The following is a 144,179-nucleotide window of genomic DNA, read 5'->3' as shown; positions in this document are numbered from 1 at the left end:
TTTTGCCCCATGTACATCTTCAAGACAATCTCTGTAGCTTTCAAGGGTATATGTGAAAATAGCCGCTTGTAGTCCCTTTGGTTTATGACTGTTAGGACTGATCCTGTGTCCAATTCCATTTTCACTTGGACTCCGTCTATCTTGAGTGTAACCCAGATAGTCTGGTGATCCTCCATTTTGGTTACCTTATGTAGTTTTAGACAACCCAGCTCCTTGCTTCCGGAGTCTGTGTCACTTTTCTGTTTGTCTGAACTACTGTCCATCACCTTGTGTACCTTTTTGTACTTCTCCTGTGGAGATTTCTTACTGTTGGTTTTCTTCCCAGACCTGCAGACTCTTGCTATGTGTCCTGCTTTTCCACACTGTCTGCACACTTGGTCCTTGAACCAACAATCCTTCTGGTCGTGTGTTGTTCTGCCGCAGCGATAGCACTTCCCTGTTCCATAGGACATTTCATTGGTGCCATATTCTTGCGGTCTCCATTGTACCTCTGCAGCGTCCCTTGCGGCTGCTTCGTGTGATACTGCCATACTGAAAGCCTTGTCCAGCGTAAGATCCTTTTCTGATAGAAGCCGTTTCTGGGTTCCTTCACTTTGCAGCCCACACACAAACTTGTCCCTTAACGTATCTGCTAGTCCCACTCCAAACTGGCAGTGCTTCGATAGCTTGCGCAGTTCCGTTAAGTATTCAGCATTGCTTTCGTCTTTGTGTTGGTTCCTTTTATGGAATTTAAATCGTTCTGCTATCAGCAGCGGTGTGGGGTTTAAGTGATCCTGTAGGATTTCTACTATGCTTTCGAAATTCTTGTTCACAGGCTTCTCTGGGGTTATTAGGTTTCGCAGTAACCCATAAGTTTTTGCACCCATGGAATTTAACAAAACCAGTGCTTTCCTAGCATCTGGCACTTCATTCGCCCTGCAGTACACCTCAATACGTTCCACATATGTCGCCCAATCTTCGACTTCATTGTCGAACGTAGAGATACTGCCACTCTTTGGCATCCCTGGGTGTGATTTAACTGTCAAAAATGGCGTCTCCCGTGCTTCCCCTTCTTCTCCGCTGGCACAAAATGGCGTCTCCCGCGCTTTCCTTCCTTCCCGCACTCGCCCTTCTTCTCCGCTGCGGCTTCTAAAAATGGCGTCTCCCGCGCTCTTCCTTCTTCTCCGTGGCTCAATGGTGTCTCCCGTGCTCTCCCTTCTTCTCCCTGCGGACACTGTTCAGCCCTTGAGCCCTGGCTGTGCTCTGCGCGTTCTTTTTTTTTCTGTGCGCCTTTCCCGTTTCCGCCGCTCGGTCCTGAACCCGGCTGCTGCTTTACCCTCTCTCTCTCCATTTTGTTTTTCCTCGATGCCGCTCGGTTTTCAACCCCCGGCTGCGCCCTGTGTGCTTCACCCTCTGTCTTACCCCGTCGACGCTGCTCGGCTTTCTCTCCGCCGTCGGTCGGCTCCAGCCGGGAATGGTCTGCACTGTACCTGTCGTCAGTCTATTGCTGATCGTCGTGGCTGGGGAACCAAGCCCAGCTCTCCACAGCCTCCCCTGCGATGTTCACTCTCTGCCGGACGACTGGGCGGTTGCTCGTGGTCGACGCCCGTGCTTCTGGCCTCGACTTTCTTCCACCGCCCTCCCGGAGCGAATCCTCGAAGGGAAATGCAGAGTTGCAGGTAGATTTGAATCGACACACGTCGCCACTGTTAGATCCGTGATTCTGAGAGTATGATGTTTTTCAATAACCACACGGATGCTGTAACTTAACAATCAACAGGTATTTACTGGAGTAGGGTAGTCTCAAGACTGGGGTACAGAGGCATGCTCAAGGCTTATATACAGGTGTGGTCACTGCCGGTACTACAGTATACAGGAGCTGTAAAAGTAGTTTTCTCTTAAAGGTACATACACTACAACTACCACCTCCAAGTTCCCCTCCAAGTCACACACCATCCTGACTTAGAAGTATATCGCCGCTCATTCATCGTTGCTGGGTCAAAATCCTGGAATTTCCTACCTAACAGCACTGTGGGAGTACCTTCACCACACGCAGCGGTTCAAGAAGGTGTCTCACCACCACCTTCTCAAGGGCAATTAGGGATGTACAATAAATGCTGGCCTTGCCAGTGACACCCACATCCCATAAACAAATTTTAAAAAACAACCAGTAAGCAGCAAGGTAGCATTGGCTGCCCGACTGTCACAGTATAATGAGCTGCCAGCACCAAATTTACATTGTCCCCACCTACTGTACATGGGCGTGATCAAAGTTCTAGGCTGTCAAACTGACAACATGTGCCCTTGCAGGTGGATGTCAAAGATCCTGCAGCACTATTTGAAGAAGGTTAGTGATTTTACCTCTCAAACAACATCCCTAAAACAGACTATCTGTTTGTTTATCTCATTGCTGTTTTTTGGGGCTTTGGTATGTGCAGATTGGCTGTTGCATTTGCCTATATTACAACAGTGACTACAGTACTTCATTGGCTGTGAACTGCTTTGGGACAGCCTGAGGTTATAAAAAGTGCAAGTTCATTCTGTCTTTTATATTTCAGCTTGTCCCTGGAAATAGGCTGGAATATATCACATTATTATTCTGTGAATACTCTATACTGGACAAGGAGACAGTAGATGTGTGTGGTTAATACTGATCTAATTTGCTTAACTTGGATTCTCAGCTGTTTTAAAACCAGCAATATGAGGTGAGTATTATTCTTTCATAACAAGAGTAAATACATTCACAGAGTTTATGTACATTGTAATGTAGAACATCTTCAAAATCAGTACAAAATCAAATTAGGTGCTGTTGTGGAAATTGGGCTATAAAGGATAACAGGTAACTTGATGTGTGATAACTATTTTACTCTATCCTCTAGTTAACGAGCACTGCATATCCTAAGAGCTAGGTGTTGCTCCAATTCAAAATGGACAAGTTTGACCTGACTTGCTTCTTAAATTTAGATTACTTTTGTTTTGGCTCTTTACACGTCTTACTTATACATTAGTACTTTCTTACTACAGAATTTGTTCATCCCAGTTTGGCATAAAAATAAAACAAAAAAGGTGACTCAACCGTGGCTAACAAGGGAAATTAGGGATAGCATAAGATCCAAGGAGAGGACATATAAATTGGCCAGAAAAAACAGTAAACCTGAGGATTGGGAGCAGTTTAGGATTCAACAAAGGAGGACAAAGGGATTAATTAAGAAGGGGAAAATAGAATATGAGAGTAAGCTTTCAGGGAACATAAAAACTGACTGTAAAAGCTTTTATAGATATGTGAAGAGAAAAAGATTGGTGAAGTCAAGCGTAGGTCCCTTGCAGTCAGAATCAGGGGAATTTATAATGGGGAACAAAGAAATGGCAGACCAATTAAATACATATTTTGGTTCTGTCTTCACAAAGGAGGACACAAATAACCTCCCAGTGATGTTGGGGAACATAGGGTCTGATGAAAGGGAGGAACTGAAAGAAATCAGTATTTGTAGGGAAATGGTGTTAGGGAAATTGATGGGATTGAAGGCCGATAAATCCCCAGGGCCTGATAATCTACATCCTAGGGCACTTAAGGAAGTGGCCCTAGAAATAGTAGATGCATTGCTGATCATCTTCCAACATTCGATGGATTCTGGAACAGTACCCATGGATTGGAGGGTAGCTAATGTTACCCCACTATTCAAAAAAGGTGGTAGAGAGAAAACGGGGAATTACAGATTGGTAAGCCTGACATCGGTAGTGGGGGAAATGCTAGAGTCCATTATAAAAGATGTAATAGCAGAGCACTTAGAAAACAGTGACAGGATCGGACAAAGTCAACATGGATTTACAAAAGGTAAATCGTGCTTGACTAATCTACTGGAATTTTTTGAGGATGTAACTGGTAAAATAGATAAGGGAGAACCAGTGGATGTGGTGTATTTGGACTTTCAGAAGGCTTTTGATAAGGTCCCGCATAAGAGATTAGCATGTAAAGTTAAGGCACATGGGATTGGGGGCAAGGTGTTGAATTGGATAGAGAACTGGTTGGCAGACAGAAAGCAAAGAGTTGGAATAAACGGGTCTTTTTCCGAGTGGCAGGCAGTGACTAGTGGGGTACCATAGGGATCAGTCCTTGGACCCCAGCTATTCACAATATATATTAATTGTTGTGTATGTACCTTTAAGAGAATAACTGGTCTCAGACTGCAATACCGGCAGTGACCACCCTTGTATAAAAGGCGCTAGAGAGCCTCTGTTGGTTAGTTTCGTTTATGCCTTTCACCAGTAAAGACTTGTTTGTTTCTCTCCTGCTAGTCCGTGTCTCAATCATTCATGGACTTAACACTGGCGACGAGTTAGAAAGAACTTACCTGCAACTGAGCAGCAGCTCCGACGACGTTGAAGGTCGGAAGAAGAAAAAAAAATAGAGTCCATTGAAACTCGAGGGACGGGCGTCGACCATCAATCATCGGGTTCAAGGCTTTGCAGGAGCGACTTTCCAGAGCCAGGCTGGGTTCCTCGGTCCATGGTTTCCCAGCTAATCGGGCTGGTGGCAGGTAGTGCTCTGATCCTTCCTGGGCTGCAACGGGGCCAGGCAGCGAGTCGGGAAGCAAGGAGAGAGAGAGAGGGTGGAGCATACAGGGTGCGGCCGGTGTTTCGAAGCTGGGCAGCGTTCGGACCTCAGAAGAGGGAGGGAACTGTTCCAGAGGGTCCGCTCCACGACGGGAAAATAATAAAAGAAAAAGAATACGCGCAAGAAACCGTGGAAAGCAGCGCTAACAACAGCGGGGAAGAAGGAAAAGCACGGGAGGCGCCATTTTGTTAAATCAGAGAAGAAGGCAAAGCGCGGGAGGCGCCATTTTAGATTTGCAAGATGCCGAAGACTGGCTGTATCACTGCTTTTGATAATATATTAGAGGACTGGACCAAGTACGTGGAAAGAGTCGAGGTATATTTCGAGGCAAATGAAATAGCGGAGGGGAAAAAGGCATCAATATTGCTAAACGTAATGGGCGCTAGAACGTACGGCCTATTGCGGGATCTGATTACTCCAGCCAAACCGAAGGCGAAGAGTTTTAATGAAATTGTTGCTGTTCTACAGGAGCACTTAAACCCTGCACCGCTGTTGATAGCAGAAAGATTTAAATTCCACAGGAGAACTCAGCACAAAGATGAGAGCAATGCTGAGTATCTTACGGAACTACGCAAGCTATCAAAGCACTGCCAGTTCGGAGCAGGACTGGCAGATACCCTACGGGACAAATTTGTCTGTGGACTCCTGAGTGAAGGAACACAGAAGAAGTTACTCGCAGAAAAAGAGCTGACGCTAGATAAGGCTTTCAGCGTGGCAGTATCGTATGAAGCAGTAGCCAGGGGAGCTGCAGAAATTCAACAAAAACCACAGGAATACAGCACCCACGAAATGACACGGGGATTTGCAAAATGTTATCGCTGCAGCAGAACTAACCATGACCAGAAGGACTGCTGGTCCAAAGACAAAATATGCAGACAATGCGGGAAGATTGGACACATTGCACGAGTTTGTAGGTCTGGGAAGAAGACCAGCGACAACAAAAAGGCTACTAAGGAACCGTACAAGAAAGTACAAAAGATGACGGACAGTAGTTCCGAAGACCAGATGAGCGATAGTGAATCCGAGAACAGGAGATTAAGCTGTCTCAAACTTCACAATGTAATCGCAAAAGAGGATCACCGAACCATTTGGGTCACCCTCACGATAGTAGGGTCCCAAGTTAAAATGGAATTGGATACAGGATCAGCGCTAACCGTCATGAATCGACGAGACTATGAGCGGCTATTTTCACACATACCCTTGAGAGAGACATCCATCGTCTTGACGACGTATACGGGGCAAAAAGTATACCCCAGAGGAAAAATAAGGGTGCCTGTCGAATACAATGGCAAGAAAATACGGAAATTGTATCTCTACATACTGCCAAATGGTGGACCACCGTTATTGGGACGGGAATGGATCAGGAAGATAAACTTAGATTGGCATTCCATTCATGCAATGATGGTGGACGGTAAAAAAGATGAAGACGTCACTCCTGGACGATTGTCAACAATCTTAGCTAACGCCAAAGAGGTATTTCAACAAGAACTGGGCACGCTTAAAGGCGTAACCGCCTCGTTAAAAATAGAAGAGAATGCAGTTCCCAAGTTTTTCAAAGCGAGGCCGGTACCATATGCAATTCATCCAGCCGTCGAGGCAGAGCTGGAGAATCTGGAGAAGGCGGGCGTGTTGTCTAAGGTCGACTGGAGCGAGTGGGCGACACCCATCGTTCCTGTCATGAAAAAAACGTTAAGCAATAAGTCCGGATAGCCAAGGAAGATTCGCATCTGTGGGGATTTCAAGGTGCTGGTGAACCCTATCCTTCACACAGTACAATATCCTCTTCCAAGGATAGAAGACATCTTCGCCTCACTGTCTGGAGGGAAGCGTTTTACAAAAGTTGACCTAGCACAAGCATATTTGCAGATGGAGGTTGAAGAGTCCTCTAGGAAGTACCTCACGATAAACACTCACAAAGGTCTTTACCAATATCATCGATTGGTATTCGGAGTAGCATCGGCTCCGGCGATATGGCAAAGAGCGATGGAACAAGTCCTGCAAGGGATTCCGGGGGCTCAGTGTTACTTGGACGACATCCTTGTAACAGGTGAAGATGACAGTGAACACCTTAACAACCTAGAACAGGTGCTCACTAGACTACGGGAACATGGGCTGCGAGCCAACCGCCCCAAGTGCGAATTTTTTAAGAAACAGATATCGTATTGTGGCCACGTGATTGATGAAGAGGGGTTACATAAGTCCCCTGACAAAATTGAAGCGGTTGTTAAGGCCCCAGCGCCTGAAAATGTGTCGCAACTGAGGTAATTCCTCGGGTTGGTGAATTACTATCATAAGTTTTTGCCGAATTTGTCGACAATTCTGCATCCACTGAACGCCCTGCTACGAACGGGGGTAGCATGGAAATGGAGCGATGATTGTAAACGTGCTTTTCAGAAGAGTAAGGACTTAATCACTTCGAAGGAAGTATTGGCTCACTACAACCCAGCACTGCCAATCAGGCTGGCGTGTGATGCGTCTCCCTACGGCATTGGGGCGGTACTGTCACATAAATTCCTTAATGGTTTGGAGAGGCCGATAGCTTTTGCGTCACGCTCGTTAACTTCTGCCGAGCGTAACTACGCCCAGATTGACAGAGAGGCCCTCAGCCTAGTGTGGGGGGTGAAGAAGTTCAATCACTATCTGCACGGTCAAAAATTTACTCTACTAACCAATCATCAACCTCTTGTCTCCATTTTCAACCCTCAGAAGGGCGTACCGATAATGACAGCACAACGGCTGCAGAGATGGTTCCTTTTCCTAGGGGCACACCAATATGACATCGAGTACAGGGGAACTAAACAGCATGGAAATGCTGATGGATTGTCACGTCTACCGTTGCCGACGGTGGAAGAAGAAGACCTTGCAGTGGATCCAATGGAGTTATTCCACTCGACCATAGTCGAATGTCTCCCTGTGACGAATGCAAACATAGAAAAGGAAACACGGAATGACCCGACACTATCACGGGTCTATGATTTAACGGCGAAGGGATGGCCAGCACACGACGAACCACTGCTGCCAGCATTTTCGTCAAGAAGAGAACAGCTGTCAGTGTGCAGAGGAACCTTGATGTGTGGATCCAGAGTAGTAATTCCACCTAAGTTGATGGATAGAGTGCTCAATGAGCTTCATGAGGGTCATCTGGGTGGGGTAAAAATGAAGAGCTTAGCCAGAGCGTTTGTGTGGTGGCCGGGAATCGATAGAGAAATCGAAGAGAAGACCAAGAGCTGTGCAGGATGCCAGAAGGTCCAAAACGCCCCACCACAAGCTCCTCTGCATCCATGGGAGTGGCCCTCATCTCCATGGCAAAGGGTGCACATTGATTTTGCTGGTCCCTTCATGGACTCGATGTTTTTAATTGCAGTGGATGCACAGTCAAAGTGGCCAGAGGTAATAAAAATGTCCTCAACCACCACGGAAAAAACTATCGCAGTTTTACAAACCATATTCGCCAGGAATGGGCTGCCTGAACAGATTTGCTCTGACAATGGACCACAGTTTGTGTCTGAAGAGTTTCGGAGGTTCTTAAAGAACAATGGTGTTAAGCATTACACATCTGCCCCATATCATCCAGCCACTAATGGATTGGCCGAGAGGTTTGTCCAAACATTCAAGAAGGCTATCAAGGCAATGTGTAATGAAGATATACCCCTATAACACAAGGTGGACAACTTCTTGTTTGCCTACCGGAATGCGACACATGCGGTTACCAACCAAACTCCAGCCATGATGTTCTTCAATCGAAGACTACGATGCCGCTTGGATTTGGTTAAGCCAAACGTCCGAAGAGATGTGGAGAACAGGCAGTTTCAGAATATGAATGAAAGGCCGACCAGGAGTTTTAAGATAGGTCAACCAGTTTTGGCCCGGGACTACCGCACTGAGAAATGGCAGCCAGGAATGATTTGTACACGACAAGGACCTCTCATGTATACCGTGGACATTGGGGAGAGCATTGTAAGACGCCATGCTGACCAGATTCTAGAGTCACTGGAAAACGTCAACTCCACACCACGATCTGATACACCTGGTAATGAAATCGATGTTCCAATTGCAGCTACTGCAGAACCGGTAATATTGGAAGCAGATGAACCAAACAACGACATTGATTTCGACTCAACATTGCCAGAAGAACCTGATACTCCAAAGAGGCGTTATCCAGACAGAATCAGGAAGCCTCCTCAAAGACTGAATTTAAAATTGCTTAAACTTAACCAATGTATCTAGCAACAGTAATTGTGATTGTAATTCGTTATCATTAGTGTTAAATGAATGTTATGTACTGTTTATCTAAAAGGGGAGGAATTGTTGTGTATGTACCTTTAAGAGAATAACTGGTCTCAGACTGCAATACCGGCAGTGACCACCCCTGTATAAAAGGCGCTAGAGAGCCTCTGTTGGTTAGTTTCGTTTATGCCTTTCACCAGTAAAGACTTGTTTGTTTCTTTCCTGCTAGTCCATGTCTCAATCATTCACAGACTTAACATTAATGATCTAGACAAGGGAACTAGATGTAATATCTCCAAATTTGCAGACGACACAAAGCTGGGTGGGCGTGTGTGCTGTGAGGAAGATGCTGAGAAACTCCAGGATGATTTGGACAGGTTGGGTGATTGGGCAGAAGCATGGCAGATGCAATATAACGTGGATAAATGTGAGGTTATCCACTTTGGTGGCAAAAACAGGAAGGCAGATTATTATCTGAATGGCAATAGATTGGGAGAAGGGGAAGTGCAACGAGACCTGGGTGTCCTTGTGCACCAGTTGCTGAAGGTAAGCATGCAGGTGCAGCAGGCGGTTAAGAAGGCAAATGGTATTTTGGCCTTCGTAACGAGAGGGTTTGAGTACAGGAACAAGGATGTCTTGCTGCAGTTGTACAGGGCCTTGGTGAGACCACATCTTGAGTATTGTGTGCAGTTTTGGTCACCTTATCTGAGGAAGGATGTTCTTGCCATGGAAGGAGTGCAGCGAAGATTCACCAGGCTGATACCTAGGATGGCAGGAATGACGTATGAGGAGAGATTGGGTCGATTGGGCTTGTACTCACTGGAGTTTAGAAGAATGAGAGGGGATCTCATTGAAACTTATAAAATTCTGACAGGTCTGGACAGACTAGATGCAGGAAGGATGTTCCCGATGGTCGGGGAGTCCAGAATCAGGGGTCACAGTCTAAGGATAAGGGGTAAGCCATTTAGGACAGAGATGAGGAGGAATTTCTTCACCCAGAGAGTGGTGAACCTGTGGAATTCTCTACCACAGAAGGCAGTAGAGGCCAATTCATTAAATATATTCAAGGAGTTGGATATATTTTTTAAGGCTAAAGGGATATGGGGAGAAAGCAGGGACCGGGTACTGAATTTGGATGATCAGCCATGATCGCATTGAATGGCGGAGCAGGCTCGAGGGGCCGAACGGCCTACTCCTGCTCCTATCTTCTATGTTTCTATGTTACTTCTTCTGTCAAAGCATATATAGTCTTAGTGTTGGTGATTTATCTCAAATAAACTTTGAAAAAATATATAATCATGGGTGAGCAAAATAATTTAAAATTACATCAACATATTCTACCAATGCTTTCATATATACTTTGACAGGAGGGAATTTATTTTAATGTGTTGACATTTCCTAAAGGGGGCAGTGTGTTAATTATACCAATATTATCAATAGAATCCTTTACATACAGACTATGGCGACTCTACAGCAAAATTTCAAACATATAGGCCTAGAAATTGAGTTTTGGCGCAGCCAGGGCTTTAGCGCCGGAAGTTAGTGCCGGAGCTAAGTCGCGCTGGTCGGGCCCAAAATTCAATAGTTCTGCGCCCAAACGGCTGCCGGCGCTGCTGAGAGCTGTTTGCGCCTGAAAACTGGCGCTACGCGCTGAATTTCGGCGCTATTCCGGCGCTGCGGCGCCCGCTGCAGTGCGGCAGGTTCGGGAAGTGCAGGCCTCCTCCTTCCCTTAAGGAGGAGCTGCCTGCACCCGGCCGCGGCCCGCGAAAATCGTTTTAAAAATGAGCCCGGCACCTCGGACAAGTGCCGGGCTTGCTTCTGTTCCGGGGGGGGGGGGGAAGTCCGGTGAGTGAGCTGCGGCCAGGCGGGCGGCGGGAAAGTGGCCGGCCGCCGCGGGGCCTTTAATGCGCCGGCGCAAACTTGTGCAAGGCACCTCTGCCAGAACGTTGCTTGCGGCTGCCACGGGCGAGGCGGCCGCAAGTCAATTTCCCAGTTCGGGCGGGTTACTATGGCAACCGGGACGCTGCGCACACCGATGACGTCATCGGTGCCGGCGCAGCGCTACCGGTCTACCGCGGCGGAAGGGCCCCAGGCAATTTAGGCGCCGGCGCCAATTGCAGCGCTAGGCCCTCTAGCGCCGCAAAATCGGCGCTAAGGGCACTGAATTTCTAGGCCATATTGTTTAAAAATCTGTCCTTAAAGTCCTGTCCTTATTTGAAAAATTTGTGTAAATTTTGAAAAAGCTGTTGTTTTATATATTCCTATTAAAAGCTTTGTATAACCAGAAAATATGTTGGATAATATTGGCCCAAATTTCCTTGGCCATTCTAACAACCTCCCATGGTAACTTCAGCAGGGAGTTCACCAGAACATTTCACATTGATCCGGATACTCTGAAGATCGTAAGTTACATGTTTAACAGCAACTCCCTTACAAAACAACAACTTGTAATTATATAGCGCCTTTAATGTAGTAAAACGTCCCAAGGCGCTGCACAGGTGTATTTTAAGACAAAAAATTTGACACCGAGCCACATAAGGATAAATTAGGGCAGGTGACCAAAAGCTTGGTCAAAGAAGTAGGTTTTAAGGAGCGTCTTAAAGGAGGAAAGAGAGGTAGAGAGGCGGAGAGGTTTAGGCAGGGAATTCCAGAGCTTAAGGCCTAGGCAACAGAAGGCACGGCCACCAATGGTTGAGTGATTATAACCAGGAATGCTTAAGAGGACAGAATTAGAGGAGCGCAGATATCTCAGGGGGTTGTGGGGCTGAAGGAGATTACAGAGATAGGAAGGGGCGAGGCCATGGAGGACTTAATAAAGATGAATTTCTGTTTCTGGATGGGGGCCCTGACATCCTCTCTCAGACCTAGCAGAGAGGCTGGATTTCCCATCAGCTTGGGACAGGCAGGTGACTGAAATGTCCTTGTCGCGGCATGGATGCCTGCTGGCTCTATGTACATAGGTGTCCTCCCTTACTCTGCAGGGGTCAGTACGGGAGACCACTGGAGGGCATGATCCTGGCGTAAGTGCTGAGATCACAGCCCATGGAAATTTGGGCTTAACATCTGAAACAATAAATTGCATTTATACATTACCTTTAATGTAGAAAATATCCCAAGATGCTTCACAGAAGAGAAGTGGATATCAAGTAATAATTGAAGTGATAGGAATCTTTTAAAACAAAACCAGACAATGCTGGAAATACTCAGCAGGTCAGGCAGCATCTGTGGAGAGAGAAACAGAGTTAACGTTTCAGGTCGATGACTTTTTGTCAATTACTTATTGTCAGAGTATTTCCAGCATTTTCTGTTTCTTTTTCAGATTTCCAGCATCCGCAGTATTTTGCTTTTGTATAAGAATCTTTTAAAGGTGGGGAAAGAAATAGCACGGCAAAGGAGTTTAAAAGGAGACTTCTAAAGGATAGGGGCTGAGATGGCTTAAGGCTCATCTACCAATGGTGGAGAGGGGTAGGGACAAGACACCAGATTCAGAGGACTGAAGAGCATATTTGGGATATAGGACTTGCAGACATTAGGTGGGGCAGCAGCATGGAGAGATCTGTAAATAAAGACAACTATTTTGAATTTGTTGTGTTGGAGGACAGGGGGGGTCTGTAAGGATGGGATTGATGGACAAGTGGGACTTAGTGCAGGACACAATGCTGATAGTTAATTTGTGAATAAATTGGAATTTAAACATAATGGAGTGCAAGGAGCCCAATGTGGAGAACACTGAAGAAGCTGAGTGAAGAGATGACAAAAACATTTATTTTATTCGTTCCTGGGATGTGGGTGTCACTGGCAAGGCCAGCATTTATTGCCCATCCCTAATTGCCCTTGAGAAGGTGGTGGTGAGCTGCCTTCTTGAACCGCTGCAGTCCGTGTGGTGAAGGTACTCCCACGGTGCTGTTAGGGAGGGAGTTCCAGGATTTTGACCCAGTGACGATGAAGGAAAGGTGATATGTTTCCAAGTCAGGATGGTCTGTGACTTGGAAGGGAACTTGCAGGTGGTGGTGTTCCCATGCGCCTGCCTCCCTTGTGCTTCTAGGTGGAAGAGGTCGCGGGTTTGGGAGGTGTTGCCGAAGAAACCTTGGCGAGTTGCTGCAGTGCATCTTGTAGATGGTACACACTGCAGCCACGGTGTGCCGGTGGTGGAGGGAGTGAACATACATACGAACATACGAATTAGGAGCAGGAGTAGGCCACTCGGCCCTTCGAGCCTGCTCCGCCATTCAATAAGATCCTGGCTGATCTGATTACACCACATTCCCGCCTACCCCTGATAACTTTTCACCCCCTTGCTTACCAAGAATCTATCTACCTCTGCCTTAAAAATATTCAAAGACTCTGCTTCCACTGCCCTCTGAGGAAGAGAGTTCCAAAGACTCACAACCCTCTGAGAAAAAATTTCTCCTCATCTCTGTCTTAAATGGGCAACACCTTATTTTTAAACAGTGACCCCTAGTTCTAGATTCTCCCACAAAAGGAAACATCCTCTCCACATCCACCCTGTCCAGACCCCTCAGGATCTTTTATGTTTCAATCAAGTCACCTCTTACTCTTCTAAACTCCAACGGATACAAGCCTAGCCTGTCCAACCTTTCCTCATAAGACAACCCGCCCATTCCAGGTATTAGTCTAGTAAACCTTCTCTGAACTGCTTCCAACGCATTTACATCCTTCGTTAAATAAGGAGACCAGTACTGTACACAGTACTCCAGATATGGTCTCACCAATGCCCTGTATAACTGAAGCATAACCTCCATACTTTTGTATTCAATTCCCCTCGCAATAAATGATAACATTCTATTAGCTTTCCTAATTACTTGCTGTACCTGCATAGTAACCTTTTGCGATTCATGCACTAGGACACCCTGATCCCTTTGCATCTCAGAGCTCTGCAATCTCTCACCATTTAGATAATATGCTTCTTTTTTATTCTTCCTGCCAAAATGGACAACTTCACATTTTCCCACATTATACTCCATTTGCCAGATCTTTGTCCACTCACTTAACCTATCTATATCCCTTTGTAGCCTCCTTTTGTCCTCTTCACAATTTACTTTCCTACCTATCTTTGTGTCATCAGCAAATTTAGCAACCATACCTTCGGTCCCTTCATCCAAGTCATTTATATAAATTGTAAAAAGTTGAGGCCCCAGCATTGATCCCTGTGGCACACCACTCATTACATCTTGCCAATCAGAAAATGACCCATTTATGCCTACTCTGTTTCCTGTTAGCTAGCCAATCTTCTATCCATGCAATATATTACCCCCTACACCATGAACTTTTATTTTCCGCAATAACCTTTGATGTGGCACCTTATCAAATGCCTTCTGGAAATCTAAGTACAGTACATCCACCGGTTCCCCTTTATCCACAGCACATGTTACTTCCTCAAAGAACTCCAATAAATTGGTTAAATATGATTTCCCTTGCACAAAACCATGTTGACTCTGCCTGATTACTTTGAACTTTTCTAAGTGCCCTGCTATAACGTCTTTAATAATAGCTTCTAACATCTTCCCTATGTTAAGCTAACTGGCCTGTAGTTTCCTGCTTTCTGTCTCCCTCCCTTTTTGAATAAAGGAGTTACATTCGCTTTTTTCCAATCTAATGGAACCTTTTCCGAATCTAGGGAATTTTGGAAAATTAAAACCAACGCATCAACTATCTCACTAGTCACTTCTTTTAAGACCCTAGGATGAAGTCCATCAGGACCCGGTGACTTGTCAGCTCGCAGCTCCAACAATTTGCTCAGTACAACTTCCCTGGTGATTATAATTTCCTTGAATTCCTCCCTCCCTTCCATTTCCTGATTTACAGCTATTTCTGGGATGTTACTTGTATCCTCTATAGTGAAGATCAATGCAAAATACCTGTTCAATTCAACTGCCATCTCCTTATTTTCCATTATTAATTCCCCAGACTCACTTTTTATAGGACCAACGCTCACTTTGTTAACTCTTCTTTTTTAAATATCTATAGAAACTCTTACACTAGTGGCCCAGAAATTTGGGTCGGAGGCTTCCTGCGGGTGCAAGCAGCCGACCTGCACTTACCTAACGCGCCGGCCGTTGTGCTGTGGGCCCGCGTGGGATTCCGATCCTGGGCCTGCTCCAACTGCCGGCACGCAGTGCTTGTGTATCCCAGGGGCGCAGTTAGTTCGAAGCGTCCCCTGGGATCATGTGGGCCATGGAGAGCCAATCATAGCAGGGAATCTCTATTCATAGATTTGACAGGAAGACCTGTCAAATCTATGAATATAGTTCAGCCGCAAAACATAACTAAAACTTCAAATAATTTTTTTTTTAAATCACATTTTTAAAATAACTATAAATTACATAAAATAACTATTTTAAACAATAATTTAAATTTTTGAAAAAATTAATTACTGTTTTTAATGGGGCTAAAAATAAACTTATCTTTCTTTAAAGAATTTAAAAATAATAAACCTGTGGAAAAAATGTTTTAATTTTACTTATTTCACCACTTACCTTGTTAAAAGCAGGCCTTGCGACTGCTTTTTAAAAGTGTAGCTGCTGGAGACTTACCTTCCCTCAGAAACCTGCAAAGAAACGAAAGTTCCAGGCGTACGCGCTGCCTCTCCGGCGCACGCATTTGACCTGTGAACCCCTTCCTTTAAGGGAACGGAAGTTCCGGTTTCCCGCGCATGCGCAGTGCATGCACGAAACCAGCACTTTCGTTGGGCTTACGTGTGAGTACCCAACGCATACTCACCCGTGTGGACCCGAATTTCTGGCCCAATCTGTTTTTATATTTCTAGCTAGCTTTCTCTCGTACTCTAATTTTTCTCTCCTTATTAATCTTTTAGTCATTCTTTGCTGTTTTTTATATTCTGTCCAATCTTCTGATGTGCCACCCATCTTTGCGCAATTATATGCTTTTTCTTTAAGTTTAATACTATCTTTAACTTTTTTAGTTAACCACGGATGGTGGGTCCTCCCCTTGGAATTTTTCTTTCTTGTTGGAATGTATATATTCTGTGTATTTTGAAATATCCCCTTAAATGTCTGCCACTACAACTCTATTGACCTATCCCTTAACCTAATTTTCCAGTTCACTTTAGCTAGCTCTGCTTTCCTGCCCGCATAATTGCCCTTATTTAAGTTTAAAATACTAGTCTTGGACCCACTCTTCTCTCTCTCAAACTGAATGTAAAATTCAATCATATTATGATCGCTGCTACCTAGGGGCGCCTTCACTATGAGGTCATTAATTAATCCTATCTCGTTGCACAATATCAGGTCTAGTATAGCCTGCTCTCTGGTTGGCTCCAGAATGTGCTGTTGTAAGAAACTATCCCGAAAACATTCTATGAACTCCTCATCTATGCTACCTTTGCCCATCTGAGTTTTCCAGTCTATATGCAGGTTAAAATCCCCCATGATTATTGCCATACCCTTCTGACAAGCTCCCATTATTTCTTCCTTTATACTCCATCCTACCATGTGGTTACTGTTAGTGGGCCTGTACACCACTCCCACAAGTGGCTTCTTGCCTTTATTATTTCTCATCTCTACCCAAACCGCTTCTACATTCTGGTTTCCTGAACTTAGGTCATCCCTCGCTATTGTGCTAATGCCATCATTAATTAACAGAGCCACCCCTCCACCTTTTCCCACCTTCCTGTCCTTCCTAAATGTCTTGTACCCTTCAATATTCAGGTCCCAATCTATGTCACCCTGCAACCATGTTTCTGTAATGGCTATCAGATCATTTTTTTTTTCTATTTGCGCTATCAGTTCATCTGTTTTGTTTCGAATTGTGGTGAAATAAGTCTTATAAGTATATACCTTATTCTACCTGTGTATAGTTTCCTATTGTAACCTATTGTAACCCTGCTGTTTTCTTGGTTGGCCAGGAATGCTGATGTACTGTATACCACTCTGCTGTGCCATTGATTGTCCTGATGCTGTTACTTCGCCCCTGGCTCCGCCTCCTAGTAGTTCTGAGAAGCTGGTCAGTAGGCTAACATGTGTGTTCTGTTCTGTCCAGTTCTAAGCTAATAAAAGCCAACTGTTTGAGCTATAACTACCAGTCTCTGTAGTTATTTAAGGTATATCAATTTTATTAGCTTACTACTTCCAGGGATGGATAGACTCCTGAAGCCGGAGCGTCTAGACAGTGATCCACATTCGGCGGACGCATCGAAGAAATTCGCACACTGGCTCCGGTGTTTCGAACATTTCATTGCATCGCTCGATGATGAGGCCAACAAACTGGGCCTACTGACTAACCTAGTAAGTCATCGGACCTACTCGCTAATCGAGGACGCTCCTACCTACGAGGATGCACTCGCGACTCTCAAGGCCCAATACCTGAAGCCTGTTAACGAGGTGTATGCCAGGCATCTCTTGGCTACCCGCAGGCAACTACCGGAGGAATCGCTGGATGATTGTCTACAGAATCTAAAGGCCCTGGCAAAGGACTGCAACTACAAGGCTGTGACGGCCATTTTGTACCAGGAAGAAGCGGTTCACGATTCGTTTATATCGGGCCTTCGATCGAATTACATTAGGCAGAGGTTGCTTGAAAGGGACACTCTGGATCTAAAGATGGCCATGGCTACAGCTCGATCGCTGGATGTGGCGCAGAAGAACTCCGAGACCTATGCATCAGGCCATGCGGCCCTCTCAGCCTCGTGCGCGCCGAGCGAGGAGGCGCCATCCTCTCTGCCTGGGCCTCGGACCAGCCCTACACCACGGGAGTCTCCACCCAGCCCCACCACTGCAGCGATGTCCCGCGGACCAAGATGCTACTTCTGCGGCCAGCTCAAGCACCCCAGACACCGATGTCCTGCGAAAGACGCCACATGTTTCAAGTGCAAGAAACGGGGACATTTCAGCAAGGTATGTAAGGGGAATCCCGTACCTGATACAGTCTCCGCGGCCCTACACGTGGTCCCAGAATTTGATACCGTCTCAGCGGCCGCCTACGGATCTACGATAGCCTCAGTCACGGTTGACCAGTCCAGACCGCATCCACTATCAAAGTCTATGATGGGCGTTAAGGTAAACGGACACCCGACAAAGTGTTTAATCAATTGCGGGAGTACTGAGAGTTTTATTCACCCTAGCTTCATCAAACCGTACTCACTAAAGGTGTACCCTACCCGGAGCAAAGTCGCGATGGCATTTAAGCCCCTCACTTCGGAGGTAAGCGGTTTCTGTAAAGTAACACTGACTGTTAAGGGCACAGAGTATAAAGATTTTAAACTCCTTGTGTTGCCACAGCTCTGCGTGAAACTAATTCTAGGCCTAGATTTCCAGTGCCACCACGAGAGCGTCACACTTGCATATGGCGGATCCCAGCCCCCGCTCACAGTTTGCAGCCTCTCCACTTTAAAGATAAGCCCGCCATCTCTGTTTGCGAACCTCGCCCCAAACTGTAGACCTATCGCGACCAAAAGTCGACGGTACAGTTCGGAAGATAAAAAATTTATAAAAGAAGAAGTAGGAAGGCTACAGCGGGAGGGTATCATCAAAAATAGTAATAGCCCGTGGCGTGCTCAGGTAGTGGTGGTTAAAACTAACGAAAAGAAACGGCTCGTGGTCGACTACAGCCAGACCATCAACATATATACGCAACTAGACGCTTATCCCTTGCCTCGCATCTCCGAGATGGTGAACCAGATTGCCCAGTATCGTGTGTTTTCCACTATTGACTTAAAGTCTGCCTATCACCAGCTCCCCATAAAAGTAGATGACCATCCTTATACGGCTTTTGAAGCAAATGGGCACCTGTACCAATTCCTTAGGGTACCCTTCTGTTAAGTCTGTGTGTTCCAGTTATGGTTAATATGAATCACTGCACACAGACCACAAGAATAACTTTAACAGGTCTTTACTAGTCGAAGGTCAGGGCTGAACTGAATACAATATTATTACACTGTGCTTATATACCGGTGTGGTCACCACCAGTATTACGTATACAGCAGCCAAAGAAAGTAGTACCTTTCTTAAGGTGGACCAGGCTTAAGTTCTCTTAAGGTGGAACAGGTTACATACACCACAATCCTCCCTTTTTAGCTTAACAGTCATATCCCCAAATAAACATAACATATATACATATATAACTTCAGGTATAACAGTTCAAAGGTTCAGTCTCTCAGGGGGCTTTCTGATTCGGCTTGGATAACGCCTTTCAGTGGTCTCTGATTCTTGTTGTTGAGGTGCCTCCTCTAGTTGGTTGCCAATGTATTGGGTGTCATCATCATCAAATACATTCTCGGCCGAGGTAGATGCTTCAGGTTCATGAACGTCTTCCACAGCTGTCTCTGTCACAACCATGTGTTCGACCCTTGCTCTCGACTCTACCAGTTGATCCGCATGACGCCTTATCACATTATAACCAATATCTACGGTGTACATCAGAGGTCCTTGTCTGGCCCGGATTGTTCCGGACTGCCATTTGTCGTTTCCATAGCCCCTTGCCATCACTGGTTGTCCTACGTCGAAAGTTGGAGTGGTCTTGCTGTTAATATGCAGAAACCGTTTGTTTTCCACTTCCCTCCGCACACTTGGTTTTAACAAGTCCAACTTGGACCGCAACCTCCTGTTATAAAACATCATAGCAGGACTTTGGTTAGTCACAGCATGATCGGCGTTTCTATGTGACATCAGGAACTTATCGACCTTGTGTTGCAGCGGAATCTGATCATCATTCATGGCCTTAATAGCCTTTTTGAATGTCTGGACAAATCTTTCAGCCAACCCGTTTGTCGCCGGATGATATGGGGCAGAGGTATAATGTTTAACTCCATTCTTCTTTAAGAATTGTTGGAATTCTTCCGATACAAACTGTGGTCCGTTGTCCGAACAGATCTGTTCTGGCAATCCGTTCCTTACGAATATTGTTCTTAACACCGCAATTGTCTTTTCAGAAGTAGTGGTGTTCATCTTGATGACTTCTGGCCATTTGGAATGTGCGTCCACCGCGATTAGGAACATGGAGTCCATGAATGGACCAGCAAAGTCAATGTGTACGCATTGCCATGGGGCTGAAGGCCATTCCCATGGGTGTAGCGGTGCTATTGGAGGTGCATTTTGCAGTTTTTGACACCCAGCGCAGCTTTTCGTTAACTCCTCAATCTGTTGGTCAATACCCGGCTACCATACGTAAGCCCTAGCAAGACTTTTCATTTTAACTCCCCCCAGATGACCTTCATGTAGTTCTTTTAAAACTCTTTCCCTTAACTTGGGAGGAATAATCACTCTTGTCCCGTACGTCAAAGTACCATGGCAGACAGACAGCTGGTCTCGCCTTGCCGAGAATGCCGGTAACAGAGGATCACCCCGTGTTGGCCATCCTTTCACTGTCACCTCGTAGACTCTGGACAGTGTCGGGTCGTTCCTGGTTTCTCTTTCAATACTTGCGTTGGTGACAGGTAAACACTCGATAATGGTCGAATGAAATAACTCAACAGGGTCAACTTCCGTCGTGTCTTCATCTTCAGGTAGTGGCAGGCGCGACAGGCCATCAGCATTGCCATGCTGTTTCGTACCTTTGAATTCTATCTGATATTGATGTGCCCCTAAGAAAAGAGACCATCTCTGGAGACGCTGTGCTGTCATCACCGAAACACCCTTCTTAGGGTTAAAAATGGACACCAACGGTTGATGGTCCGTCAGAAGTGTGAATTTTTGGCCCTGTAGGTAATGATTAAACTTCTTCACTCCCCATACAAGGCTAAGGGCCTCCCTATCGATCTGCACATAGTTGCGCTCAGCGGAGGTCAATGATCTGGATGCAAACGCGACTGGCCTTTCCGTGCCATTTGGCAATTTATGTGAGAGTACTGCCCCAATACCATATGGAGAAGCATCACAAGCCAACCGAATAGGCAGTGTCGGGTTGAAGTGAGCCAACACTTCCTCTGAGGTGATCAATTCTTTGCTTTTGCGAAATGCCTTCTTACAGTTTTCGCCCCAGTCCCATGGTACCCCTTTCTGTAAAAGAGCGTTCAACGGATGCAGCACCGTGGATAGATTTGGCAGAAATTTATGGTAGTAGTTAATTAATCCTAGAAACGACCTCAACTGAGAGACATTCTCCGGAGCGGGAGCCTTTACAACTGCCGCTATCTTGTCAGGAGACTTATGAAGCCCCTCCCGGTCAATGACATGACCACAGTACGAGATCCGCTTCTGGAAGAACTCACATTTCTGCCGATTTACCCTAAGTCCATACTCTTTCAGTCTGTTGAGCACCAGTTCCAAGTTAGCGAGATGCTGTTCATCACCATCACCTGTGATCAGAATTGTTGTGTATGTAACCTGTTCCACCTTAAGAGAGCTTAAGCCTGTTCCACCTTAAGAGATGTACTACTTTCTCAGGCTGCTGTAGACGTAATACCGGGGGTGAACACACCGGTATATAAGCACTGTGCAGTAATCTTGTATTCAGTATAGTCCCTACCTCCAACCAGTAAAGACCTGTTTGAGTTATACGTTTAAGTCTTTGTGTTAATTGTTCAATACAATACACATACTTAACACTGGCGACGAGTCAGGTTCTTACCCTGCGGCAGTTATTCCACGGCGGTTGAAGAGAGGTTTCAAACCTCACCACTCACCACCCCACTGGAAGCGACAGGCATTAGGACCCTGAAGCCTCCATCAGCTTGTGAACCGGAGTAGAAGACAGGACTGGGGAAGAGAGAGGTACAGGGCGATAGCGATCGGCAGATAAGGGCCAGGCCGCTTTGAAGTGAGGGGCGCAGCCGGGCCATCGATCGCAAGCACTGATAAGGGCCGGGCCGCTTTCAAGTGCGAGGCGCAGCCGGGCCATCGATCGAAATCCCTGATAAGGGCCGCACTCGGGCTGAAAGGCGCGGCGGCTGCAGAAGCTCAAGGTGCGAGAACCGCGGTGAAAAGCGTGGGCCATCGATCGCGGCGGAGATAAGGGCCGCACTCGGGGGCTGAAGGGAGACGGCGTCGGGGGACGGGTGAAGACCGCCAAGCGCGGGAAAACCGCCATTTTGTGGGCGGAGGACGACGGCAAGCGCGGGAAGCCGCCATCTTGGATAGCAGTAAAAAAAAAAAAAATCTGAGAAATTGCAAATCTGATAAAGTACTACAATGCCTAAACACGGGAATATTAGCAACTTTGATAGTGACATCGAAGATTGGGCCATATATGTTGAACGAGTTAAAAATTATTGTAAGGCCAATAACATTCGTGAGGCTGATAAAGCACTAACATTATTAAATTTAATGGGTGCGAAGACATATGGGCAATTGAAACACCTGTTATCACCAGATGAACCGGCGGATAAGACGTTCGATGAGATTGTTACTGTCCTGAAAGATCATCTAAACCCCACGCCGCTGATGCTAGCGGAACGATTTAAATTTTACGACAGAAGGCAGCTACAGCATGAAAGCAATGCTGAATATTTGCTGGAATTGCGTAAATTAGCGAAATATTGCCAGTTTCGAACGGGACTGACAGATGCACTACGAGACAAATTTGTGTGTGGTTTATTTAAACAGGATACACAAAAGCGACTGCTCGAGGAGAATGAGCTGACGCTTGAGAAGGCGGTCACTATGGCAGCAGCACACGAAGCCGCAGCGAGAGGCACGGCAGTAATGCAGCTACGGTCACCGGAGCTCAGTGCACACAAATTGGGTGTGAGTTCTGGCAAATGTTATCGTTGTGGAAAGACAACGCATGATCAGAACCAGTGTTGGTTTAAAAACCAAGAATGTAGAACTTGTGGTAGGCTTGGACATATAGCTAGAGTATGCAGGTCAGGGAAGAAGACCAGCAACAAGAAGTCACCGCAAGGGAAATACGCAAAGGTACACAAGGTGGCCGAACAGGAGTCCGATTCAGACGGAAGCAGTATTGAACTGGCTAGCTTAAGGGTACTCAACGTTGGTAAGGGTGCAGACCTCCAGACAATTTGGGTCACTCTTCAGATAGAAGGAGTCCAAGTAAAAATGGAATTGGACACTGGATCGGCATTGTCGGTCATGAATAAGAAAGATTACAGAAGGTTATTCCAACATATTCCCCTACAGGATACGGAGATTATATTGACAACCTACACGGGGCAGAGAGTGTACCCCATCAGGACAATAAAGGTTGCAGTGGCCAACAAGGGCGAAGGAAGTCAAATAATGGACTTATATGTGCTACCGGAGGGAGGTCCACCACTACTAGGCCGGGAGTGGTTTAGAAACATAAATATGGACTGGCATTCGCTAAAAGCCATAAAGAGTGAGAACTCGGTGCAGATAATCAGCCCAGACTCTAGAACTGATGATGGTAAGACCAACCCATGTGCAAAAGACAAAGTTTCAGCACAGAATTCCACTGAGCAACAACAACATAGTTTAACAGAGAATTCTGAGTCTGTCAAGTCTACTGATATGCACATTTTTGAGGGACACTGGGCTCGAACTCAACTCCATTTCAAACTACAACAGCAATTAGAACAAATGATTCGCCGTTTTGAGCAAGAGATGAATGAAATAAAAAAGTTCTTTGTTACAGAGTGGGAGAATCTGGAAAGGCAACAGAAGCAACTGATGGAGAAAATGGAGCAGGAGCACACCAACCATCTGCGCGAGGAGGCCGAACGAATCAAAGCTGATTCAGGTTCTGAAGGTGCGTGCCATAATCTGGTGTCAGAAGAGTTAACGGTCAGCCAACTCCTTCATATGCTGAGGGACAAGACTCTGAAATGGGAAAAACTTGAACACGAGCTGCGATCTTCAAAGGAAAAGGGTTCGGAGCTCTCAAAAGTCATTGAGATGGCTGATGTGACGACACAGACTGAAACGACTGCAACAGAGCAGCCATTGGATGCCAAAAGTACGCTGACTCACGTCAATGTAGAACAACAGACCGCTGAAACAGCTGCTCCGGTAGAGGGACTGCATAGTCCGAGCAATCAATCTCCAAAGGAAGTTGAAGTATTAAAATCACAAATGAGGTCACTAGTAAACGACTTGCTGAAAGCCCAGAAAAAGCTGGATGCAGAGGTACACATGAAGAAGTCTCTTCAGGAAAGATGTCTGGATTTGGAACAAGAGCTGGCTAACGTCCAGCTGGGTATGGAGGAAATAGACGACCCTCTCGCTGGCCTAGCTCAGGACGACACCGAATATTACCATGACCTGTCGGACGACTCCGAATATTACGATGTCCTGTCCTGCACAGCTTGTAACTTCGACCCCCAAAGTGCAGAAATCATGGAGGAGCACCAAAAGTCTACGGAACATCGGAAGAAGGTGGCTCTACTACGGGAAGTAAGAGAGATAGAGAAGGAACAGCAGTCGGATAGCGTCCAGTTGGGTAAGGAAGAAGTAGAAGGGCCTCTCGACCTGTTGAGTGATAGTGAATACTACGAGGATGTGGTATGCCCAAATTGTGATGGAAACTCCCAAAGTGCTGAAATCCGGAGGAAGCACTTAAGGTCTAAAGAACATAGAGAGTTGGTAGCATTACAGCTGTCCGCCGAGAAGATGGGAACGACAAGAGTTGTAAAAAGGCAGAAAAGAAAAAGAAGAGGCCGAAAATAATAATTGTTTAAAATATTGTTACTTCTACTACCTCCGGCCAAACACTACGAAAAGATGCTGTCTGGAACGAATTAAGATCAGAGACTGAATTTACGAACTGTTCCCACAGAGACTGAACCTGTAAACTGTTCCCACTAAGAGTATGTTGCAACTGTTCGTAGAGATTGAATCTGTGAACTGTTTTCCGCAGAGACTGAATCTGTGATATGTTACGTTAAACATGAAGTTATATATGTATATATGTTATTACGTTATGTTAAATGGGGGGGATGACTATAAAGCTAAGAAGGGAGGAGTGTTGTGTATGTAACCTGTTCCACCTTAAGAGAGCTTAAGCCTGTTCCACCTTAAGAGATGTACTACTTTCTCAGGCTGCTGTAGACGTAATACCGGGGGTGAACACACCGGTATATAAGCACTGTGCAGTAATCTTGTATTCAGTATAGTCCCTACCTCCAACCAGTAAAGACCTGTTTGAGTTATACGTTTAAGTCTTTGTGTTAATTGTTCAATACAATACACATACTTAACAAGAATGTCGTCCAGGTAACATTGTGTGCCTGGAATTCCCTGTAATACCTGCTCCATGGCCCTCTGCCAAATTGCTGGAGCCGATGCCACACCAAAAACCAGCCTATTGTACCGGTACAACCCTCGATGCGTGTTGATCGTGAGGTATTGGCGTGACTCTTCTTCAACCTCCATCTGCAAGTACACCTGCGCCAGGTCTATCTTGGTGAAGTGTTTCCCGCCAGACAGTGAAGCGAAAATATCCTCAATCCGTGGAAGCGGATACTGCACCGTGTGAAGCACCGGATTAACGGTGATCTTGAAATCTCCACAGATGCGAACCTTCCCTGGATCTCCTGGCTTATTGTTCACAGGACGTTTCATAACGGGAACAATGGGCGTAGCCCACTCACTCCAATCTACTTTAGACAGTACCCCTGAACGTTCTAGTGCTTCCAGCTCCGCTTCAACCGCAGGTCATATTGCATAGGGTACCGGTCTGGCTTTAAAATATTTTGGTTGTGCATGTTCATCAATCTTGATGTTTGCCGTAATCCCTCTCAGTGTTCCCAGTCCCAGCTGGAACACCTCTTTAGCCTCATCCAATATTCTGGACAATCGTTTAGGTTTGACAGCTGTTTCCCCGGAATCTACCGTTAGTGCTTTCAAGGAGTGCCAGTCCATATTCATTTTCCTAATCCACTCCCGTCCTAGTAGTGGTGGACCTCCTTCAGGTAGCACATATAAGTCCATTACTTGGCTTCCTTCGCCCTTGTGGACCACTTCTACCTCTATTTTTCCGATGGGGTACACTCTTTGCCCCGTGTACGTTTTCAATATAATCTCCGTATCCTGTAAGGGAATATGTTGGAATAACCTTCTGTAATCTTTCTTATTCATGACCGTCAATGCCGATCCAGTGTCCAATTCCATTTTCACTTGGACTCCTGCTATCTGAAGTGTGACCCAGATAGTTTGTAGGTCAGCTTCATTACTCACATTGTGAACTCTTAGACTACCCAGTTCCTTGCTGTTGGAGTCTGAATCCGAATTCTGTTCATCCGAACTCTTCTCAGCCACCTTATGTACCTTTCTGCACTTTTCCTGCGGTGACTTTTTGTTGCTGGTCTTCTTCCCTGACCTGCATACTTTAGCTATGTGACCAAGCTTGCCACATTTTCTGCATTCCTGATTTTTAAACCAGCATTGGTTCTGATCGTGTGTTGTCTTTCCACAACGATAACATTTCATTGTACCCAAAGCCATTTGGTCTGCGCTGAGTACCGATGACTTCAGCTGCATTTCCGCAGTGCCTCTCGCTGCGGCTTCGTGTGATGCTGCAATAGTGACAGCCTTATCAAGTGTAAGCTCATTCTCTTCAAGCAGCCGCCTTTGTGTTCCTTCTTTCGACAATCCACACATGAATTTGTCTCTCAGCGCCTCTGTTAGTCTTTCCCCAAACTGACAGTACTTCGCTAGCTTACGCAGTTCAATTAAATACTCCGCGTTGCTTTCCTCTTTCAGTTGCGTTCTAGCATAAAATTTAAATCATTCCGCTAACATCAGCGGTGTGGGGTTCAAATGATTCTTTAGGACAGCAACAATATTCGCGAAAGTCTGATCCGTCGGTTTAGCTGGTGATAGAAGATGCTTCAATAGCCCGTATGTCTTCGCACCCATTGAGTTTAGTAAGGTTAGTGCTTTATCCTCATCTGATATCTTATTTGCTTTACAATAAACTTCTATGCGTTCTACATACGTGGCCCAATCTTCAACATCGGCATCGAAATCGTTGATGTTACCACGCTTAGGCATCCTTGCAATCTTCTTGAGAAACAAAAATTTTTTTTTATTTTATTTTAAAATGGCGGTTTCCCGCGTTTGTCTTCTTCCCCCGCCTATGAAAATGGCGGCTTCCCATGTTTGCCTTTCTCCCCCGCTGGCTGTAATGGCAATTGCCGTATTGCTGCCATTCGCGCCTCCCCAGCGGTTCTCAATTCGTGCCTCCCAGCCCCTCTTGCAGTCCGGTCCTTTCCACCGGCTGCGGCTGAGTTCTCCGCGGTTTTTTTATTTTCTCCCGTGCCTTACGCTGTCCTGGTCGCTGCGCCTCGCGGCCTCGGTAGCTGCCCGGCCTTTTTCACCGGTCGCGGTCGAGCTCTCTCTCGACGCTGTTGCGTCTCCCAGCCCGCTTGCAGCCCGGTCTTTTACACCGGCTGCGTTTGCATTCACCGCGGCTCCCGTGCCTTACGCTGCCCCAGTCTCAGCGCCTCTGGCCCCGACTTCTGTCCGGCTCTTGTCCCCGGCCGTGGTCGAGTTCTCCGCCCTTATATCCTCCGTTTTCCCTCCCCTACTCCACAGCCAATGTGGCCGACTTGCTGCTCGTCGCTGATCGGCTTACCCACCACCGTGGTAGAAGGGATGATCACTGCCTGTCGCTGATGGAAGGCTTCGTGTCAGGATTCTTCCTTTGCTCTTCAGACCCGAGTCTTTTCTCAGCAGGATGATGAGGGCGGATGCCTCTTCTCGACGCCCTTAAACTGCCTTGGATGTATCTCTGCCGCAGGGTAAGATCGAACTCGTCGCCACTGTTAAGTCTGTGTGTTCCAGTTATGGTTAATATGAATCACTGCACACAGACCACAAGAATAACTTTAACAGGTCTTTACTAGTCGAAGGTCAGGGCTGAACTGAATACAATATTATTACACTGTGCTTATATACCGGTGTGGTCACCACCGGTATTACGTATACAGCAGCCAAAGAAAGTAGTACCTTTCTTAAGGTGGACCAGGCTTAAGTTCTCTTAAGGTGGAACAGGTTACATACACCACACCTTCGGGGTCACGAATGGAGTTTCCGTTTTCCAACGGGAAATGGACCGTATGGTAGATGAGAATGCGTTGGAGGCAACATTTCCATACCTGGACAATGTTACTATCTGTGGACGCGGCCAACAGGAGCATGACCGGAATCTCGCTAAATTTCTAGAGACTGCCCAAAAGCTAAACTTGACCTATAACGAGCACAAATGTACTTTCAACACTACTCGTCTGTGTATTCTCGGCTGTGTGGTAGAGAATGGGGTAATCGGGCCAGACCCTGAACGATTATGCCCGCTTAAAGAACTACCACTGCCACATAACCCTAAGGCCTTAAGAAGGTGTCTGGGATTCTTCTCTTATTATGCTCAGTGGGTGGCCAACTACTCGGACAAAGCCCGAGCCCTTATCAAGTCGACGTCTTTCCCTCTATCAGTAGAAGCGGAGGAGGCATTCATCCACATCAAATGGGACATTGAAAAGGCCGTGGTATGTGCTGTAGATGAGAGGATACCCTTCCAGGTAGAGAGCGATGCTTCTGATTTCGCGTTGGCTGCAACCCTCAACCAGGCCGGGAGACCAGTAGCCTTCTTTTCCCGTACACTACAGGGTCCTGAAGTCAGGCATTCTTCCGTTGAGAAGGAAGCACAAGCAATTATCGAGGCGGTCAGACATTGGAGACATTATCTCGCCGGCAAACGTTTCACACTCCTCACTGACCAGCGGTCTGTGGCCTTCATGTTTAACACGAAGCAGAGAGGCAAGATAAAAAATGACAAGATCCTAAGATGGCGGATAGAACTGTCCACTTACGACTACGATATTATGTATAGGCCAGGAGCACTCAACGAGCCACCCGATGCCCTATCTCGAGGGGTATGTGCCAGCCTTAGTACTGGCAAGCTCCAAAGTCTCCACGATGCACTCTGCCACCCAGGAATCACCCGATTGAATCACTTCATCAAGTCTCGCAACTTACCCTACTCCATCGAGGAGGTCCGAACGATGACCAGAGCCTGCCGCGTTTGTGCGGAATGCAAACCCCGCTTCTACAGGCCCGAACAAGCTCACCTCATCAAGGCAACTCGGCCATTCGAGCGCCTAAGCCTTGATTTCAAAGGTCCTCTCCCATCGGTTGATGTCTATGTCTATTTCCTCAACGTTATAGACGAATACTCTCGTTTCCCCTTTGCCATTCCCTGCCCAGACATGGCCAGTGCTACTGTAATCAAAAGCCTCTGCAACTTATTCTGTCTGTTCGGTATGCCCAACTATATCCATAGCGACAGAGGAACGTCGTTTATGAGTGATGAGTTACGCCGGTTCTTACTATCAAAAGGGATTGCTACTAGTAGGACCACTAGCTACAACCCCCGGGGCAATGGGCAGGTTGAGAGGGAGAATGCGACAGTGTGGAAGGCAGTCGTCCTGTCTTTAAAATCGAAAAGCCTACCGACCTCTCGCTGGCAGGAAGTTCTCCCCAATGTACTGCATTCCATAAGGTCTCTGCTGTGCACCGCAACAAATGCTACTCCTCATGAGAGGATGTTCGGTTTCCCCAGGAAATCTTCCTCAGGTATTTCACTACCCGGGTGGTTGATGTCCCCGGGCACGGTACGGTTATGAAAACATGTGAGAGGTCATAAGACTGATCCCCTAGTGGAGGAAGTACAGCTCCTCCACACCAATCCTCAGTACGCATATATCCAATACCCTGATGGACGTGAGGATACTGTTTCAATAAAGGACCTGGCTCCGGCAGGAGAAGAGAGAGAGAGCGATGCTGCTAGTGAAGATGCGGGTGTGGAGCACCGTGATGCGCCGCCTGTGGGGGTGGGATGCCCGGAGGTACAAGACGTACAAAACGTCATTTTGGAAAACCCAGCAGACGCCAGGACGGCGGAGGAACCTGAGCAAGTTCCCCAGGAGGTTCCTCGGCCGACGCTACGTCGCTCACTACGAACTGTAAAACCCCCGGTCAGACTTAACTTATAGGAGGGGTGAATGTGGTGAAATAAGTCTTATAAGTATATACCTTATTGTACCTGTGTATAGTTTCCTATTGTAATCTATTGTAACCCTGCTGTTTTCTTGGTTGGCCAGGAATGCTGATGTACTGTATACCACTCTGCTGTGCCATTGATTGTCCTGATACTGTTACTTCGCCCCTGACTCCGCCTCCTAGTAGTTCTGAGAAGCTGGTCAGTAGGCTAACATGTGTGTTCTGTTCTGTCCAGTTCTAAGCTAATAAAAGCCAACTGTTTGAGTTATAACTACCAGTCTCTGTAGTTATTTAAGGTATATCACGAATACTACGTGTATTCAGATGCAGAGCCTTTAGTTTTATCCTTTTATTATTTTTGTAACCTCTAGCCTTATCTGTTGATTTACTCCTAGATTTGTACTCTCTATCCCTTCCTGTCACGGTCAGTTTATCATTTCCCATATTAATACAAGAAATGTGAGGGTATACATATCAGGAAAGGATGAACAGGCTGGGTCTCTTTTCTCTTGAAAATAGAAATCTGAGGGGTGACCTAATAGAGGTCTTTAAACTTATGAAATATTGCTGGTGTAGAGACCCTCTGTGACCTCCCAGAACAGCGATGGACAGCGAACTGGGACATGTTAGCTATGTCTCCTACTGCGGATTGGAAGGATCCGCTGGCGAAGAAATTGAGGGCCACGGTGACCTTGACTGCCATTGGGAGAGCCCTGGTCGCCCTGCTCTCAGGCTGCAGATCTGATTGCAGGAGGTGGCAAAGTTCTGTGAGTGGATATAAGAGAAGTGCTCTCTGAAGACCCTAGATGGGTAAGGCCTCCTGTTGAGAGCCCTCCTGGCCCCCCTCCTCCTCCCTCTGTGCACATCTTCTTGTCTTCTTCGCTGCCTCTGCTCCCTCTCTCGAAGATACTCGAGCGTGAGGGGGACTGCATGTAGAGCCCCCATGTCTGTGAGCAAGTGTTGTGAGCAGAAGCCTTTAAATAAGAATGAAGGATGAAGGCGTTCTCCACTTGCACCAACACTGCCTGTTACCTTAGAACCTTGAAAGAAGTTAATAAAGCTGCTGGCGTTGCAGAAAGTTGCACAGAGCCCGTCAAACTGCAGAAACATGTCAGGTGCAAGTAGTTCCTGATGATCCCTTTAAATACCACTGATGGAGCCTCCTTCCTGCTTCTTACTGCTTGCTCAGCTCATCACACTTAAGGCATGCCAGTAAGTGGAGCAGCAAAATCGATACTCGCAGAACAGGCGTCAAGTGAGCATTGCACATTCACTGATGTCACAATCTGCATAATCTACATGTCCGTAGCGAGTGCGGACATCAGCAGCATTGCTGGCTATCCGAAAATGGTGGCCGCCGCGGGACCCGTAGGCACCGTGCGGCAACCGCCTTTTTTTGCCCGAATCTGTCATCGGTAATGGGTGGCACCATCTGGTTTGAATTGAGTGAGCAGGTGGGAAGAGATGAAATTAGAGGCAAAGATATGGGCCTAGAAATTCAGTTAGGGGCGCCCAGCTCGCCTGGGCGCCGGAATTACCGCTGCGCGCGGAGCCACTTGCGCCAGCGGGAAATTCACTTTCAGCGCCCCAAGTGGAAGCCGGCCGCTAAACAAGGGTTTCGGCGCCCCACTTGGGGCGCTGAAACTGAATATCGGCGTGCAAAGTGCCGCAGCGCCACCCGCTGCGGCACGGCAGCCTGCGGTACTGCAGGCCTTCCTCTCAGTCTTAAGGGGGAGGTGCCTGCAACAGCGCGATCCCCGCTCGCGAGTGCCGGCAAATGAGCCCGGCACCAAGGAGAAGTGCCGGGCTCTCTGGAAACAGCCGGCAATGCCGCGGGGGTTGGTGAAGGAGGCTGGGGACAGAGGTGCGGGCAGGCGGCCGCCGAAAAAGCGGCCGGCCGCACCTCCACCTTAACTCGCCCCACTACCGGCACAGGTAGGCCCCGTGTACCGGTCGCTGTTTGCGGCCGGCGCGGGGGAGGCGGCAGCAACCAAATATGGCCAGCAGGGCGATAGCGGGGCGCTGCGCACACCGATGACGTCATCGGTGGCGGCGCAGCGCTACTGGCTAATGCCGCCATTAGCGCCCCGCTAAATATCGTGGTAGGTTTGCACAGTGGCGCAAAAGCCCTCTTTGGGCGCAAACTGGTGGCGCAGGCCACTGAATTTCTAGGCCATAGAGTTTTTGGCAGCAGACAGATAAAATGGTTTAGGTCATTCCAATGTTCAGTGGAGGAAGCTTTGGCTCATCCACAACTTAATGTCGGACAAATAGTTCTACAATACAGAAATAGAATCATAGAATGTTACAGCATATAAATAGTTCACTTGGCAAGTCTATGCAGTTTTTTTTCTCCACATGAGCCACCTCGGCTAATCCTACCCTTCTACTTGCTTCCCATACTCGTTGATATTCCTCTTTTTTAAGTAGAATTCCCTTTTAAAAGAATTTATGGACTGAACAACAGTTCGTGACAGAGAATTCCAAATTATAACCACCCTCTGTGTGAAGAAACCTCCCTTTTTATTCCTTTTGTGATTATCTTATAACTGTCTCATTGACAAGTGGAAACAAGCTAAGACTATTTATATTATCATAACTCTCTTCATAATCTTGAAGATCTCTATCAGGCCACCCCTTAATCTTCTCAACTCCAGGGAAAAACTCCAATTTCTCACATCTCTCTTTACAACTACTCCCCTCATCTCTGGCAATAGCCTAGTGAATCTATGCTGTACCTTTCGAGAGCCTTTTTTATATCCTTTCTATAATATAAAACCAAGGATTTTTATGCCTTTTTTATGGCCTTATTTATTTGTGTGGCTGTGTTTAGCGACCTGTGTATCTGCCCACCAAGGTCCTTATGCTCTTCATATAAATCTTACAATTTCAGATGCATTTCCTTTCCGCATTCTTACATCTAATGATTCTGGAGTAGCATAAGGTTTTGCCGCAGCGCGGGTATGATATTGCCTGAGATGGTCACTCCAGATCTAGCGTTGGACGACCAGGTGCAGTTGAGTCTGTGACCTCAGACCTGACGGAGTGCAGGTGTGAATTGGACCAGGAACAACAATGGCCCAGAAATTCGGGTCTCCACGGGTGAGTACGCATGGGGTACTCACGCGTGGGCACGATGGAAGTGCCGGTTTCTTGCATGCACTGCGCATGCGCGGGAAATCAGCACTTCCGTTCCTCTGAACGAAGGGGTTCAGAGGTCGAACGTGTGCGCGCGGGAATCTGCGCGTGCGCTTTGAACTTACGTTTTTTTTACAGGTTTTTCCGTGAGGGTAAGTCTTTAGATTTTAGAAATGTAAAAACCAGGCGTAAGGCCTGCATTTTAAAAGGTAAGTGGTCAATTGATTAAAATTAAAACATTTTTCCCACAGGTTTATTATTTTTAAATACTTTAAAGCAAGGTAAGTTTATTTTTAGCCCCGTTAGAATATAAAATTATTTTTTTCAAAAATTTAAATTATTGTTTAAAATAGTTATTTAATGAAATTTATAGTTTATTTAAAAAGTGTGATGATTTTTTAAAATTTATTTGAAGGTTTACTACTATTTTGGGGCCGTAGTATTTATAAGTTTTGACAGGTCTTCCTGTCACTACTTATGAATGGGCTTTTCCCTGCGCCGATTGGCTGCCCATGGCCCATGTGATCCCAGGGGACGCATCGAATTAACTACGCCCCTGGGACACGCAAGCACTGTGCGCCGGCAGCTGGGCCAGGCCCCGGATTGGAATTCCACGGGGCCCTACAGCTCAACTGCCAGCGCGCAAGGTAAATGCAGGTCGGGGGCTTGCACCCGCGGGAAGCCCCCGACCCGAATTTCTGGGCCAATGAGAGTGGGAGGTTGTGAGTAACTGGGTGTGGATTAAATGCAGAGCTAAAGGGAACTGTTGAGTAAGGCAGTGTCATGTCCGGACAAGAAGGTGCTGCCAAGTTTCAGGCCACAACTGACCAATACTGTCCCTGCACATGTACAAACACTATACTTCATGGTAGCTGCAGGTGTCCTTACAACAGATGGCACAGCTGGACTACTGGCCCTCTGCTGATCCTGAGAAGGCAGGTTCCCACAGAGCATGAAGAAATGGTTGATGACATTTTGGCAGCCAAACAGGCAACGCTGATTCTTCATCATCCTGGCGTACTTTGCAGGGTACAGCATACAGCTTGTCATGATGTTATTGGGGTCTTCTGAAGAATCTTCCAGAATAACAGTTAGTCAGGCATTCACATCTTTTAGTGATTCCACTGGGAGGGGGTCTGATAGCACAGCCATCTTTTGGACGAGCATCCCCTACTAGCACAACCAGGTATGTTACTGCTCTTTGCAGATGCAGTGTTGTGCATGCCGGTGGGAAGCCACAGAGCACCTCGAGCAGCCTGAACTGCCTGGCATCCCTCTGTGTCTCATCCTCTTCCTCCGGACATGTCAGTTCAGAGGATCTCTATTGGCACACCCTCTGGTGCCAATAAATGGAGCTTGTGGCATAAAGTAAATAAATAATAACAACAGGCACAAAGGCTCATGAAAGCCTAAATGCTATGTGGGGAACAAAATACAAGATGGGTCTTAACTGTAGATAGTTTAAAGGCTCTCCCACCTACAGTTCTGCCCAAGGCCTCCTCACCAGGTTTCCTTTGGCATTCTGGGACTCAGTATCCAGCATATCAACAGGCTGGAAAATGGCACCAGTGCCCTTCCATCCTGCCATTTACATATATTAATGAAGCTCCCACCTGGTTCAGATGGGAACTTCAGACATTCACCCCAGACCAAACCAGAAGATTCACAATGCCCAAAATCAGTGGCAATCTGGCGGAACTGATTTCCGCTGTATTTTCCAGCCTCTACTGCCCCAATAATGATCCATGCGGCACTAAGAAGATAAAAATTGGCCCCTCTTAGTCAGATGGGTAATTTAGTGCTGAATTATGTCTATCTTTGAGCCGAATCTCACTAGAGAGTGATCTAGTGTATTGTGGCACTCTGGCCCCAATATTGACAGGGCGGGTTGCGTCGGGGCGGGGGGGGGAGGGGGCGGGTAGGGGGTTTGGGGGGTGGGTGGAGTTTCAGACGGGAGTTTTAACTCTACAGCGTGCAACCTTTTTCTTTGTCACGATCGTTGTTCGGAAGTCGGCCTGATTGACAGGCTTGGCTTTCAGTCGGGCGGGGAACACTCCAGAACAGGCCACAGCCGCAGGTAGGCAGCCTGCAGCTGCTACTGGGGGCGTGAGGGGAGGTCTGATCCCCAGCCCTGGCGGGGTGAGGTTCACCCCCTGTCCTGCCTCTGTTAAATCTGGAAGTGAGCGGGTTGAGGCTGGGATTGAGATTTTTAAAATTTTAACATCTCACCCAACCCCAGCCTACCTGTTTTTGGGGGTTAAAATTCACTTCTCTGTCTCCAAACAGAAATCTTTTAGGAGCTGATTACTATTGCTAAAAAGAGTACCACAAATGAACATTACTTGATCAGGATTTAACAATAATGTGCCACTTGTAAGTATCGAATGTCCCAACTGTTTTTATTTCTAGGGTTGCCTTCTGTTTTCTTAATCTATTTGCAAACTGAACTGGTGCAGCTTTGACCTGATTGTAGAAAAAAAGGTCACATATTTTTGCCAATAAAATTTTGTTTCATATTTAGCTAAACTTTGAATAAATTTCATGGGTGGAGCATTTTGGACGGCAGTGGTAGAAGTAATGATACCTCCAGCAGTATGTCCCTGAAATGCGGGTTGAAAGCTGGAATGCCTAAAGTACATGCTTCTTACTTCTGTAACATGGTTCAAAGGATCTCGATTGGCACATCCAGTTTTCAACTTTTATATATTACTTTCCACTTCCTAAGTGCAACATTAAAAGGAAGCTATAAAACTGTCCAACAAAACAGAAATTCGGGTCTCCACGGGTGAGTACACGCTGGGTACTCACCCGTAAGCCCGATGGAAGTGCCGGTTTCGTGCATGCACTGCGCATGCGCGGGAAACCGGCACTTCCGTTCCAGCTTTGAACTTACTTTTTTTTTTTTTTTACAGGTTTTTCCGTGAGGCTAAGTCTTTAAGAACATAAGAACATAAGAACATAAGAAATAGGAGCAGGAGTAGGCCAATCGGCCCCTCGAGCCTGCTCCACCATTCAATAAGATCATGGCTGATCTGATCCTAACCTCAAATCTTCTATCACTCTCCATCCCACCCGAATCCATGTGATCTCCCGGGAGAGGCGAAAAACCAGATTAAAAACCCAATGGCCAATTTGGGAGAAAAAATCTGGGAAATCCCTCTCCGACCCATCTAGGCGATCGAAACTCATCCAGGAGATCACTCTGTCCCTATATTTTCTACAGTACTTACCTTCTGTAAAGGCAATCTCCACCCCAGCCAGGAACAGGAATAAAACCATCTCCTGAAATCTAACACAGAATTAGAACACAAGAAGTAGGAGCAGAACCAGGCTACACGGCCCCTGGGCCCGCTCCACTACCCACAGTGCCATGACCATTCAGAACCTAGACCCATGTCCAATTTCCTGCCCGCTCCCCGTAACCCTTAATTCCCTTTACTTCTAGGAAACTATCTATTTCTGTTTTAAATTTATTAGAATTTAGAAATTTAAAAAGCAGGTGTAAGGCCTGCTTTTTACAAGGTAAGTGGTCAATTAATTAAAATTAAAACATTTTTTTCACAGGTTTATTATTTTTAAATACATTAAAGCAAGGTAAGTTTATCTTTAGCCCCGTTAGAATATAATATTATTTTTTTCAAAAATTTAAATTATTGTTTAAAATAGTTATTTAATGTAATTTGTAGTTTATTTTAAAAATGTGATTTAAAAAAAAAATTATTTGAAGGTTTACTACTATTTTGGGGCCGTAGTATTTATAAGTCTTGACAGCTCTTCCTGTCAAGACTTATGAATGGGCTTTTCCCTCCTCCGATTGGTTGCCCATGGCCCACGTGATCCCAGGGGACGCATCGAACTAACTGCGCCCCTGGGACACGCAAGCACTGCGTGCCGGCAGCTGGGCCAGGCCCTGGATCGGAATTCCACGGGGCCCTACAGCTCAACTGCCGGTGCGCAAGGTAAGTGCAGGTCGGGGGCTTGCACCCGCGGGAAGCCCCCGACCTGAATTTCTGGGCCCATATATTTGCTGTAACACGATGGCTCGGCAATTTGCAGTTCCAACACACTGGCCTAGAAATTGGGTTCTGGTCTTGCCAGGGCTGTAGCGCCAGAAAGTTTGCGCCAGCGGTAATGCGGCAGCGCCCGACGAAAATTCGGGTGCGCCGGGCCCAGACGGCGGCGGGCGCTAAAACCCTCCTTTAGCGCCTCAAAACGGGCGTCAACTTGGGTTTCCCGGCGCTAATCCCCCGCTGCGGCACCCGATGCGGTGCGGCAGGCGGGGGAACTGCAGACCTCCTCCTCCTGTTAAGGAGGAGCTGCCTGCAGCCGACAACTGTCCGGCGGATTGACCCGACATCTGAGCCCGGCACCTCGGGGAAGTGCCGGGCTCGCATGAGACACTGATCAGGGCCGCGGGGGGGGAATGCAGGAGTCCGGGAAGGGAGGTGCGGGCAGGCGGCCGCCGGGAACGCGGCCGGCCGCCGCTCCACCTTTATGCGCCGGCGCACACTGGGGGAAGACTCTGTTGCCAGAGTCTTAGTTGCGCCTGCCACGGGCGAGGCGGGCGCAACTGATTTTCGGCTTGGGGCCGGGTTACCACGGCAACCGTGACGCTGCGCACACCGATGACGTCATCGGTGCCGGCGCAGCGCTACCAGTCTACCGCCGCGGAAGGGCCCCAGGCAATTTAGGAACCGGCGCCAATTGCAGCGCTAGGCCCTCTAGCGCCGCAAAATCGGTGCTAAGGGCACTGAATTTCTAGGCCACTGTACCCAGAACTGAAAGGACATAGCTGTAATTAAGTTCAACATTGCTCCTGCAATCAGGAGAAGGTGTTAAATGAAAGGCATGGGCCTAGAAATTGAGTGCCCTTAGCGCCGATTTTGCGGCGCTAGAGGGCCTAGCGCTGCATTTGGCGCCGGCGCCGAAATTGCCTGGGGCCCTTACGCCGCAGTAGACCGGTAGCGCTGCGCCGGCACCGATGACGCCATCGGTGTGCGCAGCGTCCCGGTTGCCATGCCGACGGGCCCCAGCGCCGAAATTCAGTTGCGGCCGCCTCGCCCGTGACAGCCGCAACTAAGACTCTGGCAACAGAGTCTTACGAGTCTTTGCGCCGGTGCATTAAAGGCCCCGCGGCGGCCGGCCGCTTTCCCGCCGGCCGCCTGGCCGCAGCTCCCTCCCCGGACTTCCCCCCCCCCCGGAACAGAAGCAAGCCCGGCACTTGTCCGAGGTGCCGGGCTCATTTTTTAAAAGATTTTCGCGGGCCGCGATCGGGTGCAGGCAGCTCCTCCTTAAGGGAAGGAGGAGGCCTGCACTTCCCGAGCCTGCCGCACCGCATCGGGTGCCGCAGCGCCGGAATTGCGGCGCGAAACGGCAGTTAGCGCCGATTTACCGCCGCAAAGACCCTTCAGTAGCGCCGGCAGCCGTTTGGGCGCGGCCCTGCTGAATTTTTGGCGCCCGCAGGGGGACTTAGCGCCGGCACTAACTTCCGGCGCTAAAGCCCTGGCTAAGCCAAAACTCAATTTCTAGGCCATGCTCTTTTCCACAGGGATGGAGTGAACAGTGCTAACTTTTGTTCATTCTTATGTACTACGGCCTAGAAATTCAGTGCCCTTAGCACCGATTTTGCGGCGCTAGAGGGCCTAGCGCTGCAATTGGCGCCGGTTCCTAAATTGCCTGGGGCCCTTCCGCGGCGGTAGACCGGTAGCGCTGCGCCGGCACCGATGACGTCATCGGTGTGCGCAGCGTCCCGGTTGCCGTGGTAACCCGGCCCCAAGCCGAAATTCAGTTGCGGCCGCCTCGTCAGTGGCAGCCGCAACTAAGACTCCGGCAAACGAGTGCTGCCGGAGTCTGCGCCGGCGCTTTAAGGAGGCGCGGCGGCCGGCCGCTTTCCCGCCGGCCGCCTGCCCGCAGCTCCCTCCCCGGACTTCTCCCCCCCCCCCCCGGAACAAATGCAAGCCCGGCACTTGTCCGAGGTGCCGGGCTCATTTTTGAGGAGATTTGCGCGGGCCGCGGCCGGGTGCAGGCAGCTCCTCCTTAACGGAAGGAGGAGGCCTGCACTTCCCCAGCCTGCCGCACCGCATCGGGTGCCGCAGCGCCGGAATTGCGGCGCGAAACGGCAGTTAGCGCCCTTTTCCAGGCGCTAAGACCCTTCAGTAGCGCCGGCAGCCGTTTGGGCGCGGCGCCACTGAATTTTTGGCGCGCGCAGGGGACTTAGCGCCGGCACTAATTTCCGGCGCTAAAGCCCTGGCTAAGCCAAAACCCAATTTCTAGGCCTACTTGTTAGCTAGCTGTAGTGTCATCGGTAGAAGTCTGTGAGAAAGTCACTTGCTTACCCTCAGGTCTCAAAGAGGGATTGTAGCACAAGGAGGGCTAAAAAGGAGGGGTGGGGGAATAAAAATGAGCATGTAAAATAAAAAACATTGGCCTAGAAATTCAGTTGCGTTTGCGCCCACTTATTGGCTATAAAGTGGTTTGCGCCTAAAGTTTTCTACCGCCCGAAATTCAGGTGGACCCTAACATCGGCGTTAGCCGGTAGCGCTGCGCCGGCACCGATGACGTCATTGGTGTGCGCAGCGCCCCGGTTGCAATGCTATTCCAGCCCGATGGCCAAATTCAGTTGCGGCCGCCTCGCCCGTGGCAGCCGCAAACAGCGTTTGTGAAACAGGGTCTTGCAGCTCCGAAAGGCCGGCGCATAAAGGTGGAGCAGCGGCCGGCCGCTTTCCCGGCGGCCGCCTGCCCGCACCTCCCTCCCCGGACTCCTGCACCACCCCCCCGCGGCACTGATATCTGTGTCCCGCGAGCCCGGCACTTCTCCGTGGTGCCGGGCTCATTTGCTGGGGGAATCCACCGGTGATCTGACAGCTGCAGGCAGCTCCTCCTTAAGAGAAGGAGGAGGCCTGCAGTACCCCAGCCTGCCGCACCGCATCGGGTGCCGCAGCGGGAGCTGAACGCCTGAAAGTGACATTTAACGCCCCTAGCGAGGCGGCCAAACCCTACAATAGCGCCCGCCGCCGTCTTGGCCCGTCGCAACTGAATTTTAGGCGGGCGCTACGGGAATCCTGGCGAGCGCTAAATTTCGGGCGCAAAAGACCTGGCGGGGCCATATCGAATTTCTAGGCCATTACATCTTGTATTATGGCCATTTTTTGTCTTAGTAATTTCCCTGTTAACCATCTTGGGGATATTTCCTGTGAATTATGCGCAGCAAAATCGTAAACACTTAAAATGAACATGTTTATGGTTTAGCTGCATAAAGCACAGACAGGAAATGTTTTCCCCTTATAAGCAATTTAAAGAAAAAACCCGATCAATATTCTTTTTATAGCACTAACAACCATGAGAAGCAGGTTTAAATGAACAGTACTAGCCACAGTAAATATGGTAAAAATGTCCAAAATAAACTAAAAGTAATCCTCAACTGGAGGAGGCAATGAATGCCCTCCATTCACTGAAACCACTTTTTTCCAATATTAGTATATTGTGTGGTCCACCTATAACTGTCTATATTGGTGTTCACCGCAACATCCTGACCTGATATTAACTGGAAGTTACAGAGCTGAATTCCACGTTCCCTGCATTATAAACAAGGGAAAATTCCACATGAATAACTAGTCTTCTCTCAGCACTGTGTAGAACTTACTTTTGCAATAATAGAAATCGGAGTGAAGTGAAGGGCAGAGAAATTTCTGATTAGTTTTACCGAACTGTTCAGGTGTTGAATTTATGGTTAATAACTATAGTTTAATGTTAGACTTTCAATAAATTGTACTGTGGCCAGAATTTTCCGGGGGGTCAACGGGCAGAATCGATGGCGGGTTGGGTGGGAAATTTGTTTTTTTGACAGTGGGTCGGTGTGATGAAATAACTCTGTGTTCCGGCATTTGTATTGTTGTTGTACTTGTTAATGCCTGGAATGTTCCACCGGTGTAACCACTAGTGCTCCTCCCTAGCCCCGCCCCTCTTCTGGAATGTTCTACCAAGGGCTGGGTCGGTGATGACTGTGTTAACTTGATGCCATGTTCTTACTTAATAAAAGCCTTTAGTTTCAAGCTTTAACCTCATGGATTCAGGCAGTTATTTGGCACATCAGTCGGGACCCCACTGCCAACCCGCCGCAATGCGCCTTTCCCAATATCTGGTCTGTCAGCGCTGAGCAGACACAACAGGCAGTGGCAGACAACCCAATTAAACTCATTAACATCTAGTTGACAGATCATTAACAGGCTTTTTTAATTTACCTTTTCACTTTAACTTCATGGCCACGGGAAACACGCTGTTTGGGGACCACAGCCATCAACCTGAGGCAGGAGTTCAGTGGCCATTGCTCCAGCAGATTACTTGACAGCTTCAAATGTATAGTAAAAGCTCCCACCTGACAGATCTTCACTTTCCTAAGCCACAAACTGTTTCTCAGTCCATTTTCAGCACAGATTCTGCAGGCTTTCCACTTTCCACTCTCCATTCACTCTTACCTCATTGGAAGAACTCTCTCACCATTGACAGAATGCTTCTGTCATCTCTACTTCACCTGCCATTTATTCCATCAACATGGGTGCCTTTTATACTATCTCACCTTGGTCCTTAGAATCCGACCACGATCAGCTCCAACAACACCAGCACCAGGCACACCAACAGCACCAACAACAACACAAACCTCTCTGCAATCAACTGATGCTGCACAGGACAGAGGGCATCTGCAACTGACCATATTGCTGCCCAGGAGGCCAGGGATGGACTCACCATGGCCAGATTTACTTCACTTGATGCTGTACACCCTGGTTTCCACAGGATGCGCCAGGTTGGCACCACCCCACACCAAAACCATAAAGCATCCCTACAATGTACAAACCATTCCTTTCACACTCATCACCATTGGGGGTGGGTGGGTACCGTTATGTCCTACCGTTCACTGCAACTCACTAAGCCACTTCCAAAGGTGCACACAGATCTGTTCAAGAACGGAAAGTGTTGAAAATAAAGGTTTCAATGTTTGACAGCACTTTAACAGAAACTTTACATGAACATTGGATAAAACACCCATGTGCCTACCCTTGTGTGTTAGTTGGTATGATTGCATTAGGATGAGTATCAGTGTGAGGGGTGGCTAGTGAGATGGGGATCTGATAATGTAGATAGAGAGAGAGGGATGGGTGGAGGTGTACGGTAAGTTGGTGTAAGGATGTGCAGGAGTAGGGTAGGGAAGGCAGAGTGATGGGGATGTGATGAGAGGCACAGCAGGATGAAGGTGAATGTGGCTTTGTATTAATGTTTTGTGATCTAATGAGATCATTGAAAGGTTTGCGCCAGTGCACCAAGGTCCTCCTGACCACATCCCTGCTTGTGACCTCTTCTGCAATGTGCAAGCAGATGGTGTTGGTCTCCAGGGGAGGTCTCTTCCGCCCATGGGAAGGGAAGAGGACCTCCCTGCGTGCTGCGAAGAACCTGGGTGCAGCCGTGCACCTCTGTGCAGTGATTGTCAGTGTTTGCAGCACCACAATGCTGTAGAATACTGACAGCACAAATGTCAAAATAAAGTTGGCCATGGTCCCTTTAAGGAAACCGGCTGATGACGCGTCATGAATGATGTCACCAGACCCGCTTCCTCTAATTGGATTGGGAAATGCGCTGGGCGGGCTTAACAAGCCATATCAACGGAAAATCATTTTCCAGAGCTGGATGGAGTCAGCAGCAGGGCTGGGACCCGACACCGACGTCGCCCACCCCAGACTCGCCGAGGTGAGGAAAATCTCAGCCTATGTGTGGCTTATAATGAGACTTTCAACAAATTATAGTAATCAGTATTGATCAAATCAATTGGGACAGTAATCCTTCATCTCTAAAGATACCTCCAAGAAACTCAATTTTCTCTTTCATGCTTAACACTTCTTTACCCTTCTGTTAAGTCAAGCCTTTCACATTGTTCCTATGTCTGGGAGCCACTTCTAGTCCTTTTCTTGCTCTCATGTACAATTTTCAGAAAGGCAATCTGTCCCTCAACCACCACTCCTATAGTCAATACAATAGCAAAATACTATGGATGCTGGAAATCTGAAATAACAACAGAAAATGCTGAAAACACTCAGCCGGTCAGGCAGCATCGAGGAGAGAGAAATAGACTCAATGTTTCGGGTCGAACCCTTCGTCAGAACTCCTATAGTCAATGCTCTTCTGAGCTTTCTCTCATTTTTCTTCCAGGCTTCAAATATGCCTCCTTACACACTCTTCTCCTTCCTACATCCCCACTTTTTTTAAATCAAGGGGGTAATTTTCTAAGTACATAAATGTGACCTTATCAGTTGCCAGTGCATGTTGGAAAATTGTGGGCACATTGCCTACCATTTTCAGTTCATTTATTTCAGTGATTTCAATGTACTGAAAAGCACGAGCAGTGATTTTTCAATATGCGTTGGTGGCAGGTGGAGTTCTATGTTGCAGTCTGTACTTGGAAAATTTAGTCCAAGACTCATCTTAGAGTTTCTTACTCCAACTCAATCTTTCCCAGGATCTGAAAACCATGGAAATTCTTGCCTCCCTCAGTCCTTCCCATCCCCTACAATCTTCAACCAAGTTTGTCATTTTCTGATCAATATTTCTTGATTTACTTTGTTTTCTCTTTTACATTTTCTAATCTTGGTGGTATCCTTCTGTTGCTCTTTACCTTGGTTTCTCAGTGATTAAAAAACCTTCAGAAGGTCAAACCATTCTGCAATGTTATTTAGCAACCAATGATTTTCTTTCGATATAGGTGTACAATTACAGCTATATCATCTCTTCTCAGCTTGATAGACGGCTTATAAAACTTAAAGCAGGACAAAAGCTGGTTTATAAATTTTGTGTTTATCCATGGAAATGTAGGTTCATGGAAGCCATTCCAATCACAGTTTACAGTATAAAAGACATCAGGATTTGAAAAAAAATGTTTTCTTGTTCAAAAGTAAAATACTGTGGATGCTGGAAATATGAAATAAAAACAGAAAATGCTGTTGTGGAGCAGCATCTGTGGAGAGAGAAACAGAGTTAACGGCCAGAATTTTCCCGCTGCCGTGCATGCAAGATTGGAGGCGGGTCGGGAGTGAACGTGGAAATAAATTGGTGCGGGTCGGGAACCACCATCATCCCACCTCCATGCACCTTTAACTCAGGCATGTTTGCCAGCGCAGCAGCGACCCGAACGGCAGAGGTGGGCGACCCAATTTAGATAATTATTAGCTTGTTGTAACACCCTTAAACATCTTTTTAACCAGGCCTTTGCAATTTCACTGCATGACTACAGGAATCACACAGCTCAGGAACCGCGTCTGTCAAGCTGAGGCAGAAATTCAGTGGCCATTGATGCAGCTCGTTAATGCACAGCATGGAACGCACAATAAATACTGATACCTGACACCTGCTTACTTTCCTAAGGGAAATGCTGTTGCTGAGTGCATTTTCAGCACAGATTTAGGTTTCTAGAGTTTGCAAGTGTTTTCAGAAAATTCAGGAACCACTATCACCTCATTGCTGCAACCTATCACACCATTGACAGATTGCTTCTCTCTTCTCTACTTGACCTGCCATCTATTACATCAGCGTGGATGCATATTATACTGTCTCACCTTGGTCCTGAGAATTGGATCACGATGAGCCCCAGCACCAGCAGCAACAACAACAACACCACCAACCTTCTCCTCAACGACCTGATGCTCCACGGGACAGAGGGCATCAGTGCAGGGCTGCACTGCACCGGAGGTGATAACCCAAACACAGGTTATACAGGCAGCGGATGAGCTTCGAGGATGAGCTTCCTCAACATGACTGAGCAGCAGTGCCAAAGGAGGCTCAGGCTATCGCGCCAGGTTGTCACAGACATTTGCAGCTTGCTGGAGCAAGAGCTGCAGCCCAGAGGACCTGGTGGACATGCTTTACCAGTGGCTGTCAAAGTCACCAGCGCCCTCAACTTCTTTGCCTCAGGCTCCTTCCAGGGATCTGCAGCAGACATTGGCAGCATCTTGCAGTCAGCTGCCCACAGATGCATCACACAGGTTACCAATGCCCTGTTTGACAAGTCAGCCAATTATATCAACTTTGCCACTGATGACGCCAGTATTACTCAAACTACTGCTCTCGCCGCATCTTGAGATCTACGCTGAACGCCATGCACCGCCACATGGACAACCTCGACCTCTCTCTTCAGCAGCACCGACGCACTCTATCTCAAAGCTGTCGGGGTCCACAGTTCCATTTCATCCTTCGACTCATCCGACGCTTCAACAAAAAACTTTTTTTCTTCCTTTCTGATGTCAAGGATCACAAGCTTCATCAACTCTTGAACACCAACGCCCCTCCGAAATCTTCTTCCCCGTTACTTTCCTCTGATCCCATCCCTTCTTCCAATCTCACCCCCTGCCGTGTCTTCACTATCCCCTCTGACCTTCCCCTCTCTGACCCCAAACAATCAGTCCTCAGCAAAGGCCTAAGCTTCATCCCCTTACGCCCCCATCTGAATGAATTTCGAGCTCGGCATGATGCTGAGCTCTTCTTCCGTCGCCTTCGTCTCCGTGCCCACTTCTCTGGCCAGGCGTCTTCCCTCCGCACAGCTGATCCTTTCTCCCACTTTCTAAATTCTCGTTCTACTTGGACCCCTCCCTCTGGCCTCTTACTCTCTCTAGATCTTTTCATTGCTAACTGCCGACGTGACATCAGCCATCTCCGTTTCTCTGCTCCCCTCTCTCACTCCAACCTACCTCCCTCTGAACTTGCAGCACTCGTTCTCTCCGATCCAACCCTAACATTATCATTAAGCCTGCTGATAAGGGTGGTGCTGTTGTTGTTTGGCGAACCGACCTCTACCGTGTGGAAGCTGAACGCCAACTCTCCGACACCTCCTCCTACCTCCACCTGGACCATGATCCCACTACCGAACATCAAACCACCGTTTCCAAGACTGTCACTGACCTCATCTCCTCTGGAGATCTTCCCTCCATGGCCGTCAACCTCATAGTCCCCCAACCCTGCACAGCCCGCTTCTACCTCCTTCCCAAGATCCACAAACAGGACTGCCCTGGTAGACCCATCGTTTCAGCCTGTTCTTGCCCCACGGAACTTATCTCTTCCTATCTCAACTCTATTTTTTCTCCCCTTGTCCAGTCTCTTCCCACCTACATTCGCGACTCTTCCAATGCCTTCCGTCACTTTAACAGTTTCCAGTTTCCTGGCCCCAACCATCTCCTTTTCACTATGGACGTCCAATCCCTCTACACCTCCATCCCCTACCAGGACGGCCTTCGGGTGCTCCATTTCTTCCTTGAACAGAGGCCCAACCAGTCCCCATCCACTACCACCCTCCTCCGCCTGGCTGAACTTGTTCTCACATTGAACAACTTCTCCTTTGACTCCACTCACTTCCTCCAAATTAAAGGTGTTGCTATGGGAACCCACATGGGCCCTAGCTATGCCTGCCTGTTCATGGGATATGTGGAACACTCTTTGTTCCAGTTCTACTCAGGTCCACTTCCTCACCTCTTTTTCGGGTACATCGATGACTGTATTGGTGCCGTTTCCTGCTCTCGCCCTGAACTAGATAAGTTCATTCACTTTACTTCCAATTTCCACCTTTCCCTCACCTTCACATGGTCCATCTCTGACTCTTCCCTTCCCTTCCTTGACTTCTCCGTCTCCATTTCTGGTGATCGGCTTTCGACAAACATCCACTACAAGCCCACCGACTCCCACAGCTACCTGGACTACACTTCCTCCCACCCCACTTCCTGTAAGGACTCTATTCCATTCTTCCAGTTTCTCTGTCTCCGCCGCATTTGTTCTGACGATGCCACCTTCCATACCAGTGCTTCCGACATGTCTTCCTTTTTCCTCAACCGAGGATTCCCCTCTACTGTGGTCAACACGGCCCTTGACCGTGTCCGTTCTATTTCCCGCACTTCTGCTCTCACCCCTTCCCCTCCCTCCCAGAACCATGATAGGGTTCCCCTTGTCCTCACCTTTCACCCCACCAGCCTCCACATTCAACGGATCATCCTCCGCCATTTCCGCCACCTCCAACGTGATCCCACCACCAAACACATCTTCCCCTCACCTCCCCTTTCAGCATTCCGAAGGGACCGCTCCCTCCGCAACACCCTGGTCCACTCCTCAATCACCCCCAACAGCCCTTCTCCTTCACCTGGCATCTTCCCGTGCAAGCGCAGGAGATGCAACACATGCCCTTTTACCTCCTCCCTTCCCACTGTCCAGGGCCCCAAACACCCCTTCCAGGTGAAACAGCGACTTACTTGTACTTCTTGCAATTTAATATACTATATTCATTGCTCACAATGTGGTCTCCTCTACATTGGGGAGACCAAACGCAGATTGGGCGACCGCTTTGCGGAACACCTCCGTTCAGTCCGTAAGGGTGACCCTGAGCTTCCGGTCGCCTGTCACTTTAATTCTCCGCTTCACTCCCACTCTGATCTCTCTGTCCTCGGCCTATTACATTGTTCCAATGAAGCTCAACGTAAGCTCGAGGAACAGCACCTCATCTTTCGATTAGGCACTTTATAGCCTTCCGGACTCAATATTGAGTTCAACAATTTCAGATAATAATCCCTGCCCCCATTTTTCATGCAGTATGATTTTGCCATTCCCATTTGCAACATTTTCACAGTATGTTCTTTCAATTCCTTCCTCCCCGCCTAACCCTCCCCCCCCCCCCCCCCAGTCTCTGCACCTGCTTAATATGTTACATTTCCAGCTTTTTCCAGTTCTGATGAAGGTTCCCAGACCTGAAACGTTAACTCTGTTTCTCTCTCCACGGATGCTGCCTGGCCTGCTGAGTATTTCCAGCATTTTCTGTTGTTATTTCAGATTTCCAGCATCCACAGTATTTTGCTATTATATTACTGAGCGGGCGCTGGGCTTTGCCACACTGGCTGGCTTCCCACGGGTGCTGGGCATCATCGGCTGCACACATGTGGCCATCAGGGCAACCTATCATCACTCAGGAATGTTTGTGAACTGCAAGGGCTTCCACTCCCTCGATGTGCAGCTGGTCTGCAACCATAGGAAGATCATCATGCATGTGTGCACCTAATTCCCTGGCAGCTGTCATGACTCATTCATCCTGTGCCAGTCCACCCTCCCTTAGCTCTTCGCACTTCCAAATAGACTTTCCGGCTGGCTGCTTGGAGACAAGGGCTATCCACTGAAGACATGGCTCATGGCACCCTTGAGGAGGCCAAGTACTGAGGCCGAGGAGAGATATAATAAAAGCCACATGTCCACCAGATGTGTCATAGAGTAGACAATAGGCGTGCTGAAAATGCGCTTCATATGCCTTGACAGATCTGGAGGAGCCCTTCAGTACAGACCAGCCAGGGTCTCCAGAATTGTCATGGTCTGCTGTGCACTGCACAACATAGCACACAGCGAGGATTAGCGCTGCATGAGGAGCAAGGCTCTGAGCGCACAGCCTCTTCAGAGGAGGAGGAGGAGGAACATCAGCTGGAAGATGAGGAGGAGGAGCAGGAGGAACCTGAGGTCCAGATGCCACCAGCACCCGAGCACACTGCTGCCCGGGAGGCCAAGGATGACCTCAACATGGCCAGATTTACTTAACTTCAGGCATTACATCCCTATGGCTGCACAAGCTGTGCCAGGTTCCCCACCACCCCACCACCACCCAACAACACCATAAAGCATCCCTACAATGAAAAAGCCATTTCTTTCACACTGATCCCCATTGCTGGAGGTAATGTTATGTCTCACCATTCTCTCCAACTCACTAAGCCACTTCCAAAGCAGCAGAAAGTATTGGTCTTGACCAGAAAGTGGTGAAAATAAATAGTTTTATATGTGACATAAGAGTAATGGAACTTGAACAGAAACACTTCTTTAAACACCCATGTGCTTACCCTTGTGCATCTACTTCTGTGTCACCTTTCGCTTTCACGTGCTTCTACGAGGTGCAACCCTTTTCGCTTCAGCAGAGGTAGAGGCAGGCTGCTCACTTCCATGCTGCGACTGCATAGACACTTTTGGCAAACATCCTCTGGGTTTTGGAGCCTCTGATGGCCCTGCCAAAGTCTGCTCCTCCTGCGACTGTCCAGGGGCAGACTCGACCATCGCGATCCGAGGTGCCATCTGGGGCTCTGACTGAGGGGGAGACAGCGGGGGAAAAGTGTGAGTGCTTTGAGAGGAGCCCCCACTTCCATGTCCCCTCTCACCATCATCCCTCTCATGGGCCGCCCACACTTCCCTGCTTGCAAGGAGCTGGAGAGCAACTTTCTGCACAGCAGTGGGGCCGTGAGGACCAAGTCTACATTGAGAGTCTCCTAGAGAAGAGGTCTATGAACCTCTCCCATCTATTCTCCATAGATAGCATGTGCTCATGTGAGTGACGCAGTAGCAGTTCCATGCAGGTGGCCATCCTATCCATGGAAGAACCTACAGTCACCATCGCCTGCAACACAGTGGTGCTAATGTTGGAGATGGATTCCTCCATTCTCTGAACATTTGCAGACATTGCGGTTGCACAACCTGTCAGAGCCTCCTGCACTTCTTCCTGCACCTCCAGGATCACCTTCTTTCTGGATGGTCCCTGAGGCTGAGCGTCTGCATGCAGCTGAGCAGAGCTTGGAGCATCCTGTGCCCTCCAGTGAGGAGTCTCCACTGCTGTCCCCATCTCCACCATCTGCTCTTGCTAACTTGTGACACACCAGGTGACAACACTACTCTATCTCACGTTGGACCCACCGAGATGTGCGTTTCTGCGCTGGTGCTTGGTGCACTTATGTCTGGTGACGGTGCACCCTCAGAGGCTGGAGGCTCCTCTGAAGAGTGGTCTTCCTCTTCCTACTGGACAGTGAGGGAGGGTGGGTGGGGGTTGGGGGTTGCTCTTGAATGACCTGTGGGAAAGTAGTGAGATGATTTTAAAATGTCATATGAAGAATGGGTAACGGTACCATTACGATGAACATTCACTGGCTGCTGACATCAGTCCCCATATGAGTGACTGCTGTATGCCATGAGGCTGTAATGAGATGTAATTCTGGCACCAGTTTGCTGAGAAGACCCCTTTTTCCATCTTCCACCTCTAGGAGCTCTGCAACCCCCGAGACGTCTAGGGCTACCTCCTCTGCTGGAGTTAACATGGCCCTCTTATTGTGGGTTCTCTTCTCCTGCAAGGAGGGAAAGAAGAGAAATTTGAGTGAGAGTGATGGAATGAGTGTAATGAATGGACGGGTTACATCTGTAGAGGGTGACTATGAGGGAGTGTAGTGGCCATGCCAAATGGCCTCCTGTGTGTTGTTAGTTGGTATGATTGCATTAGGATTCGGGTGAGTGTGACAGATGGTTAGTCAGATGGGGATGTGATAATGTAGATAGAAAGAAAAAGAAAGACTTGCATTTATATAGCACCTTTCACGACCACCGGACGTCTCAAAGCGCTTTACAGCCAATGAAGTACTTTTTGAAGTGAAGTCACTGTTGTAATGTAGGAAACGCGATAGAGAGAGAGGGATGGGTGGACACAAAAGGTATGTTGGTGTGAGTAATAATGTGCAGGAGTAGGCATGGGAAGGCAGAGTGATGGGGATGTGATGAGAGGCACAGCAGGATGAAGTTGAGTTTGGATTTGTACTCACCTTTCCTGATATAATGAGATCACTGAAGCGCTTCCGACACTGCACCCAAGTCCTCCTCAAAGCATCCCTGCTGTTGACTTCCTCTGCTATTTGGAGCCAGGCTCTTTTGGTCTCCTGGGGAGGCACTGTACAAGGTCTCTTGTACCCATCAGAAGGGAAGAGGACCTCCCTGCATGCTCTTGCATATGGAGGGACTAATCCGAGAACCTGGGTGTAGCCCTCTGCCTCTATGCAGTCATGTGTTCAGGCTTAGCAAGACCCAAATGAAAAAATACAGTGCCTGCACACTCCTAGATGAACCTTCAAATGCAATGTGGCTAATATCCCGACTGGAAATGAGTCATCGATGACGTCATCAGACCCGCACCATTTAATAGGGCCGGGTAATGCACAGACCTGCTTTAATAGAGCTCATTAAGGGAAAGTCATTCTGAGGAGCGGCATGAAATGAGGAATGGGGTCCCGACCCGTCACGCCGACTGCTGCACCCGACCCGCACCGCCCAGGTAAAGAAAATCCCGACCAATGTTTCAGGATCTGAAATGTTAACTCTGGGCTGGATTTTTCCTGCAGAGGCGACATGGCGGTGGGAGAGCGGGGTGGCGGTTTCCGGTCCCGCTCCCGTCTGCAGTCGCTCTCTGAAAAAGACTTTCCGTAGATTGGCCTTGTTAAGCCCACCCTGCGGGGTTCCCGGCCAATTAACAGGAAGCGGGTCTGATGACATCATTTGATGACATGTCCCTCACACTCACCCTCATCCTACTGCAAGCATACCAACTAACAACACACAAGAGTAGGCACTTGAGAGGTTTAGCCAATGTTCATCTGAAGTTTCTGGTAATGTGCAGTCATACAGTGAAATCTATATTTTCAACACTTCACCTTATTGGACAGATCTGTGCGCACCTTGAGAAGTGTCTGAGTTTTAGTGAATGTTGAGACATAACTTCCCCCCCCACTATAGTGATGAGTGTGAATGGAATGGCTTGGACATTGTAGGGATGCTTTATGGTGCTGGTGTGGGGTGGTATCAACCTGGTGCATCATGGGTATATACAGCATCAAGTGAAGTAAATCTGGCAATGGTGATGCCATCGCTGACCTCCCGGGCAGCAATGTTGTTGGGTGCTGATGCCCTGTGTCCTGTGCAGCATCAGGTGATGGCGGAGAAGGTTGGTGATGTTGTTGGTGATGTTGGTGGTGATGTTGGTGTTTGGGCTGATCGTAGAAGGATTCAGAGGACCAAGGTCTGATTTTTTCAAGGGCAGCAATGTTGCTGGAATAGATGGCAGCTGCAGTTGAGATGACAGAAGCGATCTGTCAATGGTGAGAGAGGCTGTTCCAATGAGGTGGCACTGGATAGACAGTTGGTTCTAAATACTTGCAAGCTAAAGAAATCTCTACATGTCTTACAAACGCAGTAACCAGCAGTTTCTGAGCTCTGAAACTGAACAGCTGCAACATGGTATCCTTTATACCATTTCTGCAGCTGTCAGGTTATCAGATAAATCAAAGCAGACTCAACTCATGCCAGGGTGAGCTGGAGTGTTCCCAAGCAGCGGGTAACCCGTGGGGGAGTACATAAAATTACAAGGTAGGCTCAAAATACCATTAAAGTGGCTGTTAACAAGTCATTTAATGATATAAATTGTCTCCCCCGCCGCTTGGTGTCGGGTCAGTTCTGCACAGACAGACCCAACACCTGGGAGACTCGCGTGGAGGTGGGTTGACAGCGGGTTTCCTATTTTAACGGCAGACCCTCCTCCAAACCCGCACTCTGAGCACTGGCAAAATCCAGCCCTCTGTTTCTCTCTCCGCAGATGCTGCCTGACCTGCTGAGTATTTCCAGCATTTTCTGTTTTTATTTTATATGCTTTCTTGTTAGCAGCTTTCTAAGTCAGGTTCTCTATTGAGCTCAAGGGAACGGGGTAAAAGACATTTAGTAATAAGCATAAGTAGAACACATATAAAATAGTAATACACTGTAACATGTAACTAATATATTTTCAGTGTGTTGTGTGAGGACAGTAAAATTACTGTAGACTTTCAATGGAGCTGTTAGGCAGCAATAGTTCAACATCACGTTCAAATATTTTCATAGTCTCTCCCCCCCCCCCATCTCTGTAATCGTCTCCAGCCCTACAACCCTCCCATAACTCGCGTTCTTCCAACTTTGGCTCTTGTCCATCCCCCACTCCCCTTGCCTCACCATTGGCAGCTGTGCCTTTAGCCATTTAGGCCATAAGCTCTGGAATTCCCTCCCTAAACCTCTCCACCTCTCAACCTCCTGCTCCTCATTTAAGACCCTCCTTAAAATCTACGTCTCACCCTTCTTAATGTCTCCTTCTTTAAATTGGTGTTGATTTTTGTCTGATCACGCTTCTGTGAAACGCTTTAGGAGGCTTCAGATCCCTATGGGTGTGTATGAGCTGTGTACACACGCGTAGTGACATCGGAAATGCCAGTTTCAGGCATGCGAAGTGCATGCGTTGAAAACCGGCATTTCTGATCTGTCAAGAATCCTCTTGACAGATCGGACGCCTGCCCTGTAGAAGGGCCTCTGTGGGTGGAGAGTTCCGTTTTCTGCAGAAACTCCGCTCGCTGAAATCACTTAAAAATCTTACGCCTGGTAAAAGGAGTAAGGCCTGCTTTTACCAGCGTAAGAGTTTTAAAAAGCTAAAAAAAATACAAAAATTTCACTCATTTATAATTTTAAAAATACTTTTAAAAAAGGTTAAGTTTATTTTTGGCACCGTAAAAAACTTTAATTATTTTTTTCAAAAAATTAAATTTTTGTTTAAAATATTTAATTTAATGTAATTTTAACTCATTTTAAAAACATGATTAAAATTTTTTTTTAATGTTTTGATGTGTTTTTGGGGTGATCTCCATTCATACTTTTAACATAGAAACATAGAAGATAGGAGCAGGAGTAGGCCATTCGGCCCCTCGAGCCTGCTCCGCCATTCAATGCGATCATGGCTGATCATCCAAATTCAGTACCCTGTCCCTGCTTTCTCCTCATATCCCTTGATCCTTTTAGCCTTAAGAAATATATCCAACTCCTTCTTGAATATATTTAATGAATTGACCTCTACTGCCTTCTGTGGTAGAGAATTCCACAGGTTCACCACTCTCTGGGTGAAGAAATTCCTCCTCATTCCTGTCCTAAATGGCTTACCCCTTATCCTTAGACTGTGACCCCTGGTTCTGGACTCCCCGACCATCGGGAACATCCTTCCTGCATCTAGTCTGTCCAGTCCTGTCAGAATTTTATAAGTTTCAATGAGATCCGCTCTCATTCTTCTAAACTCCAGCGAGTATAAGCCCAATCGACCCAATCTCTCCTCATACGTCATTCCTGCCATCCCAGGTATCAGCCTGGTGAATCTTCGCTGAACTCCTTCCATGGCAAGAACATCCTTCCTCAGATAAGGCGACCAAAACTGCACACAATACTCAAGATGTGGTCTCACCAAGGCCCTGTACAACTGCAGCAAGACATCCTTGTTCCTGTACTCAAACCCTCTCGCTACGAAGGCCAACATACCATTTGCCTTCTTAACCGCCTGCTGCACCTGCATGCTTACCTTCAGCGACTGGTGCACAAGGACACCCAGGTCTCGTTGCACTTCCCCTTCTCCCAATCTATTGCCATTCAGATAATAATCTGCCTTCCTGTTTTTGACACCAAAGTGGATAACCTCGCATTTATCCACGTTATATTGCATCTGCTATGCTTCTGCCCAATCACCCAACCTGTCCAAATCATCCTGGAGTTTCTCGGCATCCTCCTCACAGCACACACGCCCACCCAGCTTTGTGTCATCTGCAAACTTGGAGATATTACATCTAGTTCCCTTGTCTAGATCATTAATATATATTGTGAATAGCTGGGGTCCAAGGACCGATCCCTGCGGTACCCCACTAGTCACTGCCTGCCACTCGGAAAAAGACCCGTTTATTCCAACTCTTTGCTTCCTGTCTGCCAACCAGTTCTCTATCCAAGTCAATACCTTGCCCCCAATCCCATGTGCCTTAACTTTACACGCTAATCTCTTATGCGGGACCTTATCGAAAGCCTTTTGAAAGTCCAAATACACCACATCCACTGGTTCTCCCTTATCTATTTTACCAGTTACATCCTCAAAAAATTCCAGTACATTAGTCAACCACAATTTACTTTTTATAAATCCATGTTGACTTTGTCCGATCCTGTCACTGTTTTCCAAGTGCTCAGCTATTACATCTTTTACAGGTCTATCTGTCAAAAGTATGAAGGAGGATTCCCTTCTCCCATTGGCTCGCCTGGCCCACGTGATCCCAGGCAAACCGCATGCGCCCCTGCGATATGTGGGCCCTGCGCATTTCGACTGTGGACAGGCCCAGGATCGGAAATGGCCGCACCTCGGGAGCCCTCAGGTAAGGGCGTAGATTTTTTCCTGATAGGAGGCTTCCTGCATGCAGATGCTTCCTATCGGAAATTACGGGCCTATATAAGTGCATATTGTTGTTGCTGTTGAGTTCAAGCTTAATACTGATCAATGCTTCAATCTACCATCAATGCTACAGGTTTCATTTGTTGCAAGATTGCAAGATAGATATGCTATAGATATGGAAACATTTTACTTTAAGAAAGGCTGGAACGTATTATCAGCCTTTACTTTGTAGCAAATACACTTCCTCTTGTTCAAGGTTTGGAGGTATGCAGCAGTGATTAGACAGCAGAAGAGATGAGATTAACTGGAAGAGCAGTATATAACATATAGCTAAATTCTGCTAAAGTGACTGCTGTTTTGCTAAGATACGATTGTTAGGATTTGGTATCAGCAATTCTAAAGGCTGCTTACAAAAAAAACACTGTAAAATGTGTACCCTTGCTCATTTAATCACTCATATTGTTGTCTGCTCTCTCAGGTGGACGTAAAAGATCCCATGGCACTATTTTGAAGAATAGCAGGGGAGTTATCCCTGGTGTCCTGGCCAATATTTATCCCTCAATCAACATAGCAAAAACAGATTATCTCGTCATTATCACATTGCTGTTTGTGGGACCTTGCTGTGTGCAAATTGGCTGTCGCATTTCCTACATTACAACAGTGACTCTACTTCAAAAGTACTTAATTGGCTGTAAAGTGCTTTGAGACATCCGGTGGTTGTGAAAGGCGGTATATAAATGCAAGTCTTTCTTTTTTTCTTTTAAACTGAAAACTTCATTGTACAAAACATGATATTTTATGAAAAATTCCTTTGTGAAAAAAGGACCTGCATGTACTAGATTGAGAGTATTCAGTGTGTTGAAAAACAAAAAGTGTGAATAATTGGAGAATATAGTGTTTAGAACAAAAATTCTGCAGAACCATGAATACAAAATGATTTGATAAATTAAAATTCTATGCTTAAATTAAAATTGTGCTTGGAACAATCATGTATTTATATGGAGCCAACTGTGTAAATAATAATTTAAAAAACTGCAGGCCAGTAGGCTGGCAGAATGAATGTGGTTATTATACTGTGGACTCATAGGATTATGCACTAACAAATCTTGAAGATTCACAGTGCACTGTGCGTGGGTTTATATTCTTAAGGCTCCTGGCCAAACTTCCTACTACAGTCTGCTTGTATCTTTCTGAACTCCCAAAAATAAATTGATAAATCTTTACCCTCATTCAATTAAAAAGCATAAAATTCAATATTTTTAAGTACACCGATTTGGTGCACTACTGAATAACTTAATGGGGCCAAGTTTCATTTAATCCCTGTGCCCCAGCAGATTGTCTTTAAGATCCTTACCTTGAAACCTCTCATATCCTTTCCACACCGCACCTCAGCAATCTATTGTAGCCTTATGGTGCCGCCAACACTGTCCACTCTCCTGGCATCAGCCTATTCCTTATTCCCCTTATGTCCGCTTTTTATTCATTGGTTTATAAAGTGCTGGCAAGCATTTGCAAAATGCAAGTGACTGTGGTTGATTCCACATTTGGGGTGTGTCAGGGTAGTCTCACACAGCACCTTCAAAATCGAAAGCTGCATTCATCTTAATTTTTGTCTTAAATAAAAAGGGGTGAAATCATGCTATGCGATATTAACATACAAATGCTTCAGTAATAAATTCCTCTGACTGCAATTTAATGAGATGTTACCCTATTTATATAATTTATAGATTAATGCCTTTGCTAAAAAGTGGGCAAAGGCATTTCATAACAACACTTTAGTGTTATTGGCATGCTAATATTATATAGGACAATTTCACACTTTAAGATGTTTTTGTTAACACATTGTGGTTAAATGAAAGTCAGTTTCAGTTTTAAAAAGATATCCAGGGAGTTTGTTCTCCTCTATTTGTTGGCTTCCTCACTTTGTACTGACACATACTTTTTTCCAAAATTAGAGAACAGGAAAAATATAACCCATAGGTATTTCACTCTATAGTGGAGTATATTGCAGTGCAGTAATTGCAGTAGGCACCATGTTAATTCAAATTCTACAGTAATATAGCCTCCAGCAGAATAAAAGCTGAAACATTTGACATGGTAAAATATGTTTGCATTATGAAACACAGAATAAGCATGTTCTTGCAGGATAACAAATTAAAATAATTTAGCCCATAGTGTTAAAACATCTGTATTCATTCAAAACAAAGGAGGCCTGTCAATAATGTTAGAAAAAAATCAATGATTGGCATTTTGATGGGAGGAATTTCACCTACAATATGTGTGGAATACATATAGGCCTAGAAATTCAGTGCCCTTAGCACCGATTTTGCGGCGCTAGAGGGCCTAGCGCTGCAATTGGCGCCGGTTCCTAAATTGCCTGGGGCCCTTCCGCGGCGGTAGACTGGTAGCGCTGCGCCGGCACCGATGACGTCATCGGTGTGCGCAGCGTCCCGGTTGCCGTGGTAACCCGGCCCCAAGCCGAAATTCAGTTGCGCCCGCCTCGCCCGTGGCAGGCGCAACTAAGACTCTGGCAACAGAGTCTTCCCCCAGTGTGCGCCGGCGCATAAAGGTGGAGCGGCGGCCGGCCGCGTTCCCGGCGGCCGCCTGCCCGCACCTCCCTTCCCGGACTCCTGCATTCCACCCCCGCGGCCCTGATCAGTGTCTCATGCGAGCCCGGCACTTCCCCGGGGTGCCGGGCTCAGATGTCGGGTCAATCCGCCGGACAGTTGTCAGCTGCAGGCAGCTCCTCCTTAACAGGAGGAGGAGGCCTGCAGTTCCCCCGCCTGCCGCACCGCATCGGGTGCCGCAGCGGGGGATTAGCGCCGGGAAACCCAAGTTCACGCCCGTTTTGAGGCGCTAAAGGAGGGTTTTAGCGCCCGCCGCCGTCTGGGCCCGGCGCACCCGAATTTTCGTCGGGCGCTGCCACATTGCCGCTGGCGCAAACTTTCTGGCGCTACAGCCCTGGCAAGACCAGAACCCAATTTCTAGGCCATATTGTTTAATGGGCTTCAGTTATAATATATAATATTAAAAGTATGATTTAAATGGGGAGGTGTCATGCAAACATATTGCTCAGAGGTGATCTGAGAGGAGAAAATGGGGAAAATAGAGTGAAGAAGGAAAATATTTAAACTATTAGAGTATGTGGAAAGAACAGGAAAACTGAACTATATTAGATACCTCTGTTGTGGAGCTAGCAGTGGTGTCAGCTCTCTCTGTGCTTAAATTGCCATGGTTCTCTTTTCACTATGCAGTAAAACCATTCCAAGGGGCTGTTTCTGGCTGTGTTATATCACTTACTGGAAGTGGACCTTCAAAATAGGTAAATTAAGCACGTGTATTCTATGTACTCTATCTGTGTATTCAATATCAAAGTCTTAACATGTACTATTCATTATGTAGCTGTAGCTATTTTACTCAACACCAGGCAATTTTGTTTTTCAGGAAACACCAGCATGGAGTATTTCCTTGTGGTTATATAAAGTGTGTCAGTGTGTGTTAGCATCTTGTGTGTGGTAATTGTAGCTTAATCTTTGCATAATATTTCTGTATGTGGAACTCTCCTCCAAACTGTCAGCACCAGGAACCATGCCCCTTGTAAACAAGAATTCAGAAACAGAGTTTATATCCAGTCGTAGCCAGAGAATCATCTGCAAAGGCTTCTTTTCCCGCTCCCACACTGTTACCTCTGGTGTCCCCCAAGGATCTATCCTTGGCCCCCTATCTACATGCTGCCCCTCAGTGACATCATCCGAACACACATCAGGTTTCACATGTATGCTGACGACACCTAGCTCTACCTCACCACCACCTCTCTCGACCCCGCCACTGTCTCTGATTTGTCACACTGCTTGTCTGATATCCAGTAGTGGATGAGCAGAAATTTCCTCCAACTAAATATTGGGAAGCCCAATTGGGAAGCTCAAAGCCATTGTGTCCTGACTTCATCTCTCTCCCTGGCCACTGTCTGAGACTGAACCAGAACGTTCGCAACCTTGGTGTTGTATTTGACCCCGAGGTGAGTTTCCAACCACACATCCGCTCCCCCACCTGGATCGCCTACTTCCACCTCCGTAACATCATCGGTCTCCACCTCTGCCTCAGCTCATCTGCTGCTCAAACATTCATCCATGCCGTTGTTACCTCTAGACAACGCTCCTGTGAAGCACCTTTGGACGTTTTACATTAAAGGCACTATATAAATGCAAGTTGTTGTTGTTGTAGTCTTGACTATGCCAACGCTCTCCTGGCCAGCCTCCCATCTTCCACCCTCCATAAACTTGAGCTCATCCAAAACTCTGTTGCCCATATCTTAACTGGCACCAAATCCCATTCACCCATCACCCCTGTGCTTACTGGCCTACATTGGCTCCCGGTCCAGCAATCCCTCTATGGCCTTGCCCCTCCCTATCTCAGTAACCTCCTCTGAAATCTCTACGCTCCTCCAATTCTGGCTTCCTGCACTTCCCGATTTTAATCGCTCCACCATTGGCGGCTGTGCCTTCAGTTGCCTAGGCCCTAAGCTCTGGAATTCCCTCCCTAACCCTCTCCGCCTCGCTACGTCTTTCTTCTCCTTTAAGATGCTCCTTAAATCCTACCTTGTCACCTGTCCTAATATGTGGCTCGGTGTCAAATTGTGTTTGATAATGCTCCTGTGCAGCGCCTTGGTACGTTTTACTATGTTAAAGGTGCTATATAAATGCAAGTCGGCGTTGTTAATTATTATCACATGCTGAACCAGAATTTTTAGTGCATGATTATGCTTTGGGAAGTCTGAGATTTGTCTGTTGTTATTCCTCATTTATTCACTTCCATGAAAGACACCAGGGTCAAATTTTGTCAAGTTATACATGCTCCACATAACATGAATATATATATATGTATATTCAGTTGTTTTGCACTCAATCAAATGTATAACAGACATGCTTGGTTTGCGCCAACTTTGGAGTTTGGAGTCAACTTTCCTTTTCTTTCTGCAAAGCTCATCAATTTGTTTACTAAAATGTAATCAGCATACAACACTTTAAATTATTTAATGAGTCTCACTATCCTACCTTTGTATAAACTCCCCCAGACACACATTAGTTTTTTTTAAAGTACAGCGCACTTGATGTTGACTTTTATAATAAGTGCCTATTTATTTTGGGAAATTATTTATACTCTTATCGGGATTGTGGTGTGGAAGATTAAAGCGCCTAAACAGAATACTGTTTTTTTTATGTATATGTGGAACCGCCTCAAATCTGGTCAGTGTGGGTTGGGTCACTACAGCTGCGGGGATCTGGATCAACGCTCCAATTTCGTAAACATTGGTTAAAGTTTGGTGAGTCAGAAGAAAAACTCATCAAGGCTTCTTTATTACCGTTTGCTTCAAGGCTTGCACATCATTCTCACTCAGCAGCGGCACAGAGGCTGTTTTCATCTTCGGATATTCTCGCTTTTTTTTCTAATTTTCTATTTTTTTCTAATTAGAAAAGTCTATAAAGTCAGAATGCGTCGGCTTTTTAGTTCTTCGTTGTAATCTTTTTCGCGCTGAGTTTTGATGTTCGTTGATTACCCGTGTAAACTTTTAATACTTTTGAAACAATCTTTTCAACTTTTGCACTGCAGTGTATGGATTGGTTTGTAATCTCCGTCATTTTCTGACTTTAAAAAATATATATTTATACTCGGAATAATTACAAAAAAATCTTTTTTATTCTTGCAATTTATTTGTAAGTTACAGAATTTACATTTTTGTAAAGAAAAAAATAGCTCTCCAGGTTATCGGTTTAACTTTTGGTGGATTTTTTTTTGTTTAGAGTTTACCGGTGGTACCTGTTATTTACATGAGCTGAGTTGTGTTCTGGTGACGTGTCTGTGCTGCAGCAATGGCGAGTTTGATCCGCTCTCTTCTCCTGGGCTTCTTGCTGAGGGTGACGATCTGCGGTTTCGCCGCCGCCGAGCCCGCGCCGTCCCCGGACCAGCCCGCCTGCCCGCTGCGCTGCGATGTGTCCAAGTGCCCGAGTCCCAGCTGTTTTCATGGTTACGTGCACGACGTCTGTCACTGCTGCCTGGTGTGCGCCGCTGGGGAGGGAAAAGCCTGCGGGCGCCCGAGCGATGTAACTTGCGGGGAAGGGATGGAGTGCAAGCGTCTGGCAAAGGGACCAGGCGTCTGCCGATGCAAATCCAACTACAAGGTGTGTGGCAGCGACGGCAAGACCTATGACAACGTGTGCAAACTCAAGTTGGTCAGCAGGAGAGCTCTGCAGCTGAGACTGCCGGCGATCATTCAAGTTCACAAAGGCGGATGTGAAGCAGGTAAGCAAATACTTTAATAACGTGCAACAGTTGGTTTCTACAGCAATTTTTAAGTTATTTGCAAGTATTATCTACAGGCCGTTATATCCCAGTAGTCAGCTGGAGCTTATTTGATCAATTTGCAACGATTACATTACAGTGGGTAATTTTTCAAAATCAAGATCATCACACATCAAAAAGATCTGGTGCAGAGACTTTGGGTGTCCACCATGACACCACCCAAATAAAACTTGCCCAAACTTTCTTCGCAAACTTTAGAGTAAAGTAATGGATACATGGGCTTCAAAGCTCTTGGGATCCCTCTCAGAAAGTTCTTGAAGCCAACATGAGACTACAACCAAACATCCTAGATATGCATCTTTGCCATGTTACCTGTGCTGAGGTAATTAGGGCAAGACTCTTAAAGATGAGTTGACACTGTAACTGCTAACGTGATACAATTTCCTATATGTTTTTAAATTCTTTTAGCTTGAGAAAGTATCTTAAGTAACAATTTTCAGATGTATAATTTCCCTTTAATACAAGATGGATCTTGAATTTACATTGAGCATGATTGAGTTCATTACTGTGTTTGGGTGAGAGTTGCTGCATTATCCTACAGGTGAAAAATAACATCTATACTTGTACAAATTATTATTTGGAATTTTGCACCCAATGCCACATTCAAGATCCTTTAAAATAAATAAATAGAATATTACATTGATAGTGGTACTCAGTATAGTGGCAGTAATAAGTTTGCTTTAATTTTTCAATAACCATGTTTTTCCAAAGTTATAGAATCATAGAAATGTACAGCACAGAAGGAGGCCATTCGACCCATTGTGTCTGTGCTGACTGAAAAAGATTGATCCAGCCTAATCCCACTTTCCAGCTCTTGGTCCATAGTCTTGTAGGTTACGGCATTTCAAGTGTATATCCAAGTACTTTTTAAATGTGGTGAGCATTTCTGCCTCTACTACCCTTTCAGGCAGTGAGTTCCAGACCCCCACCACCCTCTGGGTGAAAAAAGCTCTCTTCAACTCCCCTCTAATCCTTCTACCCATTACCTTAAATCTATGCGCCCTGGTTATTGACATCTTTGCTAGGGGAAATAGGTGCTTCCTATCCACTCTATCTAGGCCCCTCATAATTTTATACACCTCAATCAAGTCCCCCCTAACCCTAACCCCCTCTGTTCCAAAGAAAACAACCCCAACCTATCTAAGCTTTCTTCATAGCTTAAATTTTCCAGTCATGGCAACAACCTTGTAAATCTCCACTGTACCTTCTCTAGTGCAATCACATATTTCCTGTAATGTGGTGACCAGAACTGTACGCAGTACTCCAGCTGTGGCCTAACTAGTGTTTTATACAGTTCAAGCATAACCTCCCTGCTCTTATTTTCCTTTATTAGCCGAGGCATGGAATATATCCCATAAGCCTTCTTAACCACCTTATCTATCTGTTCTGCTACCTTCGGGGATCTGTGGACATGCACTCCAAGGTCCCTCTGTTCCTCTACACTTCTCAGTATCCTACCATTGATTGTGTAGTACCTTGCCTTGTTAGCCCTCCCCAAATGCATTACCTCACACTTCTCCGGATTGAATTTCATTTGCCACTTTTCTGCCCACCTGACCAGTCCATTGACATCTTCCTGCAGTTTACAGCTTTCTTCCTCACTATCAACCACACTGCCAATTTTTGTCTCATCTGCAAATTTCTTAATCATGCCCCCTACATTGAAGTCTGAATCATTGATGTATATCACAAAAAGCAAGGGACGTAGTACTGAGCCCTGTGGGACCCCACTGGAAACAGCCTTCCAGTCACAAAAACATCCGTCAACCGTTACTCTTGCTTCCTGCCACTGAGCCAATTTTGGATCCAACTTGACGCTTTCCCTTGGATCCCTTGCCCTATTGTTTTTGCACTTCTCAGAAATTTGCCTACATATTTGCTCTTCTATCTCCCTCTGACTATTTAGGGGTCTATTGTACACTCCCAGCAGTGTTAGTGCCCCTTTTTAGTTCTTCAGTTCAACCTATATGGCCTCATTTGATGATCCTTCTAACATATCATCCCTCCTCACAGTAGTAATTGTTTCTTTAACTAATATTGCGACCCCCCCTCCTTTTTTATCCCCCTCTCTATCTCATCTGAAAACCCTGTAACCAAGAATGTTGAGCTGCCATTCCTGCCCTTCTTTCAGCTATGTTTCAGTAATAGCTACAATATCATACTTCCACAAGTCTATCTGTACCCGCAGCTCATCTGTCTTATTTTCTAGTCTCCTTGCATTGAAGTATATATCATTATTAAGCACTGCCAAACCCCTTTGTTGTCTATTTTCTAGCCTTTGTTTCCTCTGTCTTCCAAACTAACTTACTAATTTACTGCCTTCTATTTCCCACTTTGCTTCTCTCCCTTCTGAATCTACACTCAGGTTCCCATCCTAGTTTACACTTTTGAAATTCTTCAAAAATGTTGCTATTCTGAAAACTGCGGTAGGCTCCAAGAGAGTGACTGCGCAGTATTTCTGAATTGACCCCAATTAGTTTATGTTTTACAGATTGATTACAATACACCTACTTATTAAATTAAAATGCAACATTGTTGTAATACCAGCTGCTCCTAAACATAGTTTTATAACAGTGACAAAATAGGAACATTTCTGGCACACACGGTGGGCCGAATGGCCTCCTTCTATGCTGTGTGGTTCTCTGATTTCTAAAATAGTTGTTTTTTTATGGCTTAAATAGTTTTTTATTACAGGATTCTGGAAGAACTTTATACTAATTGCAGGAGCCTCCTGGAGGGCTGTCAATTCATGCTGCCCAATCAGAAGAGTGCTGCTCTGCTTTTGTGGGAGGAAGGCTCATCAATGAGTGGTTGTTATTGTTGGCCCAGGGTTCGTCTTCCTTCCCTGTTGTGGCTCTGAAGTTGTAAAAAAGACTCCTTTGCTTGACTAACATTGATATATTTTTCCCATTTTGGAGCCCTGGCATTGGCATCTAGAACCAAAAAGGATCCTAATCCCTAATCCCACAATGATGGAGCCATATCAGCATAGTAATCTCCTTCCAGCTAGTTAATGCAAAATGACCAGCAATTTACAAAAAATCATTACATCTCCCAAAAGGGAGAAGAATAAGTAGGCAGCTCTTATTAATAACTGGTTGGAGGAGATACTTCACATTGAAAGTACCTGTACTTCCATCCCGTCAGTGATATTTCATTTTAACTTCCATCTGAAGGATACATCTTAAACTTTCACTATGTAGGCATTAAAATTACATACACTAATTAGAAAATGTCTTCAGGAAGCTATAACATAACCTCTAGAGAGATTGAAAACATAATATACATTCGACTAAGAGTTTGTAGTGACGGTTTAAGTGTTTGAGGAACACCCTTGGACTGATTACAGAGTATCTTTGAAAACTGAAATCATAGAAAATACTATTTCTGAGGTTTCTGTGAAACTGGAGGCCTGGAATAGCCAAGCTCAGATAATTACATTTAAATAGAGTCCCTCTGATGGCCTAGTGGCTAAAGGCATCCTTGGCCTATCTGGGGAGCTAATCTTAGCTGAGGCAGCAGTTGGGATGTTATTATTGACCGTAGGATCTCTGGGTTAGAGAGTGAGGCCCCGATTTTTGGCTTGTGTGGGGAATGGTCGGATTTCCCCGAATGTGGGGTTTCTGACACACATAAAAAAGTGTCAGCCAGCTCCACGCAATTTTCCCTCAAGTGGCCAATTAATTCCCAGCATGTGGGAAGCCTTGCTAATTGTCCAATTCGAGTCAGAAATCCCCACAGTATGATGTCATCATTCGTGGTGCTTTCAAGGTCCATAGCAAGCACTGCATCCTCTGAAGGCTTCCAAACGAACCATACAGGATGGCAGAGGAGCCTGCAGCAGCTGTGGGCAGTGCCAGACCCCGAGCTGCCTCCAAATTTGACGAGGCTTCGCTGCAGGCATGATTGGATGGGGTTAGGGCCCACAGGGAGGTCCTCTTCCCTAGGTCAGGGAGGAAGAGGCCTCCCACTGAGACCAATGCTGCATGGATGCAGGTGTCAGCAGATGCCAACTCGCTGGGAGTCACCAGAAGAACCTTAGCATTACATCTCTAACTCCTTCCTTAACTCCCCTACAGTACCATCCAGAGCCCCCGTCCTCACTGTGGAGGAGGAAGAGGCTGTGCAGCCAGACTCCTCAGAGGACGCTCCAACCTCTGAGGGCGCAGCGTCAGCAGAAGTAAGCGCACCCAGCACCAGCGCAGACACTCACACCTCGGGGGGACCTTCGGGACATAGAGTAGTGTTGTCACCTGGTGTTTCACAGCTCACAAGTGAGCCTCAGCAGATTCTGGAGACAGGGACAGCAGTGGAGAGTCCTCGTTGGAGGGCGCAGGACTCTGCCAGCTCAGCTCAGCTGCGCTGCATGTCGACCATCTGCCTCTGGGTCCATCTGCAAGAGAAGAGGTGATGGATCTTCATGCACAGATGCAGGAGTCTCTGGCAGGTTTTGTCTCCAGGGTCGCTGTGAGTGTGGAGCGAATGGAGGAGTCCATAGCGACCATGAGCAGAGCCTTTGTGGAGTCATTGGCGCATCAACGCATCACCATGGAAAGGTTGGCAACCTCCATGGAGGAGATAACTCGCCAGGGTACGGAAAACATGGTGAGTGCTCATAAGAGAATGACATCTCTTGAGGAGCGTTGGCCATCAGTTGAACAGAGAAACCAGATCTTCATGGAAGTCCTTCTGAGTAGGACTGCCAGTGCAGAAACGGGTCCCCATGGCCCCCTAAAGCGCAGCAAGGTGCTCTCAAGCCACTTCCAAGCGCTGGCCCCTTCTGGCTTGTGCAGCTTCAGGTGAGTGAGCAGCAGCCTGGTGCTCATCCTGCTGTTCCTGGTTCTGCTGCTGCCACCTCTGCTGTTGGAGATCCTCTAATGCCAGGAAGGGACGGTGCCAAAGGCCTCCCATGCTTCTTGCAGATGCCTAGGTTGAGGAGGTCCTGAGTTAGGGTGGTGAGAGGGGCTTCCCAGGAGCTCACACTGAAGAAGTGTGTGAGGCTCCAACTTTCTGCAGCTGCTCCTAAGGCTTCAAATAGTTCCCCCAAGCCTTGATCAACAAGGTCCTGCAGCCTGCAAATGCTGCCTCTTTAAATATCTTCAGCCCTCAGCGACCTGCTGCTGCAAGCAAGCAAGGCAGCTGTTTTCACGCCAGCTCTCATCGGCGGGGTTCCCCGCAGGCGGGTTTCAGGTGGGGAAAGCCCCAAAGTCGCAACGGCACGGGAAAATCGTCCTTAACAAGGTGATCATTGGTGATTAGTGTGCCAACGAGCAGTCCCACCAGCGGCGGGCGGGACTGAAGCGGGGCGCGTGGAAATGGCGGTCCGAAAGTCGGACGGGGCGGGGAATCAGGCGGGGGGGGGTCCCGCCCCGCTTTTTCCACGATTTTCGGACCACGGCTGCATGAAAAGCCACCCGACAGCTGCCCGAAAATCGGGGCCTTTCTGCTTCTAATTACAATCCCATGACCCCTGCTGGAAAATGTGCATTTGTGTCATTGTGTGAGGATGGCATTGGGCTCAGCTTTGATGCCCCCCACGATGAATAGCCTAATACTGTCTACGTTTTCTGTTCAAGTGAAAACCGCTCATATTTTTCAAGTCTTTCTTTATAACTATAACTTCTTGTTTCTGGTATCATTCTAGTAAATGTTTGCTGTACCTTTTCCATTACTCTAATATCCTCCTATACTGGGGTGAGCAGAACTACATGCAGGTCTCTAACTGTAGCCTAACTAATGTCTTATATAAATTCATCATCACTTCCTTGCTTTTTATATTTAATGCTACCATGTGCAAACCCCATATTGCATTATCTTTTTATAGTTTCTTCTACCTGCATTCCTACTTTTTAAAGATTTATATAGACGTGATACTGGATCTCTCTTTCCCTCCACTCTCAAGAATTGTATAATTTTGGAATATTTCCTTACATTTTTCATTTGCCCCCAAAATATTTATCTGCACTGATCTGTATCTACCATCTCTCTGCCCACTTGCTAATCTATCTATCTTCTCCTGAAATCTCTTGCATTCTTTCTCACAATTTGAGATGCCCTCTAATTTGGTGTTTAAGAGCCCAAGGTATGCATCTAAGAAAGGGACCAAAAATATTTGTCTTTACCCTTAGCCGATTACATTAATGTGATATTTCAGTCACATATCTCTTGAACAAGAAACAAAAAAGATTCTCAACTAAAAAAAATGTAGTGAGCATCATCTGTCAGCTGTCTTCTCCTCAATTTAGTGGACAAATGGCAGGTTTTGAAACATGCTATTAAAAATATTTGTCATAAAAATTGGTGTAGTCACATTATACAGTACTGCCCATATGCTGAGCAGTAAAATGTATAGTACGATATTATTTAATTTTGTTCTTGGTACAGTTATGTAAGATTACATTTTAATCAACTTTTCTGATGGCTATCATCCCTATTTAATATCGCTTGGAAAAACTGATGAACTTAATTTTTCTAGGGTTAATTGGGTGCCTTGTGTAAACACCTACTGTTCTTCAGGAAGAGATACCTGGGCTCACTGACAAGCCCTTTTAAAGTACTCTAACAATCTGATATATTTTTCCACAATTTATGATAGTATGTGCCTACTTGATGCACTAGAAAAAAACTCATAAAATATCTATTTAAAAACTGTCTTACCTCATAAACACTTTTCTGTGGCTTCTAAAGACAAGAGGTCTGCAACGACATAAAAACATAAGAAAATAGTATATAAGAAAAGGCCTTCAACACGCCTATAAAATTTTCACTGTATAAGACTGTTAATCTTATGCAATCTCTTGGGGGAGGTGACTAAGAACAGGCAAACTTATAGCAGTTTAATTTCACTCATTATTTAACCTCTTAGAAGAGTGCAGAAAGAAACTTTATGCAAATATATTAAGCAGCACTACCTCGACAAATTATACTTGAAAGATAAAATTCTCTGGCCACTGAAGGTAACTGAGTGAAACTCAAGGACATTGGCACTCCATCCACCACCTTAAACATTCACTCCCTCCACCACTGGCGTACCGTGGCTGCAGTGTGTACCATCTACAAGATGCACTGCAGCAACTTGCCAGGGCTTCTTCGACAGCACCTCCCAAACCCACGACCTCTACTACCTAGAAGGACAAGGGCAGCAGGTACATGGAAACACCAGCACCTCCAAGTCACACACCATCCTGACTTAGAAGTATACTGCCGTTCCTTCATCGTCGCTGGGTCAAAATGCTGGAACTCCCTCCCTAACAGCACCGTGGGAGTACCTTCGCCACACGGACTGCAGCAGTTCCAGAAGGCGGCTCACCACCACCTTCTCAAGGGCAATTAGGGATGGGCAATAAATGCTGGCCTTGCCAGCGACGCCCACATCCCATGAACGAATAAAAAAAAATCCAACATTCCAAGCTATAATCAACCTGACCACATGCATTGCACCGACGACATTTCCACAGTACCAGCAGTATTGGAAACTTGATACTCTGTACCATATTTGATTATCTGTGGCTATACTTATCCTGTAAACCTCCAATTCCAATTCTGAACCAGATATTTATTGGGTTTTTTAAAAGAGATAATTGACAAAATTTTAACTGTTTTGCTAAGAGTATACTCCACACACCCACTACTCTGTGGAAAAAAAGAATATTTTTCAAAATTTTGATCATTCTTGAGGCTTACCAATGTTCTCATGTCCTATAATTGTGGTGGTCATCCCAGAATTGTGCATGCGTCACTGTAACTGTGAGCTGTTTTATGCCCTATTGGTGTATTTTCTTCATTGGTGTATTATACCAGAATAGTTTCTTAGATCAACAAATGGTAACTTTGATGCTTCATTGCTCCATCACTAGTTGATGATTGTGTTTTGCCACTACCATATTGAATTGTTATATTTTCTGGACATGTGCAGTGAATATTTGATTGAGAACATTTCAACAAAATTATTGAATTCAGTTCAGTTCTATTTTCCTAAACTAAACTAGTTTACTGTTTATATAAATGTATCAGATTTTTAATGTTGGTAACTTTATGAATTTCATAAATAATGTACAGCATTTCTTCTGCGTAGTATAGGTTATTCACATCCAAACAGTCCAAGATATAAATTCAATTTTATAGCAGATGTGGTGGAGAAGATTGCACCTGCAGTTGTTCACATAGAGTTGTTTTTAAGGTACGTCTGTCGAGAATAATGTGTATGGAGTATTACAAGTGTAAGATGTATAGTATACTTGAATTAATTTCATTTGTTAACATTCTTTCTTGGGACATGGGCGTCGCTGGCAAGGCCACCCTTTTTTTGCCATCTTTGGTTGCCCTGAGAAGGTGGTGGGGCTTCTTCTTGAACTGCTGGTAGTGGTTCTGATCCTACTGCATGGCTTGGCAGGCCACATCAAAGGGCAGTTAAAAGTCAACCACATTGGTGTGGGACTGGAGTCACATATAGGCCAGACTAGGTAAGGACAGTAGGTTTCCTTCCATAAACGACTTTAGTGAACCAGTTAGGTTTTTACAACAGCTTCATGGTCATTTTTACTAATACCAACCTTTTATTTCCAGATTTTAAAAACTGATTTCAATTCTCAAACTACCATTGTGGGATTTGAACTCGCGTTCTCTGGATTACTAGTCCACTAACATAAGCACTACACTACTGTATCCCTTTGGTTCAGTGTGTTTGGGTTTCCCCTTTATAATAAAGGGCTAGAAATGATGGACTTCCTAAACATTTATTTCAAGTTTCTTCAAGCTCAAAAAAGAAAAGAAAGACTTGCATTTATATAGCGCCTTTCACGACCACCGGACGTCCCAAAGTACTTTACAGCCAATGAAGTACATTTGAAGTGTAGTCACTGTTGTAATGTAGGAAACACGACAGCCAATTTGCACGCGGCAAGCTCCCACAAACAGATAATCAGATAATCTGTTTTAATAATGCAGATTGAGGGATAAATATTGTCCAGGACACTGGGGATATCTCCCCTGCTCTTCTTCAAAATAGTGCCATAGAATCTTTTACATCCACTTGAAAGGGCAGACAGGGCCTCGATTAATGTCTACATCTGAAAGACGGCACCTCTGACAGTGCATCAGTACTGCACTGGAGTGTCAGCCTAGATTTTTGTGCTCAAGTCTCTTGAGTGGGACTTGAACCCGCAACTATTGCTGATTCAAGAGGCAAGGGGGGCTACCAACTGAGCCACAGTTCACAATTGTACTATTCTGCACCAACTTTTACAAACTGATAGCAGATTTTCTTGCAATAGCTGCATAAATGGCTAATATTAGCCATAATATAGTTATATATTTTGATAGAGAGTGTTGACTAGCTGGGAATAAATGCTTGACAAAGTAACACTATTGGCAGTTTGAATGGTGCTGTAAACCACTGAGAACAATGGTTTCTGAATGTTATCTGAGCTCCTGCCGTGTACTACGCACTTGAATTCACTCCCAGCTGGTTTTTATTCTTCATGTTGTAAAGTCTTTTGACTCACTGAGCTTTACCAATCAGGTTTATCCATTACAGTTTGTTTCTTATGTTACCATTGTGAATTTTAATTTTACTTGCTAACAATTGTCATTATGATTTGATAGGAAGAGAGAGGTTATGCAAGTTTATAATACTAAAAACAGAATGTAATAATGTCAGGAGATGAAGAATGTTTTACTTAAAAATAATACCTCCCTTTTATGGGATTATAATACTTAGAAATTATAATTATTTTTGTGATTGAGTAAAATTGATGTTTCCTTATCATATTCTTCTGCAGTTATTTTCTTAATATTTGTACATTAAAATGTTGGTAAGGATACAGATTTATTACAACTTAAGTATTGGCAACTAAAAAAATTCATCCGTGCTCTAAAGAATGTAGAAAATTTGCCAGCCTTGTTTTAATTTTCTCTCCACACACAGGCATCCTCTGTTGAGACGAAATGTCCCACTGTCAAGTGGCTCTGGCTTTATAATATCAGATAGTGGGCTAATTGTGACCAATGCCCACGTAGTAGTGTCTAGCAACAATATAATGTCAGGTCAGCAGCAGCTAAAGGTGCAGGTACACAATGGAAAAAACTATGAAGCAACAATAAAAGATATTGACAAGAAATCAGACATAGCAACAATAAAGATTAATCCTAAGGTAAGTGAACCACCCTTTGATTAAACTTTAAGTGCCTGGAAATGAAGTTTTATAGTATTGAGTTCATTTATTCATTCTTCTTTTGACATATTTTGTCCTTATTAAAGTAAAGGATGTCAATACTGAAGAATGGAAACTTTTAAAATACTTTTATCCCAAATGACAATACCAAGCACATACCAAGCCAGAAGCAGAGTAAAGCTTAGTTCATTCTGTTCCCTGAATTATCTTAACTACCAAACTCGGAAGAGAACCGCACCAGTGGGAATTTATCCATTTCCCACATCAGCCATCCTCACATCCCTTTGAGTAAGATTGCAGATTCTCTGCTAATCATTGCTGTAGAGAAAGCCTAATTTCATCTCATATAGGACTCGTACAGCTATCTGAGAGAGGGAACTTTCATTCTAATAGGTTGCGCTGGATCAGAACCCAGAAGTGAAAAAGCAGTAGGGGGTAAAATTAATCTTCGGTGATAGCACGATAACGAATCGGCGGCATGTTATACACCCCATCTGATTTTCTTTACTAATGACTTCAATGGAAAAGAAAATAGAGCAGGGTCTAAAACAGGCTGCTGATTTGCTGTCGTCCACTTTGCCCTACTTCCCAAGACCATTTTCACCCCCAGGGCTAGAAATTGGGTTGCTTTGCACCTCTTGTTAGTGCCCGGGCGCGGCACCGCTAATACATCCCGCGAAATTCAGCGGGAGGTTAGCGGCGCTGGTAGCCGGTAGCGCCCGCTCTGCTGCGCCGGCGATGATGATGTCATCGCCATGCGCAGCGCCCTGTTTGCGCCCCCTGACCTATTACCATGCGATATGTGTGACAGGATCAGGGGGTGGTTTTGCAGCGGTGGTAGCGGGCGGCAGCGCAATTTAAAGGGCAGGTGTTGGGCAGCCATTTTTATTTTGGCCAACTGCCAGCACCTGCCCCCTTTCACATTTGTATGCGGGGTGCTGACTGCAATCGCTCAGCCCGGCACTCCTCTTGAGTGCCGGGCTGTTTCCATGGCACCCCAATCCCTGATGGTCCGACAGGGCCCTGGTGCGCGCAGCGCTAGGCCCCTCCCCTTTAATCAGGGGAGGAGGCCTGCAATGACACGGCGCTACATGCAGCCGCGTCATTGGTGGAAAATATATGGTGGAAGATATCTGCTTTAATTTAATATTATGATATTTTGCAGAGAAAGCTACCAGTACTATCACTGGGTCAATCAGTTGACCTCAGGCCAGGAGAATTTGTAGTTGCTATTGGGAGTCCTTTTGCTTTGCAAAATACAGTAACTACTGGAATTGTCAGCTCTGCTCAGAGGGATGGACGGGAGCTGGGTCTAAGAGACTCAGACATGGACTACATACAAACGGATGCCATAATCAATGTAAGTGCAATATACCAAGATATTTTCAAAGCGTGATGAAATCGCCTGAGTGAGACTTGTCTAGTATAGCAGACAGTTTTTGTGGTGCTTGTGAAGTTTTAGTTGGAGACAACAGTAATGTCTGCCCAGAGACATTGGCCGGAATTTTCTGGGGTCAATGCAGGCACGGTTGGAGGCAGGTCGGGTGGAAAATTTGAAAAAAATCAGAGTGGGTTGGGAACCCACCATCATCCCTCCCACACATGCCTTTCCCTCGCAATGATTATAAGCTTGTTGTCAGACACTTAGGAGTCTTTTTCCCCCTACATTTCAAATTTCCTTGCATGGCTACTGGATTCATGCAGCTTGGGAAAAGCTTCTGCCTGAGGAAAGTGATCAGCTGTGAGGTCAGAGCTTTTATAGTAAATTTGATGCTGTCAAGTAATCAGCTGGAGCAATGGCCACTCAACTCCCGCCTCAGGTTGACAGACCTGAGGCGGGAGTTGAGTGGCCATTGCTTCAGCTGATTACTTGACAGCATCAAATGTACTATAAAAGCTCCGACCTTACAGCTGATCACTTTCCTCAGGCAGAAGCTGTTGCTGACTGCATTGCCAGCACAGATTTAACTTTCTGCAAGCTGCAAGTGTTTCCCGCAAAGTCTCCATCCAGTGTCACCTCATTGGAAGAACCTTTCTCACCGATGACAGCTTGCTTCTGTCAAATCTATTTGACCTGCCATCTGTTCCATCAGCATGGGTGCTGTTTATACTGTCTCACCTTGGTCCTCAGAATCGGACCACAATGAGCCCCAACACCAGCAGCACCAGGCACACCAGCAGCACCAACAACAACAACACTAACCTTCTCCGCAACCACCAGATGCTGCACAGGACAGAGGGCATCAGCACCCAAGCACATTGCTGCCTGGGAGGCCAGGGCTGGCCTCATCATGTCCAGATTTACTTAACTTTATGCTGTACACCCATATGGCAGCCACATGATGCACCAGGTTGGCACCACACCACAGCAACACCATAAAGGATCCCTACAATATCCAAGCCATTCCTTTCACACTGACCACCAATGCTGGAGGTTCCGTTATATCTCACCAGTCACTGCAACTCATTAAGTCATTTTCAAAGGTACACACAAATGTGTCCAAGATGGGAAAGTGGTGAAAATAAAGATTTTAATGGTTGAAATAACATTAATGGAACCTTGCCATTAACATTGACGAAATCACCCAAGTGGCTACTCTTGTGAATCTACCTCTGTGTCATCTTTCTCTTCCACGTGCTTCTACGAGGTGCTACCCTTGTGGCTTCAGCAGAGGTAGAGGCAGCCTGCTCACTTCCCTGCTGCGACTGCTTAGGCACTCTTGGAGGATGTCCTCTGGGTTTTGGAGCCTGTGGTGGCCTCGCCAAAGTCTGCTCCTCCTGTGCAGGGGCAGACTCGGCCATCGTGATCCGAGGAGCCATCTGGGGCTCTGACTGAGGGGGTGGCAATGAAGGAGCCCACGCTTCCCTCTCCTCTCTCACCATCATTCCTCTCATGGGCCACCCGCACTACCCTGCTAGCAAGGAGCTGGAGAGCACCTTGCTGCACTTCAATGGGGCCATGAGGACCCATGTCTATGCTGACATCCCTCCTAGACAGAACGTCTATGAGCCTCTGCCATCTATGCACCATAGATAGCCATCTATTCACCATCGAGACCATGTGCTCCTGTGAGTGGCGCATTAGCTGCTCCATGCAGGTGGCCATCCTATCCATGGAAGAGCCTACATTCACCATCGCCTCTGACACGGTGGTGCTCATGTTGGAGATGGACTTCCCATTCTCTGAACATTTGCAGACATCGCGATTGCAAAACCTGTCCAAGCCCCCTGCACTTCTTGCTGCATCTCCAGGATCGCCCTCTTTCTGGATGGTCCCGAGGCTCAGTGTCTGCATACAGCTGAGCAGAGCTGAGAGGAGTTTCCACTGCTGTCTCTGTCTCCACCATCTCCTCATGCTCACTTGTGACTTGTGACGGACCCTGTGATAACACTACTCGATCTCGCGTTGGACCCACCGAGGTGTGTGTATCTGCGCTGGTGCTGGGTGCGCTTATGTCTGCTGACGGTGCGTCCTCAGAGGCTGGAGGCTCTTCTGAGGTGTCATCTTGCTCTTCCTCCTGAACAGTGTTGGGGGGGGGGGGGCTCTTGATGGACCTGTGGGAGATTAAAGAGAAGAGTTAGATATGTCATATGAAGAATGGGTAACAATACCATTATGCACATGATGACCATTCACTGGCTGCTGACATCAGTACCCATATGAGTGACTGATGTATGCCACGTAGCTGTATGATATGTAATTCTGTCACCAGTTTGCTCAGCTGTCCCCCTCTCTCCATCTCCCACCTCCAGCTGTTCGGCCACTCCCAATACTTCTAACGCAGCCTCACCTGCTGTTGTGCGGGTGGCAAATGATGGAGGCCCACCTCCAGTTCTCTCCTGCTCCCTCTTATTATGCGCTCTCTTTTCCTCCGCAAACATACGGAGGGAGTCATCGGAGAACCTGGGTGCAGCCCTCTGCCTTTGTGCAGCCATCTCTCCAACTGTTTGGAACAATGCAAACCTTCAGCGTGCTGCCTGCACAGATGAACCTTCAAATGCAATGTGGCCATGGCTCCTTTAAATATACCGGCTGAAAGCACTTGGTCTCCAGCCTCTGGTTTCCCCAGCTAAACGGGCTGGTGGCAGGTAGTGCACTGATCCTTCCTGGGCTGCGACGGGCTAGAGCTCGATCGGGTGGCTCTGCAACGGGGCCGGGCAGCGAGTCGGGAAGCAGAATCAAAGAGAGAGAGAGAGGGTGGAGCACTCAGGGTGCGGCCGGTGCTGCAAAGCAGGTCGGCGTTCGGACCGAGCAGAGGGAGGGGAAAGTCCCAGAGGGTCCGCTCCACGACGGGAACGGTTCTCCAAGTAACGGAGAAACTATTGAAGCGATATATATAAAAAAAAAAATAGAAATACCGCGAAAAGCTGCAGGTCGCAACAGGAACCGCGGAGAACAGCGTTGGCAGCGGCGGGAAAGCGCGGGAGGCGCCATCTTAACTCGGCGGGGAAGAAAGAAAAGCGCGAGAAGCGCCATTTTAGATTTTCAAGATGCCGAAGACTGGCAATATTACTGCTTTCGATAGTGATGTAGAAGATTGGACCACATATGTGGAAAGAGTGGAGGTCTATTGCAAGGCGAATGAAGTAGCGGATGATAAAAAGGCATCGGTACTTCTAAATCTGATGGGCGCAAGGACATACGGGCTGTTACGAAACTTGATCACTCCAGCCAAACCAATGGACAAGAATTTTAAGGAGATTGTTGATACCTTACAGGAGCACTTAAACCCAACACCGCTGCTGATAGCGGAACGATTCAAATTCTTCAGGAGGAATCAGCACAAGAATGAAAGTAACGCTGATTACCTCACCGAATTACGAAAGCTGTCAAAGCACTGCCAATTCGGGGCAGGACTGGCAGATTCTCTACGAGACAAATTCGTCTGTGGTCTCCTAAGCGAAGGAACACAGAAAAGACTACTTTCTGAGAAAGATTCGACACTGGACAAGGCTTTCAGTGTGGCTGTATCATACGAAGCAGCAGCAAGAGGAGCTGCAGAGATACAGCAAAAGCCACAGGACTTCGGCACCCATGAAATGACATGGGGTTTCGAGAGATGTTATCGCTGCGGCAGATCCACCCATGACCAGAAGGACTGCTGGTTCAAGGACAAAGCATGCAGGCAATGCGGAAAGATGGGACACATTGCACGTGTATGCAGATCTGGAAAGAAATCCGCTGACAGTAAAAAGGTCAATAAGGGAAAGTACAGAAAGGTACAAATGATGACGGACAGTAGCTCCGAAGACCAGAAGAGCGATAGCGACTCCAGAAACAAGAGACTAAGCTGTCTCAAATTACATAATGTAATTGCCAAAGAAGATTACCAGACCATTTGGGTTACCCTCACGATAGCGGGGTCCCCAGTCAAAATGGAACTAGACACAGGATCAGCTCTGACCGTCATGAGTTGACGGGATTACGAGCGGCTATTTCCGCATATACCTTTGAAAGACACATCCAATGGCCTAGAAATTGAGTGCCCTTAGCGCCGATTTTGCGGCGCTAGAGGGCCTAGCGCTGCATTTGGCGCCGGCGCCGAAATTGCCTGGGGCCCTTACGCCGCGGTAGACCGGTAGCGCTGCGCCGGCACCGATGACGTCATCGGTGTGCGCAGCGTCCCGGTTGCCATGCCGACGGGCCCCAGCGCCGAAATTCAGTTGCGGCCGCCTCGCCCGTGACAGCCGCAACTAAGACTCTGGCAACAGAGTCTTACGAGTCTTTGCGCCGGCGCATTAAAGGCCCCGCGGCGGCCGGCCGCTTTCCCGCCGGCCGCCTGGCCGCAGCTCCCTCCCCGGACTTCCCCCCCCCCCCCCCCCCCCCGGAACAGAAGCAAGCCCGGCACTTGTCCGAGGTGCCGGGCTCATTTTTTAAAAGATTTTCGCGGGCCGCGATCGGGTGCAGGCAGCTCCTCCTTAAGGGAAGGAGGAGGCCTGCACTTCCCGAGCCTGCCGCATCGGGTGCCGCAGCCCCGGAATTGCGGCGCGAAACGGCAGTTAGCGCCGATTTACCGCCGCAAAGACCCTTCAGTAGCGCCGGCAGCCGTTTGGGCGCGGCCCTGCTGAATTTTTGGCGCGCGCAGGGGGACTTAGCGCCGGCACTAACTTCCGGCGCTAAAGCCCTGGCTAAGCCAAAACTCAATTTCTAGGCCATTGTCTTGAAGACATATACGGGGCAGAAAGTATACCCCAGAGGGAAAACAAGGGTGCCTGTTGTATACAACGGCAAGGAAATACAGAAGTTGTATTTATACGTTCTGCAAGATGGTGGTCCACCATTGTTGGGACGTGAATGGATCAGAAAGATACGTTTAGACTGGCACTCCATTCAGGCACTGACGGTGACCAGTAAGAAAAAAACCGATGATGACGTCATACCTGGACGATTAAAAGAAATCTTGGCTAATGCCAAAGAAGTGTTTCAACAGGAACTAGTAACCCTGAAAGGCGCCACTGCCTCAATAAAAGTGGAAGATGCGGCAATTCCCAAGTTTTTTAAGGCAAGGCCGGTGCCATACGCAATTCGTCCAGCCGTCGAGGCAAAGCTGGAGAATTTGGAAAAAGCAGGCGTGTTATCCAAGGTAGATTGGAGCGAGTGGGCAACACCCATCATCCCGGTCATGAAGAAAACGTTGAATAATGATAAATCTGAAGAACAGAGAAAAGTTCGCATCTGTGGGGACTTCAAGGTGACTGTAAACCCGGTTCTTCACACGGTACAGTATCCTGTTCCGAGGATAGAAGATATTTTCGCCTCACTATCCGGAGGGAAACGTTTCACCAAAATTGACTTAGCACAGGCATATAAGAACATAAGAACATAAGAAATAGGAGCAGGAGTAGGCCAATCGGCCCCTCGAGCCTGCTCCACCATTCAATAAGATCATGGCTGATCTGATCCTAACCTCATATCTTCTATCACTCTGCATCCACCCGAACCCATGTGATCTCCCGGGAGAGGCGAAAAACCAGATAAAGACCCAATGGCCAATTTGGGAGAAAAAAATCTGGGAAATTCCTCTCCGACCCATCTAGGCGATCGAAATTCTTCCAGGAGATCACTCTGTCCCTATATTTTCTACAGTACTTACCTTCTGTAAAGGCGATCTCCACCCCAGCCAGGAACAGGAATAAAACCATCTCCTGAAATCTAACAGAATTAGAACACAGTAGGAGCAGAACAAGGCTACACGGCCCCTGGGCCCACTCCACTACCCACAGGGCCATGACCATTCCGAACCTAGACTCATGTCCAATTTCCTGCCCGCTCCCCGTAACCCATAATTCCCTTTACTTCTAGGAAACTATCTATTTCTGTTTTAAATTTATTTAATGATGTAGCTTCCACAGCTTTCTGGGGCAGCAAATTCCACAAACCTACCACCCTCTGAGTGAAGAAGTTTCTCCTCATCTCAGTTTTGAATGAGCAGCCCCTTATTTTAAGATTATGCCCCCTAGTTCTAGTTTCACCCATCATTGGGAACATTCTCACCGCATCCACCCGATCAAGCCCCTTCACAATCTTATATATCTACAGATGGAGGTTGAGGAGGCCTCTAAAAAGTATCTCACGATAAACACACACAAAGGCCTGTACCAGTACAATCGACTGGTTTTCGGAGTGGCATCAGCTCCGGCTATCTGGCAAAGAGCTATGGAGCAAGTCCTGCAAGGGATTCCGGGGACTCAATGCTACCTAGACGACATCCTTGTAACAGGAGAAAACGACAACGAGCACCTTGCCAACTTGGAGCAGGTGCTCACGAGGCTGAGAGAACGGGGCCTACGAGCAAATCGCCCCAATGCGAATTTTTCCAGAAACAAATATCATATTGTGGCCATGTCATTAACGAAGAAGCGTTGCATAAGTCACCTGAAAAAAATTGAAGCGGTCGTAAAGGCCCCAGCGCCTGAAAATGTCTCACAATTAAGGTCGTTCCTGGGATTAGTAAATTACTATCATAAATTTTTACCAAACTTGTCGACGGTTCTGCACCCGCTTAACGCACTGCTACAAACGGGAGTAGTTTGGAAATGGAGCGAAGACTGTAAACGTGCCTTCCATAAATGCAAAGGCTTGATCACGTCCAGGGAAGTGTTGGCTCATTACAACCCATCACTGCCAATCAGACTGGCGTGCGATGCATCCCCTTATGGCGTGGGAGCGGTATTATCGCATAGATTCCCTGATGGCTCGGAGCGGCCGATAGCTTTTGCGTCACGCTCATTGAACTCAGCTGAGCGTAACTATGCCCAGATCGACAGGGAGGCACTCAGCCTGGTGTGGGGGGTGAAGAAATTCAACCATTACCTACACGGACCAAAGTTTACCTTGTTGACTGACCATCAACCCCTCATCTCCATATTCAACCCTAAAAAGGGCGTTCCCATTATGACAGCGCAAAGGCTACAGAGGTGGTCCCTTTTCCTAGGGGCACACAAATATGACATAGAGTACAAAGGAACAAAACAGCATGGGAATGCTGACGGGTTATCGCGCCTACCGTTGCCAACGGTGGAAGAGGCGCCTACAGTGGACCCAGTGGAGATATTCCACTCGACCATAGTGGAATGTCTACCGGTGACAAATTCTACCATTGAAAAGGAAACGCAAAATGACCCGACTCTCTCATGAGTCTACGATTTAACGGTGAAGGGATGGCCAGCACATGGTGAACCACTGTTGCCAGCATTCTCGCAAAGAAGAGAACAGCTGTCAGTGTGCCGAGGAACCTTGATGTGTGGATCCAGCGTGGTGATTCCACCCAAACTCAAGGATAGAGTGCTAAAGGAGCTTCACGAGGGGCATCTGGGTGGAGTGAAAATGAAGAACTTAGCCAGAACGTTTGTGTGGTGGCCAGGCATCGATGGAGACATCGAAGAAATGACCAAGAGCTGTCTAGGATGCCAGAAGGTCCAAAACGCCCCACCACAAGCCCCTCTACATCCATGGGAGTGGCCCTCATCTCCATAGCAAAGGGTACATATCGACTTTGCTGGTCCATTTATGGACTCCATGTTCTTAATCGCGGTGGATGCACACTCCAAGTGGCCGGAGGTAATAAAGATGTCCTCCACCACCACGGAAAAAACCATCACAGTATTAAGGACCGTATTCGCCAGGAATGGGCTGCCTGAACAGATCTGTTCTGATAATGGACCGCAATTTGTATCCGAAGAATTCAGGAAGTTCTTAAAAAACAATGGGGTTAAGCACTACACGTCCGCCCCATACCATCCCGCCACCAATGGATTGGCTGAAAGGTTTGTCCAGACCTTCAAGAAGGCCATAAAGGCCATGGGTAATGAAGACATAAATCTACAACATAAGGTAGATAACTTCTTGTTTGCGTACAGGAATGCAACACATGTGGTTACAAACCAAACCCCCGCCATGATGTTTTTCAATAGAAGACTAAGATGCCGGCTGGATTTGGTCAAGCCAAACATCAGAAGGGACGTAGAGAACCGGCAATTTCAAAGCATGAATGAAAGGCCAACTAGAACCTTCCAGATAGGTCAACCAGTTTTGGCCCGGGACTACCGTACCGAGAAATGGCAGCCTGGAACTATTTGCACACGACTAGGACCGCTGATGTATACCGTGGACATTGGAGAAAGCATAATAAGGCACCATGCTGACCAGATCATAGAGTCATCCGAAAAAGGACAACCTACACCACAACTCTATACGCCTAGTGATGAAGCAGAGATACCCATAGTATCTACCTCCGATCCGGTGATACTGGAACCAGACAAACCCGACACTAGCATTGAAGCCGAATCGACCTTGCCTAAAGAACCTACTACACCACCGAGGCGTTATCCGGACCGAGTCAGGAAGCCTCCAGAGAGACTGAATTTGTAATTGATTAACTTCAGCAAATGTGTATATTATTGTTCTTGTAAAAATGTTATTTAATGATTACTTAAAATGTTATGTACTATTTATCTAAAAGGGGAGGAATTGTAGTGTATGTACCTTGAAGAGGAACTATGTTTTTGAAGCCCCTGTATACTGTAGTACCAGTAGTGACCACTCGGGTATATAAGCCTGTGTAGCGTCTTGTGTTGTTAGTTCACCTCCAGACTTTGTTCAGTAAACACTTGTTAAATCAACTCCTGCATTCCGTGTCTCCATTAACACACGGATCTAACAGGCCTCATTCGCGCAAAGTCGTTTTCTGCAGTGGGATGGAAGCAGCAATGGGGTTGCGACCCGCCACGTCAACTGCCCACACCCGACCCACCCAGCTACAGAAAATACTGGCCATTGACAATACAATTGCTGTTTGCCAGCAAGAACATAACAAAATAAGAAAGCATAGAATGAGAAAGGGCCATTTAGGTCATGTAGGTTGCTCAGTGACAGAAGATTAACTTATTTAATCTTCAGGAAATGCTTCCTCACCCCCACCCCCAGAATATCTATCCAATTCTACATGTCCACTCTTCAATTCTGACCAGTTACCTTCCACGTTTGACATCCCCTTGGTCAAACAACACAAGAACCATCAGTGCTGTCGCAGGTAGACAGAAGAGCATTCCTCATTCTCAAAGTTACTAGTTTAACACCAGTGGGCATCTTTACCATGTCAAAAATTATGCACTCTGGCAGCCAGAACTTTAACACAGTTGAAACATGTAACATTAAATATTATGTATATAATAATCAAATATTTATGTAGGCTTTGTTTTAGCGGTTCACAACAGATTTTACTGATTGTATATAGCAGGTTGTTCTCAATAAAGTTTATACCTAATGGGTTCCAAGGAGGAGAAAGTGGTATCATTGGTCTTTTGATTTACCAGATTTTTTTTAAAGCTTTTGATCCAATTTTGTGTGGACATGAAAGTTAACGGATTCAGAGACTAATGAACTAAAGCCAAGAAAATTATTCATATTCAAATATGGAATAGTTTTGTATGCTTTCATGGACCCAGCTCTGGAAAATCTGGGTGGGAATGGAATTAGTATCTTGGGAAGTTAGTAATAATTTGGTGACAATTAAAGCAACATATATTTTGTGTTGCTTTGTGTTAATTCTTACTGGTTGGTTGACTGGAGTAGATTGGAAATTTTAAAACAATAAGGGATAGCAATCCAAAGATGGCGGCCTAGAAATTGGGTTGTGGGTTCGCCAGGGCTGTAGCGCCAGAAATTTTGCGCCAGCGTTAATGCAGCAGCGCCCGACGAAAATTCGGTTGCGCTGGGCCCAGGTGGCGGCGGGCGCTAAAGAAGGGTTTTAGCGCCTCAAAACGGGCGTTCAATTGGGTTTTCCGGCGGTGCGGCAGGCTGGGGAACTGCAGGCCTCCTCCTTCTGTTAAGGAGGAGCTGCCTGCAGCCGACAACTGACCGGCGGATTCCCCCGACATCTGAGCCCGGCACCTCGGGGAAGTGCCGGGCTCGCAGCACACACACACCAGGGCCGCGGGGGGGGGGGGTGATGCAGGAGTCCGGGAAGGGAGGTGCGGGCAGGCGGCCGCCGGGAACGCGGCCGGCCGCCGCTCCACCTTTATGCGCCGGCGCAAAGGCGTGTAAGAACCCTTTCCACAATCGTTGGTTGCGCCTGCCACGGGCGAGGCGGGCGCAACTGAATTTGGGCTTGGGGCCGGGTTACCACGGCAACCGGGACGCTGCGCACACCGATGACGTCATCGGTGCCGGCGCAGCGCTACCGGCTAACGCCGATGGTAAGGCCCAAGTCAATTTCAGAAACGGCTATAATTCCAGCGCCGCTAATTGGGCGCTAACCCCACTCAATTTCTAGGCCGGCATGTTTAAGTATAAAACACACCAGTTGGCATATATTTTGGGTTCCAATAACTTTCGGAGAACCAACCTGTTCAAAAGCATGCTATGTTTCTGCATCTGCTTTTTAAAATCAGTACTGAGTGACTGTACAATGTAATAATGGCAGGCATTATTACTGCTAAATATATTGTGATGAGAAAGGAAAAGTGAGGAAAAATAATGTGGACTGATGTGGTCAGTAGCTGTTTGCTCAAACTCCAATAATTTTGTTCTGAACCCACTCACTGCACTAAACATGATTTACTTTATAACCATGGACCCTTTGCAGAAGATGACAGTGCACTGAATTAGGACCAAAGTTATGCTTTTCCATCTTGTTTTGCCAAATGTGGCCTCAAATAAGATATTTACATGCTGACTATCACCTGGGGATTCCTGTTTTATTGTTTAGCCAGTAATTGTTTGGGGAAATTGTAAACATCAGATGAGGGCAGGATTGTGCTCACCTGTGATGGCTCAAAGTTGGTCAGTGCAACTCACTGTCAGGATTTGTAAATACAGACTAGCTACTAGGATGAAATGCCAGAGAGCCACCTCTTATGGAACCACAAGCCACCATGAATCACTGCCTTCTGGAAGGAATAGTAAGAGAAAATCTGAGGAAAAAACATAAATGAAAGAGAGTCAGAGACTACCATTTTGTTTTTAGTGAAGTGCAACTCAACTTACTGTTTTTTCACAAATAGTTAATGACAGCTACTAGTAATGTGCATAAAGCTGCATAGCCTAATGCTGTCAAATATCCCATACATGTAATGTGGTAAACACTTACTGTCTTTGCTCTTTTCTGCCCATTGCACATTTCTGAAGTATGGAAACTCTGGAGGGCCTTTGGTGAATTTGGTAAGCCCAACTATGTGTCATTTCAATTCCCTTCACATGCTAAGATAAAATCTTTAACATTTAATTGAAAAATATATCCATGATACACTTTATTGCATTGTGTTTCATATGTGTGCCATTTTTTCAGCTCTTCGGAAAAGATTAGACACTAACATCTGGAAATTGTTAAATTGTTTTGCTTAAGAGTTAGCATGCTTTTATCTGTTGCAAAAATAAATATGTTGTGCAAAACTTCAAAGCACATTTCATCCTCTAAATCTAACAGTGGTAAATACAACTAATAATATTTATAATACACCCTGGAATTTTTTTAAATGTTCTTTTTAAAATATTATCATCCTACAGGATGGAGAGGTTATAGGAATAAATACATTGAAGGTCACCGCAGGAATTTCCTTTGCAATTCCATCAGATCGCATCAAAATATTTCTTACTGATTCTCTTGATAAGCAAACCAAAGGTAAGATTTTCTACTGCATGAATTAAGCCAATTTATTTTCTAGGGAGGAACATACTACAGTATGAAAACATATTCCTGACCACTACAAGAATAAGAAACAAATAGCAGTTTACAATATGTACTGTAATGTGTGAGACACCACAGCCCAGACCAATATTAATTACTGGGAGGTGACTGTTTTAAATAATAGTGGAGGAAAGGCTGGGGGCATGAGTATTTCTTTCTGCAAATAGAAGATTGGATGTAAAATTGGAAGTACTTCTTGAAATGTTGTCAAACATGCACAAAGAGTAATACCTTAAGTATTTATTTTATAAATGTGTTGAGGTCTGAAGAATGCTTGATGTGATGTAACAGCAGCCAAAGTACACAATCTGGCATGTGCTCCTACAAACTAAAAGTACGAATGTGAGAAAAAAGAAAAATGCAACTTAAGAAATGAACCATGTAAATCAGCTCTGCAACCTGAAAACTGAGTTCCTGCCTCAAACATTTGAAAAGAAATGCAATTTAAAATCACATACAAAATCTGCAAATCATTTACTTCTACATAACATTCAATAGATTGTATTATAAGAAGTATGCTCGTCATCGTACGTGTCTTCACACTGTTCCCTTTGGGGAACTGTATGAAGTGGTGGAAGGATTTCTGGCTGCGATTAACGTTCCTTCTGTGACCGTAACCATCTTCGTACCAGCCATTAGGGTGGTTAGTCCTATGGCGGGAGGGTTTTACGGGCTCCCACAACCCACCCACACCCACGGACGCAAGTATCCCGCTGGATGTCAACCCAGAATTTAGAGCCGGAGCTCCGACTCCACTTGCCGGGACTGTCTGGAGCGGGGTTTGAAACCCTACGCCTTCTGGCCCAGCGGCGGGGATGCTACCGCTACGCCAAAGGCCCACTCCCAGAAGTATGCTGAAGTGCAGCTTTAATATCTAGGTCAGTTACAAGAAGACCTCACTGCACTGACCTCTTTTTCCTTGATCATAACAATACTGGACGTTTTAAGAAATAACATGCCTCAATAATAGCAAGTATTTGGATCACTAGATTAGATCCACCTGAAACAAAAATGTGCAATCCATGCATAAAATTAAGAAATGCTGATACAAATACCCCTCCTCCTGAAAAGAAATACAGGAAACTTTCGATTTACCGGCACCTAAATAACCGGAAATCTCGGTTAACCGGCAAAATTCAGGAGTAGTTCAGGTAACTTTTATTACTTGCCTTCCTCCATTTGTTGCTGTGCAAGGGTGTGGCTGCAGCTGTTGCTAAGCTACAGAGATGCTTGCAACTTGTGGCCATTGTTCTGAAGCTACAGGGTTTGTTGCTTTATACGGGGCTCTCGGCTCCGTATCTTTTACTATAGCGTTCGGTTATCCGGAATTTTTGATGAACCGGCACCACGTCGGTCCCTTCCGTGCCGGATTAAAAAAAAGTTTCCTGTACATGGAAATGTTTATGTGGTGATAATTGATTCTAGCGTCCCTCCATTGCAGTATTAGACAATACGTAGGTACAGCTATCTGAAACTAGAAATACTCTGAAGAGGTTTATGGTTGTTTAGAAGGGCTCTAAATCTTGGTGGTGGGGGGGAGGGTGAAATTTTCATATACTGGTGTAAGTAATTTTTAACTGGTTAAGGACTGTTGCCCTTCTCATCAAAATGGTAATGTGATAAAAGCACTCAACTTTCGGGGGTTGGGCTATATTTAAATTATTCCCGGTGCATACATGAATGGGTACAGGGAGCACAATAATGACAGAAGCAGAAAATTATGTGTAGGTGAAATTTGAAAGGATGTGGACAATTGAAGTTAAATCGGGTGTGGGGGTGGGGAGGACACAACATTTAGTATAGGCGTTGGAAAGATATTTCACCCAAAGCTGAAGAAGGAGAGGGCAAATAATTGTTAGACAAACAGTGAAGGCAAAAGAAAAACAAATGTGAAGGCATGAGCCTGTAGGCAGGTGACAGAACAGCCCAGTACCCAATCTTTGTTTGCTAGATGCTGAAGCAGCGATGTTAGTGCACGAGGTTGGCCCTTTGTATCATTTTGCAGCATCATCTTCAATGGTCAGCATGCATGCAAAGAGGTGAAGGCAGGCTGGAGGCCACAATTAACTCGTACTGTCACTGGTTGTGCCAGCCATGTGCTACATGGCAGCTACAGGTGTCCTAGTGTCTCTGTCGACCTAGGCCATATGAAGAAAGTTACCCATAGTCATTGCCATGTATGTGCACCCTTGTCTGCAGTTATAATTGGTTACATCTTGGCAGATGAGGCCAAGCATGCAGTGCTGGCTCTTAAATCATCATGGCATGCTTTCTTCCATGCAGCAGCACTAAAATCCTGATGTACAGGGATTGGGGTACATTTGAAGAACCAGCCAGCATTAGGATTACATAACTGTGCTATTGGGCACGCTGTCGCCACCTACCTTGGGAATAGGACCCTTTCCACATACTAATCTTCTGCAAAAGTGAGGTATGTGCACCTCTAGATGTAGGAATGAGGTTATTGGCAATAGTTATAAAGCCTCTCTTGTGGAATCCCTTAGTTGGTCCTTTTCTTCCTCCAAAATGATCATTAAAGGGGATTCCCATTGGGAAAACCAATGGTGGTGGTGCAGTTCAGCAACTAACAACCCTGGATGTCCATTAGATATAGATGACAACATAATCTCATGCTGTACCAAAATAATGACCAGATTCAGGAGGCATTGGGGTAGAACTTGGTTATGGCTTGTTTTAGGATACGTAATCAATGGCATGCAGAAAGCTTGCACTCCAACCTGGAGGCCCGTGACTCACACAAAATTGGGCCTCAGGCCTCATTTCAAAAACTTCTTCTTCTACCACACCTCCTAAGCCCGTGACCTCTGCCACCTAGAAGGACAAGGGCAGCAGGTGCATGGGTACACCATCACCTCCAAGTTGCCCTCCAACACACACACCATCCTGACTTAGACATATACCGTAGTTTCTTCATTGTTGCTGGGTCAAAATCCTGGAGCTCCCTACCTAACAGCACTGTGGGAGCACCTTCACCACACAGACTGCAGCGGTTCAATAAGAAGGCTCATCACCAGCTTCTCCATGGCAAATAGGGATGGGCAATAAATGCTGGCATTGCTAACAACGTCCAAACCCTAAGAATGAATAAGAAAAAAAAAAAAATAATAAATACTAAAAATAAAAGAAAGCTAAAATAAAAGTGAAGTTAATAATTCATAACATAAGAAAATGGAAAAAATTGGAAATATGGGCAAAGATTTTTTTTTAAATTGCTGCCTTGTTTGTGTGTCCTTCTGAGACTGATTATTAGGATGCAGTTGATCCATAGTGATGACGTGATCATGTGCAGGGGTCGGAATTTTTTTTATTGAAATGCCACCCCAATGGATGCCAGCACTATTAGCTAAGAAAATTAAAAATATAAGGAGGCTGAAAAAGAAAAGAAAAATTTACCTTCAGGAGGCTAGTCCAAGACCAAGGCCTGGACCCTCAGAATAAAACTGGTAGACTGATTGGATGGCCATGATATAGACGATGGTCACCATGTAGATGTTGACAAACATGAGGAATTTTATTGTAAAGATAGATATTTAAAATATAAATTGATAGTTACCATTTTATTAGGCTATAGAGAATTCACTGTAATTTTTTCCTTGTGCTTAATAAAGATGTCACTGGTCTGAAGAAGCGTTTCATTGGTGTGAGGATGCTGACCATAACTCCTGCGTAAGTTTATAAGCTTTATTGCTGCTCCTTATCTTTCCAAAGTTGTCTGTCTGCTCAGTAACAGATCTATTTCATGTGTACAAAATATCTCCCAAAACCTGAAAATCATTTCACCTGAGAGCAGTTGATGAGCCCTTTAAATATTGCTAGAAACAGCCGCCTCTCAACTTGTAGCACCATATAGTATGGGTGGAATCATAATGTGGTGGTGACATGAAAATTGCACCCTACGGCCTAGAAATTCACTGTGGCCCCGCCAGCTGGCTAGCGCCCAAAAGTTAGCGCTGGGCGGGAAGCCTATAGCGATCGTCAGATATTCATTGTTAGCGCCCCAATTCGGAAGCGGGCGCTATACCAGGGTGTGCCCGCCTCCGCTTGGTGCGCTGACACTGAATATCAGCGCTCTTGGCGCCGCTGCGCCAGGCGCTGCGCAGCGGCAGGCTGCGGTACTGCAGGCCTCCTCCTTCTCTTAAGGGGGAGCTGCCTGCAACGGGGAGATCGCCGCTGGATAGTGCCGGCAAATGAGCCCGGCACCACGGAGAAGTGCCGGGCTCGCGGAAAGCAGCCGGCAATGCTGCGGGGGGGGGGGGGGTGGAGGAGGCTGGGGAAGGAGGTGCGGGCAGGCGGCCGCCGCAAAAGCGGCTGGCCGCACCTTCCGCTTTAAAGCGCCCCACTAAGGCAGCAGGACGGCCCCGTTTTCTGGTCGCTGTTTGCGGCCGCTTCGGAGGAGGCGGCCGCAACTAAATATGGGGATCGGCGCGGTTTCGGGGCGGAACCGGGGCACTGCGCACACCAATGACGTCATCGGTGCCGGCGCAGCGCTAACGGCTACCGCCGCCAATACCGCTGCGCTGAATATCTGCGCAAACTCATTTTTGGCGCAAAATCACCCTTTAGGCGTTAACTGGGCGCAAAGCTGGCAGCGCCTTAATGAATTTCTAGGCCTATGAGTTTTGTTCTCACAATTTATGCTATCTCAACCCAGATTGCGTGTTGTCGTGTATCTAATCACAAGCATACTGTTGATTATTTCCCCTTATAATGAAAAATCTGATACAAGTGGGATTTCTTAGCAACAGTAAATGGACAGCTTGGCAGAAACTATATTGTTGAGTAAACTATTAATATTTAAGTTTAAGCATAAATTAGACTCCTTTTAAAGGAACATTACCTCTCAGTTGAACGCCCAGACACTTGTATGCTATAATGTTGCTGTGTTATTGTCATTGGAAGCAAATCTACTTTAGTAGGTTAGGCATTTTTATAAGATTATCATGGATTAGTTGGATTTTAGAATACTTGTTTTCTATCTTTAGTGATATAATCATCAGTGATGGATTTATAATTGTGTATAAGGATTAAATGAAAAAGTCTGTAATCATCAACTGTATACATTGGTAACCTGAAATATATTAGACATGTAACCCGAAATATATTAGACATGTAACCCTTTTTCTTATACTTATGTCTGTGAGTAAGTTGTAACACAGACAGCCTAGGGTGAGAAAGAGAACTGCTACAGTTGAATAGGGAAGCTGTGGGTGTAAGTTGGATATTAGCTAACAGTAAAGATGAGGCATAGAGTGGAGATAGCCTGGGAGCCAAGGTCAGGTGTAGCTGCAACTGTGTTGGAATGCTATGATGTCTGGCAATGAGTTAAAAATATAGGCCTTTTCACAGGAGCATCAAGGCCGCCCAGGTGAGGGGAGGCCTTAACTTTCATTATGGGGCCAGGAGGAACACTCCTGGTTCTGGCCCCATAAGGGAAGTAAAAAAAAAAGTTAAAAGATTTACCATTTTGGGCCCCTTCTGGACCTGACTCCTCTTCCTGTTAGGTTGATCTGACAAGAAAACAACATCAGCTTCCCTGCTCAAGTCCACTGTTTCTTTCTTGCCTGCTCAGAAGAGCAGGTTAAAGTCGTAGCCTGCGGGATCAGTGCAAGACATTGGTGGGAATTCTACCCTGTAATGTTTTTGTTTCAGGATGCAACTCAGATTATACCTCAACATCATCAGAAGGTGATAATATACTGCAAAGTATTTGTAAACTTGAATTTGAGACAGTTTACACTCAGTGTTTTAATATTAAATTATGTTTTAGGGATTTCATTAGCAGCAACTTTGTGTATTTATTCTGAGGACATTTTCTTTTATCAAATTATTTTGACATTGGCAGAAAAAATAGTTTACTGGTTCTCCAACTTTCCAATAATGGTTTATGTTTATGTTCTCCAGCCTAATAGAAGAATTGACACAAAGAAACCCTGATTTTCCTGATATCAACACTGGCATCTACGTACATGAAGTGATTCCAGATTCACCAGCACACAGGTAAGGCCTATTCTTTTGAGTGCTATGCAAAAAGTTCTCCAGTAAAGAACAGCAAAATAAATGAGTGGAACAGAGGTTGCAGATTTGTTAGTACTGTACAAAGGGGACACAGCCGTTTATATTTTTTCTCTGGGATTTCAGCCAATGTTGCAGCAGGAGATTGGGAGCACCCATGGAAGTTACTGGCAAAATAAATCTATATTATCTGCATGGTCTTCTGCTCTCTGGTAACGTAATAATCTTCAGATGAACAGGTAGATCGAATCTCAATTTAGTATCTCCATCAAAGCTGTCCTTCTTCATACTACACTAGAATGCCCACCTAGGTAATAAGCGCTGGCACGGAGCTCAAAACCTCTGACCGGGAGGTGACTGTACAATAATTGAAAGTGATCCCCATTGCTTACCCTACCATTTTTCTCCAAATCAGACATCATCTACCACAAGTGTGGCAGATTTATGTAAAGATTTTTTTTTGGCCCATGTTTATCTCCTGCATGATTGATTTCCATGCCTAACGGACCCTTTGTTTAGAGGTGGGTTGTTCTTCCAACTAGTAGAGGCTATAATGCCATTCCCTTATATGGTTTATAAGGACCTACAGAGTCCCCTTGCCCTCCATGAGTGCCTAGATTTGTAAATTCCACAGTTGGCCTCACACACTGAGCATTCTTTATAGCATTTAAAGTGCCTATTTAAGGGAGTTAACAACATTATCTGATTGGCTGCTTAGGGTTAGGGTTAGTTCTAATGCAGCCAAGGTCCAAGCTTGTATTGTTGGTAAACTTGTAATATTCCTGTGCTAAATGTGCTGAAAAAGAGAGAAAAATAAACATATACCCTGAAAATTGCACTGGGGTTCTCCAGCAGGAAATTGACAGAACCTCCAGAGAAACAGCGTCAGTGGTTAAAAACAGCTGTTTAGGCCATTTTTCTGGGCTTTCAGCCAATTGCCCGCTGAAGTTACGTCAGGACACCAGCAGGACCTCATGGGATTTCAGGGCTATAATGCATCATCAGTGTGTTAAAAGTAGTAGAGTAGCATTCTTGCCTCTAGCCTTCTGGTACCTCACCCAAGAAGCCATTCTTCATCCGTGAGCCCAGATGGCCACCAAACTATCCTCCACGGAGGGCATGACAGTCGAGTCCAATCTTGTTCTCACCCGATGGCCAGGCATGCTTTCTAGCAGTGGTAACTGGTTATGAATAGAAACCTGACTAATTTTCTTTTGCCCCTGCCCTAGCCCAGGGACACTAGAGCTAATTCAGATCAACTAACTCAGAGGATTGAACCTGGGACCTTCTGGTCTGTATGGCTTAATGCTACACTAACAGTCCTTTACCCACAGAGTCCATGGGGGAGCTTATCATTAATATTGGCCTGGATTTTGAGGTGGGTAATGATGGCGAACTGTCCGCATTCGCCGTCATTACCCCTCTGAAACTGACCACAATTTCAGGATTTAGTGCATGCGCATCTAAACACGGAAATCCTGAAGTTGCGGTCAGTCATTCACTGCTCCGACACAGGCTGTGCTGTGGACCACACCGCGCCCCCCCCACCCCCACCTCTCCTGCCATAGCCAGCAATCAGTGAAATCAGAGAAATCAGTGTCATCAGTGAAACTGACGAAAACTTGGGCTTTAAATACCCCATTAAATGCTAAGCCTTGTTGGAATAGGTGTAACTGGGGTTTTAACAGCGTATTGACTGATAAACAAACATTATGGCCTTGAAAAACTAATTTTTATATTTGTGGAGTGTTAAATTTCTCCATTACGATAAAAATTACAACTTTTTAAAAACTTTTAAAAAAAATTGTTCATTATATTTCAGCTTCTACCTTATCCCCATGTGAAAGTCCCAATCTTTATTGTGCTCTCTGTAACATTTTTAAAAAGTCCAGATAAAAGCTGCTTTTCATTTCCTGGTTTTCTCTCTCAGAATTCATCAGTGCGATTGACTGCTTAGACAGCTTGTTGATGTCACTGCAGCTGTTTACTGGGAATCCCCATTACACAGCGCGAAAATGAATTGCACGTCGAGAAAGGCAAACTTCTCGCCACAAAGATTGCGAGATCTATGTGGGCACCTTTCTTCGGGGTCAACGATGAGCACTTTTGCTTCGCCGCTGACCGCAAATTATGGGCCATTGTTATCTACTTCTAGAATGAGTAAAACATTCCAAAGCAATTTTCTGAACTGGATCTGTAATGGGGAGGACTTGGTGTTATCGTCCACCCACTGTGGATTTCACCTTGTGCTTTGTAGTCTGCCCTGAAAATAATTTTACTGATCAGGGAGTGAACCTAAATGTAGACAGAAACCTCTTTGAAAGAAGGGTGATGGCTGAACTGCTGTAAGGGTTTAGTTCCCTCTGGTAGCACGCTGGTTAATGTACTTGTAATGTTCCATAGTGTGTCACAGTTAAGTTGTTAATCTGTTTAAAGTAAATGGGTTAATGACTGTGTTGAAATACCACACAAGGGAACCTTATGTACACTCATTCACACTGAATGGAAATGAAATAATGCTGGTTGTTAGCAGCCTGACATCCTTGAAGAAATAAACCAATACTTGAATCACCAAATAAAGACAGAAATTGCTGGAAATACTCAACAGGTCAGGCAGCATCTATGGAGAGAGAAACAGAGGCCGGTATTTTGCCTACCTGGGTGGGTCCAGTGAGAGTGGTATCCGTGGCGGGTTGTGACCCCGCTGCTGGCTCCATCCCGCTGTTGAAAATGAACTTACCTTAATGGAACCTATTAAGCCCACCCAGCACGTTACCCGGCCCAATGAGATGGAGCAGGTCTGGTGACTTCATTCATGACACGTTTTCAACCTGGATCTTTAAAGGGACCATGGCCACATTACTTTTGAAGTTTCATCTAACATAGTGTTGTCAGTGCACTACAGCATTGGAGTGCTGCAAACACTGACAATGACTGCACAGAGGCAGAGGGCTGCACCCAGGTTCTCCGATGACTCCTTCCATATGCTTATGGAGGGAGTCAGAGCACACAGGGAGGTCCTCTTCTCTTCTGATGGGCGGAAGAGACCTCCCCAGGAGACCAAGACAGCCTGGTTGCAGATTGCAGAGGAGGTCACAAGCAGGAATGTGTTCAGGAGGACCTGGGTGCAGTGCCACAAATGTTTCAATGATCTCATTAGATCAGGAAACGTTCGTACAAAGCCCCACTCAACTTCATCCTGCTGTGCCTCTCATCACATCCCCATCACTCTGCCTTCCCTACCCTACTCCTGCACATCCTTACTCACACCAACTTAACTTGTATCTCTACCCACCCCTCTCTATTTACATTATCACATCTCCATTTCACTAGCCACCCCTCACACTCACCTTCATCCTAGTGCAGTCATACCAACTAACAACACAGAAGGTTAGCCAATTGGGTGATTTATGCAATGTACATGTAAAGTTTCTGTTAATGTGGTGTCAAACATAAAAATCTTTATTTTCAACATTTTCTGGTCTTGGACAGATTTGTGTGCATCTTTGGAAGTGGCTTATTGAGTTGCATTGAATGGTGAGACATAACATTACCCCCCGCAATGGTGATGAGTGTGAAAGGAATGGCTTGGTCATTATAGGGATGCTTTATGATGTTGGTGTGGGGTGGTGCCAACCTGGCGCATCATGTGGCAGCCATATGGGTGTACAGTGTAAAGTTAACTAAATCTGGCCATGATGAGGCCATCCCTGGCCTCCCGGGCAGCAATGTGTTTGGGTGCTGATGCCCTCTATCCTACGCAGCATCAGGTGATTGCGGAGAAGGTTGGTGGTGTTGTTGGTGCTGCTGGTGTGCCTGGTGCTGCTGGTGTTGGGGCTCATCGTGGTACGATTCTGAGGACCAAGGCGAGTCAGTATAAATGGCACCCATGTTGATGGAATAGATGGCAGGTGACGTACAGGTGACTGAAGCATTCTGTAAATGGTGAGAGAGTTCTTCCAATGAGGTGACACTGGATGGAGACTTTGCTGGAAAGACTTGCAGCCTACAGAATCTGTGCTGGAAATGGACTGAGCAACAGCTTCTGCCTGAGGAAAGTGGTCATCTGTCAGGTAATCATGCTGTCAAGTAATCAGCTGGGGTAATGGCCACAGAACTCCCACCTCAGGTTGACAGACGTGGTTCCCGAGCTGTGTGAATCCCGTGGCCATGCAGGGAAATTTAAAAAGTCAATGAAAAAAGGCTCTTAAGTGCCTGTAAACTTCTGGTAACTATTGCAATTGGGTCGCCCGCCGCTGCCGGTCGGGTCGGCTCCGCAATGATAGACACTCCTGGGGGAAAGGTGCGTGGGCGTGAGATGACAGTGGGTTCCTGACTCGCTGTTAAAAATAACAACTTTCCCACCCGACCCACCACCGATCGCACCCACTACCACCCTGGAAAATTCCGGCCAGAGTTAACGTTTCAGGTCTGACGACCTGAAATGCTAACTCTGTTTCTCTCTCCACAGATGCTGCCTGACCTGCTGAGTATTTCCAGCATTTTCTGTTTTTATTTCAGATTTCTATCATCCACAATATTTTGCTTTTGAATCACCACATGTGTCTCTGAATAGTAGCTGATTGTTAAGGTCTATTCACAGTGCAATTATAGTGTTGGTGTGTAACAGTTTTGCTTAACTCGTCCCAGCACTGGCCAAGTGAAGCCCGTCCCAACGGAACAGCTCCCTCCTGCCCCAGTACTGGTGCCAGTGTCCCAGGAAGCAAAATCCATTTCTCCCACACCAGTCTTTGAGCCACGCATTTAACTCTCTAATTTTATTTGTCCTAGCCAAATTCGCTCGTGGCTCAGGTAATAATCCAGAGATTATTACCCTTGCGGTTCTGTTTTTTAATTTGACTCCTAGCTGCTCATACTCCTTTAACAGAACCGGCTTCCTAGTCCTATCTACGTCGTTTGTACCAACATGGACCACGACAACTGGATCCACCCCCTCCCACTGCAAGTTTCTTTCCAGCCAGAGGAGATGTCCTTAACCCTGGCACCGGGTAGGCAACACAGCCTTCAGGACTCTCGCTCTCGGCTGCAGAGAACTCTATCTATCCCCCTAATAATACTATCCCCTACCACTACAACATTTCTATTTACTCCCCCCTCTTGAATGGCCCCCCGTTCCACGGTGCTGTGGCCAGGTTGCTCATCCTCCCTGCAGTCCCTGCTCCTGTCCCCACAGGGAGTAAGAACCTCGAACCTGTTGGACAAGAGCAAGGGCTGCGGCTCCTCCAGCTCTACCTCCTGGATCCCCGTACCTGCCTCACTCGTAGTCACACCGTCCTGTCCCTGACCATGGGCTATATCTGAATTAATTAACTTCATAGGTGTGACCACCTCCTGATACACAGAGTCTAGGTACTTCTCCCCCTCCCTGATGTGTCGCAGTGTCTGAAGCTCAGACTCCAGCTCATCAACAGAGAGCTGGAGTTCCTGTAGCAGCAGACACTTGTCACAGACGTAATCACCGTGAGCCTCAATGGGGTCCACCGGCTCCCACATCTCGCAACAGTAACACATCACCTGCTCCATTCTATGTAATTAATTAAATGTTTTATTGTTAGTTATGGACACCCTCTGCCCGATTTTAGATGCTAGTATCCCCTTTAATTAATTGGATTTAAATTAAATCAATCCCTCTAATTACACCAGTTAAATGGTTTACCAACAGTCACTCTGCACCAGAAAGGCCTTATTAACTACAACCCACAGAGTTAAAGTTTGAATAGAGCACCTAACACCCCACTTACCCTAACTCACACTTACCCAAACTCACAGCACTCTCTGCTAACTCGCACTCAGTGCTTGCTCACACTAGCCTAGTCTTTTTATATTGTTTGCTTGTTTACAGCCAAATGAGTCTGAAAACTGGTTGCCACTGCCTGCTGTGCCAATTTACTCCTACTGCAGTGTAACCTTGTTTTACTCTTCTTAAACCAACAGAATCCCAAATATTTAACTTTTCCCCTTTACTTAAACTGCTTAAGTAATCTTATCAAGAATGATTTAAAGAGAAATAACAATTAAAGAACTCTCACACTTACCCAAACTCACAGCACTCTCTGCTAACTCGCTAAACACGATCAAAATCACTAAGGAAGTGGTACTCGGTAAAATAATGGGACTCAAGGCGGATAAATCACCTGGACCTGATGGCTTACATCCTAGGGTCTTGAGGGAAGTGGCGGTAGGGATTGTGGCTGCATTAGTGATAATTTTCCAAAACTCCCTGGACTCAGCAAAGGTCCCCGCAGACTGGAAAACTGCTAATGTAACACCCTTATTTAAAAAGGGCAGTAGACAGAAGGCTGGAAACTATAGACCGGTTAGCCTAACATCTGTGGTAGGTAAAATTTTGGAGTCCATTATTAAGGAGACAGTAACAGGACATTTGGATAATCATAATTTAATAGGACAAAGTCAACATGGTTTTATGAAGGGGAAGTCATGTTTGACAAATTTGCTGGCGTTCTTTGAGGAAGTAACACATAGGGTGGATAAAGGGGAACCAGTGGACGTAGTGTATTTAGACTTCCAAAAGGCATTTGACAAGGTGCCACACAAAAGATTATTGCTTAAGATAAAAAATCACAGGATTGGGGGTAATATTCTGGCATGGATAGAGGATTGGCTATCTAACAGAAGGCAGAGAGTTGGGATAAATGGTTCATTCTCAGACTGGCAATCAGTAACTAGTGGTGTTCTGCAGGGGTCAGTGCTGGGTCCCCAACTCTTTACAATCTATATTAACGATTTGGAGGAGGGGACCGAGTGTAACATATCAAAGTTTGCAGATGATACTAAGATGGGGGGGAAAGTAGTGAGTGAGGAGGACATAAAAAACCTGCAAGGGGACAAAGACAGGCTAAGTAAGTGGGCAGAGATTTGGCAGATGGAATACAATACTGGAAAGTGTGAGGTTATGCACTTTGGCAGGAAAAATCGTAGAGCAAGTTATTATCTTAATGGCAAGAAACTGGAAAGTACTGAAGTACAAAGGGATCTGGGGGCCCTGGTGCACGAAACTCAAAAGGTTAGTATGCAGGTGCAGCAAGTGATTAAGAAGGCCAATGGATTGTTGGCTTTCATTGCTAGGGGGATAGAATATAAAAATAGGGAGGTATTGCTTCAGTTGTATAAGGTATTGGTGAGACCGCACCTGGAATACTGCATACAGTTTTGGTGTCCATACTTAAGAAAAGACATACTTGCTCTCGAGTCAGTACAAAGAAGGTTCACTCGGTTAATCCCGGGGATGAGGGGATGGACCTATGAGGAGAGGTTGAGTAGATTGGGACTCTACTCATTGGAGTTCAGAAGAATGAGAGGCGATCTTATTGAAACATATAAGATTGTGAAGGGGTTGGATCGGGTGGATGCGGGGAGGATGTTCCCGATGATGGGTGAAACTAGAACTAGGGGGCATAGTCTTAGAATAAGGGGCTGCTCTTTCAAAACTGAGATGAGGAGGAACTACTTCACTCAGAGGGTGGTAGGTCCATGGAATATGCTGCCCCAAAAAGCTGTAGAAGCTACATCATTACATAAATTTAAAACAGAAATAGACAGTTTCCTAGAAGTAAAGGGAATTAAGGGTTACGGGGAGAGGGCAGGAATTTGGACATGAGTCTAGGTTCGGATCGGACATGGCCCTGTGGGTAGCGGAGCGGGCCCAGGGGCCATGTAGCCTGATCCTGCTCCTATTTCGTGTGTCTAATTCTGTTAGATTCAGGAGATGGTTCTGTGATAGTAGATTGGCGGTTAGGATCAGATCAGCCATGATCTTATTGAATGGCGGAGCAGGCTCGAGGGGCCGATTGGCCTACTCCTGCTCCTATTTCTTATGTTCTTATGTTCTTATGATGTTGAAGTTCTATTGGTTGATTTTCCAAATGTGTGTTACTGGTGGAGAGCCTCGCTGTAAGCCACGTGTGCTTGGTTAGACCACACTTGGAGGATTGTACACAGTACTAATAGAGATCTTTAAAATTATGAAAGGGTTTGATAGGGTAGACATAGAGAAAATGGGGAGACCAAAACTAGAGGCCATAAATATAAGATAGTCACCAATAAATCCTATGGGGAATTCAAGAGAAACTTCTTTACCCAGAGAGTGGCTAGAATGTGGAAGTCCCTACCACAAGGAATAGTTGAGGTGAATAGCATAAGAACATAAGAAATAGGAGCAGGAGTAGGCCATACGGCCCCTCGGGCCTGCTCCGCCATTCAATAGGATCATGGCTGATCTGAATCTAGACTCACGTCCACTTCCCTGCCCTCTCCCCGTAACCCCTAATTCCCTTATCTGCTAGGACAATGTCTATCTCCATTTTAAATTTATTTAATGTTGCAGCTTCCACAGCTCTCTGGGGTAGCAAATTCCATAGATTTACTACCCTCTGAGTGAAGAAGTTTCTCCTCATCTCAGTTTTGAAAGGGCAGCCCCTTATTCTAAGATTATGCCCCCTAGTTCTAGTCTCACCCATCAGTGGAAACATCCTCACCGCATCCACCCGATCAAGCCCCCTCACAATCTTATATGTTTCGATAAGATCGCCTCTCATTCTTCTGAACTCCAATGAGTAGAGTCTCAACCTATTCAACCTTTCCTCATACGTCAACCCCCTCATCTCTGGAATCAACCGAGTGAACCTTCTCTGAACCGCCTCGAGAGCAAGTATATCTTTTCTTAAATATGGAAACCAAAACTGCACGCAGTATTCCAGGTGTGGCCTCACCAATACCCTGTATAACTGCAGCAAGACTTCCCTGTTTTTATACTCCATCCCCCTTGCAATAAAAGCCAAGATTCCATTGGCCTTCCTGATCACCTGCTGCACCTGCATACTAACTTTTTGTGTTTCATGTACCAGGACCCCCAGATCCCTTTGTACTGTAGCACTTTGCAGTTTCTCTCCATTTAGATAATAACTTGCTCTCCGATTTTTTTCTGCCAAAGTGCATAACCTCACACTTTCCAACATTATATTGCATCTGCCAAATCTCTGCCCACTCACTTAGCCTGTCTATGTCCTTTTGCAGGTTTTTTATGTCCTCCTCACTCACTGCTTTCCCTCCCATCTTTGTATCGTCGGCAAACTTGGATATGTTGCACTCGGTCCCTTCCTCCAAATCGTAAATATAAATTGTAAAGAGTTGGGGTCCCAGCACTGATCCTTGTGGGACACCACTAGTTACTGATTGCCAGCCCGAGAACGAACCATTTATCCCAACTCTTTGTTTTCTGTTAGATAGCCAATCTTCCACCCATGCCAGTATATTACTCCCAATCCTGTGATTTTTTATCTTGATCAGTAATCTTTTGTGTGGAACCTTGTCAAATGCCTTTTGGATGTCCAAATACACTACATCCACTGGTTCCCCTTTATCCACCCTGTATGTTACATCCTCAAAGAATTCGAGCAAATTTGTCAAACATGACTTCCCCTTCGTAAAACCATGCTGACTCTGTCCTATTAAATTATGTTTATCCAAATGCTCTGATACTGTTTCCTTAATAATGGACTCCAACATTTTGCCAACCACAGATGTTAGGCTAACTGGTCTATAGTTTCCAGCTTTTTGTCTACTTCCCTTCTTAAATAAGGGTGTTACATTAGCAGTTTTCCAATCTGCCGGGACCTTTCCTGAGTCCAGGGAGTTCTGGAAAATGATCACCAATGCATCCACAATCCCTACCGCCACTTCTCTCAAGACCCTAGGATGTAGGCCATCAGGTCTGGGGGATTTATCCGCCTTAAGTCCCATTATTTTATTGAGTACCATCTCTTTAGTGATTTTAATCGTGTTTAGCTGCTCCCCCCCAATTGCCCCCTGTTTGTCCAGTGTTGGGATATTTTTAGTGTCCTCTACTGTAAAGACTGATACAAAATATTTGTTCAGCGTCTTTGCCATCTCCATGTTCCCCACCACTAGTTTCCCGGTCCCATTCTCTAAGGGACCAACGTTCACTTTAGCCGCCCTTTTTCTTTTTATATAGCTGTAGAAACTCTTGCTATCTGTTTTTATATTTTTTGCTAGTTTACTTTCATAATCTATCTTCCTTTTCTTAATTAACCTTTTAGTTATTGTTTGCTGGCTTTTAAATGCTTCCCAATCTTCTATCCTCCCACTAGATTTGGCTAATTTATATGCCCTTGTTTTCAGTCGAATACTATCCTTTATTACTTTACTAAGCCACGGATGGCTGTCTTTTCTTTTACTCCCCTTTTTCCTCAGTGGAATATATTTATCTTGAAAGATGTGAAATATCTCCTTGAATGTAGACCACTGCTCTTGTACCGTCTTACACTTTAATCTGTTTTCCCAGTCCACTTTAGTCAATTCTACTCTCATACCTTCATAGTCTCCTTTATTTAAGCTTAGTACGCTGGTTTGAGATCCAACTCTCTCACCCTCAAACTGAATGTGGAATTCAACCATATTATGGTCACTCATTCCAAGGGGATCCTTTACTAGGACATTTTTTATTAATCCTGTCTCATTACACAGGACCAGATCTAAGATTGCCTGCCCCCTGGTTGGTTCAGTAACATACTGCTCAAGGAACCCATCCCTAATATACTCTATGAACTCTTCCTCAATGCTGCCATGCCCAATTTGATTAGTCCAGTCAATATGAAAGTTAAAATCCCCCATGATTATAGCTGTTCCCTTATTACAAGCCCCAACTATTTCCTGATTTATACTCCGACCAACAGAGTTGCAACTGTTTGGAGGCCTATAGACTACGCCCACTCGTGACTTTTTCCCCTTATTATTCCTTATCTCCACCCAAACTGTTTCACTATCAATTTTGTTACGAATGCTGTGTGCATTCAGATAAAGAACTTTCAAATATGTTTTCTGACAATTTATTCCTGCTTTTACCCCTTTTACTACTTTACCTTTATCATTATACATTCTGTCCCTTCCTGATATGCTCTGGTTTTTAATTCCCCCACTGCTACCTTGCTCTATTGCCTTCTCCGCTGTCATTTTTATTTTTCGCTCTCTTAAAACCTCCCCCCCACTAATTAGTTTAAAGCCCTCTCTACAGCCCTAGTTATTCGATTCGCCAGGATTCTAGTCCCAGCACTGGCCAAGTGAAGTCCATCCCAATGGAACAGCTCTCTCCCGTCCCAGTACTGATGCCAGTGTCCCAGGAAGCAAAACCCATTTCTCCCACACCAGTCTTTGAGCCACGCATTTAACTCTCTAATTTTATTTAACCTAGCCAAATTTGCACGTGGCTCAGGTAGTAATCCAGAGATTATTACCCTTGTGGTTCTGCTTTTTAATTTGGCCCCTAGCTGCTCAAACTCCCTCAGCAGAACCTCCTTCCTTGTCCTATCTGTCGTTGGTACCAACATGGACCACGACAACTGGATCCTCCCCCTCCCACTCCAAGTTTCTCTCCAGCCCAGAGGAGATGTCCTTAACCCTGGTGCCGGGCAGGCAACACAGCCTTCGGGGCTCTCGCTCTCGCTCTCGGCTGCAAAGAACTCTATCTATCCCCCTAACGATACTATCCCCTACCACTACAACATTTCTTTTAACTCCCCCCACTTGAATGGCCCCCCGCTCCACGGTGCTGTGGCCAGGTTGCTCGTCCTCCCCGCAGTCCCTGTTCCCATCCTCACAGGGAGTAAGAGCATCAAACCTGTTGGACAAGAGCAAGGGCTGCGGCTCCTCCAACACTACCTCCTGGATCCCCGTACCTGCCTCACTTCTAGTCACACCATCCTGACCCTGGCCACGGACTACATCTGAATTAATTAATCTAATTGGTGTGACTACCTCATGATACACAGAGTCCAGTAACTCTCCCCCTCCCTGATGTGTCTCAGTGTTTGAAGCTCGGACTCCAGCTCTTCAACACGGAGCCGGAATTCCTCGAGCAGCCAACACTTACTGCAAATGTGATCACCGTGAGCATCAATGGTGTCCACCAGCTCCCACATATTGCAGCAGCAACACATCACCTGATCTCCCATTCTATGTAATTAATTAATTTGATATTATTTTTAAATACCCTCTGCCCCGATTCTAGATGATGAATATCGCACCTTAGAAACTATAAACCAAAGAGATTTAAGCTTAAAAAAGAGAGAAATACTGACCAACCAGTCACTTACCCGCTTTCTGGTGACATCACACTTGGATTACTTTTTACCTCTCTCCTTCCCTCCGAGTTCTGAGACTGGTACGCCTTACCTGGGTCTCTGGGACTTTTATAGCCCCACTGCTGCCGCTGAAATTCCTGCCGACGCTGTGAGGCCTTACCTGGTCTCTGGGACTTTTATAGCCCCACTGCTGCCGCTGAAATTCCTGCCGACGCTGTGAGGCCTTACCTGGGTCTCTGGGACTTTTATAGCCCCACTGCTGCCGCTGAAATTCCTGCCGACGCTGTGAGGCCTTACCTGGGTCTCTGGGACTTTTATAGCCCCACTGCTGCCGCTGAAATTCCTGCCGACGCTGTGAGGCCTTACCTGGGTCTCTGGGACTTTTATAGCCCCACTGCTGCCGCTGAAATTCCTGCCGACGCTGTGAGGCCTTACCTGGGTCTCTGGGACTTTTATAGCCCCACTGCTGCCGCTGAAATTCCCGCCAACGCTGTGAGGCCTTACCTGGGTCTCTGGGACTTTTATAGCCCCGCTGTTGCCGCTGAAATTCCCGCCGACGCTGTGAGGCCTTATCTGGGTCTCTGGGACTTTTATAGCCCCGCTGCTGCCGCTGAAATTCCCGCCAACGCTGTGAGGCCTTCCATTTAAGAGGAAGGTAGATAAGCACATGAGGGAGAAAGAAATAGGAGGATATGCTGATAGAGTTGGATGAAGAGGGGTGGGAGGAGGCTCATGTGGTGCATAAATGCTGGCACAGACCAGTTGGGCCGAATGGCCTGTTTCTGTGCTGTAATTTCTATGTAATGCTGGGAAATCATCGACAACGCACCTCTGATTTCCTAATATACATGGCTGTTGGGCAAACCTCCTTGCTGGCAAAATGCATTCAGAAAATTGCTCCTATAGTGCAGATGCAGCCTGACTCTGGAGTCATCCTGTAATCAGATTGAAGTGGAGTGAGACCAGACAGACCCCCAAACTACTGCTAGGATATTACTGGGAAAGACAGAAGGAGCGCCGGCTCAGTATGTTATTGTTCTTGTCTGTGGTGGATGTCTGTCAGATCCGGGTTCTGCCTCAAATTCCAATCCCCTCCACAACTCGGTCAGAATTCCAGCACCCTCTTGGTGGTTTGGCTATAGATGGTGGACACACCCAAACACCGGGGTAGATTTTCAACTTGCCACCCGGCTGTAAAACTGGTGTTGCAGATCGGCCACCTGATTTTCACCTTGGCGGCAAGCTTAGGGGGAGAAATTTGGTGGGTTAGCATCTCCCGTTAGCACCCCCGGGGGGCGATAATGGGGCGCTAATGACTTACCGCCCAGGCGCGGCGAGATTAATGACTCTCACGAACTTCGGTGAGCGGTTTCCACTGGCGGTAGGACTTTGCGGCACGATCTCATTCGCCCGGAGATCGTGACGTTATTGCCGTGTGCATCGCCCCGGTAGCGCCCTGGATCCGAACTTTGGTTCTGCCCCCTGCAGCATTGCCGGGCGACAATACCGACAGCTGTAGGAGGCATTGATCGGGGGCGAAAGTTAAAGGGGAGGTTGCCGAGATAAATACCTAAATTTCTGAAATGTTTTTGTTCAATTTTTTTTACTTCTCCTGAGCCACGATCGATCAGCCCGGCACTCTGCTGGAGTGCATGGGGCTGATAGGGCCGGATCGTGGCCGCCTTTGGGGACCAGCTAACTGGTCCCAATGCAGAGCCCGTAGCGATGGCCCTTCCCTTTAAGGGAGGGAAGGATCCTCCGAACACGGCAGTGCTGCATGGCCCATTGTGCAGCGCTGCACAACTACCGCCCCGCCTGCGTCCTTTAGCGCTCTAGGAAGGAAGTGGAGTGTTTGATTCAGCTCTCCACTTCCTTCCTGGAGCGCGAATACCCAATTTTTTAAAAGCTGCAAATCATTAGCGCCTGGCGCTAACTTTCCCAACTTTCAAAAGTTACCACCCCCTTACTGGGCGATACTGAATTTCTCCCCCTTAATATCTACCCCAATGCCAAGCCCCAGAGTTTGATTTTGGTTTTAATAACATGGAGCACGAGTTAGCCACTTGGTCCATGAGTAAGTTTAATTCCATCCAGCTGAATTGAGCTCAATACAAAAAAGAAGTAAGGATAGTGGAGGCGGGGGCTAAAAGGCCTGCCAGCATTATCAAGGGCAAAGAAAAATTGGCTTTTGCATGACAGCCAAGAAAGTGCCTGGCATGCTAGCATGTAGAATAGGAAAATTTCTCAGCAGCAGGAAATTGTTAGAGTAACGAATGGCTGATAGATGCTTGATCTGCACTATCATGTGGAATTTGAAAAATGTGCTGAATGCCTGAAAGGCTGCACAGGAAACTGAGCAGGTCATGGACATTCAAGTAACCAGGAGCTCAAACCCCAAAACTTGTAAAGCATCAATCATGTGGGTTCATGATAAGTGACAAAGGGGAGTGGGTACAATGTGATTTCTGACCACAAGTTCACCCGAAATAAGGAACTCTAGTAACTGCAGTGTACTATCAATGTTAGCATAAGAAACTGAGATCAAGTTGCTTACTCACTTTTTAGGCCTTTTACTAGGGATCAGTGTTTTCCAAATCTTAGATGGAAAAATCTTTGGGAATTTTACAAGTATAAATTAGATTTTTTCTACCTCTATGCATGTTGTGACACTTATATATTGAAGCTGCAAAATTGATTGTGCCATTAACAAATCTACATCCAAAGTTTAAACCCAATAGCTAACCAGTTTTGCAATCAGGTTCTCCAACAGGTCAAAAAAGGCAAATTTAATGTTAACTATTTTTAAGCACTTGGTAGACTAATTTAAAGAAAAAGATTGTCCAATTTAAACCTTGCAGTCTTAGGAAGAGCACCATCCACTGAGCAACCTGTCAAGCATTCCAAACTTCAGTATTGTTGCCAAATCTACAATGAAGGCAGAGGACATTGCAAGCAACTCTATTCATTTTAAAGATATTGACAAGCCCTCTTACCTAAAGTTTAGTAGAAATATGAGCCCTGATATTAATGGGGAGGGAGCGCGGTCGTGTGAGGAAAGCCCGGCAAGGCCGGGGACGTGAAGACCCTGCTGTTAAGATCGGCAGGGCCTCACTTAAATAATCTTCTGCAGACTCCCACTCGACAGCCGGCCACATTGCAGCCTAGCCGGTAGGCGGGAGGACAAACAAGCGGCAGGAGGCCACAACCAGGGACCCGTGGGGATGGAACCCGGCAGTCACTATAGGCTGAAGGCTCTGGGCCACGATCAGGGCTTGGGGGTGGTGGGGATGGGGGAGCGAGTACAGCGGGCCCACCATCGGGATGAGGTGGGGTGGAGACACGAGATTGGGGCCACAATCAGGGCTGGGGGTGGGCGAGCGAGTACAGCGGGCCCACCATCGTGATGAGGTGGGGTGGAGACATGACATTGGGGCTACGATCAGGGCTTGGGGGGTGGGGGAGTGAGTACAGCGGGCCCACCATCGGGATGAGGTGGGGTGGAGGCACGACATTGGGGCTACGATCATAACTGGGTGGTGGTGGTGGGGATGGGGGAGCGAGTACAGCGGGCCCACCATCAGGATGAGGTGGGGTGGAGGCACGACATTGGGGCTACGATCAAGGCTTGGGGGGTGGGGGAGCGAGTACAGCGGGCCCACCATCGGGATGAGGTGGGGTGGAGACACGAGATTGGGGCCACGATTAGGGCTCAGGGGTGGTGGGGAGTGGGGGAGCGAGTACAGCGGGCCCACCATCGGGATGAGGTGGGGTGAAGGCACGAGATTGGGGCCACAATCAGGGCTAGGGGGTGGGGGAGCGAGTACAGCGGGCCCACCATCGGGATGAGGTAGGGTGGAGACACGACATTGGGGCTACGATCAGGGCTGGGTGGTGGTGGGGGGTGGCGGAGCGAGTACAGCGGGCCCACCATCGGGATGAGGTGGGGTGGAGACACAACATTGGGCCCACAATCAGGGCTGGGGGAGGCCGAAGGCTTCCATGTGAGGACTGGGGGGAGCACCCCTGCTCCACCTGGAACCATAAGGAGTGCTAAAAGGAGCAGATCTTCAGCACATACATTGGCCAGTCGGCGCCTCCTGCCTCGGATGTGCTGTCGGGAATCCCAAAGCATGGGCCTCCTTTTCACTTGCTGTTAAATTTTGAATGTTAATTTGGCCCCTGCCTGCCTTTTGTGGGATGGTCTGATTTGTGTTTGTTAAATTTTAAACAGGCGGAAATGGAGTCGGGTTGCTCGATCCCGATATCTTAACCCCCCTGACCCTCTCCCGCCCGTCGGGGGGTGGGGGGGGGGGTTTAAAATCAAGGCCCATGGAGTCTGTTTGCCTTTTGGGTACACACTGATTCCTGAGGCCTCCTAGTTGTCACAGAATTGCAGCAGCAGACAACATAGAGCAACACCTACTGCCCACTGAGCCTGGTGGAACTCCAGCAGAGTTCAACCTGTGTGAGCAAAATCTGTGACACCAAGCATGGGAGCCATGTGATGTAGCAGTGCCTGTGCAGAACAACTGGTATTGTTGACAGTAACAATGTCACCATCCACTGCTAGAATGACCTTCATGTTTAGTGAATACATTTTACACAATAAAACTTTTTGTTCCTGTTGAAGTAAATATTTAAAACTTAGCTTGTTGTCATGTTTTAATATATATCCATTTCCTTACCTCCAGGGGCGGAATACAAGATGGGGATGTTATTGTCAAAGTAAATGGAATCCCCTTAAAGACGACAAATGACTTGCAAGAAGCCGTGATGAATGAGTTCCCTCTACTGCTCGAAGTTCGCAGGGGAAATGATGACATACTTTTTAACATTGAACCTGATCTAATTATGTGACTGAAACACAGCCAGTATAAATAACCCTTTCCAGCCTGGAATAATCCCAATTGCTGTTTTCTCTATTAAGGACCAATAAAGCTGCTGGAACAGATGGCATAGTGGAGTAAGACAGTTGTTTACAATGCTGCCAGTCACCTATGGAGAATGTCACCCCTCCAGATTACATCCCGCTGGCATGAGGTGATAAATGTCCCCCCACATCGAAATCTTTAGTGCTTACAACTGATAAATACTATTTTTCTCTGCCTTGTCTTTGGTGGGTGTGAATTTTCAGCACTTGTTCCAGTTTTGAGACATGGGTTGAATCTGCAGGGCAAACAAATGTTACTTAGTGCAGCAAAAACTGCTCTTCTGTATCAGAATTTTGCTGTAGGGGTACACTGAAGTGTGTCAGGCCTGTTCCATGTCTGCCACAGAAATTAAAGCCCCAATTTTAACGGCCCCCGCCTGTCAAAATCCAGGCGGTGGGGGGTGCAGTTAAAATGAGACCAGTCACTTCACCCCTCTGATCTTGTTTTCCCATCATGTCCTGATCTTAACCTGCTCTTTAAAGTAGATGAGCGGGACAGCCAGAGGATGGAAGAGGGGTCCTTCTTTACATATACAGATCGGGTCAGATAATGGCCGAAATTTTCCCCTAAGAACGGGTGGGTTTGGAGTGTGGGGGCAGTTAAAGTGTTAGAAATGGGATTCCCAACCTGAATCCCGCCTCCAACCCACCCAGTTCTGGTTTTACCGGAGATGGGGCAGGGGGCAGGGAACCAACCCGCTCCAAGGCGGGGGGGCATTACCTCAATTTAAATATTGTAATGAGGCTGGAAGCCGCTTTTATCCCTTCCATTTTGTTTTTAACTGCATGGGGACAGGTTTTACACAATTCGTGAAATCCAGCAGTTAAACAGAGGTGGGGACTGCTGCATCCAGGAGGTAAGTGGCTTTATACCTACCTCCTAGATCCAGGGTCCTGACCAGACCCACCCCCTGTGATCGGAGACACCCCCCCCCTCCCCCGGGGGCCTCCGATCACCTTCCCAGGCCTCCCCGCCCACCCTCCCCAGGCCCCCACAACCCCCACCGATGATGGTGAGGCTGGCTACGACCCTCCGGTGGCCGGTCCCGATCCTCTCTCCCCTCCTGCCGACCCTCCATATACCCCCCACCCCCCGATCCCTGGATGACACACCCCCAGCGATCCGCGACCCCTGCCGATGCTCTCTCCCCCCTCCAGATCCCCGACCCCTGCCAATGCTCTCTCCACCCTCCTGATCTCCGACCCCTACCAATTGCCAATCCTCCTCCCGCGATCCTTCCCCAGGACCGATCCCTCGCTTCTGAGACCTACCCACACGCAGCCAGCCAGCCTCTCAATCTGGCTGGCTGCGGGCGGGAATCCGAGGCCTCACATTCCAATCAGGCCCTGCCGCTAAAGTTGGCAGGGCCTGCGGGAAACCTGGCCTCCCGGGTTTGCGCCCGCCTCAGAGGCCCCCCGCCCCCAACCCGCCTCCCTTGGGAAAATTCTGGCCAATGTCATCAGGACCCGATCGGCAATTTTAGTTGTGGACTTGAGCAGGGGTGTAGTGATAGCTTCCCCATCCGGCAAACCTACCGGGAGACACTGGCCAGAAGACACCCAGCAGATAAGTTTCAAAATTTTATTTTAGGCTTCCTTGTGGACCAGGAGGAGCAGGAGTGCTCCCCCAAGCTTCACAAGGAAGCCATCGGTCCCCCTTGCCCTGGGCTCCCCTCTCTTCATTCCAATTGTGGCAAAACCTCCTAATTGCCTCCAACCCCCCACCCTGTTCATCTCCAGATGCCCCCCCTCTGATCGCCTCCAGACCCTCCCCTCGATCGCTTCTGGACAATGCCCTCTCCCCTTCACTGACTGCCAGGAACCAGTCCCACGGGCCCCCGGCTGTGGCTTCCTGCCACCAAACTCCCACTCCTGCCCGCTGGCCAGGTAGTGGATCTGGCCAGGATCGGGCAGGACTCCAGGAACATTTATGGAAATGAACATCTGGCACCTCCTTTGGGTGCGCTGCCCGATTTAAAGCTTGTGTGTATGTACCGCCCTCCCTTTAGAATCTGGGCCTACGTCATCAAATGCAAAGTGGGAAAATGCTCTCAATAACTCTTCTTGGGGGGGAAAAAATCTGAAAGTCAAATGGCTTTTTTGAAAAAAAAAGCTTAAGAACTGTTCTGACATCAAAAATCTGGTTTATTAACTTTGGAATACTAGTAATGCAGTAAACACATGCAGGCTGCAAAGGGTTAAACTTTAATTCCTCAGGCAAATCATGGATTTAGAAAATACATTTTTTTTAATGTTCTTTAAAGTTATGAATATATAGTATTTTATACTGAACATGCCAACAGAATTGTTAACTAACAGACAGTTTTGTATACGAAGAATGACATTTACAGAAAGCATATAAACAATCTGTAACCGTTCATTCATGAACAAGCATGTTTTTGAGTAACAATAGAAATACTACTATGAATAGTGCAGATATACTTTCTGAAGTGACAAGATGCTGTAATCAGATAACATGACAGGTTTATGTTGTTCTGGAGTAATTTACTTTGGGCCATTAAACTACCACATGATTAAAACGGTGTTGTGAAATCACTAAACATATAGAACAAATCTGTGGTGATTGAAAATTTGCTTTGTATATTTATGTTAGCACTTATTCTTTTGACATACTTAAACGAAAATCCAGCCATCTACAACAGCCTTTTGTTTCAAATGCTATTTTATCCCCATTTTCTCCTTTTGCGTAACACAACTTGGCCGGAATTTTGCCTACCTGCGTAGGTCTGGTGCGGGCCGTGGCCATGGCGGGTCGTAACCCCGCTGCTGGCTACATCCCACTGCTGAAAATGACTTGCCCTTAATAGGGCCTATTAAGCCCGCCCTGCACATTACCTGGCCCAATTGCTGGAAAGACTGCAGCCTGCAGAATCTGTGTCAGGAATGCAGTGAAAAACAGCTCCTGCCTGAGGAAAGTGACCATCTGTCAGGTGGGAGCTTTCACTGAACATTTGATGCTGTTGAGTAATCAGCTGGAGCAATGGCCACGGAACTCCCGCCTTAGGTTGACAGACGTGCTTCCCGAGCAATGTGTTTCCCGTGGCCATGCAGTTAAATGTAAAAGGTAAGATTAACACCACTCTTGAGGGTCTGACAACTAGCTACTAATTTAAATTGGATCGCCCACCCCTGCCGGTCGGGTCGGGTCCGCGCTGACAGATGCACCTGGAGGAAAGGCACGTGGGAGTGGGATGACAGCGGGTTCCCGACCCACTCCCAAAAATAACAACTTTCCCATCCAACCCACCTACGATCGCACCCACTACCACCCTGGAAAATCCCGGCCTTGGACTCTGTCAAGAGGAGTGAGTGACAGAGGGCAGCTCCTCTGCTGCTGGGTATTTCACCTCTATTGTTAGCTGAAAATGACCAAGATTGGCAACTCACCAGCTGAGGATGCCCAAAGATATTATCAAACAATTTGAATCTGTTACATCAGATGTTTATGTAAATTCACCATTCCCAAGCACCCGGGGGAAGCCATGCTTGAATGGACTACGAGTTGGAGATGGGGTTACAATACCTACACCCTCTTTGAGTGTGCCTCCCTATTGGGACTGGAGGATTGGTGAATTTACCCATTAGCTTTTACTATTTGTTCAGTTGTTTTTTTGTTCTGTTGGGGTTTACTTCTCCCTTTAGTTCTGGCACACGTGCACAAACATGTGCACTGTTCTTCGGCTGGCAGGGCAAGTGAGCTGGCAGATTGCGCACAGGTCTTTGCAGTGCTGCTGAAAGAGCTGCCTTGTTTTGCCAAATGAAACATCTCTTAATGCAGGAGGCAGGATCATGGCTTGAGTTGTTTACCTTTTCTTTGCTGCTGATGAATATTCATTGAAAACTTGACTAACTTTTAAAACTAAAACTTCCACAACAAAAGACAGCAAAGTAAGTGGCAAAAAAGTGGACTGAAATTCCAGCAGTCTTTCTCTGGTGGTCCCAGTGCGGAGGAGCAGAATCCCTGTCTGCCTACAGGGGGTAGTCTTTTGATTTGAAGGGGAGGGCTGCAGGCACCTGCAAAGCCCCTTCAGCAGTGCCTGTACTGATCACCCTTATAAGGTGGACATGCAATGAGGCTCTTCAGGGCAAAGAAAAATATATGCAGCTACAATTTTCAGCTCAGAAGGAAGTCAGTCTGCCTATAGACAAAAGGCAATCAATCTCCTCTACAACATGGCAAATGGAAGACAATGTGGAGAAGTGTGAAGTTATCCACTTTGGTAGGAAAAACAAAAAAGCAGAATATTTTTTGAATGGTGAGAGACTGGGAAATGTTTGCATTCAAAGGGACCTGGGTGTCCTTGTACATGAATCACAGAAAGTTAACATGCAGGTAGAGCGGGCAATTGGGAAAGCAATTGGTATGTTAGCTTTAGTTACAAAGGGATTAGAGTATAAGAGTAAAGAAATCTTACTACAATTATACAGGGCATTGGTGAGGCCACACCTGGAGTACCGTGTACAGTTCTGGTCTCCTTACCTAAGGAAAGACATACTTGTCTTAGAGGGAGTGCAACAAAGGGTCACTAGACTGGTTCCTGGGATGAGGGGATTGCCCTATGAGGAGAGATTGAATAGAATAGGCCTATATTCCCTAGAGTTCAGAAGAATGAGAGCTGATGTAACTGATTTACCTGGGTGGGTCGGGTGCGAGTGGTCAGCTTGGCGAGTCGCGATCCTGTTGTTGCTTCCATCCCACTGCTGCAATAGACTTTGCGCTAATGGGGCCTATTAAGCCCGCCCTGCACGTTACCCGGCCCTATTAAATGGTGCGGATCTGATGATGTCATCAATGACGTGTTTTCAGCCAGGATATTTAGAGGAGCCATGGCCACATTGCATTTGAAGGTTCATCTAGGAGTGTGCAGGCACTGCACTGGAGGTTTGATTGCTCCAAACACTTGGAGACTTGACTGCACAGAGGCAGAGGGCTGCACCCAGGTTCTCTAACGACTCCCTCCATATACTTGTGCAGGGAGTCAGAGCAGGGAGGTCCTCTTCCCTTCAAATGGGCAGAAGAGACCTCCCCAGGAGACAAAAAGTGCCTGACTCCAAATTGCAGAGTAGGTGAACAGCAGGGATGTGTTCAGGAGGACCTGGGTGCAGTGCCGGAAACGTTTCAATAATCTCATTAGATCAGGAAAGGTGAGTACAAAGCCACACTCAACTTCATTCTGCTGTGGCTCTCATCACATCCCCATCACTCTGCCTTCCAAATCCTACTCCTGCACATCCTTACACCAACATACCTTGCACCTCCACCCATCCTTCTCTCTCTACATTAGGACATTCCCATCTTACTAGCCACCCTTCACACTCATCCTCATCCTAAAAGAATCATAGCAACTAACAACACACAAGGAGCTCACTTGGCATTGCCACCCCATGACATCATAGTCTCCCTCTAAAGATGTAACCCCTCCATTCCTTATACTCGTTCCATCACTCTCACTCAACCTTCTCTTCTTTCCTTCCTTGTAGCAGAAGAGAGCTCACAATAAGAGAGAGAGGGAGAGAACTGGAGGTGGGCCTCCATCATTTGCCACCCTCACAAGAGTATCGGGAGTGGCCAAGCAGCTGGAGGTGGGAGACGGAGCGAGGGGGATATCTCAGCAACCTGGTGACAGTATTACATATTATACAGTTACATGGCATACATCAGTCACTCATATGGGGACTGATGTCATCAGCCACTGAATGGTCATCATGTGCATACTGGTATCATTGCCCATTCTTCATATGGCATATCGAACTGATCTCTTTACTCTCCCACAAGTCCATCGTGAGCTCCCCACCCCCGCCCCACTGTCCAGGAGGGAGAGCAAGATGACTCCTCAGAGGAGCCTCCAGCCTCTGAAGGCGCACCATCACAAGACTCCTTGCCGGAGGGCGCAGGATGCTCCCAGCTCTACTCAGCTGCAAGCTGATGCTGAGCCTCGGGGGCCATCGAGGAAGAGGGTGATCCTGGAGGTGCAGGAAGAAGTGCAGGGGGCTCTGGCAGGTTTTACGATCACGATGTCTGCAAATGTTCAGAGAATGGAGGAGTCCATCTCCAACATGAGCACCACTGTGTCGCAGGTGATGGTGACTGTAGGCTCTTACATGGATGGGATGGCCACCTGCATGGAGCAGCTAATGTGCCACTCACAGGAGAACATGGTCTCTATGGAGAATAGATGGCTATCTAAGGATGATAGATGGCTATCTATGGAGAACAGATGGCAGACGTTCATAGACCTCCTCTTTAGGAGGGATGTCAACGTGGACGTGGGTCTTCATGGCCCCACTGCTGTGCAGCAAGCTGCTCTCCAGCTCCTTGCTAACAGGGAAGTGTGGGTGGCCCATGAGAGGAATGATGGTGAGAGGGGACATGGAAGTGTGGGCTCCTCTCAAAGCACTTACACTTCTGCCCCATTGCCACACTCTCAGTCAGAGCCCCAAATGCCTCCTTTGACAGCGATGGCGGAGTCTGCCCTTGCACAGTTGCAGAAGGAGCAGACTTTGGCGGGTCCATCAGAGGCTCCAAAACCCAAAGGATATCCATCAAGAGTGTCTAAGCAGTCGCAGCAGGGAAGTGAGCAGGCTGTCTCTACCTCTGCTGAAGCCACAGGATAGCACCTCGTAGAAGCACGCATAAGAGAAAGCTGACACACAAGTAGATTCACAAGGGTAGCCAATTGAGTGTTTTATTCAATGTTTCTGTAAAGTTTCCATTAGTGCGATATCACACATAAAAATCTTCATTTTCTCCACTTTCCGGTCTTGGACAAATTGGTGTGCAACTTTGGAAGTGGCTCAGTGAGTTGCAGTGAATGGTGAGACATAACGTTAACTCCAGCAATGGTGGTCAGAGTGAACGGAATGGCTTGGTCATTGTAGGGATGCTTTATGGTGTTGTGGGTTGGTGCCAACCTGGTACATCATGTGGCAACCATATGGGCATATCGCGTAAAGTTAAGTAAATCTGACCATGATGGTCCCATCCCTGGCCTCCCAGGCAGCAATGTACTCGGGTGCTGGTGGGATCTGGACTGCAGGTTCCTCTAGCTCATGCTCCTCCTCATCTTCCAGCTGAAGGTCCTTCTCCTCCTCCTCTATAGAGGCTGTGCACTCAGTGTCTTGCTCCTCATGCAGCGCTAATCCTTGCAATTGCGCTCTATTGTGCAAGGCGCAGCAGACCACGATGATTCTGGAGACCCTGGCTGGTGCATGCTGAATGGCTCCTCCAGATCTGTCAAGGCATCTGAAGCGCATTTTCAGCATACCTAATGTCTGTTCTATGACACATCTGGTGGAAATGTGGATTTCATTATAACTTTCCTGGGCCTCAGTACTTGGTCTCCTCAAGGGTGCCATGAGCCAAATCTTTAGTGGATAGCCCTTGTCTCCAAGCAGCCAACTGAAAAGTCTGTTTGGAGGAGCAAAGAGCTGAGGGAGGGTGGATTGGTGCAGGATGAAAGAGTCATGACAGCTGCCAGGGAATTTGGCGTACACATGCATGATGATCTTCCTATGGTTGCAGACCAGCTGCACATTGAGGGAGTGGAAGCCCTTACGGTTCACAAATACTCCTGGGTTGTGATGGGATGCTCTGATGGCCACATGTGTGCAGTCGAGTGGCAAAGCCGAGCACCCGCTCAGTAACACTGGCTTCATCAGTGGCAACGTTGATATAATTGGCTGACTTGTCAAAGAGGGCATCGCTGTGTGATGCATCTGTGGGTGGCTGACTGTGAGATGCTGCAAATGTCTGCTGCAGATCCCTGGAAGGAGTCTGAGGCAAAAAGGTTGAGGGTGCTGGTGACTTTGACAGCCACTGGTAAGACCTAACCACCATGTCCTCTGGGCTGCAGGTCTTGCTCGAGCAATGTGCAACTGTCTGCGACAACCTGGCATGATAGCCTGAGCCTCCTTTGGCACTGCTGCTCCATCATGTTGAGGAAGCTCATCCTCTGCCTGTAAACCCTGTGTTGGGGGTATCGCCTCTGGAACGGTGCAGCCCTGCGCTGATGCCCTCTGTCTTGTGCAGCATCAGATGGTTGAGGAGAAGGTTGGTGTTGCTGCTGAGGTGCCTGGTGCTGCTGGTGTTGGGGCTCATCGTGGTCCGATTTTGAGAATTAAGGTGAGAGAGTGTAAATGACACCCATGCTGATGGAATAGATGGCAGGTCAGGTAAGATGAGAGAAGCAATCTGTCAATGGTGTAATGGGTTGTACCAATGAGGTGAGACTGGATGGTGACTTTGCTGTAAACACTTTCAGCTTGTAAAAAGCTCAAGCTGTGCTGGGAATGTAGTCAGCAACAGCTTCTGCCTGAGGAAAGTGATCAGCTGTGAGGTGGGAGTTTTTATAATACATTTCATGCTGTCATCTAATCAGCTGGAGCAATGGCCACTCAACTCCTGCCTTAGGCTGACAGACATGGTTCCCGAGCTGCGTGAATCCCGTTGGCAGCTTGGGAAATTTGAACGCTAGACTGAAAAAGGCTCTTAAGGGTCTGACAAGTACCTGTTAATGATTTGAATTTTGTTGCCCGCCTCTGCCGGTCGGGTTGATGCCGCACTGGTAAAAGCGCTCGAGGGAAAGGCGTGTGGGGGCGGGATGATGGCGGGTTCCCAACCCGCTCCAACTTATTTCAAATTTCCCACCCGACCCACCTTAAATGTAAGGTCATACGCATTCATGCGAAAAAGGTGAAACTCACATTCCCATTAGATATTAAATGAAAAGGATTTGGTGTAAATATGGACCAGTCAACAACACTATCAAACACTAACATGCACCTCAAGTGTCAAGAGGTGCCGTCTTTCGGATGAGACGTTAAACTGAGGCCCCATCTGCTTTCTCAGGTGGACGTAAAAGATCCCAAGGCACTATTTCGAAGAAGAGCAGGGGAGTTAGCCCCGGTGTCCTGGCCAATATTTATCCCTCAACCAACATAACAAAAACAGATTATCTGGTCATTATCACATTGCTGTTTGTGGGACCTTGCTGTGTGCAAATTGGCTGCCGCGTTTCCCACATTACAACAGTGATTACACTCCAAAAGTACTTCATTGGCTGTAAAGCGCTTTGAGACGTCCGGTGGTCGTGAAAGGCGCTATATAAATGCAAGTCTTTCTTCTTTCTTTCCTTCTTTCTTTCTTTCTTTCTTTCTTCCTTTCTTTCATTCTCAAGAGCATTTGATTACAAACTGAAAAAGGTTACTTTAACCCTTTGTAACTTTAACAGAGCTTCTGGGAAGTTTTACATCCTGTGGGAGATTAAACACGTTGGTTAGAGTCTGTGATTACCTGAGTTGAAAAGCCCAAGTTGTTCCAGTCTTCATAATTCAGCCTCATGCCTCTTCTTTACACTACCTTCAGTTCTTGAACATTTCCCTTCTTTCCCAGCGACCAGAGCTGGACACAGTACTCAAGGTGCAGCATGACCAAAGCATTCTACACTCTGATCACACATTCTCTGACTTGTGCTTTACTATATAGTATTCTATTGTTGATTGCTGAGCTGCACTGATTGGACATGTTGAGCATTGAGTTTACTAAAAGCCCTAGGATGCTTATAACTTCTTCCTGAGCCATTTCGCTATTATTCATGGAGTTCATGTGTCGCTAATTTTTCCTTTGTATGTTCATTACATTTGTTTGCATTGGGTTTCATCTGCTATTGCTCTGCCCACTCACATATTTTCTTGAACTCATTCTATAATTTCTGGGCTGTCTTCTTCTATTCCAATGCTCCTCTATATTAAGAGCCCCTCCCTCCCACCCCCACCCCCCCAAATTGGAAGTTTGGTTCATTTCTGCTAACATAACCAGGCTTTGAGTTCTACAGCATCTAAAAAAAAATTTGGATAGGAATTTTACATTGGCTGTGATCTTGTATTACCATCCTCAGAACCCCATCCCCCTGTTGCCATTTGCACGGGTAGTGGGAAAGAGGCAGCAGTGGAGATCCTGAGAATTCCAGTTCGGGGCAGTTGGAACTTTCCCTCCTTCTTCGCCACTATCCCTCCCCATTTTGGGAGGAGAATTCAGCTCAGTAAGTCAACACACTGCATTTCTGCCATTGCTGAGCGCTTCTACACACTGTCAGCGTTAAGCTTAATGCTGATAAAAATATCTAGGCTCTCCTTCTCATTATTAATTGGATATATGAATGAAGCATTGAATTTGTCAGGGAACCTCTATATCAAATGGTCAACAGAAATGCTGTTTTTTAAAGGGTTAAAGCAGTGTGTTTGAAGTACACAATAGCTTTTTTGAAAGGAACAGGTTCAACAACTGCTCATAGTCCTCGAAGAAACATTCCGTGCCTGAGGGCGAATGGAGATTTGAGCAGAATTGGACAAAAATTACAGAGGCCTAGAAATTCGGGTAGTTTGTGCCACCCATTCCACCAGCTGGTGGTGGCTGCCGCGGCCACTGTCATTTTCGGCAGGTCGCCAGCGCTGCCGTTGCCTGCTATCGGCAATAGTATTTTAATGAGGTGGAGAGTGATGTCAATTGACGTGCAACGCCAAGTTGACACCAGCTCATCCATTTTGGAGTTCTCTGCTCACATTGCTGCCCGCGCTAAATCATGCCAGTGAGTGCTGCCACTAACAGGTGTTTCAGCAGCATTAACGGCCATGAGGAGTCTGGCAGGAGTTATGAGGATGGATGCCGGAACTTCAAACGCCTCCTTTGCCAAGGTTCTTCTTTTAAACTTGCATTTTTTGCCCATCAGTGGTGGGGGGAGGGGTGGGTTACATTTTCTGTCAGCTTTCCAGGAGGCCTATAGTGTTTGTGGGTCAGTAAATCATTTCACCCCTGAACAAAAACACGTCTATTTCCTAGCAATACTCGATTCAACAACTGAACCTAAATGGTAGTTGTTGTTCAACGTCCGCAAAAAACATAACTCTCGCAGTGAAATTCACATCCATGTCCGTTGATGCCGCTCTTGGTAATTAAATGTTATTCCATTTATTGGTACAGGTCAATAGTATAATTCCATCTGCCTAACCTGAAAACCAAACATGATCGCAATACATTGGTGACCTGTGGTGGTGGATTCAGACTGTTTTATATGACAAGCCTCACAGTTGGATTTCAGATGGGTAGGCCCAGATGATCAATGGGCCCTGTTCGACACAGTAGAATAACTAAACCTAATGATGAGACTCTACTGGACCTGTTCCCAGATTAGATACTTCGAAAAGTATTTTTCATAAATCCTTTAATAAATGAGCGGACACCACAGGATTTACTGTCGGGAACTACATTTGCAGTCAAGCACCTCTCAGTCTTTGCAACACAACAAGGAATATAGACATTTTAGTTACTCGTGTATTATCTGGAGAAATATATGTAATGAGCCAGCATTATATGTTCCAGGATATATATTATCGAAGAATAATTTCATGTAATTATTGAGCCTTCATGAATTATACAATGCGAATCGACCATATGTTTTTACCAATCAATCAATGGCTGAACTCCATTGCAATGATTGAAGATGATCTGTGATAAGATCTCTTTGATCTGCAGTCATGTCATAAACATATAAAAAATCAATAAACATCAGGTGGCAGCTAATATTTTTGGAGTACGTACGGCAACTGTTCAGGTCGCTCCTTTCTTCCCCACTCCCCTAAGGGAGACAGAGGCGACCTTTGGCCTCCTTCTGAGATTAGCAAAAAAGTGCATTGCACTAGAAAATCACCGCCACGCTGATGTTAATGAGCAGGCAATACCAAAATGGCAGTACTGCTTGCGCTCTCTCGGCTGGCGGCCATTATCATTGGCCGCCAATGTTACCGGCAGGTTTCCAGCATTCCCCAGTTTCTAGGCCAGAGTGTATACTGACACCACTGCGTCAGCCTATGAGTTGGAGGCAGGGCGGGACTTATGGCAGGACTTACAGCAAACAGTCGATTTTACACAAAGAAAAGTCCATTTACTCAGCAAACAGTCTATTTAAACAACACATTACAGCAAACAGCCTGTAGAGACTATTTAAAAATAGTCTCTATGAACTACAACAAACAGAACCCATGACTGAAACTACAGCAACGTCTCCTGATGAAAGCAGGGTGATTTCTCCAGCAAAGTGCAGTGAGTGGAGGATAGATACATACAAATTATGTGAGTAAAATCAGTCCCAGTCACTTACAGCAGTGCAGTCTCCAGGCGTGATTGGAGGGGAATTACCCAATCATCTCCATTCTGGCTGGGAATAGTGCTGTAACAAACTGTATTTTGTCATTTTACAGAGACTTCTGAACTCAATCAGAAACTAGTTCCTTAAAGTGTGATTGACCTAGTTAGGGCTTTCGAATTGTATTTATGTTTTTATATATTTGCCCAGAAATTCTATGGAGGTTACCTGGCAGAAGACCAACAGGAACCAGGAGAAATAACAAAATAGCTAAAAATGACCATTTATGCCTTATCACTGGAGCTGCTGCCCATCTTCCTCAGAAAATCAGGGCTATTGTATTTTTAGTATTTGCCAATTGTACGTGCTTCATATTACTTCATATTATTATTTGTAAATAAAAATATTGGTTACTTTAGTCTGTAAACCTCTGGTCTGTGTGAGCAGTTTACTTCAAGTGGGATAAAACCTCTCGGGCACACAACTCTGTATGTCAAAGCTAAGGATGAAGAATAGTCAGATGAATGAGGTGCCAGGTGGTTGCCTCCACCCATGGAAATACACCTCACTGTGATTTCCTTTTTTCTTTGGGGAGAAAACTGGAGATTTATTGGTCCTAAAGTTCCATAGCGGTTTTCCCAGTCTCCTGCTGAAGTTATGACGGGAAACCGGGATAACTCCCATAGAATTTCAGGACCTATGTCTTTAGCATTGTTGCAGCAGACCTTTTAATGCAGTTGGTTCTGCCCTCCACTGGATCAGCTGAAATGGCCGGTATTTATGAGAGTACAAATTTCAGGACTGTCACTATTCTGCAGACAGCATATTAAATAAAGCAAAGAAAGACTTGCATTTATCTATTTCACGACCTCAGGACATCCCAAAGCGCTTAACAGCCAATTTGTAATTGTACTTAACAGTACTTTTGAAGTATGGGAAACACAGCAGCCAATTTGTGTACAGCAAGGTCCCACAAACAGTAAGGTGATGCTGATAATCTGTTTTAGTGATGTTGGTTAAGAGGTAAATATTGGCCAGGACACCTGGGAGAACTCCCCTACTCTTGTTCGAATGGTGCCTTGCAATGTTCCCTCTAAATTTTTTTCCCTGCGCGGGCCCCATGCACTGTATCTCTTCCAGTGGCAGCACTGGTGAGCAGCCTGTGCGGGACCTCGCAATCAGTGCACGACACCTTAGTGGAAACATTGGTGCCATGGGATCTTTTAGTTCCACCTGAGAGGACAGACGGAACCTCAGTTGAACATCTCATCCAAAAGACAGCAAGGCTGCAGATGGTCTGGGACAACAATAACTCCCATCTGTTAAAAGTCTCCTTGGCTTAACCACATTAAATTGGCAAATTTGGCAGGGTAGTGGGACTGACTGCTAAAGTGCGAGAAATTCATTAAAAAATGTGTCTATATATTAAATTATTTAGGTTGCACATAACTTTAGCTTTTCAGTAGTTTTAATTTTGTTTATCCCTTATGCCATAATTAATCAGGGAACAGCAGTTAAGTTGTCACTGGCAATAATGCTGGAGCTCTGACACTCAAGTACACTGTGGTTTCTCACTGCCTCTGTATTATCTCAATAGTTGGTATATTAGGATCAATCTGCCACACTTTATATAGCCAACCACCCATTAGAGAAAAAAACACTGCAGCAATTTGACATATACCAGGACCAGGAAATAATTAAGAAAAGTGTTTCAATATTTAGATTAAACATAAAAAGTGATCAATTATTGTTTTGATAAAATTGGGGCGATTAGATAAGCATATGAGAGAGAAGGGAATAGAGGGTTATACTGATAGGGTTAGATGAGGAAAGATGGGATGAGGCTCGAGTGGAGCATAAACACCGGCATAGACTGACTGGGCTGAATGGCCTGTTTCTGTGCTGTATGTAACCTTATGTAATCCAAAGCATTTTAAACTATACTGCTCATATATATTTCAGGCCCACATTATTTATTCAGGTACAACCTGAAAGCTAATACAACTTTGGCAGGAACAATCAGAATTTCAATAGCAAATAAAAATAGCCTTGAAAAGTATTTACCCTCTCCGAGCATCAATTCTCCAGATTGCAAAACACTGCTGTCAAGGTTTTCTGTACCCTTTCCCAATGATCGACGTGACTCCAATATGGTACAGTGGTATTTTATTAAGTATTACACAAGTGTCAGCACCTATATGTGCCTTAGCAGTAGTTTATAGTACAGAAAGAGAATTATATCACCCGTGCCATCCTGGGTAGAGGTTGTACCCACTTGATAGAAGTCTTAAAGGAAACTTCCACCCTGCCTGGGGTCTCTTCCACCCAACCTCGACTGGGGTATCCTCTGTCCGTTGGCCCTTGCCTTGGCCTTACCTTGCCTGGAGTTTCCTCTGTTTGGATCTGGATCCACTTCTTGTGGGCCACTGCTGCCAGGTTCCTTTCCAGGGTCAGCCCTTGCTCCTGGTGCTCTACAGCCTAACTCTTGCACTGGTCTCCCTTTTATGCCACTTTTGAGGGCGGTTACAGGGGTTGATATTGACACAGGTATCTACCCTATTGGGGTCTTTTCAATGGGACTGGTGGCCTACAACACTGAAAAGGGCTGTTTCCCCATCTTATCAGGCCATGCTTCTTCTCAAGGCCAAAATCAGCAACTTTGGGCTCGTTATCTCACATTTCTTGTCTGGCCTCAGGCTAATAATTTTGCGGCTCTATTGTCATCAGAGGCAGTTCCTTATCTTGTGACCACAACTGAATAACTTCATTAATGTGACTGTAGTTACTGCTGTGTTAGCAATTTCACGTTTTGTTAATTGCATTAAGCCAGAATGTTTCTTGCTGCCTTTCATGCCTACCTAACGGTTTTGTAAAGTTTGACAGATTCTAGATGATATGGTGCCAAACACCCTTGTGTAGGTTAGTTACTGTATACTTGTTTGATTAATACAAAAAGGTGATCATATAAAGATGGTAAAGGTTACTTGTCAAAAATATATGCGGTACAATGAGTCAAAGTACATGTGAGGTTACAACAATAACTCCCATCTTTTAATAGTCATCAGGTACATATTTGGTTAATACAAAGGTGATTTCACAAAATACATATTCAATACAGTTTTAACATGTGGCGGAGTAATCTTTCACTGCGGCCTGGAGTTTCCGCTTTTTTTTCAGTGTAATTTGGCCAAAATCGGCGTAACCGGCGCAAAAGATCGTGGAATTTCAAGCGCAATTAGCGTTCAGCACAACTTGAGTTTCCGCGATCATTTGCGCTAGTTATTAAAACATCGCGCTGGAAGCAGGCCCCGCCCACAAAATTGTCCATGCCCCCAGTGTGAACCAATCACCATCAGAAGTTTCCGCTAACTGCGTTAGTTTGCAGGCCTTCAGGGAGGCTTTAAAAATTAATCTGGTTCTTTTGGCGCAAGGACTCTAAAAGGTAGATTTTAAAAGCTTTCAAATGTGATTTTTGTTTTAATTTACTAAGAAATTGTTTACTGTACCCCAATATAACTAGAAGAGAGTGTTATTTATCTTTTTTAAAGTGAATTTCAGTAATTTAAAATCAGGTTGCTCACAGGTGGTGGATTGACACTGATTAAAACTGCTGATTTTTTGTGATAAATATATTTTCAGCTGTTTTAATCAAACTTCACCAAGTTACCACTCTTAAATATATGATGGAAATGTTTTAAAAGTAAAATTAAAAGAAAAAATTACATTTTAAAGCGCTGCCCAGTTGCGTTGGTTTATGGCAGATTTTGCGTTCGGTGATATGCCAATGAATTTGAGTGGAAACTCGAGTAAAAAGACACTTTTCAAAGCGGGTGCAATTTTGGGTGTAGTTGCCGATTCCGGCACAGTCGGCAATTGCGCTCAAAGCGGAAATTCTACCCCTGCATTACAATTTAAAATACAGAAAGGACAGTAATTTGGAGTGACTCAATGCTGTCTATAATCTGTACCTTGATGGCTAACTCTGCAAAGGACACTTAGAACAATAGATAACAACACAAAGAAAACTCTGCATCAACTCTATTTAGCGTATTTCATCATTTAGAGTGCCAACATGTCATATAACCAGTTAAATGCTTTGTCTGTTTCCAGTTCAAGAAACTTTTGCTATGTAAATGTGGTGGGACAGGTGGAACTTACAACAGTTAGGTTTGGCAGCTTGACTAATTTGCATAAAATATTATTCAACTCTATTCCAAATTATAGTCCAAATAACAAATAGCACCAACATCATGATGTACTCTGTACACTCGAGCTGGCCCACTGTGGATAAAACCTTGGCTTCATTTCAGAAGCACTAGAACAGAAACAACCAGAAAATTCCATTTGCCCAATTTTCTTCCTAATATGAAGAAGGATGGGTATCGTTACTGCGGAACCTGTTTATGGAATACATCTGCACTTCACAATGTGTTCAATGATGCTAACCCTTTGGAACTTCCAATACAGATAGATACCTGTCACACAATATTTGTGAATATCCAATGCTCAGTAGGATTAGAAACTGCATGGAACTTCAGAACACATTGCTCAAATACCAATAGAGCAGATAATATTGTGCCTCAAAGCTCTCATTTTCCCAAAAGGTTAAAGATAATGCACAGCAACCATTTTGCAATAAAGAAAGACTTGCATTCATATAGCGCCTTTCATGACCACCGGACGTCTCAAAGCACTTTACAGCCAATGAAGTACTTTTGTAGTGTAGTCACTGTTGTAATGTGACTACATTACAATATTTAATAGTAATATTAAAAATAACATTTTTTATGATCTTACCCGGGAAGTCATTCAAATGATCATAAAGGAATATTGTTCTCTGGCTCAGGGAGAACAATGCAGTGTCGAAAGCCATCCCAGGGGTGGGGGGGATTTGGAGCAGGATCCAGCTCCACTGGGCTATACTCCCTTTTTATAAACATTGAAAATTCCGATGAAGGTGGGACAGATGCTTCTTGCACCATCATCCCCACCAGCCCCACCCCCACCCCCTGTGAAGGAATAAGCAATATAACCTATTCAGAAAAATACACCATTCTATGAAAGCATTCTAGCCTTATTAAAACACGGTGTGGAGATGCCGGTGTTGGACTGGGGTGGACAAATGTAAGAAGTCACACGACACCAGGTTATAGTCCAACAGCTTTATTTGAAATCACAAGCTTTCGGAGCGCTGCTGCTTCATCAGGTGAAGTGAAGAGATGCATATAGACACAGCTTATATAGTCAGAGAATAATGCCAGATAATTACAGGTAATCTTTCTAACTGCCATTTATCACACCTCGGCAGAGAGATAATCACAGCAATCGAAGGTGTGAATGGTGTCCAAACAGGTCAGTCAGGAAAACATTACATCAAAGAACAATGAGGTGGGGTCACAAGGGGTCAAATGTTGCAGATGCTGGGGTCTGTATGAAAAACAAAAAACAGACAAAAACATTTTTTTTGCTGGAAATCACAGCAGGTCCGGCCGCATCTGTGTAGAGAGAACAAGCCAACGACAACTTGAGTCTGGATGACCCTACGTCAGGTGGGGTTACATGTAGCATGACATGAACCCAAGATCCCAGTTGAGGCCGTCCTCATGAGTGCGGAACTTGGCTATCAGTTTCTGCTCGACGATTTTGCGTTGTCGTGTGTCTCGAAGTCCGCCTTGGAGAATGCTTACCCGAATATCGGAGGCTGAATGTCCTTGGCTGCTGAAGTGTTCCCCGACTGGGAGGGAACACTCCTGCCTGACGATTGTTGTGCGGTGTCCGTTCATTCGTTGTCGCAGTGTCTGCATGGTCTCGCCAATGTACCATGCTCTGGGGCGTCCTTTCCTACAACGTATGAGGTAGACAACGTTGGCCGAGTCACATGAGTATGTACCATGTACCTGGTGTCCTCACGTGTGATGATGGTATCTGTGTTGATGATCTGGCATGTCTTGCAGAGGTTGCCGTGGCAGGGTTGTGTGGTGTCATGGTCGCTGATCTCCTGAAAGCTGGGTAATTTGCTGCGAACGATGGTCTGTTTGAGGTTAGGCGGCTGCTTGAAGGTGAGTAGTGGAGGCGTGGGGATGGCCTTAGCGAGGTGTTCATCGTCATCGATGACATGTTGAAGGCTGCGAAGAACATGGCGTAGTTTCTCCGCTCCGGGGAAGTACTGGACGACGAAGGGTACTCTGTTGGTTGTGTCCCGTGTTTGTCTTCTGAGGAGGTCTATGCGTTTTTTTGCTGTGGCCCATTGGAACTGTCACACTACATGTAACCCCACCTGACGTAGGGTCATCCAGACTCGAGTCGTCATTGGCTTGTTCTCTCTACACAGATGCAGCCGGACCTGCTGTGATTTCCAGCAAAAAAATGTTTTTGTCTGTTTTTTGTTTTTCATACAGACCCCAGCATCTGCAACATTTGACCCCTTGTGACCCCACCTCATTGTTCTTTGATGTAATGTTTTCCTGACTGACCTGTTTGGACACCATTCACACCTTTGATTGCTGTGATTATCTCTCTGCCGAGGTGTGATAAAGGGCAGTTAGAAAGATTACCTGTAATCATCTGGCATTATTCTCTGGCTATATAAGCTGTGTCTATATGCATCTCTCCACTTCACCTGACGAAGGAGCAGCGCTCCGAAAGCTTGTGATTTCAAATAAAGCTGTTGGACTATAACCTGGTGTTGTGTGACTTCTTACATTTATTACAACATGACAAACTGGGTTTGGAAATCTGGAAGCCTCAACAATCTAAAGCTGTAAACAGCATACAGGCTATTGAGATAAGGTAAGTTGTTGTCACTGAATTAATAACCTTGTTGAAACAAGGCTCCTGACGTCTGAATCTTTGAAAAAAAGACAATGGTACACCCTGTTAAGGTGTTCTAAAGTACACTTCATAAACAGGCACATAAAAGAAGAAACATATGCCGTCATAAAAATGACATCAAGTAAAAGAAACACCTGCCGTCAAATCGTTTTTATGTTAAACTTAGAACACTGATGGAGGGGAGACATGAGTCTGTGTTACAACCAGCTGAGGTGATTAAGAATTGCATAGATCATCCTAGTTAAGGTGTTCTAAATGCAAAAGACACAAACAGAAGACCTTGGTAAAAATGACATCAAATAGATGCACCTGCTGTTACACTGTTTTTTACGGTGACCTTAAGACACCTACACAGGAGACACGATTCTTAATGTTACCAGCTGAACTGACTATAAGAAAAGCAGGGGTCAGCAGAAAAATGACTAGAGATAATTAGCTTACATCAGCAGAAAACTTCAAAGGAAATACCATTGAAAAAGGATATAAATATTGAACTTTCAAATGGGATGATAGATTCCCTGTAAAGGGGCAAAGCGATTCTCGGCTTCAGAGGCAGGCTCTGTAAGTCTATACCTCTTTGTATCTTGGGTATCAAAGGTATTTGATTTTGGTGGATATCCTGGAATAAGACTAAGAACTGTAAAACTGTAGAGAAGTTAAGATTTGAGAGTAATGATCTCTGATAATAGAATTGTAAAAGCTTTCTGATTTTGGAACTGTTAATGTTGCGATTGAAACACCGACTGTAATTACATGTCAATTCTTTAATAAATCTATATATTTTTAGAATTGTCTCACATAATACTTCTGTATCAAACTCGCAAACTCAATCTCTGTACACTCTTTGGTGAGGAGTTGCAGAATTCTGGGGGAGTTTTCCAGACCCTCATAATATCTGGAACGTAACAGTCTAGCTAAACTTATTAAAAGTGCTATCTGGAGGACGGTAACATTTTCAGGTTGTTCCTTTCCTTTAGGGAGAGATGGTCTGGACATTTAGACCCAATTAAGCGTCTTTAGGATTCAGCTACCTCAAACTTTAGTTGAAAGTGAACGTCTGGGGAATACGCCTGATCTGGGGTAGCCCTAAAGGGGCTAGGACTAGTAATAATCCCTTTACCCCTTCGTGACAATGTCAGAGGAAGTGGAGGTACTGGGGGAATCACATCATTTGCCAGAAGTTCCACCAGTTCCACATGCTCTGCCCTCAATGCGAAGTATGTCTGCATGATGCTGGCATACTTGAGTTACCCAGATATTATCCTGGCGGAATTAGGGCCGACAATGCTGGTTTTCTGGACCCAACTGTGAAATTGCTTTCAGTGTCCCCCCACCCACCCCTACCGCTGGAACGGCAAGGTGCTACTTTGAAATTCCTGGGCCCCACTTTATGCAAATGTTCCCATTCCTAGGAATTGGGATAGGGGCAATGCTGGAGCTGACTGGATGCTGAAAGTGCTGCCAGTGGTGGACTTCCTGGAAATTCAGTCCCCTTCTTTCACTATGAGGTTATTAAACTGTCTCCCCTTATAGTTTCCTCAGATTGCCCTGAAAGTTAGTCAAATAGTGTGCAAGACTTTATGAGGCTCGTGGCTACATTCCTCAGTCATGTTAACTTCACTGCATTTACTCAAAATGCCGTGACGTCTGTGGTGCAGAGAAGCAATGGCTGTGATTTTGGTACTGTCTGTACTTCAGTTCAATATAGGGTCAATATTTAAATATGTAATCTGATCTCTGCTGGCTGTAAAAGTTACTTCATTTATGGGTAATTTTAGGATTGTTTAGCTTTTCCTATGGAAATCTGTAGTACACCCAACCCGGTGAGACAGTAAATTTGGCCCGATCCCAATTAGTTTAATAGCCCATTTCAATCTCATGAGCTTTAATTTGCCCTTTTATGCTGATACTAACGAGGTTAAAAAAGCTGCCCAGCAACCATAAGGCATAAACATTTTTTGTATGTCGAATTTATGAAGTGCCAGCTTCTCCATAGATCTCATTATATCAAGTTGTACAACACTGAACTTTTTAACCTACAACAGGACTTTCTTTCCTGACTGTTGCTTTCATGCCATTAATGTACACTTTATATCACATTCACGCTGACCAACATTGCTGACATATTTTCAGAAACTTGTGAAATTGAACTCTTCATTTCATCTAAAAAATATTCTATCGGGCAGAGTGCATGAGAATGCCCAGGTGGCAAATGTCCCTGGCATTCAGCCAGCCACTTCTTCCACTGCAGGCACCTTTATGAAACAAAATATTGCCCCATTCCACACAAAGCAGCCTGTCAGCCAGTTTTCTGATTTTTTTAAAATCAAGAAAATAGACAAAGTTTAGCATAGAATATAATTATATAACCACCATGGCTGCCAACTGTACATTTTTTAATGTGAATGGCCAACCTTTTGATCCTGCATCTGCATTGACATTTTCAAATCAATGTTTTTGACAATTTCTGCACTCGTCCCATGATTCTGTGATTTGCCAATCCCAGTGAGAGTAGCACAAGCAGGGAGTGCTCGTTGGGAATTAGTGGGATGAGCACCTCAATTTTCTACATAAGAACATAAGAATTAGGAGCAGGAGTAAGCCATACGGCCCCTCGAGCCTGCTCCACCATTTAATAAGATCATGGTTGATCTTTGACCTCAACTCCACTTTCCCGCCCTTGATTCCCCTAGAGTCCAAAAATCTATCTATCTCAGCCTTGAATATACTCAAAAACTCAGCATTCACAGCCCTCTGGGGCAGAGAATTCCAAAGATTCACAACCCTCTGTGAATGTTTCTTTGTTAGTGCGGCTTCTTCCTTTGTTTTTCAAGTGATACTGCTTAGTTTTAAAATATGGGTTTGAATTGAATTGGAGTTAATGAGGTTAATTAACCTATTAAAACCATACTTTTATTGTGGTCACGATGAAATTCTGGTTGGTGTAAATTTGTGTGGAAGCTACTAGTTCCGGATATGTGGCACAAACACATCAACAATTTTTGGAAATTTTTGACTAATTGCAAGAATGGGTGACCAGAAAAAAAAAAGGAAATGCTATTGTGTGGAGTTGCTTCACTGAATGTTTAGGATTTTAAAGGTACAAGACTTTGCAAAAGTAAAGATTTACTGTACTTGAAAGCTGTGAAGTTTTGTGACCAAACCTGACAGTGATTGATGTCTGTGTTTGTCTTCTTCTTAAATGCAAAAGAAAGAAGTTAACTCTTTTCGCAAGCAGCTGTGAACTCTGTTTTTAACTCCACAAGCAGATGTGGGTTTTGTAAACATTTTGGGCATTGTTAAATTTTTAAGTTTTAAATTTGATTCCCCAAATTGAGAGAAGGGGGTCGGAAATTGATGAATTAACCCATTTGGCACTTAGGAAAGCCGCAATGGATTGTCTGTTTTTTCTTTTAAGCAGGGGGCCAGATGAGTGTTGATGGTGCAAGATTACCAGCTCCAGGATGGGGAAACTCCGGTACGCATTGAGCACTTTGATGCTCGTAGTGGATGGGATTGAATTATATCAGGAATCACAGCAGCTCGGAAACAGCACCAATGGAACCATAACCTCACTGGATACAGGGTTTTCTGTTGCAAATGAGATGAATGTAACAATTAAAAATCAAACTATACCATGTCATAATTGGACGGTGAGGGTAACGGAGCAGAGGGTGCATGAGGGGCAAAGGATTTGTTCAAAATGCTCAAATGAGACTACTCCAAACGGGACGATCCTAGAACTCCGGTTTGCACCAGGTGAGACGACAAATAACTTGAGATTGAGGAAGACAAGAGGAATCATAGCTACCTCGTTAATTGATGGAACAAGTTACTGTTGGACAAAATTCTGGTCAAGTAATCACACAAGCAATTACACACATATGTGTGTAAACAGAAATTTCTCCCATGATGATCCTCAAATTAAAAATCATTGGCCCAGAAATTCGGGTCTCCACGGGTGAGTACGCATGGGGTACTCACCCGTAAGCCCAATGGAAGTGCCGGTTTCCTGCATGCACTGCGCATGCGCGGGAAACCGGCATAGAAACATAGAAGATAGGAGCAGGAGTAGGCCATTCGGCCCCTCGAGCCTGCTCCGCCATTCAATGAGATCATGGCTGATCATCCAAACTCAGTACCCTGTCCCTGCCTTCTCCCCATATCCCTTGATCCCTTTAGCCTTAAGAAATATATCTAACTCCTTCTTGAATATATCTCAACTGCCTTCTGTGGTAGAGAATTCCACAGGTTCACCACTCTCTGGGTGAAGAAATTCCTCCTCATCTCTGTCCTAAATGGCTTACCCCTTATCCTTAGACTGTGACCCCTGGTTCTGGACTCCCCCGCCATCGGGAACATCCTTCCTGCATCTAGTCTGTCTAGTCCTGTTAGAATTTTATAAGTTTCAATGAGATCCCCTCTCATTCTTCTAAACTCTAGCGAATATAAGCCTAATCGACCCAATTTCTCCTCATACATCATTCCTGCCATCCCAGGTATCAGTCTGCACTTCCGATCCCCTGAATGAAGGGGTTCAGAGGTCAAACACGTGCGCATCAAACTTAGGTTTTTTTTTGCAGGTTTTCCCGGGAGGGTAAGTCTCCAGAAGTTAGACATATAAAAAGCAGTCGCAAGGCCTGCTTTTTACAAGGTAAGTGGTGAATTAATTAAAATTAAAACATTTTTTCCACAGGTTTATTATTTTTAAATACTTTAAAGCAAGATAAGTTTAATTTTAGCCCTGTTAGAAAATAAAATTATTTTTTCACAAATTTAAATTATTGTTTAAAATAGTTATTTCATGTAATTTATAGTTTATTGAAAAAATGTGATTTAAAAAAAATTATTTGAAGATTTAGTGCTGTTTTGGGGCCGTAGTATTTATAAGTCTTGACAGGTCTTCCTGTCAATCTTATGAATGGAGCATTCCCTGCTCCGATTGGCTCCCCATGGCCCACGTGATCCCAGGGGATGCATTGAACTAACTGCACCCCTGGGATACGCAAGCACCGCGCACCGGCAGCTGGACCAGGCCCCGGATCGGAATTCCACGGGGGCCCACAGCTCAATGGCCGGCGCGCAAGGTAAGTGCAGATCGGGGGCTTGCACCCGCGGGAAGCCCCCGACCCGAATTTCTGGGCCATTATGATAATATTCAATGGCCTGATCAGTCCAAAGAAGCCATTCAATTAAAGGTGAAAGAGAAACCAATGCTACCCAATGAAGGGAGTGAAGAGTGCCCCACCCCATTCCTTGCTTCGATTAACGGATTGGTGTTGGTTCCGAGTGAGTTGTCAATGTTACATGATATTGTATTAGATGCAAGGGAGGTTATTATCAATATGTCTGGTATCTAACAGTACTATGTGTATTAAACCTAAAAGGATGGTAAAAATCAGGAACAGGACTATTCTGCCTTTAATGGATCAGAATCCAATGCATGTTAAGGCATCAACTGAGATAGATGATTTGGGGAAATACATGCCCATTTTTGGATATGGGTTACCTTGGATAAATGAAAATCTCACTGAGTTTGTGAAACTGATTGGAGAAGTGGGAAGGACATTCTCAGTATTAAAAGGGAGGAATGATGCTAATGCCAGAATAATAACCTCGTTAATGAACAAGGCGGCTTCTTGGTGGGATTTGGGATTTCATCGTATAGACTTAGCTCCATGGGTACGACTGTGCTCACAAGCTCTGTTATGGTTACAGCTAGTGTGTGTGATCATGCTTATGTGGGAGTGGGGAATGCAGGCAAGACATAACCAAAGAAAGAACAAGGGAAGACAATTCAGGCATACGAGGGGAATGTTCCAGAATTAGCTTTAATAATGTGAAATGGGGTATAGATGTTGTATTATAGGGGATAAAAGAAGACTATGTCCAATTGGAATACATACTGCTCCAACTCTGGTGAAATGACTGCATATGAATAAACATGAGAGACATTTAAGGGAGGACTGTAAGATTCTGAAAAGTGTAATAAAACCGCTGCTACCGTGTGGATATCGAAATTGCGAATGAATTGTAAGATGATAACGGATGGATTCAAAATGTAAGAAATCAGCATATGTTCTTTGTTTGTGAAGACACAAAATGGCAGAAATCAGAAGGGGGTCTTTTGCCTGGTGGTCAGTATGTTTTCTTTGTTTGAGAGGCCACAATGGCAAGAAGGGAGAACATGATTGACAAGGAAGTCCCGCCCCCATACATCTCACAGGAACAGGAACGTGTCATGTGGAAGGAACTCCAATTAGCGAATGTTTGGAGTGAAACTGACCTATCAGATGGAGGCAGAGAGTAATTTACGATAGAAGAGGCCTTATAACAGAAATAACCCAGGGGCGGGAGTTTTCAAGATCACAGAAGGAACACAGAAGACAGAGCAGGAGGAAGAATGAACTGAGAAAGCTGGCCAATGTATGTTTCGACTTACAATTTTCCTGGACCGATCACCCAGAGATAAAGGAGTATGTATGAAAGTCAGACATAAGCTTAGATGTTGTTAAAGGGGTATTTTATGTACATTTGAATTGTTAAGGGGGTACTTTTATGTAAGTTTGAATTAATAAGTTGCAGGCATATTTATTACCGAGAGTTCTTTGAATTTATTGCCAAAGGTTCTTCTATGCACACTCGAATTTTGAACTATAGTGTGAATAAAGACCAATTTTATTGATCACATCCTTGTCTGTCATTGTTAAGCTAATTCGTAATTCTCGAGGTCCGAACAGTAGTAAGAGAAAGACCTACATAATTGCTTTGTAAATGTTCAAATTCATTTTATTCCAGGCACATTATCTTCAAGGATGAAGCTTATCTTTTGTAAAACAATTAACAAACTTAAAACAGCACACACTTGTCCATCATTCAAGGCAAGACAAGCTCTCAGTACAGCAAAGTGGGTGGAGCTGAAACAAACACACCAGACACGTTCTTTCAAAGACAGAAAACTACCACACTTTTAACACACACTTTCACACAAACTGAGATTCCAGCATTCCTTTCTGATCCTTTCACTCAGCAAACCTTGTGTTTTACTTGTTTTGGACAGAAACTAATAGCTTCGTGTTGGTAAAACTTTAATTTTTCCCTTTTTCCTTTTCTTAAATTGCTTCAACAACTTATTATCCCAGTCATGTCTCACTTGCGGTTGCATCATGCAGCTCCAACCGTCCCCTTTATTTCCCTTTGGGATTACCCGCACCTCTCCTGATTTATCCTCTTCTGCTGCGCCCCACAAACAATCATTATGCCGGTCCACTATCACATTGTGGGCCAGCCTCCAATCAGAGCCTAACACCCCATGCCCTTCCTTGTCCCAATTCATAAGAACACATTTCCACTTCGATTCTAGTCCCCCTACCTTAACTTTTAACGGTCTTAATACAGCCCCTGCCTTTTGGTTGCCCGTGAAACCAGCTAACACGTATGGTGTTCCTGACAACCATGGGGAACTATCAGGACATTCCAAGTGAATCACGGTGCTTGAGGCTCCGGTATCCACTAGACACGTCCCATTTGTATGATCTACTTCTACTTTCACACATGTTTGTCCCCAATTGTCGTACCTGAAGGGATACAGGTACTCAGGCTGGGTGCGGCCCCTTCATTGTGATCTTAGTGGTGTATTGCTTCCTTTGCAGCATCCACCTTCCCCGTGACCCCTAGTTGTTTCAGGGCTTCCACTAAGGCCAGCACCGCCTGATCGGTTACGTTGCCTTTGTCTGCTCTGTAGGCACAGTGGGCCTTGTAATCGGCTCTTCATTTCTACCGTTCCTCGGTCTTCTGCAGTCTCTAATAAAATGTCCCTTTCCTCCACAATTAAAGCATCGCTTATCCTCCTTAGGGGGGTAATCTCCTTCCTGTTTCCATCCCCTTGTCTCACACACCTTATCCTTTTGTCTTGACTTAATTAGGCCCCCCTCTACTTCTTCCTGTCTTTCTCTTTCAAAAGCTAGCGTCATTTTCCGCAAGGTCTGTACCTCAGTCTGGTCGCCTTACGGGTCATACCATGCTTCTGTCACTGCTCTAATATGTGGCAGGCTATTGGCTATTAATGCTCACAGCCAATGATTCAGGGGCCCTGCTGCAAGGTTAGTTCTAACAAGTATCCCTCCACAGGCCGTGTTATAAACCGGCCACAACCTTTCTGCATAACTTTCAGGGTTCTTCCCGGGGCTTTGCTTAGTTTTGCCCACCTGTTTGAATGGATTACCTGATCCATACCCTAGTGCTATTGTGATTTGGTCTTTAACTTCGTGCAATGTTCCTGCACCCCTTTTTGTGGCAGCTGGTAAGCCACTTAAGACCAATATTGACAGCGTAAATAGTAACATCTTAATGTGTTCTGGTTCATCACACCCATTTATTGCGGCCGCAGCTGCTACTTCCTGAAATAAAAGTGTAGGGTCATCTCCCATTTTTAGTTTCCCTACATTACCCACCATTTCTTTCAATTGCGTGGTGTTAGACGGTATAGTATAATCACTCTGTAACACCCCTCTATTCTGTGCTCCTGCAGGGGGGCCAAATTACTGCTGCCTCATAGGATTAATTGGCAGTGGAACCAGAGGTTCCAATACTTCTGGCGGGGGTCTCAATTCCCCGTATTCTGGCACATCATCAGACCACTTTCCTTCCCCCTCGATATCCCCTTCCTCCGGGGTCATTAAGCATATTATCCCCTTCTCTGCCGATAGACGAGCTTTTAATCGCTCAATTTCCTTTCGGCATTTAGTGTGATCAGCTTCTCCCGCTTTTTGTTGCTGCAACATCTTAAATGCTGTTTTTACATTGCTTAACTCTTCCTCAGCCGAGGCTGCCTGCCGATGTTGCTTATGGCTTTCTTTCTCCCATTCATCAGCTCTTCGCCAATACTCCGTCACCTGACACTGCAAGTATTCTATGTTACTTTCCCCTTTCACTTTCTCAGCTTGTCTCTGTTCTTTTAATTCCTCTAACTCTTTTAGCAAATGGTTCAACACCACTTCCCTGTCACTCGCCTTTTGTTTCAGTTGCTCAATCTCTTTCTTATTTTGAACTAATTGTCTTTGATAGGCTTCCGTCCATTCTTTTGCTTTTTGTACAGGGTCATCATTCTGCACAATATCTCTAACCCATGGTTTATCTGTATCAAATTAATATTAATTTCCAGAACTTCGGGTCCCCACGGGTGAGTACGCGCAGGGTACTCACGCGTAGACCCAACAAAAGTGCTGGTTTCGTGCATGCACTGCGCATGCGTGGGAAACCGGAACTTCCGTTCCCTTAAAGGAAGGGGTTCACAGGTCAAACGCGTGCACCAGAGAGGCAGCGTGTACGCCTGGAACTTCCGTTTTTTTTGCAGGTTTCTCCGGGAGGGTAAATCTCCAGGAGCTACGCTTGTAAAAAAGCAGTCGCAAGGCCTGCTTTTAACAAGGTAAGTGGTGAATTAAGTTAAATTAAAACATTTTATCCACAGGTTTATTATTTTTAAATACTTTAAAGAAAGGTAAGCTAATTTTTAGCCCCGTTAGAAACTGTAATTAATTTCTTCAAAAATTTAAATTATTGTTTAAAATAGTTATTTTATGTAAATTATAGTTATTTTTAAAATGTGATTAAAAAAAAAATTATTTGAAGTTTTAGTGATGTTTTGGGGCTGAATTGTATTCATAGATTTGACAGCTCTTCCTGTCAAATCTATGAATACAGATTCCCTACTACCATTGGCTCTCCATGGCCCACGTGACCCCAGGGGACGCTTCGAACTAACTGCGCCCCTGGGATACGCAAGCACTGCGCGCCGGCAGTTGGAGGAGGCCCAGGATCGGAATCCCATGCGGGCCCACAGCACAACGGTCGGCATGCTAGGTCAGTGCAGCTCGGAGGCTTGCACCCGCGGGAAGCCTCCGACCCGAATTTCTGGGCCAATATATTTTGCTACCCTCAATACTTCTCACTTTCTTGTCCGGCATCTTACAATTCATTCGCAATTTCGATCTCCACACGGTAGCAGCGGTTTTATTACACTTTTCAGAATCTTACACCTCTGAGTGAAGACATTCCTCCTCATCTCAGTCTTAAATGGCTGATCCCTTATTCTGAGACTCTGCCCCCTAGCTCTAGACTCTCTAGTCAGGGGAAACAACCTCTCAGCATCGACCCTGTGTAGGGAGTGACGTGTGCCCAGTCAGCTTCACCTCTGACTGTCTCTGAGTGGTTCGAATCACTCCCACACCCCTGGGTTCTAGACACCGGACTTAGGTACAGGCGGCGATACAGAAAATCGAGTAGACAAGTGGTTTGGTGCAAGAAAACCAAAATTTTATTAAAGGCAGAATAAAACACAATCTTACTGAGAATTACTGATATAGTTACAGGCATAAACAATTACACTTATATGGGAATGGGGAACACACGGCACATCGAGGGAAACAAATACATTAAAAATCCCCTTATCCTTATCCCACCCCCTAATACCGAACTAGATCAAGCTACGAGGGGCCAGGAATTCGAAACCTCTTGCTTTAACCGGTTGGGTTTTGAGGTTCACTCTTTCTGTCCTTTGGGGTTCGTTGTCGCCACGTGGTCACAGGGCGCGGTGCTGAAGTTGTTTGTGCGAAGCACCCTCCTTTTCCTCCATCAATGTCTTCGTTGGGTGCTTCATCGCGATGGGCCTTCTTCTTCTTCGGGCGGTTGCCGACGGTATTGCTGCGGTTGGGGGTCGGTTGGCGGTCTTTACCGTTTAATGATTTTCCTATCCAAGCTTCGAACACCAGCTTATTCTTAACTGGGCTATTACTGTCCAGGCATCAAATGCCAGCTTATAACTAGGCCGTTTGTCTTGATTTCGCTACCCATGCTTCGAACGCCAACTTATTCTTAAATTGGGGTTTTACTGTCCATGCATACAACTAGGGTTGCAAAGGGGTGGAAAGTTTCCGGTAAATTTCCAGTAAATTTCTGGAAATTTTCCACGGGAAGTTTAGCTTGGGAATTTTGGGAATTTTGCCCAAAAAAGCACATGCTAGCATAATATTGTTTTTTTTGTATTTCTTTCTTTTTTTTCCACAGGTCCTCTCTTAAAATTACTAACAGAGATGGAATCTTAATTATTAAGGAATTTCTTAATCAATATATGTTTATCTTCTTACTTGGCTTGTTTTAATAATTACAAGTTTTGTGTGTGACTGTGAACAAATGTGTCCTGATTGGTTGGATGAGTGGATGAGCGATTAGCTCCCTCTATTTGTAATATTTGCATATCGAATTGTGATTGGCCTGCAGGCATCTGTAAGACTGCTATAGTTTTTTTAAGATCCAGGTTAGGGGTCCTGAGGGAAGTCATTTTGTTTTCTGCTGATGTTGTGATGATGCAGTAAGTAAATCAGACTTTATACCAAATAAACCAGTTACTTGTTGAACTCTGTTGTCCTTCAATTTAAAATATACAAAATAATACACTATTGGTGATGTAGCGTCATGTGTGTACAGGTCATGCTTCCATCACATGGAGCATCAGCAAAAATGTACTCACCCTGTTGCAATCATGCTGATCGACCGCAGTTCGACACAGAGATGAATGCCCTTTATTTCTCTGCATAGAACAATGCCACGTTTACCGTCGGATGTGTGGAAGCATTTTACCCCAGGCATTAAAGATGGAAAGACTGTGTACATGTGCAAACACTGTAGAAAGCCATATGTAAAGAATGCCACAAAGATGCAGCAGGATTTATCCAAATGCAACAACTTCACTCAAAGCTCACAGCAGTCAGCCCAGAGTTCCTCTGCTTCCATTCAAGAAGATGATAGTTCTCATTCAGCATCAGGCTCCTTATCATCAGCAACTCCTGGCCCACTTGGAAGGTTCTTTGATACAATGGATAACCATAGCCAGAAGAATGCAGATGAGTGCCTTGCTCGAGTTGTATATGCAACAGGCTCACCCCTCATGCTCACAGCCAATGTGTACTGGAAGAGATTTTTCAATGTTATTCGCCCTGCATACTGTCCTCCCACCAGACATGCTTTGTCTACTTATTTGCTGGAGGCTGAGCATAACAGAGTCCAAGGAAAGCTCAAAGAAATGATAGCAATGGCAGACTGTGTTGCAGTTATCTCAGATGGGTGGTCAAATGTACGAGGGGAGGGCATCATAAACTACATCATCTCCACTCCTCTCCCAGTGTTCTTCAAGAGCACAGACACGAAGGACAACAGACACACAGGCACATACACTGCTGATGAGCTGAAAGCGGTCATCAATGATCTTGGATCACAAAAGGTCTTTGCAGTAGTTACTGACAATGCTGCGAATATGAAGGCTGCTTGGGCTCAAGTGGAGGAGGCCTACCCTCATATTACGTCTATTGGGTGCACAGCTCATGGGCTTAACCTGCTCCTCAAGGACATCATGGGTTTGAGAACCATGGAAGCACTGTACAAGAGAGCCAAGCAAGTTGTTAAGTATGTCAGGGGAAAACAGGTAGTTGCAGCAACCTACAACTCCAAGCAAATGACAAAGAACAAGAACACCACACTGAAGCTGCCCAACAACACTAGATGGGGTGGTGTTGTCATAATGTACAACAGCCTTCTGGAGGGTAAGGAGTCGCTGCAAGAAATGGCAATATCCCAGTCTGGGGATATGGAAACCACCATCAAGAAAATACTGCTGGATGATGTGTTTTGGGAGAGAGTGGTTAGCAGCCTTAAACTACTCTCACCAGTAGCATCTGCAATTGCTCAGATTGAAGGAGATGACGCTGTCTTGTCAGATGTTCTCAGGCTTTTTACTGATTTAAAAGAACAAATCAGCATTGCCCTACCCACATCCCTGCTGCTCAAAGCAGAGGAGAAGGCAATTGTTCAATTCATACAGACGCGTCAAGGATTTTGTGTCAAGCCGATTCATGCTGCAGCATACATGCTGGACCCAAAGCATGTTGGGAGACCAATACTTTCTGGGGAACAGATCAGCAGCGCTTACAGTGTGATTTCTACCCTCTCACACCATCTCAATCTGGATGTGGGCAAAGTTCTGGGAAGTCTGGCAAAGTTCTCTACCAAGCAAGGTCTTTGGAATGGGGATGGGATATGGGAATCATGCAAGCATTTGAGTGCACATACCTGGTGGAAGGGACTTTGTGCATCTGAGGCCCTGTCACCTATTGCATCGGTGATACTCCAAATCCCACCTTCATCAGCGGCCTCTGAACGAAACTGGTCACTTTTTGGGAATACGCATACAAAGGTGCGCAACAGGCTGACTAACAAGAGAGTGGAGAAACTGGTGGCTATCCGGGCGAACCTACAACTTATTGAGCCAGATACAGAACTGTCCACCACACAGCTAGACACTGACACAGAGGAGGAAATGGACACGTCAGAGCCAGAGTCAGGGAATCAGGAGGAGCAATGAGGAGTAGAAGACTCAGAAGACTCATGAGTAGAAGACTCAAAGGGACAAAATAAGGACAAATTACAGGCTAAATAAGCTGACGCTCTTTTTATTTTATTTTAGATGGGTCTTTTTTGTGGGGGTTCAATAAAGTTCAAAATTATAACCTAAATAAAGTTTTGAAAGCCTGTTTTTATTTGTATGGAACAGTATGTCTATTTTGACGACAAAGATAATATAAGGGTCAGAGACAAAAACCATCAGTGTGCAAAAAAACTCAAAATTCCCATAAATTCCCCAAATTCCCATAAATTCCCGAAAATTCCCATGGAAAGTTTCCTCTTTTAAAAATTCCCAGAATTTTGCAACCCTACATACAACGCCAACTTATTTATCAAACGCCAGCTTATAACTAGGCCGTTTGTCCCCCAACACGTCTTCCCGCTGCCCTTCTCTGCTTTCACCGGTTTTACCACTCTCCTCATCTCGTCTCATCTGTTTGTGGCCCTGTGTGTCCTGTGCGTTTTCAATTCGGGTTCTCGTTCTCCTCCCGCGTTTGGCCCTGGTGTAATGGGCATCCTTGGTGTTGAGCGGCGTGGGGAGGGAGAAGAGGGCCTGCCATGAGGCACGAGGCTGAGAGGCAGGAGCCCGGAGCAGGAGGCAAGTGGCAAGAGCTGAGAGATAAGAGAGAGCAAGTGACCGATCACCACGGATGGGCCTACAATTATACCCAGTTCTTCACCCTTATCTGCGCGCCAAATCAGGTCAGTCCTTTGTCTAACTTTTGGCGGGCTCGTTTAAAATGATTACGGACGTTTACTTTAAGGACTTCTGGGGCAGTTGTCTCCTGGTATAATAGCTTCGATATCCTGGCTGTTTGTCATTTATGAAACTTAATCGGATTTCCTGGCTTGGTAGCTACCTGTGAGCTGTTACCGATTATTTATGCGAAGAGTTGATGGCTTTCAGATTGGAGCCATCCTGGCTTGATCTGTTCCAAGGTGAAGAATGCATATTCTGTGTTTATTTATCTGTCTGGCTGTACAAAGTCATTTCACAGATTCCTGCAAGTTAGGTTTCGTTTCAGGGCCTGCCTTTTTGCAGGGCCTTGCTTTTAAAAATCCTGTTGGTTTTGGTCACGAGGTCTCAGAAGCCATTTTGGGTACCCTTTTAATAACTTGTCCATACAGGGTCCCTTTATCCATAACTTTTGGGGAATGCAGAAATTTTGAGAACCCTACACTCCCCCCTGTTGATACTAAACTCGCTTTAAGTATCATCCTGATAAGGTGAGCAAAATTTCTGACCCTCCGCCGTCAATCTTCCCCTGTAATTACCTATCTAAGATACCCACGACACACGCATTTCCCATTCTGTAAAAATGTAGTGTACATAAGCATACATAGAATAATTACAGTCGTTTACACACATCCAAGCATGGAGGGGGTCCAACACCCCTGCACCACTTGGTACACATACATCTTTATTAAAACAACACGTTGAAAATCTTTATTAAAACAACAAAAACCAGAAAAAAACTATTTTTATTCAGAAATACAAAAACTCAAACAGGTGTATCTCCCTCCACCTTCACATAATGTTCCTTCCAGGTCCTCTGGTTTCAGAATTCTAGTATTTGACCTTTTCCCTTGCACTGAGTGCATGCTAGGTACAATACTATTCCCAGCTGGCAAACCACGAGGATGTGGGAAGCCAGCCTAATCCACGAAGGGACCTCTATATTATTGAAAATGTCCCACCAGGGTGGAATCACGATGTCCAATATCTTAGCCCCTATCTCTACCGTCTTCTGCTCTAACATGTAGAAATGTTTCTGTGAGACTATTACTGCTTTGAGTATTTTGGTAAGGTGTTCTGGGAGAGGGGGGATTTTGTAGCTGAAATGCGCTACGTACTTTTGCAGGTTGGTGAAATTCTCCTTTACAGTGAGGTGAACAGTGGGGACAATTCGTTCCTGGGCCACTTGAACTTCTGCCTCGGGTTTAAAGCAGAAACTGCTGTCACTTACCGGACACCAGCTATGCTGTCCATGCTGGTAGTGGGGTGCACCTATGGTGACACAATATGTCTCACCTCCTATATATGCTACCTGTGGGGGAACATGGCCTTGTGCCATTGCCTCCATGGTTCAATTTATAGGTTTCGCGCCAACAGCTTTAAACCCGCACTGTGGTTTTGAATAGGTGTTCAAGTGCTGGGGACACAGTATTATGTGTGCTCCCCGGCTCCAGCACCCCGAGAGGTCAGTACCTGTCATAGTGTGCTCCCACTTTATGACGTAAGGTGGAACCGCTGTGAAATGAATGTGTGCACCCCCTTGAATGACTCCAATGTTCTCTACCCTGTATACCGGTGCGGGTCGGGCTGTCCTACCCACGACCAGCATCCTCATTACTATACCCATGATGGTGTGGTTGGACCGTCCACAATCCACTGGGACTGGGTAGGCCTCCGAAGTTACCCGGAGTTGACACGGGCTTAATGCATTCTCGAATTGGTGGAGGGCTGCGAGGTGCTTGTTGCTGATCCAGGAGGGGACTAAACCCTGTTTTAAATCCTCCAGATTACTGCGGCCCTCGCCCAGCAACCATGCCCCATACAGCACGCACACCTCATTCTGTGCAGCCTGGTCTGAAGCATTTCTATCCTCTCTTATGAGGGCATTTACAGTCTTTGCGTGCTTCTCCAGCTCGGCTATAACTTCTTTTAAATGGACCGTCATGGCCTGGTCCTCATGTAACTCTGAGCCTACTACCTTGTTCTCATCCATTAATATTTTCCTTAACTGTGTTTTTAAACCGTTTACCTGGGTCTGCAACTCTATGTCATCCAGACTGTTGATGACAGAGGACCCTGTGTTAAACGCAGTAAAAACATCATTCCATACTCCCCTTCTTTGTCTCCCCGTATTACCAAAGTACTCGCGGTGTGTGGTGTACAGTTCGGTTTTATCTACATTAGCGAAATTGAACTCGTAAAACTTTCTAAACATGTCCTTTAACAGGGCCTGGTATAGCTGCTCTGTCTCTTTGGGGCACCACTCCGGTAAGTGTACCTCGGTGAGATTTAAAATCAATGAGGCTACTGCGTAGTGTGCCCCCTGGTATAGTACCTGATCCATAGGCACTATTACCAGCCCATTCCCTGGTCCCTTGGTGGTGGTGGGGCACCTCTCCCTGTTTGTCCTTGCTGCCTGGGTCATGGGCAGGGGCTTTCGGGGGCGGGTCACAAGCTCAGTGGCATTCACTGGGATCGGGGAGTATGGGACTGCGCATGCCTTCAGGCTGGAATCCCACTCCACCCCCTCCCCGGCATCTTGCCATTGCCGGTGGAAAATGATGGATATGCCTGAGGGGCAGGCCTTCTCTGACCCCCACATACAGACATAAATCCCCTGATCTGGTTCCCACCACTTGTCCCAGCACACACTCAATCCCCGTGAGTCCCTGTAAACGTCCGATGGGTATTGTTCCCCAATCGTTCCCACCTGACTGCGGGGTTTCCTATATTATTGCTCAGTTTCCTGAGCCACCACCACCTATCCAGAGGAATCCTTCCCTTGCATGTCAAACACACACGTTTCCCTACGGTGACGCTGACCCTTGTGGCAATGACCTGTACCCTGGGGCACAGGAGGGAGGCCTCCCCGTGCGTGAACCCAGTCTGGCTGGAGTACTGAGTCGAATTGGACCCCAGCCACCCTGGCCACCTTCCCTCGTGGAAGTAAACGGCGAGCTCCTCCGCATCCCGTTCGCCACTTCCGTCGATAAATATAGGTGCTCTCTCTCCCGAGCACCCATAGATGTGGGAGTCCTCCATGTCACCTCGCTTTCCAACACTCATCACTATCAGGGCGAGTAGGAGTACGCCCCCCTTCATTCTGAAAATCCTTTCCTGCAAAGAGACACAAGAGCATATAGCCAGGTCCCGAGGAGATTCTTTGGCTTGGGTGAAGCATAGTCGAGTCTTGCGACCTCGACTCAAATACAAACATTCTTAAAAATACTACTACTATATTAAAACTACCCATCACCTTGTTTAAAA

At 46.0% G+C, this 144,179-nt stretch overlaps 1 protein-coding gene across 1 annotated transcript; it reads left to right on the top strand.

Moving 5' to 3' along the window:
- The first annotated feature begins 59,521 nt into the window (after positions 1 to 59,521).
- Positions 59,522 to 110,269, top strand: htra3b (HtrA serine peptidase 3b). Its single transcript, XM_085962208.1, has 10 exons — positions 59,522 to 60,233; positions 60,712 to 61,210; positions 69,350 to 69,449; positions 71,196 to 71,421; positions 72,608 to 72,802; positions 84,071 to 84,103; positions 84,449 to 84,563; positions 88,259 to 88,316; positions 90,552 to 90,647; positions 107,491 to 110,269. Exons 2-10 carry the CDS (start codon positions 60,781 to 60,783, stop codon positions 107,654 to 107,656), a joined length of 1,419 nt encoding a protein of 472 aa, XP_085818334.1. The 5' UTR covers positions 59,522 to 60,233; positions 60,712 to 60,780; the 3' UTR covers positions 107,657 to 110,269.
- Positions 110,270 to 144,179: the final 33,910 nt, after the last annotated feature.

The sequence above is a fragment of the Somniosus microcephalus genome, chromosome 2, assembly GCF_052327205.1.
Source record: "Somniosus microcephalus isolate GS21.2 chromosome 2, FLI_Smic_1.0, whole genome shotgun sequence".
NCBI lineage: Eukaryota > Metazoa > Chordata > Chondrichthyes > Squaliformes > Somniosidae > Somniosus > Somniosus microcephalus.
Note: the sequence above shows the minus strand (reverse complement) of the source record. Positions and strands in the feature narration are given on the sequence as shown.

What these genes read in the sequence shown, in the direction of transcription:
- htra3b (XM_085962208.1), top strand. Translation starts at nt 60,781, where the DNA reads ATGGCGAGTTTGATCCGCTCTCTTCTCCTGGGCTTCTTGCTGAGGGTG. An exon ending in CAATAAAGATTAATCCTAAG is followed by an intron (nt 71,422 to 72,607) that starts GTAAGTGAACCA and finishes GATATTTTGCAG; the next exon opens with AGAAAGCTACCAGTACTATC. An exon ending in ATGCTGACCATAACTCCTGC is followed by an intron (nt 88,317 to 90,551) that starts GTAAGTTTATAA and finishes TATGTTCTCCAG; the next exon opens with CCTAATAGAAGAATTGACAC.